This window comes from Plutella xylostella, chromosome 22 (genome assembly GCF_932276165.1).
Source record: "Plutella xylostella chromosome 22, ilPluXylo3.1, whole genome shotgun sequence".
NCBI classification, from domain to species: domain Eukaryota; kingdom Metazoa; phylum Arthropoda; class Insecta; order Lepidoptera; family Plutellidae; genus Plutella; species Plutella xylostella.
This window is the reverse complement of record NC_064002.1, coordinates 7,141,651-7,250,307: the sequence shown is the minus strand read 5'-3', so window position 1 is coordinate 7,250,307 and position 108,657 is coordinate 7,141,651. Positions and strand designations below refer to the sequence as shown.

Genomic DNA, 108,657 nt, shown 5'->3' with positions numbered 1-108,657 from the left:
TACCTACCTATGTAAAATGTCATACTCCATATTAGGGGTTCAGCAAGTATTTTAATAATCCATATTCCGAGTTATCAAATTATCGATTTAGAAACAACATAGATTTGTTACTCAAATCATACATAAAATATTGGTAAAATTATGTATCACTTACGTTAATAGCGATGAAATAACACTGTTTTTTATCATTTCAAATATACATACTAAGTTAAGGTTTTCTATGTAACCATGATTTTTGGGTCAACAATTATCGTGTCATATTAAGATTTCTAGAGGATATTTTGTACCGCCGAATTAGGTTATAAGCTTGTCACGTTCATCATTATTATTATGTAATCAAGCATATACTTCAAATGTTATTATTTGTAAAGTTATAAGCTAAAAATCATGACATAGTATTTTTCCTTATACCGAGGGTAACTCGGAGTTAGGAACAACGTATAAAAATCAGGCCCTTATACCGAGGTATTTTGTTTTTGAGTTTAAAGGGGTTAAATTAGTTTAAAAAGAGTTAAAATTTAAATTTAATGTAAGTATAAGAATATAATAAACTAAATATAAACTATTTACAAAGTTGAACGTCGTATAAATATTAAAAAACACAATTATTAAATATGGCTGGCCTTACGTAAGCCGGGTCGCGTTTGTATGAAAAACATGGCGGCGTCGCCCTCACGGCACATTACATGAGTTTTTAGTAATTTTAGGCAATTTTAAACATATTTACTACATCAAGTAGTTTCAGTTAAAGATAATGAACGATTAAATGTAATTTTAGAGTATCCAAACCTATTAAAATGAGTAATAATCATGAAAATAAATATAACTCGAAATAAGGACGCCATTTTGAATACCGCGATATATGGACCCGTTACCTTACTTTTATTATAAATAGAATGAACTAGAATGTAATTAAATACCTAACTACATTAACGTGTCGAAATTCTGTTGATATTAATCGTAACAATGTTGCAAATAATGTTGGTACACCATCCTTTGTAACGTGTAATGGTTTCTGTGAGTGGGCACCTGTCTTATAACATATACTTAATATTTAACATAAGAAGAAATAACCTTTTACTGATAACATTACAAGTGTAATTTAACCTATACTATCTAGATTGAACTAATAAGATTTAAGATTAGGTAAAGAATGCGTAAATTTCATCAAGATCTCCAATGTTCTACAACCTCTTTTTTAAGTTACGCCAATTTTTCAGGTCTTCCTAAAAGGGTACCTGTGAGTAATCCATCGAATAAGTAAAACATCAATATAATGAAATTTTATGACAATATAATGACAATGCGAAAATATATGAAAAAAACATGATGTAGATTAGCTATCACAACATGGACGCATAGCGTTCATAACGAACAGCAGACTCCGTGCGAGGGCTAAAGAAAATTATTATATTTTACCTTAAAATTAATGTAAAATATACCTAGGTACTTTATGTTATTACCTCATAATAGTTTAAAATACTAATATCTTAATTACAAAATACGGCAAACGAAACCAATGGATAAATATGCCACAAAAGTGGAGCCACACACATTTTGTTTAATTTTGTCTATTTACATGTTATTTTATTATTTATTTATAAATTGGTTTAGCCTATCCATGACATCCATTACATGAACTGGTATGTGCGTACTCCACGACTGTGATATTGTGTGTGTGGATTTGTGTGTGTGTTTGTGCGTGTTATGGATTAGTATGTGGATTTGTATGTGTATGTTACCCAGACAGGATCTATGCATCAAGTACCTCACTGCCAAAACAAATAATTGTACTTTAATTAAGTATATATATGTATAACTAGTTGTAAGGCCACAAGGCCCATTCTTGTTATGACATTACCGTTGTTTTAATTGCATATGATATCGTCAGTTGCATAGGATGTTGGTTTTCGTTATCACTAAAGTATCAACCTAATAAAAGTAACGGTGATTTTAACAGCTATTAAAGGAATGTACCTACATAGTACCTACTCTACGCGCGCTTAGTGACTTTAAATGATTGTTACATACAGGCAAGCCAGAGTGAGGAAACAGATACCTAGGTGCTAGGGCAAGGCGCATGTCTTATATGTGTTTTTGGTAGATTCTGATGAACCATGTCAAAAATATAAGTTTGTATAGATATCTATTTTCCACTAATACGGTACTTTTTGTTATAAGTTGTAATCCATATTTGTCTTAATTTTCTGATTCTATACAAAACAAACCCATTTATATACCACCTGGGTGGATGTATGCATTTATAAACATCCACGTGTCATTATTCAAAAGTCAATAACTGCTTTTACAACCGAGGCCTTTGACCCCCAAACCGCAGGCAAAATACAAGTTATACTAACGTGAACCAAACCAATTCGCTGGCCATCTTTTACTGCCATTAATTTTGTGCCAGTTCATTGTGACTCTGGCTTGATGAGGGTCTCCGGAGACGAGTTCAACCTGCTGGTGGACATGAACAGAACCGCATGCTTGGAGAATGATACTCTTTATTGTTATATTACCTATAGCCCTTGTTATAGCTTGTTTAAATCTAACTACAACTAAGTTAAATAAGTTATTTAATCAAGTGGTTGAAATGTAAGTATTTCTCTTAGGGGAAGTTAATCAGAATGAACATCTACACATAGCTTCTTCATAAGTAAATCATATTTGTAGTTTTAAAGGTACATTATCCTGTATTGAGCATATTATCACGTTGTAAAATAAAAGAGGGATAGTTAAATATTAGGTACTGCATTCCTTCAATGTAATATCTACGCAACTCGTAGTACGAATCATCTCTGTATCCGCGTTAAGTATAAATTTTATTAATGCCAAACAAATACTTAAAAGTAACTACTCGAACAAATAAAGGTTCAAAATGTTTATACTTCGCAGAAACACACGCTCATCCTTCAAGGTTCATGTCACGATTATAATTATACCTAATGATCGTTACTCAGTACTTCGTCCGAATCTCGGCTACTAAAACATAATAGCCAGAAACGAGTTGCATTAATGATTCAATTTGTAGTTCTTCGGGTAAATTACAAGTTATTCGATAGTGGGACGTGGAATTTGATCAAGGTTATGCCCAAAAATAATGAGTATGGTTACTTTGCGGTGAGGACATGGCTCGGCAAACACTCTCTATGGTACAATCTCGATATTGATTAGCACATAACTCGAGTATATAGTGCCACAAACTTATCTGTTCCGGTGAGAGCGAACTAAATTGGTCCATACCTCATTACTTACTAAATGAATTTCATATTGACATAGATTATATGGACCAATTTAGTTCGCTCTCACCGGAACAGATAAGTTTGTGGCACTATACTAATATTTTGACAACCGACAAATAATAGTTAAATTCGTAAGAATACCTACCTATTACTCTCACTCACTCTCACGTCACTGGGTATCTATAATTGTACCATATTTTACCCATCGGTCTGGTTGCACGAGGTAAACCTGTCTAGTACCCTTAACTTAATTGACAAATGTCAAACGTTATATGCTTCACGATCTCCTAGGGGTTACTCTATGAAGTAAATAATTCATATGTACGGTCAGGTGCAGAGAAACCTGACCCCCCTCTCATAGTAACAATGCTTCTGAGGGGGGTCAGGTTTCTCTGCCCCTTACTGTACATATTTATTATTAATGATCATGCTATTACGATCGGTATAAGTACATCCACTTCAGAAACCAAAGTATTATTGTATATACCTAATCTGATTAAGATGATCATCGTGACCTCTGAAATAAAATTTGCCTGAGTATTAGTTGGCTTAAGCCAACAAACCTTGTCGATATTTTATAAATTTTCTATAGACGACCCTCGATGACATTAAATTTCATAATTTAGGCATGAACATTGAACAAACATAATCAAAGACTAAGGTCGTTAAGCTCCTTTGTAATATTGCAAAATAAATAGAAACATATGATTTAATTAATAAGTAAAAATATTCCTGTTACGAATATGTGGTGAGTGGGTGGATATATGGTTTGGAAAACATATTATAAGATTCACTTGTATAATCATATTTTCCACTACAGAGACAAACTACCTATATTTTTTCAAAAGATACCTAACGCTGGTGAAGAGAGGAAGGTGCTTACAATATTTTAATTATTGAATCCATTTTTAATATTAAAGACATAGATAAAATATACTTACTTAATAACAAGTATCAACAATCCTGAAATACATAATCTTATAAATTTCACCGTAACAATCGAATTAATTATACATATTATGTTGGATTTCAAGTTTCAAGCGCCTGAAACAAACAGTGTATATTTAGAAGGTCAATGAACTCACAACCTCAGTGATATCCTGGTGGTTACATAAGACGTAATTGGAAACTGAAAATCACACCTACACATGACATAATAATTGTATGTACATATCAATATAATTTGAAGGTAATTCAATTTAACATATTCTTATTACAATTATACAATGTGAGTCTTAATAGTTAAACATGATGTAATGTAATTCGTAAATCCTATAGGGGGCTACATAAGTTGATGTTTAAATGTGTGTCTAAAAATGTTTATGATAAAAAAATATTTTCTTCATACATTATTATGTTATTTTTTTTGATATTCCAGAAGTCGTCCTTACTTATTTAGTCTTGTAGAATAATAACTATCATCATCAGTTTTTGAGGTGTCTAATCAAGGGCAAGGTATACCTCAATCTCTTCGGATCCTATGCCTCGTTTTCGACTTCGTGTCAGTTGATGCCGAGGGCAGCTGCCTCACGGCTTCAACAGGGCGACGACATTATGAAGTCCACTTTGAGTGAGATTTTTGACGGATGGTTTTAGAACCTCCACAGTGGAATGCTATTATTTCGCTTAGGATTTATAATATGGTGGAGATGGAGATGCTCAAAATATGTGATCAGTAGTTCGTATATATTTAACTTATTCACTACGTAGGTACCCAATTTTTTAGATATTTGAAATCAATTTTACCAATATTACCATTTTAATCAAACTACTTATAAATTTCATGCTAACGGGACCGGGGCTCATAAATGAATAGGCATTTAGTATTATTTTAGAATAATTTAATAGTAATTAATTATGTTAAACATCAACCTTGTTCGGTCAAGTTTATCAGGAATCAGTGCTGTGCATGTCCTAAGAATTTGTTAAATCTATGAAGGATTTTCCAATGTTTCAATATGTATTGATATTGATATCCTACATAAGTACTATAGTTTATTTCAAATGGCATTAGATAAAAGGTCAGCCTTTGGTCGATTTTAACGGAGTGAAGTCTAGCTATCCACTAATATGTCACAATGAAAAATTGAAATAAATAATATTTATACAAAAAATGATGTAGTATAAATACTTTTTCATTTGCCATTTTTGTTTTTAAGTGCCCAGATAGGTTTGCATATGAAAATCATATGCAGAAACTTTACTAACGAATAGCGTTATAAACGAATTATGCAAATGTTAAGTATAATATTTGCCAAAATACTGTAATCTGAACTATCAATACACTAAGTGCATCATTTTGCAGGCGTGCGTGATCGTTGACCTTTTCATTTCTTTACGTCACCGCTGTTGCCGCCGATTAGAGTAATACATATAACAAAAAATACATGACCAACAACTTTTTAAACAGTTTCTGCTTATTCATTCCGAATACGAATAAGTACATACTAATATTGTAACAGCAAAAGTGATTGTTTGACCGTTAACGCTGATTCAGAGTGACATTACTTACACTACATTATAATTATATGTTTTACAATACATTTTATTTGCACCAAAAACTTGAATCGAGTGGTTGAAACTACAGTTTCTTGGGGTTTTCATGAAGGGGACGCAATGTTTACGGGGAAAACTTTGAATTCCCCAAAACCTTTTTGCTACAAATTCATTATAATGTGTTGTTATTTATAATACAAATTTATTATAATGTCGTATGTTAAGAGAAACTTTATTATTTGTTTTAATAACAAAAATTTAAAAAATGTAAAATATTCCTGTACAGTGGAATATACTCTCGTGGTCGCCGTAAATTAAAGTAAAGTAAATTTAATTATTATAAAGCAAATGTGAGTGTGAGGTTATCCGTCAGAGGACTAAGGTTACTGACATAGCTGTCAAAATATGCAAGCTGAAGTGGCAGTGGGCTGGTCATATCTGCCGAAGAACCGATAACCGTTGGGGTAGACGAGTTCTCGAGTGGAGACTACGATCAGGCAAACGCAGCGTGGGACGCCCTCCTGCCCGCTGGACTGACGACCTTAGGCGGGTGGCGGGTAGTGGGTGGATGAGGAAGGCCGAGGACCGAGTGTTGTGGCGCTCCTTGGGAGAGGCCTATGTCCAGCAGTGGATGATTATTGGCTGATGATGAAAGCAAATGTATGACCTACATATACTTATATTTGAATTTTTTTTAAGTATAAACTAACAAACGGTTGCTAACTATGGCATTTTGTTGCGACATAGTACAAAATTGTATACTTACAAGTGAATGCTTACGACTGTACGTACGAGTAAGTATGTTCTAAAAAAACTACGATTGAAATTTTGAGGCGGGCTCATTTTCGTTCGGTTTCTCCCTTTCGTTCAGGCTAAGGTTATACCTAAACCGGTTAATTACGTATGTGGATTTTTTCCGCAGTATCGATCACGTACGTATGTTCCTTTTTTAAGGGTTCCGTACCGAAAAGTTGCCGACGCGACGGGGACACCATATTATACTAAGGCTCATTTTATGCGGTCTCTATCTGAATGTCTATTGGTCTTATTTTAGGTTAGGTTAGGTTACTGTAACAGAAACAGACCCCTTTAATTTTCATCGTGAACGTGAAGTAGAGTTCATCGAGTAATTTTGTATGAAAAGATGAACAGCGCCTCTGACGGTCGAAAGCAGAACTAAAATTTCCCTACAAAACTCATCGAGTAATTTCAAGTCACGTTCACGATGAAAATTCATGCTAAGGGGTTGTAATCCTATTAAGTACGTAAAATTTATCCTAAAGGGATAATTAATAATACGGAATGTAATATAGTTTTAACCGTCATAGGACTCCCAGAGAAGCAATTCCAAAAAAATATTCACCATTATATAAATATTATAAAGCCACATTATTCCCGGTCGCCATAGGCTACTTTTTATCCCGGAATTCCCACGTGAATCTCTTTATGCTCGCTATAAAGAGATTCACCAGTTCAGAACCAACAGTTCAGTGCAGTTAAGGTGACAGCTAGACAAGAACTCCTTCGTATTTGAAGACTATACAAATACATACACCTATAAAAATTATAAACAATGCCGTGTGTATGCCTTCATTAAAATCCCTCATCTTAACATTTAAGTACTGATACGTATTCTTTATACAGTAATTTACACTAGTTAAGAACAAGAACCCTTCGTATACGAATTTGACTCTCACTTGGCAGAATTTTTATTATTGAAAAGTTCCACTTGACGTCAAACAACCATTTTCTAAAAAAAAGCACAGTGTCCTTTAAATATTTGTGGCAAACCTAAAGATTCAAGGAATACATTAAAGACGCATGAGTCAATATCATTTTACATTCTGCTACTATACTTAAACCAATGATTGATATAAATACTTGTTCTAATGTATACATATATGATAATTCGAATCTCATATCACAGGATACGAGTAACGGTGTCATAAATTACTTAATTAAGATAAAAGGGTGTTCTTAATTTCCATATTTCTACGCAATCATTTTGAGAGATTACTAGATAGTTAGATAGATAGAATATTCTTTATTTGCACACACACATGAAATAAACTTACATAACTTAAATACTAACACATATGTACAAAAATGGCGGCGTTATCGCTTAAAGCGATTTTTTCAAGACAACCTTAGGTGGAAGGATATTTATGATCAAAGAGGGGTCAAGTGTACTAAAGAATTCTAAAGGAATAATTAAAATAAAGTTTTGTTATTATATAAGTACCTACAAACTAAATCTATAAACTTATACTTGTATACCTAAAATAATGATATATATTTTATAATATACTACATAGACCTACATAAATATAATAATCAGATTTAATAGGATATCTATATTTAGGTCTGAAATAATATAACAGAGCGCCGAAAACAAAACAACAACAGGAAGTTAAAAGAGTTAAATACTAAGAAACTATTCCTTCAACATTCTTTTAAATGAAGCCAATGATGGTGCTTTACGTATATCTAATGGGAGATCATTCCACAAAGTGATCGCCTGTATAGTAAACGAGTTACTGTAGAATTTTGTGAAATGGGGAGGAATATTTAGGCGTAGGAATATTTACTAGTTTTTTGTTGTATTAATAAACTTCGCTTCATATCAAAATTCCGCTCACCCAAAGCTCTACTTGTGGCCGATTTAAATGTTAAAATTATTCATTTAAGTATAGCTGCTATAAAGAATAGAAAAGATGTATAAATGGGCAAGGTATGGCACAGGGCTGTTAGCATAATTGTGTTAGGGTAAACAGGATCGTAAGGCATAATATGTATATTATTGAATTAACACTGGTCCTTATGACCTCGTGGACATCCTTTAAACATTGCAAAATCTTCGAGCTCAGTAAGTTTGTCTAATATTTTCAGTCATCTTTTCCACAAGTAACTTAATTTTTCAATCTTCTTCAGAAGAAGAATTTTTCTATATAAAGTTATCATGATTTATAGAAAAGAAGTTCTAAGTAAACTTAGCACCTTCATCATTATAATCATCTGCCCACAGTAGACCACTGCTACGAAAATTACGAAAGAATGGAATGCAGCGCCTTGGTTGGCGGATCGATGGATTTACTCAAGTGAGAAACTGGGAATTATGCCGGAAATAGGCATTTTACTAATATACCCCTTACCTTAACCCCGTATCCATAACATTAGACAAGGAGCAAAGTAAAAAATCTATATTTTCGAAAAATATATATTTTTTTAAACTAGTTTTATATTTTTATGATTCATACCTCTTGTTTATTAAACTCTGTGCGAATAACAAAGATCTGGTGCAATTTTGTGATTAGGTTAACCGGTTTTAATGATACGTCTACGTTTTATTCTTGCTCAGCAAAAAATTGGAAACTTTTAAGGTTATTTTTGTTGTTTTTGTTTGTCTGAATGTAATTTTAACTTTACATAGTTTATACTTAAACATGGCGATACGATATTATGGACCTTACGCTCCGTACCATAAAATTATTATTGTTCTAAAAGTAAGAAGACGTCAAATACCTTTAGTAAGTATAAATAATTGAGTCAAATTGCTATCTAAACGCCCGTTATACAGTTCATGCGTACCAACAGCATACTAGCTGAGTGCCATATAAAACCCTATAAGATAACTGGTAAAAAATATGTTATAGGAGGAAACATTTCCTCACAAAATTCGCACATAACAAACTATTAATAGAGGCATGTGAGTAACACGTGAGAGTGAAGGAAGTGTAACAGAGTCAGCTCTCAGTTCGTTTACCCACAAGGTGAGGCAAGGCTGGCCACAATCACTCGCCAAGTGAATGACCGCCAGAAAACTCGCTTTAGCTACACCTAACTATTGCACCGTATGACTGCGATGAGAACTAACCTACGTCAATAACAACTCATATTCGAAAAAAGTTCTAAGCTTCAAAATTAGAAGGCAAGACTGGCACGCACAGTTTCTTAAACTTCTATAAAAATAACACCTTTACATTACGCAAAAATATACAGGCCTTGTTGCATTCATCGCAAAACAAATCTCAAGATCAGAATAATAATTGGGCAGTTCTTCTTTTTAACCTACATAACTTAGTCTCCATCAGTTGTGAAGAAAAAATCATGAGTTTTACAAATATTTATTTATTTATTTATATTTCAGCGTACATTGTACTAAAAACACAACGGCTGTGCACGTTTACAAAAATATAAATTTATATTTTTGTATTTAAAATTACGTTACAGAGTGGTAAATCCGCGTGACAGAGGTGTATTTCATACGAATCTTGGCTGTCTCCCGCCACTTCATCCTGCGCATATTCGATAGTGTTACAAAAAATATATATGACGACATAAAATATAAAAATTTATTTAAACTCCAGAAGATATTACCTATTTAGTAAAACAAAATATATATTTTTAAATAATTTATGAAATATTTAAAAAAAATCTTGAAAATTTGTCTCTTACTACCTAATGTTTTAGTAGTTACATTCTGTCACGTAGGTTGCCATTTAAAATATTTGTTTGAGCCACTCGTCCTTATTGCCATCGATAAGAGTTTAAGGTCTCCTTTTCCCCTTGGTAAGATTTCCCCTTTGAGATCCAGACACCGCGTATCGGCCACCCGCAAAGTGTGACAGGAGGTGCGTGTGTTTATTCGGCGACAGCTTCGTCACGTAGGTAATTGTTAAAATAAAATACAATTAAATTATTATTTTGTTATTTACTCATTGGTAATAACAATTACTTTGCAATCAACATGTGAATATTACACTTTATGTTACTGTTTAAATGCTAATTGACTTTGCAACACATTTTACCCCTCTGTCACACGACAAATCTGTCACATTCTTACCAAACACTCCAACCTGAGGATATTCATCAAAGAAAAATTTAAGAGAAACTACACGTTTTGGTTAAAGTACGAAGCGAAAGGAACGTCCAATACACTTGCGCTGCATTAATAAAAAGTTTCGTTAGTGAAAAAGGTAATTTCGTGCAATTGTTCTCAAGAACAGACGATGAATGTGGTAGACTGTTTAATATGGTGGAGAATGATTTATCGGATGTTTGATGATAACATTAAAGTCCTTCCAGCTTCTAAGGTAATTAAAAAAGGAAAGAATATTTTTTTCAAGTTCTAAGAGCCACTGCTGTATTTTCGAAATATGGCTGATTAAAACTTTAACAAATTACGTATTTTTCATTATGTTACTTAAGTTTCAGGTTGTCGAAAATATTATTTGTGCAGATAAACATTATTTTATGTAGTTGGAACAAATTTGTCCTTTAAGTTCCTGAAATACGGATATTTCACTCTCCAGAGGTTCTCAAGTGTGATTTCATTAGTTATACTAATAATAAAGATATCTCCAGTAATTTTTTTGACTAACTTGAAACCATAATGATTTATATGTAAGTTACTAAATTATTATTTTTAAATAAAACTGTTTTATTCCAAAACTCTGCCGCATATTTAATAGAATAACAACTATGTCACATCGTTTACCACTCTGTAACGATTGGTGTCTCCTGGTAGACAACTTATTTTTGGTCGTTTATATGTTATGTTATAAATAGTACAACTTTGGAAAAATCATATTAAATTTAGTCATTGATGTTAACGTCTATGCTGTTAATTTTTGACTGTAATTAGTAGCGAAAAAATATTTATAGCAAAAACAAGCTTCATTTTAGCTGAAATTGTGACAGAGTGGTAATAACTACTTAATAAATATTTTGTTATTACTAAAAATCCATTCCTTCATATTTTTTCTAAAATGGTATTTTGTTTATTAACGTATCAAAAAAGTTTCATTTTAATCGACGGAGACTATTTCGTTAAAATAAAATAAAAGATTCTGTGACGAAGGTGTAATTTTCTTTGCCTTATCCACGTATTATGTTCTGAAAATCTTGAAAAAATACTTAAAATTCGCGGCCAACCACCTTTTTCGATAGAATAGAAATGTAGCTATCATAAAACTTATAGGAGTTCACCAAAAAGCTAAAGTATTTTTTTTCAAATTCGGGATAATTTTTTATCCATTATGTAGGTTAAAAAGAAGAACTGCCCAATTAACGGTTTTTATCCAAACGTGTGTATGTATGTGTGAAGATGCTATAGAAAGGTACTGTTTCTCAATAATAATACATTTATAATAACAATACAATTAACACGAAGTGAGTACTAAAACTACACAAAAAGTTAAATTCGTCTATTTTTTTTTACTTTTTTAGGAAATGTAGAAATTAGAGATTGTAGAAATCGGCACTTATCTGTAAAGATGGGAAAAAACGCAAAGACATATTATAATGTTAGGCCCCCTAGCGATCTCCACCAATTGTATCAAATGACTTAACTAAATGAAAATCCGTTCAATCTTTCGCATTTGACAATTTGTAGGATGTACGAGTAGGTATATGATATAAATATTAATAAATTGATTATTTAAATAGAGCCGTACATACAGGAACTTCACCCTCCTCTTAGAATATAATAGAATAGAATAAGTATCTAAATTAGTCATCAAAATATTTTCTTCACGAAAAATCTAATGTTCTTATATTAGATCAACCTAACATTAAATAAATTAGCATTTAATTATTGACGTACAAACAACTGATTAAATACATATAGTTTCAATTAAATGTACGTTTGTTAATTTTCCTAACGTCAAAGCGTAATTAAAAATCAATTATTTTTTATATCTTTAGCATCCAATAGTCATAAATGTCAATTAGTTGACAGTATCATTAAAGATGGGTCATCAACTCATCACAAACTCAGAAATAACAAATCATGTTCGAATTGAATTGGATAAAATACACTCATACTCGTATAACAATACAATACGATACACTTTATTTGCACTAAGATCAAAAATATACGTATAACTCCCAAGAATAAGTTTCAAAATCGTACAGTTACAGCTAAGCACATCAATATACAAATTGATATAAGTATTTTAAATAAAGTGTAAAACAATAAAACACTACATCAAAGTAAAAAACCTAGTTATACGGTTATACCTATTGAGAATGTATACATATATATTTTATACGTTGTTGCGAGTATTTCTAGTTTTTCGTCTGAAAAATCAACTTACTTCAATCTCTAGTTTGCCGAAATAAGTATTTGTAGCAATATTATTTCATGACACTTTAGATAAGTTTTATTTCCTTTGTGTGTTTTATGTTATACCACGTTACACTTTAAGTTTTCAGTTCTTACTTACAACGAACGGGACCGTAGATATGAGTAAGTATAGTTTTAATTTCGTCCATCTTGGTATTATATCTTCGAGCGTTCTTGAGATATGCGTTCTCGACAGACAGGCAGTTATGCGTCATTCTATGGTTATGCTATGGTAGAGGTATATTCTACTGTGCTACAGAACCCTAAAAAGCTAAAGGTGTTTCTCTGTTTAGTCAAAATCCACTGGATAGAGCCAACCATTTATGTAAGGGTACTAAGTGCTGGAAAGCCTCAAAATAAAGAAAATATTAATAAGTAAGTTCCCTTATATGTATTTATAATTAATACAATATAAAACCTATGATAAATTACATAAATAATATGAATATTTCATAATACGGAATAGGTATTTCCAATATAGTAAAGTTGTAAGAAATCCTAAAATTGCGATTTTAACAAGTTTGACATCTCCATTGTTTCAGTTGAAATGTAATTAACATTTGGCACCTAAACTTACGTTTTTGCATTTCATTACACGGTCGAATATAGACATGTTAAGTAATTACTTAAAATTCAAGTTCATTTCAGCCTATAGGGGGTTACGATTGGTCAGTCACATAAACGGGGAGTATTGGAACATAAGAACATAATAAATGTATAGGTTTGGAAGGAAAAAGCGCAATAGCGCTCATCTAACCATAATTAAAGCTTGAAAAGTATGAAAACCCCAACTGTAGGTTGCCCGGTGACCATATAAGTAAGTAGATAAAGAAAAAAAGGTGCATTCAAAACAACTTACTCCCAATACATACACCCTGTATAGCTTGGTTAGCTTGGTATCACATTATCATATTTTGGTGACATGTAGGTTCAAGGGCTAGGCTCAAACTTTCAAGTTGCTAACAGGACAAGGCCTATGAATTATGTACAAACATTCGTATTCAAACCTACGTTATTATATCTTTAATATATTTTTATATGTATAATAAGTATAAGAGAAATAAGGGCGATCGGTCACCGCTTGAGGAGTCGAGGCTACGACAACCGCTCTGGGGCATACCTGATGCAAAGAATATCCCTGGCTGTGCAGCGAGGTACATTTTCGTCAGTTATGTCTTGGGGCGGTTTATTCACTTAATATCTAAGCCTCGTTAGTTTTATTTTCAGAGAAATAATATACTTAGGTAGTTACTTTGTTAATATTGTATATGTAAATGTATAATAATATATCGGTTTGGACTTCTCCTCATCTTAAAAGTTTGTCTTATAGGTACCGGGATAAATTCTACTTGTAGCAAATGACTATCTTACCTTCCTACTTCCTATCAATGACACTGCCCTCACTATCTTAACATGAAATAATCTAGTATCTAGAATGTGCGTTTATTTGTGAACGCATCACGTATTAATCTCCAACAGTATAACATTCCAAGAGTTCCTTGATATTAAATTATTATAAGAAATTATTTAAATTAGTTTTACCGATATTTAAGCAAGTAAGTATAAAAAATAGGAGTGATCGATTGAAAATTAAATTTATTAGTATTGAACTTTGAACATAGCCGTATAGGTTCGTGACAAATTACGCTTGTATTTATACAATGAGTGTTGTTTGGATAGCCTCTAAAATCATATCACATTTAATATGTATCGTCTAGAGTGTGACAAAAATGAGGAAGTTGAATACTCCTTCTCAAGGAGGACAAGATACAAGGGTGATATTTGGCAATGTACATAATATGCTCGCTTAATTAACTCTACACAAACCAGTCGATAATTCGTATGCATAGGTGTATGGATTTTGATATTGATATAATCTATTTACAAATTATACTTAGGGTGGAATTTTATCTGTGAACTTTTCGTTGACAGTTCTATCATCATCATCATCATCAGCCTATAGCAGTCCACTGCTAGACGTAGGCCGTACAGTTCAATGTACCCGACATACAGTGTTCATTTAGGTAACTTTACCATTACGCCCGGATGGCACATTGGTTACTGACAGTTCCGGATTCGATCACCGGTCGGGACTGAATCTGCAAGTTTTTTGGGGTCTTGGATGTCTCCTACCCACGTCATGTCAAGTCTGAAGAATATAGCAATAACCCTAGTGGACAATTTATTTACGGGGCGTATGTTTGTTTTTGGGTTCAGCAGTTTTTTACTTAGGATTTAAAAAAATTACTCTTACTGAAAGTACGTTTGTCAAGCTAAGATATTAAATGGCAAAACTATAGTCTTAAATTCTCTAAGATGAGATCAAATTGTTTTCTTTATCTTACCGAAGTGATGTGTAAAGGGCTATTATTATTTACATATCGCCCAATGAAGTATATAAGTAATGTTAATGAGAATGGTCGCATTGGGACTCAGTGCGTCCACGTGTTTCTGGTACTTATAACTAGTATTATAATGAGCGTGATGTATGTATTATTAGTATGTACATTAAAATGTCACTTAGGTACTTAGTATATAGGAATACATAATGTTATTGCCCTCAAGTCCACGTGAATGGTGGCTGACTACGACGGCGTCGAATGGACTACGGTTGGCTAAAGAAATATCAAGAGTTACAGAAAATGAAGCAGTTACAGAATATAATGGGGTGGACGAAAGCCACTTCGTACGAAGTATCAATAATACCTTACGGCTGGCGCACCCTCCGCAGTCTGCGAATGAGGGCTCTTAAGAGTAACTTATCTGACAGTCTAATCCTATTACCACTATGAAGAAGAATTAGTTACAGAATTGGTCTTTCCAGAAAACATGAATGGACTGAAAGAAAGAAAGTTTGGGATAACATCTTGATTTTTTAGATTTCATGGCTATCTGAAAATTACACTTTAATTTGACTTTACATACTTTTATTCTTTTGCAATCCAACATGCTGTGGCAACGTGATTGCTTGTAGATATCTATCTAGCGAACCAAATTACTCAATTTTATTGAACTTAATTGTGTTCTATAAACATAATAATTATTTTTTAAATTGCTAAAAAAACCTATTGTGATTGCGAGAAATAAACTGGTGAATGGAAATGTGACATCCCTGAGAGATTTTATGTCTGTTTTCTAATTTTCAAACATAATTCTATTCTATTTCCATAATCACCATAGATAGACTTTAGGAGGGTTGTAATAAACATAAGTAGCTCGATACAAGTGGGTACTATGAGTATCTACATATGAATTGTCGGGATTCAAACCCGGGCATGTCAACGTCAACACAAGGCCCTGCCCTGCTGAGCGCCATGACACTTGCCCTTGTTCACCGAGTTCATCGTTCTGTAATTGACGAAATAATTCAATTATTTGACGTTTATAATAATTTATTAATTAATTAATTAATTAAAAAAGCAAGTACTTACTTACATAGGCTCGTTAAATAAAGATTCTTAGAACCTGTCTTAGTCTCAGTCTTAGAATTAGGTCGAGGCAGTGCATTTCTAGTCTAATTTTAAGTAATAATTTGCCTAAAAATATCCTTCCTTCCTGATTAAATTTGGTCAAGGCAGCCTACACTAAGACTTGCTTCAAGTAAATCTGTCCATAGGTAAGTATATCTCTAAAGATTGGAATTCAATTAAGAAAACTAGTTCGAGCAATAATTTGATTATCATTAGCATTGAACCGGACCAATGATAAGAGGTCCTTGCTATCTGCTACACACCATTTATGTGTTTAAATAAATACATATATTAAACTTATATATCCTAGGTAAAATACTTAAGTAATATATCTATTATTATTAGGAGGTGATTCACGAATTCAAGTCAGAAAATATGCTATAAGAAGTAAAAAAATATGTTATAGGTATATTCATATAGAAAAAGCTTTGGCACCCACTAATCAACATAAAAAAGCCAGGCCTCGGCATCTATTTTTGCGTATTGAATACCGTTTTTAGAAGGTCTAAATGACTACGATCCAATCTATCTATTAATAGTCCTGTCCAGTACAAAACAAATTAATCCTAACGTTGTTTTGAGTTATTTCAATGTCGATGACCTGAGTCGTGGGTCCAAAGGTATTATTTAGGTCTCGTTATACTTAATGTGGAAATCCCAGCTTCGTGTGCGCAGCGAGATGCGATGACGTCTGAGGGAGGCTCGAGCGGACACAAACAAAATAAAAAATAATAAGCCTTATTTTATGGAAAAGTTTTAGAACGCCGCAGCTTTTATAGCAGACGCACAGCTTTTACAACTTGTTGCTAAATAAAAAGAAAGTAGAATAGTTTATAAGTTTTAAAGTCATATAAATTAAAAACTCAAAAATTTTAAGAAAATTGCCATGAGCCTCAAAAACTAAACAAAAGTTTTTTGTCGTCAATAAACAATGGTTTTGTTTGATTCTTCTTTTATTCCAGTATTGCACGCTTATAAATGCGTGTTATGATGAGTATGAGTTTCTATTTAGTACACAGGTCACTCTTATAACATATTGATTTCATTTTAGATATCAATTAGTATTTTTTTCAGTTGCTTTAATTTTATCAATCGAAATCTCACTATTTCATATATTCATACCATAAAACAACGGACTCGCGTATGCTTCAAACCGAACAACGCGGATTCGAATGTTGTATCAACAAACTTCCTATTCCGTGCTAAGTAACCTTATTTAGATATTTCATGGTTTTAGTACTTTATCCTACTGAAAAACTGAAATTTAGTATAAAATCTGTTTTGTATATTATTCTGTGGAATTACATACATATATTACCTAATACCTACTGAAAACGATAATTAAATCTAAATTAATAATATTTGTTGATCGAACCCTATCTAGGATTATTTTGACTATCCTTTTACAACTTCTCTAATCTCAGTTTTTGTTTTGTTTGGAGTGCTCGTGTGTCTGTGAATGAGACCGGCGACTGCTGCTCCCCGCGCGGCGGCGGCGGCGGCGGAGGGTGCGCGAACTGCCAATGTGATAAAAGCGCGGATGATGATCGCGCGCCGCCAGTACTGACCGCACGCAGCTCGAGCGCAGGCGCACACCGCGCCCCCCCCCGCCCCGCCCCCCGCGCTCACACCACGCGAACTCCTTATTATTGACCCACCTGTACGCGACATCACTAGTGTTCAGTGCTAACCTACAACAACAACAACACCGCCGGGCGACGCCAGCGCCGCACCACCGCCCTCCAGGTAACTTCATTTAAATAATAAAACCCTCGGCAAGTGAATCATGTGATAGATAGAGCGGACGGTTGCAACACGATGACGCCCGCTAAGTACTAACCGCAGAAACTACTATTACCTTTACCTCCTTCGCCAAGGCTTCCATTATTTCACACTCTGGCGAGAAAATTAAAAGTGAATGAAGGAAACTTAAACGGAAATGGAACTCGGTTTAACTTGATAGCCTTTGCGGGATCGTCAAGCAGGCTCCAGTTGTAGATCAAATCCAAGTTTCCATTGCGACTACATTAATATTTTTTAGCATGCTGTGTCAACAACGATCCCACGTTCTGTTACTAATGCGTATACAATATGTGTTACACTGTGTGAAGATAACACCTATCACGAAAAATCGTGCGGCAGATAACATCACTATCTCGTGAAAAGTGTCTGAATTGTTAATAGTTCATAAAGGATGTAATTCAATCAACGTCAGCCTTTTGTTACATCACCGAATTTGACAATCGGACCTACTATTTTTATCAGTAATATTAATTAGAGGGTAGGTGCTTAATGAAATTGTTAATGACAGTTAGTATTTAATGTATGGTCTTCATAACGAAAACCTATGACACTGTAACGTTTAAAGCAATTTGATAGCCGCACAATCGCAGAACTAATGAGTATCATCTGCAAGATTACACCATCATCTCTAGCGCGGCGCCAACATCCGTAGTTTGTTGTTAGAACCAAGTGGCGAGTCAAAGGTCATCCAGCAATCGAGATCACACTACTCCAACTACAAATAGGTTGACCATGCGCGACACGCAAGGAGTCCGGGACATTCCTGAGGCGCGGAATCAACCTCCTTTGAACTTCGGAGAAATGTAGCAGCGCCTCGCGACCTCTGCTTAATTAGCTAGAGCGCAACGTAGTGCTCAGAAAGGAGGTTGATTTTGAAGCCAAGGATCCACCAAGGCGTTCGTCGCACGTTAGTATTCCCGGCGCGTGGCGCGCGGCGCGTGACGTGAGGTCGGCCCGCTCGCATCAGATTAACATTCCTGCTATCAGACCTCGCTCCATTCGACACATATGCGCGTTAGGCTGCGTTCCCACCAGACATGTGGTGAGGATGCGTTCATGTGTCTCATGTTGACCCATAGACGCAATTCATTTTCCTGGTATAAAAAATTTAATGTTACTATTGACCATATGATACCCTTGGAGAAATTAATTCTCGCACAGTGGAAACGCACACTTATACCGCTTATACCTGAGTGCACAGTTCCGCCGTCCACCGGAACATCGCATCAGGTGCACTGCCTATGACCCGACCGCTTGTGATAAGCGTTCAGTGTCAAACGTACAATCTTGTTTGATAACGCCGTTGTTTATGTCAGTGCAGTAGATTATATGCTCTCAATGGCCGTGGAAGTCCATGCAGTTTTATTTGACTTCATGGGTAACCCTGAGTGTAATAAAATAATATCTAAATCTTCTACTTTACGGTATTTAATAACACTAAATTGTTAAAATTTGGGTCTTCCATCCTAATTCTTCAAAAGATTTGCCGGTCTCGATGGACCAGTCCATAAAGAGAGGTCTAGACAAGAAGTGGATGTAAAATTCGTTAAAAAAACTAGTTTTTCAAATAGCCTAGATTGAAATCAAGTTGAATCTGTATACTCTATGCTATGGTTATAAACACATATGGGTACTTCTGTAAACAAATGCTGTGATTAGAAGTAGAAGTATGTAATTCTAACTAGGTAGTTAATTTACATAGTTGTCAAGTCGATCTTGTTTGTGTATTTTTTCCGAAGAGGAAATATATAGTGTTACTGGCGACCCGCGGGACAACTCAGCCCAATTATTTCCTACTTCAATAATTAACGGAACATGCGTTTTTTGTGTAATAATTCATTATATTCGACCGGTCACTCTGCTACAATATTATACTATGTATGAAACTAGTAATTTGAAGCTTTTGTTATTGGCATACGATCTAATCTTAATAAAATTACTTACTTATAAATATTCAAAACTAGAAACGGAAAGTTTGACTTGCAAACAAATAATCTTAACCAGTTTATTTACAAGGTGAAGATCAAGTTCGTATTTTGCTTTAGTCTTCGTTTCCTGAATACCACTAATTGTGCGTTTACATCATTTATAGATATAGAACACAATGAAAATTCATATCCAAATATTACTACAGTCAGAAAGCCTACTATTTCTTACTTAAGGCCTACATACATACTTTTACTTTAACTATTTTGATACGCATAACTACCTATATTGGAAGCAATTGGTTAAATAAAACTAGGGATCCTCACTAGATATAAAATACGATAGAATACTCTTATCTCCATATATCTAGGCGCCTTAAACCAGAGCTACTACGCCTGACGACATCGTTCTGGCCTAATTTATCTACATACTCTAATATTTAGTTTGGGAAGGCTCAGACTTACAAGAGACGATTCGAATCTGCGATAAGATACTGTCTTCAAATACCACCTAGTACGTACTGATCGAGTATATTATAGTACAGTTCTTATGAATGGTGTAAAAGTAATGCTGCTGAAAATTTAGGACCACATATTCTTAACTTTCCATAAGAAAGCATGTCGTTTACACTACCTAAACATAAAGTAATAAATTACTTTTTTGAAATCATCATTGATCTCGCAAACAACGGCCCCTCGGGAAATAAAATGCTTATATACCTAATAAGTGTTACTGTTTAAAAGACGACCGAATGGCGTAGTGGGTAGTGACCCTGACTACTGAGCCGCAGGTCCCGGGTTCGATTCCTGGCTGGGGCAGATATTTGTTTAAACACAGATATTTGTTCTCGGGTCTTGGATGTGCCCGTAAAATGGCAGTAGGCCCGCCCCCTATTAAATTGGGAGTTGTGACTAACATAACACTCTGGCGAAAAGTGGGTGCAGCAATGCACCTCTGCCTACCCCGCAAGGGAGTACATTAGTACAAGACGTGAGTGTATGTGTGTGTGTTTAAAAAGTGAAATGCTAAGTCATGTAATCAAATCAAATAGTCAATTAGGCATTATAAACTGCTTACATTTACCGTTCCTGTACCTATTGCTACTGTTAAAATCGTTTAACCCAAGGGTCAGATTCACATTCATTTGTGTAAATTAACCTAAAGGTTACCGCGGGTAATGAATTGAATTTGCCAAGAGCGAGCACATGTTTCGGATAAACATGTCAAAGAAAAAAAACTGGCGATATTTTCAGAAACATATTAATTTTCACATTAGCATAATGATAAGTATATTTATAAACATTCTTAACTGGAGATGACGCAAATTAACATTTAAGTACTAATAGTTATAAAGGATCTTAGGAAAGGAAAATCCATGAAAGAATCTAGCACTTATACTTTTAGTAATGAATTGAACACGTGGAACCTCAAATTTAACACCTGAAAAATATAGTCTTAAAATTTAAACTGCTCCGGCTTCGTTTATATTTATACTTCCTTTTTTAAAGGACACGTTAATTCGACATTATGATTGATTAATGAATTTAATGTTTAACCTCACAAAACATGAGTTGCCGTGGGTGTCGCGACCGAAGGACTTCCTGAAGTAAATACTAGATCTAGTTCCGAATGCCAGAAGACTCGGAAAATGCGGAAGTTTATCAAATTGAAGCTGTAGACCAGGGCTAACCAACTGGATTAGACCGAAGATCTCATTTTAACTTAGGAAACTAGCGAATTACCATTATGTACGTAATTCTAAAAATCTTAGTGATGAAACCGCATCGTCACCGGTCACCCCTGCTACAGTCAATATTACAGCTAGATGTTATGCAAACCTCCAATTGTTGGAGTTGCCGGACTAAACTTGACCTTCCGTGGGGCGGCCTTGGGTCGACGTAACGAAGCCCCCGGCAACCGGCAACTGTTGCTCCGGTACACTACGTTCGATAATTGACTAGTGCCAATTTTGTATTTTATTCCGTATTTGTATAAGTATTATGTATTTCACATGTCTACAGGGTGTTATGTAGTGTATTGAGCCAAAGTAATTCAGTCAGCTCGTCATTCTGAACAACTTTTGTTGTGCGACTACATATGATTTTGGTTGTCACGGCAAGGTTTTTATGAAAGGTATAAGAAAATTGAGATGAAAATTCATATAATTCAAGGTTGCCTACTATATATATATATATATATATATATATATATATATATATATATATATATATATATATATATATATATATATATATATTATAATTGATACAGCTGCCAATAATTGATTTTAGTAATTATATCCGTGACCGGAACATGATACGTTACAAAATAGCAATCCACCGTCGTTGTCATAAACTAAATTGAATTATTTATTGATTACACTCTTACACATAGAAGCACATTGTTAGAGAAACATCGGACAGGTCCAAAATATTAGCGAAAAATTCCATAACATTAGGTTAGTTAAATATACCAGATCTAAATTTAGATTTAAACCAGTTTGCTTAAAATAGAAGGAATCCTCGTCAGAAATTCGGAATATAAAGTTAATGGCATAGCAACATTCTTTCAAAAACGTGTTCATCGTACTGAAGATGTCCAGTAGATTGTAAAAGTGGCATCACTGGTGCCCCCCGCGTGCCCCCTCGTGCCCCCCTTGTGCCCCTGCAGGAGGACAGCGGCAGGCACGTCCGTCCTCGCGCGGTCGACCAACGCCTGCAAATGTTTACATTTGACCAGATCACTCACATAACATTGGCCTCCAATTTTAACTGGCGTACACCTTACAACATACTAATACGGACTGTTTTTGTTGAGCCGTTAACTGCGCTACGGGACGAATAGTGCACGGCGTGTGTGACCCGCGGCCATTGCAAAATGATCCGAATTGAGTTCAGGGTCGCGCGTGCCGCCTCCGGGTGTTGCTTCATCTACTATTGACATTCGACAGTAAATGCACTTTACATCCCAAAACTACAATGCAGATTAACACTAACAATGGTGTCGGTCAAAGTCCATGTAACGAACAAGTTTCATGCTCTATGAAATAAATTGATAAAACATAATATTTTGAAACTTCTCTCGCTACGGATGTTTGCTACGCCGTAGCCGTAGCCCAAAATTGCTACGAATTTTGTAGCACTATTAGCGCACTAGTGAAAGCTTTCTCTAAGCACAAATAAAAATCTGATTCATTGGTATTATAATATAGGGCTTTTAATAATGTGCCATAAGGTCTCAGACATACACCTACCTATACCAAAGCCCATTGCGTAAACAACGAGCGTGCGAATTCAAAAGTTAATAACATTTGTATGCTTACCCATTGTCTGATCGATTAGATACAATTACTTCACCGTCGGAATACTACGCTAAACATGTGAGAGGATATCGTTAACCGATGTTTGAAACCACCGCGCCTCCCGCACTGTAACCGATTCAGGGTCAAGCAGTGACCTACGGGCAGATAAATATCCTAGTCACGACCCAAGCGTGCTATAGTGGACACAGTACACCTTCAAACATGGCTGTCCGTGTGTATTTACCCACCAACCTTTGGCCAACTGTGAATAGCATTGATACACTTAAATTATACAAATTTGTGATTTTAAGATTCTTTTGTGAGGACGGAATTTATATGATTTTAGGTAGACCAAATCACAAAATGCTAAATGGTGCTCTAATTTCGCACGCAAATTTAGATTGGCTAGCAAAAAACTCTACGAGTATGCTTTAAATACCGTGCAACAAGTTTTGCCTACGCAGAAACGAATGTTCGTATTGGCAGAGACAAGGACTCTGTGCCTCAAGTTGCTACACTGCACATGCAATTCATAGGTAATTTTCCCATTCCGAGACCATTCATCGTCCTTGGTTTCTGTAATAGGTAGTTATAATATCAATAGGTTTCGTAACGTCCAATCGAACAACAAACATTATCTCGCTCGCAATAACAGGCGACATGAACGACGCCGCGCGTGTGAGGCGGCACGGCACACCACTATACAGACCAACTAATCCGTCTCTATATTCATGCAACTTTTGTATTTTGATATGCTTATTTCTATAAATTATAGTTATGCTCTCGGGAAACTCGTTCTTTATACCATACAACTATTTTCATCCTGGAATTAAATAGATATGCTTAAACAATGAAGATTGAAAGTAAGCCAATTTTATAGTGATAGTGATTGCTGACTGCCCACCGGCGCACGCGCATGGAACAGTTCATGCGTGGCTCTTAACAATCCACAACACAACAAATGATACCCTGCAATGTTTTGTTTTTAAATTCTACAATTATGTAAATAGCGTAAACTGACTACTTAATAAATAAAGTGTACTAGATATTCTAGGAAAATTATTAATAATTATATAGAAGTATAATTTACTCATTAACATTGATTTTATGTACAAAATATTTGTATTCCTCGTTTGTAGGATATTTGTACTGTATAATAGATGAGCAAATGCTTTTATCAAGTGTGGTTCTTTATAATTTTCCTCAACGGGATAGAGGATAGTATAGAGGATATTCAATTTAGATAATACCGTTAGAAATCGAAATCTTTTCGCAGTAAGTAATATTACAAAAAAAATATACAGTCGTGTATGCCATGCAAGGTACAACCAACCAACCAAAAGACACTTCGTAACTGTAATTTCATTTTGAGTTCGCCGGCGCTGTCAGCTCGTGAATATCTCGCAAGTTCAGGGGACAGCAGGTGGCATCACACGTGACTATTCAAATCTCTCCTCTTTACGGGACTAATCCACGTGATCCTTAAAAACCTGATTTTGTAAACTTGTATTTTGTTAATCGTATCGGCATTAGCATACCCACGAATTAACGTCTTTTTCTTCATCAAAGGTTTATTTTAAAATTCATTTCTATCAAAGATAACGCGGATCCTTTTGTAAATTGTTTTAAATTAAGTGGAAACCATAAATCGATGACCATAACATGTTCTTTCCCATAGTTCAGCCATATTATGTCACTAAAATTAACTAGATGACGGTGTTAACCCGTTTACTTCACTAACCAGGTGTCCAATTTTATTTAAATATGGTGCTATTCTAATTATATTTTATGATCCGTCCTAAACTTTCCGTTATAACTATAACAGTAACAACTTGTACCTATAAGTAGGTATTTACAGCTACAACCGATTAAGTTCTGAAGCATAGTCAAACTAAACTATGATGACGTATTGTTAGTGAAAGAGAGGTTGGAGGGCTACTCCTGCTTGACGGAACACGAAGTTTCGGAGCTCTCTGCTGCCGTATCTCGTTGCAGTAAACGTACCAATTGCATGACAGCTCCAACTTCTTTCGTCTAGCAAGAGTAGCCCACTACTTTCGCGTACGTTCGCTCCTCTTGTATATGCTGTCCATTGAAAGTTATTTTCAACAAAATGGAATTTGGTCGTTAGCGTGCCGGCACGCACCGCCAGTGTCACTGTCGCTGCGACGTGCATGCGGGAATCACACTCTTAACACCACATAATAAAACATATTACTCAATATCATAGGTATCCTGAACACATAAAAGTAAAATACATGTCATAATAGAGTCTATTGGCTTTTGCGCTTTTCTTGGAACCTTTTGCAGATAATCGATAAGAATAATTAAATGTGTTGATTGTGACATACCACCTTTACGGTTGTCCGTCCGATTACTATAGTGGCTGATGTCATTGATACTAAAAAGCGTTAAGTGAACACGGATTCTTGAGACGACATTTTATGATCCATTGAGCACTGTGTGGTCGTATGTTAATATTTACATATGAGTTTTGAGGTAGTAATGTGGTCAAGATACACGTAAATGGGTATTTTCTTCTTTGTTCTGGACAGCGGCGGTGCTCCTGATCTTTTATTTATGATTAGCTTGACAGTGAATGGTGGGACAGCAAGAGTTTATGGCAGACAATAGACACTCTTATTCTGTAATAGTTAAGATCACAGTGGCGGCAGAGCTTGCGAGGGCGGACACATCTTCTGAATGTCAATGGCATGGGCTTTCCCGAACACAAGGCTGGATACAGTAGAATTATTTGTGACTCACTTTATCTCATTATCAAAAGATAAGTTTGCGTATAATATTATGTAAGTACTTGATTCTATAATACTTCGTATGTCATTTTAATTAGGTAGGTAAATAAGGATTAAGATTATTAATAATCAATTTGATGATGCTCATAAAAACTTTTGTAAGAAACATGAACGTAACCCATTTGTAGACTGTGGCTGACTAGATGTCTCAACCCCAACTTAAAACCCACCACACTGCTTGATGCTGGCTGGCTTGTGCCGTATAAACTAGTCTACGTAATTTTTCAGTATAATTTACTATGATATTCCTTGTCCTGCCTTCGTTTTACGTATTTAAACAAGTGGTAGCCATTAGCCGAGTCAACACTGCAGCCAGAGAATGAATAATTCCGCGTTCGACCAATTCCCATGCGATTAGATAGATGGCTGAGGTACTGTGTGACATGCATCACCAACACACCTGCACTCCCACGCCAGTCTAAAATAACCTTTATTATCTCCAGATAGTGCCGTAGAGGTATCCATAAAGTGTGGTCACATGACACCTACTGTAGTAGCCTTCATGGATATTTTTATAATTGTGTGTGAACGGCTGTTGGTTTTGGTGCCATGGCGGCTGACAAAGCCCCTCACCCACGCACGAACCAATACTTACCACGTAGCTCCTTTAGCATAACCCGGCAGTATGTTAAGTTTGGCATTAGTGTGATTTATAATAATTAACATTCGGTTTTGTTAAATTACACTTCTATAAACCCCTAAAATATATTTATTACTGCCGTTTCGGGCAATAAAACTTTTTAAAGCTAATTAGAATTCAGATTTGGTTCCTGCTGATGCTAAGGAAAAAATACTGAATTCAGGTCATGCATTGTTTTGTCGACGTATAAGGAAGCATTCTCTCAACGTTCTATTTAATATACCTCTAGCTATAATGTTTGCTAATGCGAATCTTTTGTCTGTTTGGAGTGTCCAGTTAGTTTTTTACTAACATGGCGATGTGTTATGAACCTCTCAGGTCACATTACGCGTCTGTCTTGATCTGACTAAACATACTCTACTGGGCCACTTATGCTTGTCGGACTGGTCATTCCGGCTGAAGAAGCGAGCAATGATCTACTTCATCATAACTACTACTAACACTTTAGTAGTAAAATTTGTTTCGTGTAAAAATGTTAGACGCACCTATCACATAAAAAATTAAGGAGCTACGCGGCATTCAGGACATTCCACGTGTTTTATTTACTAGTTCATTGACACCACAGTATCTAACTAAATGAGTGAAGTGAGTAGTTTGGTTTGCGCCATCGCTTATTTCCCCGCATGGCTGCAACTGCACAGATCGCGCGCAAGATGCAAGGACAAACCACACTTTCTAATGAGCTGCATTCGAACCTATCATATTAACGCTCTTAATATTTTACACACTAAGTAATAAAGTGCCGCGCCCGACATAATTCGATGCGCCATGCAACGTAGGATGTACGCCAAATATGTATATTGTTAAAACCAGCTGAACAAACCTAATCAGAATGAAAAAACGTCCGGATTTTTGCAAGATACCTATAGGTACGCTATTGCATGGTAACAAAGGTTGTTTTTGAATGCGTAATAAAATAGCGCGTGTGCCGCTAGATCAGCATGGTTCAGTGTTACATAACACTCTCCGACGTGCAGCCAATGACCCACTTTAGCCGATCACTTGATCACTGCAGCGTTTGATAAAAACACACCGGATTTACCGTACAACACACAAACCATTGATGATTAAATCGAGTTTTTACCGGATTCATTTGTATTTACACATTAAACGTTCACAGATATGTACCTATAGCCATGGTCGTCAGCAGGCATTTAACAAGTGAATTGAATTGCTTCAATATTTTCAGAACATTCCAGCCACCAAAGTTACTTGCAATTTTAAGACACTAAAAGCGGTTTTATCTAATAAAAGAATCGTGTACTTACCTACTTAAAAAATACGACAGAGAGAAAAGAACTTAAAAACCCTTTATCTTATCTACCATAAGACCATGACCAATCTTGATATCGTTCATTAGATTAAAATGTATAATAAATCACGGATGAGCAGTTAAGCTGATTGATCATTAATCATTACGTGACAAATTCAACACACATTTTCGAATAGTTACATTTATCGCAAAGTAATCCAAATAACCTAAAAGACACGTATTAAATAGATAAAGGATAGCTTATCCCGCCAACTCTCGTTGAATAAGATAAACCTTAACACTGGGAATCATGAAATTCCTGAAATTCCTGCACTGCTTGATGACAACACATTAGAAAAAGAGTGATAATAGAATATAAAAGAGAGTCATGTAGGTACCTACGTTTCATAACACTACGACTTAATTTAAAATTTAACTGTATTGTATTAATATCGGTAAGTACGTACCTATCTAGGTCTCCCTATCATACTTAACCAAATCGGCTGTAACTAAATTGCAGTAAAACGAGTAGATAGTACTTACGTATTAAAGTACTAATAACAACACATTTGTTATAAAGTATAACAATTGTGTTGTTATAAAATATAAAAAATGTGATGTTATAAAATATAACAAATGTGATGTAGTTAGTACTTTACACTGCAGTAACTAAAAATATTTATGGTGCAGATCTCTTTGTAAAATGTCGATGCTGAGGAATTTGATTGTGCTTCCACTGAAGTGACCTTGACCCACTTAGAAATTGTGTTACGTTCGTCAAAAACTAGGTCTTATGCCTACTTCCGAATACCTAAGTTGATCTAACCTACATTTACATTGCATACTTAGGTACATGTTTCGTCTTAACTTTTTCGTGCCAGCCACGCTAAGTGGTTTTAGCTTTAATACTTAATGAAATTCCTCTTTGTTATAGGTATAACATAATCGTACGGTATCTATTTAATTTCGTTCCTAAGTACCAACACAATAAAAGGTAGATAATGCGCGGCAATGACCATCACATCAAGATGCTAACAATAACGTGATTACAAAGAGTCAGCCTAGTAGGTATAAAACTAATTGATGACTACGAGTTGCCGTTGCGACACCGTCAACAATACACAAACTCATCAAGTCATCAAGAATACCTGCTTCTGTAGGTCAGCCGGCCTTTAAATCATCGCATCACAATATCTATTTGCTAGCAGTGTCGTCGCGACGCGTCATCGGTATTACCTACCTACTTACTTATTTCGTCAAATAATAATGCGTCAGGTATAATTCTTTGCAATTCAATAATAACCACTGTAAAAAGGTACTTAATACCAATGATCAAGCGTCAACAGCCATCTAGATTTCGCTACAAGCGGCTCTCAGTGAGCGCCAGTAGAATCGCAGAGGTCGCCTTATTATTTTCTAAGCAACATAAAGGTACGCATGTTTAGTTATTTTCGAAACTACATTACAATTTACTTCCGGTTAAAGTTGATTAAAAATATACCTACCGATTGCTAAATGTGCAAAGTTTTGCGTTGGGACATTGGTGCGTATAAAATATCTACAATGCAACATTTCATAAGCTTTTGAGGCCCTTTAGAATGGACAAAACGTATTTTTACAAAACTTTTTAGGTTTTTTCGTATCTAATACGTAAGTACGTATTAGACAGTTTCACAAATCATTATTATATATATTGAGTAAACAATTACGACTATTTAATTGTTTTATGCTAGCCCAATGGTATAGGTTTGATATCCAATGTTTAGGTCGATATAAATTATATATTGACAGCAATACCATGAGGTACCCAGCCATATCTACGCTAAGTATAAGTACCTACGTACCCACTCCACCGCACGACTTATTAAAGTTATTAGTTAGTTAAAAATTAATCATGTATTTCTATTGGTTTCAGATTGGAGCAGCAAAATTTTAGTCACAATTGCTTCGGATACTACGTAACAAGTAAGTTATCCTTGACCATGCAAAAATTAGTTAGGCACTATAAGTTCACAGCCCGCAGGGATGGGAAGGCCATTATCCCGTTGGAAAACGAGAATATGAAATATTATGACGCTACTCAACGGTAGATGGCGCTTTACATATTTATTATGTTTATTTAGTGTGTAAAATTTTAATTTAAGTTACGATGAGGCTGACATATTCTCATATGAGAATAAAGCCTCTTTAAATAAACGAGATTTAAAAAAAAAAAAATATTTATTATTATTAGTCACTAGTTCTTAAGGTAAAAAATAATAACGACAAAACTTTCATTAGTATCCTTTTAGATTATACTTTCGTATGTATTTAAATTACATTTTCAGTTCGAGCCTAGCTTTAATTTATATTTCATTTTGCTCTTCTTCTGAACCTTGGAACGAAACTCAGAATAATAATAAAACCATAAACTAAGCAGTCGAGTTTTTCGTCTTTTGTTTGTCAGTTTCATTCCAGCCAGCTGTCACTGTCACTAATTTTAATTTTAATGTCAGTTTGTAAAGAATAGGAGTGGAGGAAGTTTTATTCATTAGATTTATAATTAATAGTTTGTAATTTAGTGAGATTAAGTTATACGTGCAATAATTTTAATGTAACATATTTAACTGGTGTAAATTTATATTTAACGACGAAATGATAGTGTAATGTAATCTTGTTCGACCTATAAGGTAACCGCTAACCAATCCCGCCTTGAGGTAATGATTAATTTAAGCAGTTTACTAAATGATATTCCCTTTCTTCATTGCAGATACACACAATGGCACTAGTATTACAATTAATAGACAACTTCCATGGATTTATGGATAAATATGGGGGTGAGTATTTTAAGAGTTTATTGAACTTTCAGGGGGTGGGTTGTGCTAGCCGCCGATTGGTGTAAACAAAAGTACCTCCATAATTTTGTAAAAACTGTTAGAGAATGTTTTATGCGTTGTAATTCGTATGTTTATACGTATTTTATTTTTAAATTTATACTCTAATCCTATTTTGCTTTGCCTTGCCAGCCTCAACTCACATGGTAGGTGTGTCACATATAGGTTATAAACTTACAAAAAAAATATTCTTTGAAAAATTATACCTATATTATTCCCATGCATGACTGATAAACTTACACCCAATCTTGTGTAATGTAAAATCAATCATTCTTATTAAGGTATTAATAACATCAAGATAGCTTTAAAACTACTGTTCCTACTTACAGAAGTACAACATTATTAGGATTTTGGAATAAAATTTATCATAAAAAGCTATATTTAGTAGTTATTCCATGGATAATCTTGTTTCTGTCTGGGATAGATACTTGGCTCCAGCTGTCTCCAACAGATTATTTTTAGACGACCTATTAAACAGCTAAAATGTGTATAGGGTGTTGCTAATTTAGTCCAAACATCATGCAACAGACATGCTATTTCATAACAGTAATTTATTACTAATCCCATATGAAATATAAAGTTAGTCATTAGATCTATATACAAAACATTTACACATGATTCTTAAAATGTATACTGATTTAGATCTTGTCTAGCTATCACCTGTGACTTGTCTATGTCTAATATTAAAACAAACCATGTAATAATAGTCAATTTAAAACTAATAATAAATCTGATTTAAATGAATGCAACACCTTAGTAAAATAACTTAAGGGAAATCTATTGTGCAGATAGCTTACAAAGCGTTTCTATTACTTATTAATGAAAGTTTTTATTCTTTTTCCAGATCCCAGGACCAACCCGTGGTTCCTGATGAGTTCACCCTTCCCCACATTACTAATATGTTTAAGTTATGTATATCTAGTCAAGGTAATATATCCTTTTTAATTCCTATCTATTATATTTCTCTCACTACACAATTCAATATGCATATTAAATAATATACATAAACTTGTTGCAGGTTTTAGGACCACGGTTTATGGAAAATAGGAAACCTTATGAATTAAAAAATGTTTTAATAGCATACAACGCCTTCCAAGTAATATTCAGCACATGGCTCTTTTATGAGGTAAGTTCACTGTCTAAATAATCCTCTCTACACATTTCACCATTACTACCCTTAATTACATTTTAACTTTTACTGATTCAGGTATATAATGTTCAATATTTGATAATGTTTTACCAATAATGCCAAATTGATTAGTTATGTTCACACTTAAAAAAAAACTCTTGAAAAAAGTGCCCCTTGTCATTTTACTAGCATGAGTTTTTTTCCGTAGCCTAGAATAGCCTATATGATTTTTATGTTATGTGTTTATGTTCCGCATCAATAATGGTGGTCGCTCATCTGTCCAGGTAAAGTTCAATCCACAAAACTTGAACAATTTTCCTATGTAATTTTTCTAGTTTGTCATGTACTTACTCAATCTGTAATGTGCATATCCCGAAACAAAAACTAACAGATTAGAGACTACCATTACAATAATCCTTGATAACAATAAATAAAGCAACTTTTTACAATGCCATGCATAGAGTTTGATGGGAGGCTGGCTGCGTCATTACAGCTTTAGGTGCCAACCTGTGGACTATTCAGACAGTCCTATTGCCACTAGAGTAAGTCTAGAAAAAACCAGCTACCTATACGGTGGATTAAATCAACAACTAACCATATCCTCATTGTATATAAACATTATGATTTCAACTGTACATACAACAATATTTCAGGGCAGAGGTAACATCAACCGTTACTCAGTTCTTAATTGACACTTTCAGATTTTACTGGTAAGTGTGTGATATTTTAAGTCAAATGTACCTATAGCCGGTCAGACCGTGCGCGTCACCGCACTATGCGACCCGCGGCTAGTTGCGTGACGACGCACTGGGTCTGGAGGGTTACTCTATACTGACGAAATACGAACGAACGAGAGCTTTCGTGCAATCGGCACGTTTAACGCGCAGAAGCGCTCCACAACTTGGTTTTCGTCATATAGAGTGACCCCCCGGCTGAGAGGTGAGTTTTTGCGAGAAATATCACATGCTTTAAGGTGGAGTGATCAATTAATTCGATGATGAAATACTCATTGACGGCTGCATCCATATGTAAATACAAGTAAAGCAGGGTTTGGTGTCGGCAATTGTTTCAGATCGGTGCGGCAGGCTGGTTTACAGGCAGGTATAACTTTCAGTGTCAGCCAGTCGACAACTCCAAACATCCAGAGACCATGAGGGTGATTTATTTATTCTACCCAATATCTTACTTCCCGCTTGGACTTGACCACTTCAACCCACCCCACATCCTTACTAGATTCACTGTTTTTGTGTGTTTCCCGATTTAATTCTTAACTGATCCCGTAATGGTTTTTTAATTAGATGTTATAGTGAGTAGTGGATAACATTTTCCTCTTCTTTAGCTCTCCCAATACCTGTCTGTACCTTGTAAATAATGTAATATATGACTCACCTAGTGTTAAGTTGCACATACGTAATTGAAATTTATTGTAGACATTGAGCATGCACGCACCATTGTAGTTTTCATATCCATTCAAGATTTAAACATCTTGTAAATATCTGCATCTTTCAGAAACCTGAAATAACCCTTATTCTTTAAATTTTACCTGCACCTATTTCACGCTTCATCTCATTTTACTTGTAAGTAATTGAATATCAGATGGCATATTTTCATATTTAACGTCAGACGAAGAAAATATATATTATTTTCCTTCTATTATATACATTTATTTAACTACCTACTATTTAGGAAATCGGCAGAAATTTGCTATCGGATATTTATTTACGAATATTTTTGTAGTGCATGCAGCATGTTTTTTAGTATTTAAGAATACCTACATAAATAAGTACGTAAACAATTTTAACTTAAACCCTATATTGAAATTTTTGTAATAAATAATAATAATTTCATAGTACCACTTAATTTGCCTTACGTAAAAGTAAAAGAATGATTCAAATGAATATTTCGGAAACTAAGCCCAGGGGCTACATTGTTATGTTCTCGTCATAGACTTGACACATTGACTCTAATTTCAGATGGTACACGCCTGCTGGTGGTACTATTTCTCCAAGTTCACAGAATTCTTCGACACGGTAAGTTTGTCAACATAAAATACATATGTATAGGATATAATTTATACAATAGTCCCATGAGTTACCCCTCTGTTATAGTCATAAAAAGGTAAAAAGGTAATGCAGAAATATACTTTACTACAAGGCCTCAAATTTCTATTTCCACGTACCACTACACATATAACCCACTAAAATAAAACCTCTCTTTCCGCTCCACAGTTCTTCTTTGTGCTAAGAAAGAAGTTCGACCATGTGTCGACCCTGCACGTGATCCACCACGGGGTCATGCCCATGTCCGTCTGGTTCGGGGTCAAGTTCACTCCGGGGGGCCACTCCACCTTCTTCGGGCTTCTTAACACGTTCGTGCACATCATCATGTACTCCTACTACATGTTGGCCGCGATGGGCCCCCACATGAGGCCGTATCTGTGGTGGAAGAAATACTTGACCACTCTGCAGATGGTGAGTTGGAAGAATTGTTTTTTTGTGTTGTTTTTATGTTTATCAAGTGGTATGACTGAGACATTGTTATAATCTTATTGGTCGCCAATAATTTTAAATTATCGTTAACTATGTATGTATTTTTTTTTAATTTTTTTTTTTTTAACACACACAGAAACAACACATACATTTACAAGAATGTGTTATCTGGCCCGCGGGTTCTATTCCCACTCAGCACAAAAAACGAATGTGATGAGCATGCAGTTGTGTTTGCATAAAACACACACTTTTACGTCACCCATATTACAGACTCTGCCCTTTTTGGGGTCAGAAGCCCTATGTAAGGCACCCCACATGTTTACCCTTCCCTAATCACCCCCTTTCTGCCTGCAGGTGCAATTCATCGGCATCATGGTGCACGCGTTCCAGCTGCTGTTCATCGAGTGCGACTACCCGCGCGCCTTCGTCTGGTGGATCGGCATGCACGCCGTCATGTTCTTCTTCCTGTTCAAGGACTTCTACAACCAGTCCTACAAGGCTAAGCCTAAGGTATTTATACTTTGCAGCCCTTATGTAGTAGTAACACACGCCTCACGAGCGATGCAAAAGTTCTAGTCACATCTCATAAACTAGCTAAAAACGTAAATATTGTGTTCAAACTTTTTATAAATTTTTTAAACAATTAGGGCCATTTCGTCTCGGAGTTTAGTGAGTGGAGCTTTATTATTGCTCGTGAGTCGTGAGTGTATATGCTTTCCGTAGTAAGGTTAAAATGTAGGATAAGGTCTCTGGCGCATTTGCTTTGAGATAAGATCTATGAAGTGCACTAATTGATTAAACTTTTTTATTTTATCATCTTTATCTGTGTTAAAATTGTTTTGAATATTACTACGCACATAACATACTTTTTTGTAAAATTAATTGTAGATTAATTTAGACCGGATAAGATAAAACAGTGGATTATTTTTAACACCATTTCATTCGTACATTTTTTACACTAGTCTTCTAGAATTATACAATCCATTTTATAACATCGACGCTAAATGCATGAATCAAGTCATAAGTCTACAATTTATCACAGTAAAGTGAGAAATGTAATCATTTTAGCACAATGTTTTACATAATTTTGTCAAGCAAAAATGGAAAATTATCCGCTGTTTTGCAATTGATTTATTCTATTAGAATACGTGTGTCTCTAGAGTATGTCTGTTAATAGAATACTCAAATAAAGTCACTGAACCCAAATGGCTTTGAATGGTTTGATAAAAAAAACCAAGTAGATATTTAGAATTGATCGCGATTTATTGATTATTATAAATCGTAGACCAACATGAGTCTCTAAGGTCATCATTGCATTGTGTTAGTAGGTAATTTTTAACCCCGAATTATATATTTTTTGTATCTCGTATTTAGTGACTATAAAATGAGTGACGAATTATTCACGATGACCATTTTTTGTATCTCGGAAAATACCAATCATAACATTCATAACTGTTGGTAATTACTTTAATGTTACTGTAAACTGTCATTGTTATAAACTTAAACATGGGAAGTTTATAGCGTAACTTCATCGGAATTAAAAACTTCTTTTATAGGTACTTATACGTTGTCGTGGGTTGATAATTAGATTTTACATACCTACGATTCGACTAATCATCTGGTAATGACAGACTGTAGGTATTAACGATCGATAGTCTGTAGTAGTAGCATAGAAACAAAAATAATAAAAATATGTTTATAGACGAGCCACCAATGACTACAAAGAACAGTATTCCATTCCTACGTGAAATTTTAGCTTTATCCCAGAACTATAGAATCAAATCCCTCCGCCATTGTTTAATTAGCACAAGCATTAGTTTGTCCAATTCTAATGAAACCTACGTTCCCCAGGTCCGCGCGCGCTCACCGGCGCCGAGCATCGAGGCCACGGCCGTGGAGCCCGAGGTCCTCTACAAGAACGGGTCAGTGAAGAACGGCTTCAGCAACGGCCACGGGCCCGCGCGCGCCCGCACCGTGCTGCCCGCCGGCAACTGACCGCCCCGCCCCGCCAGCCATTCCTCAGTCTGTGATTCATAGCCGGCTCACGGCGCCATGTTTAACCCCCGGACAATCGTCGGCTAGTGAGGCGGCCTACACCAGCTGTTAGCGTTAAATGTGATTTTTATCTAGTGTACATACAGTTAGGCGGTGTCAACGGTGTAAATTTTATTTGTAATTTTAAAAACGATATTATTAAAGAAGAATAACAAAAATATAGCTAGATTTGTGATCGCATAGCGTTTTGTACTTTTATTAGGTTAGCGTTAATGCTTAGACAGCCTCTGAACAGGAGATACAGTCATAATACTTATTTATACTGAACAAGGTGCTTCTTTATCTTTATGTATTAATTTTAACAATTATTCAGTACCTTGCCAGTTACGTTGCAATATTATATCGTGTAATGGCAGATAATTATTCTAAGAGATGGTTGTTGTAGCCATGTTAAATTCTCCTCTATAATGAGGAATATTTGTATATTAGGAATTCTTAATTTCTCCTTATCTAATTCTACTTCTTTCTCACTAGATTGTTATTTCCTTGAATTTTATTTGAAGTATGGACCAAGTATAAGTTGCGTAGTTCGATCGACCGGACTAACAACGGATATACGGCTACAAAAAATACAATTATACCTAAATTGTATTTATTGACGATAATGAAATTGATGACACTCAAATCGACTGCTCTATTCAGTTGTAGTTAATATAAAGTAAAAACTATTATGTGGTTGTGTTGGTTATTTATTGTTTTGTTTTAATTTAGTTTTTATTTATGATCAGGAATTCTCAGTTTGTATGGTTGAGGCGCCACTGGGCAATTTCATCGCAATATTTCTTCCTTGTTTTGGTCTTCCGTAAGGTAATAATACGGTGACCATGAAGTATCCTTCCTGAATTTGTACAAAACTTGGAACCACCGGCCTCTGTGGCTGCGCTTCGCCACGTCAAACTTTTTGAACAAAATGCTCTGCCTTTTTTGACAGAGTACAGAGCCTAGAACTTAGCATTTTGTAGATATTTTTCATTTTGGACTCAGTTTATGAACCTATTGTAATTTTTATACAAAATAATGCAAATAAATTATAAGTGTAATTTTTTTTGGTCTTTTTCTTCTAGATCTTTCCTGCCTACTTACATTAGCTTTCATCTTCTGTACCCGCCGCACGAGTCCGTTAACGATGTAGATAAACGTCACCTTATTGCAATTCGCGATAAATACGGCGCTGAGATTGGAAGAACGCGCATTAAACGAGTTTATCGATGTCGATAACGGAGCTGTGCCGCGGGGCCTGAATTGAAACAATTAGCATTTTATCATAAACATTTATTTACATAGGTGTATAAATATAAATTCTGCATCAAATTCATAGGTACAGTACATAAGTATAAATGTATCTAACATGATCAAAATATTTAATCCCATCCAGATTTGAATTGAACAATTAAAACTTAACTTGCGAGGTTTATTACAACTAAATTAAGTACTTTGTATCGATTACCCTCAAATAAAATATTAAAAAGTTATGCTATACAAGTATATACAATAACAAAAAATATTCCATGTTATCATTGCTATTTTAGCATTTAAATGCAAATTAATATTCTGGCTCACTTGTATATGGTACATTTATAACGCAGTGATTTTTTCCTCTTTGGGTACATTAACTCACAACTTGGGACAACTTTACCCACCCTTTGAAGTCGGCTGTCGTGCGACAAAATAATGTGTAAATTTTTCACTGATGAATTCTATCACTACCCGAAAGTCGGAATGTGTATTGTGGTCGAGGCAGGAGAGACTTCTACGCCGTCTTGGCGCACCGGAAGCCGAGGTTCCCGGCGGAGCTGTCCTCAGTGTTGTGGAAGCGCGCCGAGCAGCGGTACCGGAAGCAGTACGAGCTGTGGCACAGGTACGAACCTCCTTTCTTCACTTTCTCTTTGGGCTGAAAGTAAAAAAGGGTCATTCTATTGGCGCCTAAAATTGTAGGATAGTGCTCCCACTTAGTAGTAGTAATGGCTGGGGTGATAAATATTTATAGGCTGAGCCCGACCAGCAAGTTATAGTGGGCCATAAACGCTACGGAATACCTAAGAGGTCTACATCTGCATGTATGCTTGCAAACATTTGCTGTGTGTGTATGGGACTCTGGTGGTTCACCTGAAAGAATTAATTTTGGATTTTGCTAAGAAGACCTCTCTGGTGGGCTGGAGTGTGTGTGGCTGGCATAAGGGTTTTATTTAGTACACTTTTGAAAACAGATAGTCACTGTGCAATGTTGGAAAATCCAATATTTAAATAACTTACAGTTTTATCTGACCAAGAATCCTCAACCCACTCCCAGACATTGCCAACAATGTTGTACAAATTGAAATCATTTTGAAGGAATTCATCTACTGGACATGTACCAATGAATCCATCTTTGGCTGAGTTATGGCTGGGAAATGTACCTTGCCAAATATTTGCCCTGAAAAATATAAAACTTAAATTAAAATCTGGGTTTCTCATGTGTGCCTGAATTTGGTGATATGGGTACTGCAGGCCTGGTGCCACCCATACATGCAGTATATAATTAAAATGTATTCTTCTCACACCATACACAGTAAACACTGGACTGGTCTTGGGTTTGTCACCATGGACATGTGAAAAGATTACAATGAATAGCAGCATTAAGCAGCAGTGCAGCAGACTTATAATTCTTTTGTATATTCCAATTTATTTAAAGCATTAATTAATATGACTTTAATAGACTTTAGACTTTATTTCAATTTATTAGACAACACCTTACATATATTTCCGATCTGGGAACAACTTGTCACCCCAGGGGTAGGTTGTGCCTCGGTGGCCACCGCGGCAGGCTGCCTCCCACTCAGCCTCCGTGGGCAACCGAGCCTCCCGCCATGTGCAGTATGCTTTAGCATCATTCCAGGATATGTGCGTTACTGGGTGGTCCATCATATCTGTGAAATAAAACACAACACATCAATATATTAAGTATAGTAATTGGCAGAGTATTTTAACAAATGCATGAATGAGTGTATGATAAGGTGGAACAAACCTATTATATCAGAGTCAGGACCATACGGGTGTCTCCAATTAGATCCAGTGACTTTGTACCACCAGGGAACTTGGGCGACACGAAAATCTCTCAACTGCTCTTTAAATGTATTATTGAGGAACAAGGAAAACACAAAACTATCTCCAAAAATTTCTGCCTCAGTTTTATAGTGAGTAGCTTCAACAAACTCGGCAAAATTTCGGTTTGAGACTTCAAATTGGTCTAAGTAGAAACTTTCAAGTTTTACCAGTCTTTTCGGGCCTTCGTTATCAGCTTCCAAAATAACATCATCTGTGCCTACTTGATATTCACCACTAGGAACAAGTACCATTTTATCATTTAATATTTTATTTGTAGCTTCGTCCTTCATCTTATTGCCAAGAGAACAGGATTCCTCATTAAGTATAGAACTTACAAAACTTTTCTTTTCGTTATCATCGCGATTAGCTCCGCAGGCACAGCCACTGTCTGCGATTACCGCTTGATTTATATGAAAAAGAACAAATAAGTACAAAATATTAGGATACATAATGATCCCACTAATTACATTCGTCTATTTCACACGAATACATGACACAGCTTGTTTATAATAGTCCATTAAAATGTTAAAATACGACCGGTAAAATTGCAACAGTCCAACACACAACCAACACAAAACATTTGTGTTTGTGGTTGGTGACATGACGTGACGTCTTGACATCAACTTGACATTGACATTATTTTATGTTTGTTGTTGTAAGTGACAGTTCAAATGACGTGCGTGCAGTGCAGCAGTGTTACCATAAAATATATTGGTTTACTGTGGTGTTACCAACCTGTGCCGGATATTTTCGATCAATGAGGCGTTTGTTAATAAAAAAAAGTTATAAGTACCTACATCATTGTACGATCTACGATCCAACGATCCATATTTATGGGTCATATTTTTCTAAGAGCAAATTAAGGGGTTGGACAAAAAAATAACATATCGTAGATACTCGTAAATAGCTGGCGTGGTCACAGTTAGAAAAATATTCTATTCTATTCTGTTCTATTCTCTGTGGGGGTGTTAGTACCTGCACCTGGCTCTCTCGAATGGAACCTTTGTGCATATCCCCAAGGTGTAAACTGCCTTCCTAAGCTTGGACCATTTCCCACCACGCTGGTCCACGGTTGGTGGGTTCACAATATATCTAGATGTGCTAAATCTAGATAAGCAGGTTTCCTCACGATATTTTCCTTCACCGTAAGAGCGATGGTATACATTGTACAGTGAAACTATAAAGTCCTGAAATTAAATGAGGGCACTGCTATCTTTCATGTAGCAACCCTATATAGCGAAATATAACTGACTTTGATACTTGAAATTTTCCTACCTATTTATGTATTTTAAAAACAAATTACCATCCACTAAAAAGCTCTTATACAAGCTAGAAGGTGTTAATATGCAGGCTATAATAGTGAAACCAATAAATATTTATTTAGATAACGTTATTACAACTGTATAAAAAAACTGGATCTGTTGACGAAGGCGAAGGGCACACATAGTAAAGACATCAATTTCTCTTTTTGGACGGCCAGTTTTCTGTTTCTTCCAGGAGTTAGAAATATTCCATATTTTGCCCTCTTTGGCACGCTGGTCGGATATAACTATAAAATAAAATAAAAAATCTTTTTGAGTTACACAATGCCCCCCAAATTCACACAATGTGAATTTAGTAAGTAAACAAAAAATATATCTTCAAGTATCAAAATATTAAGGTTTGACTCAACTGAAACCAGATGAAACCTACAATCAGTGGTACGAGTATGTAAACAATGTTCGACTTGGGCTCTAAACCTAGGTTTATCGATAAATGAAGCGTTGGTACTAATAAAAAATGAGTTATTACAATTTGTACAATGCTACATACCCGTCATACACGCTGTACAAGCGTAAACATCCTCCAAATTCGACAAAATGTGTCCAGCTTGATGTTCCGCTAAACATTGTATAAAAACTCGATAAATAACTTCACTAGCTTGACTACGAATATTTTTCTTCATCTTCCTAATTGCAACCAAGCGTAAATTGTTGCTTTTATCTAGATTATCCTTATAATTAATAAGAAAATTCAAAAAAACAGCCAACCGCCTGTTGACATAAACAATTGTTATGACTTTTATGTTTCTTTTCTAATGGTGCCAGGCTCCTGAAAATTTTAGTTCCTCAAACATTAATTTCAGGACTTTATAGTTTCACTATAAGTACTTAAATTCAGAAAAGAACTAATTGGTACATTTCAGCTCCGGGATTCGAACCCGCATCTCTGGCGTGAGAAGCGAGCGCTTCGGATGACTGAGCTACCACCGCTCTGAAAAATAATATAATGTTAGAATTCGTCACAGAAAGTTAAGTAGAAGATGACGAGGAAAGTTGAGGATGAAAATGCAGTTTCAATATCTATTCAGTAATGTAGAGTCGCCACCTAGTGGTAGAATTACTGCACCTCCGTGCCTCATATCTCTCGATTACAGAATTGAAACGATACTGTGACTATATGATTGATTTATCATTTCACTATAAAAACAGTTTTCTATAAATTACACTGCATATCCAAAATATAAACAAAAACTTTACGCCTTTCCAAAAGTAATATTTGTATGCCGGTGGTTGTGGAACTCTGAAAAGAAACAAATTTATTAAGATTGATAATCAGTTCCTAAGTCGATTTAACATACTTATATAAAATTTTCGACTCGAGATGGGCAAATGACTTTCGCACGAATCCAAATGTAATGCTCCTTTCAACACTATAATAATAAATAACTCAATATTATGTTCTAAATACTAACACTAATAATCAAAAACCTATGTCTACCAAAAAAAAATAAGCTCACAATGGTACAGCCAACGATGGGGCATTTCGAACAAAAGTTCTTGATTCTTCTAGTTTTGTGGAGTCTTCTCGTTGGAGCTGAAGAAATGGGAGAAGTTTTTTTCATAAGCATTTCAACCTAACAGTTTAATCAGTATGGGGAGTGCGAGTTTTTATTTTACACAGTCCGAGAAGCAGTGATGAGTAAACGTGAATTTCTATGTCACAGGAGAGACGCCACCTAGCTCCGTTCCATACAAATTTGCTTTAAGTTTCACTGCTCGATCGGTAATATAAAATCTACACTAAGCCCTCGGTCATCGGTACAGCGTGTCATTGTCAACTACGTAACTGCAAGCTGATTGATGATTGCCTTTAGGCACCCAATGCTGCCATCTGGATATACATAGGTCCTATCCTAACTAATATTATAAATGCGAAAGTAACTGTGTCTGTCTGTCTGTCTGTCTGTCTGTTACTCTTTCACGCCAAAACTACTGAACGGATTTGAATGAAATTTGGTATACATACGGTCTAGAACCTGGGAAAGAACATAGGCTACTTTTTATTCCGGAATTCCCACGGGAAAATTATTTAAGGCGAAGCGAAACGCGCGGGAACAGCTAGTAGATTATAATAAGGATTACTGATTGATGATGTTGAGAGTTGATGATGGTATGTTAGGTAGCTGAAACACCCTGTTGAAAAGAGCATTACGAAGAAATATCACATCTCAACTTACAACAGCAAGGGTGCAATTTGTTCAACCTCCATTTTGCCGTAGTATCTGCTTATGCCGTCCACGTGCCCCATTCCCACTACACCGAGCACCCGGGGATTCTCCACTGTAAAGATAAAACACAGTATTAATATAAGAATGTGCAATTGTGCATGATTGTACCTACATGCAAACGGTTCAAACTCAAACGGTTCATAAATCATACCTACACTTTTGTACGGTCATGTGCAGAGAAACCTGACCCCCTCTCATAGTAACAATGCTTCTGAGAGGGGTCAGATTTCTCTGCCTTATACTGTACGTATGTCTTTGTAAATGAGTTCTTACAAAGCGAATAGGTAAGGAGAGTAGCTCTTTAAAAAAAACCTATGTAGTTACTACACCTAGGTACTGCATGTAAAGATTTAGCTGAATCAGTTCGTTATTCTGATAAAACGACTTCTCCTATTAAATGATTTTGTTTAATATGCTTACTCATTTTTGAAACCATGTGTAAGTAACTCGTATATACTAACCAGATTTAACACACTCTTGCAGGGAGTACGCCAGACAGCGGTCGCGCTCGTCCACGAACACGTGGAATATCTTCTTGAAGGCCGGCACTTCGTTCGTTATTTCATCGAATTGCGCTTGCACGAAGTCTTTGTCTTTGTACTTTTCGAGAGACTCCTTTCTGTGAAAGAATGATTTAATAAGTGCTTTTTTCAGAGACATGTATCACACACAAATATTTGCATTTCCCAAATTCTAAATGATGTGTACAAAAAAGGTTTTAGGCAGGTAAGTAGAGTTAGTTAATTAGAACTTATTAGAAGGTACAATGCAAATCACGTAACTTGACCAATAAGCAGAAGATATTATTTTTAAGTTCGGTTGGAGGTGAGCAGGTGAAGCGAGGGTGGAATAGGCTCCGAATCCTCTCATAACAGTCGTTCAATTAAATACGCAACATGCGATGCAATACGCAGATGACGACCTTTTTGTACAACTTACGTTTTTCCTAGACTTCTTATTGTACGTGATATATCAAATATTCAATAAACTCACTTCAAAGGCTTCGGACTGGTCTTGGACAAATGAAACAACACTTGTCCCAGCTCATAGACCGACAGGGACTGGAAAGCTCGCGCTATGGTGGTCTGTATCGGCCTATCGCCAAGGAAGAGTTTGCAGCCAGGTATTTTTTTCATCTGGAAACGAAGAACCATGTATAATACTTATTTACAACGGTAGTTAACATGCTGACATGTGCTATTCGTCTATAAGTATGCTACATTTCCTACACAATTTCTATTGTACCTGTTCGGTACCGACGAACACTTTAATAATTGTATGTGGGTAGTTTCTTATATTTGTATGTGGGTAGGTTCTTTTATTTTTGACAGCCTACTCAGTCGTTGGCAGTGGCATTTATTTTATTAAATATATTTATCCAACATTTTGGTAGCAGAGCGTGGTTTTAATACGGCTATATTTTTAGGTTTTCGTGTTACGTAAGTTTTTGAGGTTAGCTCAGGGCGGCGTTATCAATTCGGTTAGCTTCATTGCATTATTGTTTACGTAATAATTTTACTTTCGGAATACAGTTTCTATTGTACTAAGTATAAGTATATTTATTTCGGTTCGGTCAATACTTATATTTGTGTTGGTTTTCGTACGGTAGGTACTACGGTAGCTACGGTAGCTAACTACTTAACTTTACGGCTATAATTTGATTATTATTGTAACTCAGATATTCGGTAGGTACAATTACGTCTCACGTTAGTAATTACCATATTGTCTCAGCTCGCTATGGGCGTTGAATCATTTATCTTTTAAGTTAAACATACTTACCTATTTATTAACTAATCGTGCAGTATTGCTGTGGTGAGATTTGGTCGGTGATTTGGTGATTCGACCTGAGAAAGTACCTAGTTACTTTATGTTGAATAATTTACGGCTGTAATATTGAAGTGTAGTTAATATTATTGTGAATTTAAATGGCGGTTGGTTTAGTCACTTTGTTACTTCGATTTCTTAGTAACTATAGCTTTTTGATTAAAGATAACTGGTTAATTTCATAGTAAATATTATACTTATAATACGGGATAAAGTTTTATTTGAATAAATTTCAGGAGTTAGTAAATATTGACGTTATAAAGTGAGGTGATATTCATAACCGACCATCGAGTTCGGTATTGTTGCGTTGCTTATTGTTTAAGATTGTAATATGGCTTTGAGAGCATCGTTTTCGGTATTTAAAGTAAAACTTCAATGGCTTATTGACAGTGCTGACTTGCTGGATCGACCTGAACATGTCAACCGTGTCTCTGTTCGACTGTTAACGGTTAATACGGAATTTACGAGTTTAGAAGCTTCATATCAACGAATAATTGAACTCGCGGACCCGGAAAATAATTCGGAAAAACAAATTTTAGAAGCGGCACGTAAGGAGTATGTGAGGGCATTAGAAGCTTTTGACAAATTAATGTATGAAAAATTAAAACAACGCCGGAGCACGAGCGGTTCCACGGACGAGTCGGAGCCGCGGTCAGACGGACACAGGTTCGACTCAGAGGCTTTGGTGTCGAGATTACCTACCCTGCAGTTACCTATTTTTACGGGTGATTTGGATCAATGGGTCGGATTTAATAATTTATTTGACAGCTTGGTTGATAATCGTACGGATTTGTCACCCTCACAGAAACTAGCTTATTTAATGTCATGCATTTCTGGTGAGGCTCGCGGGCTAATTCAACATATTAAAATATCGGATGCTGGTTATAAAACAGCTCGTGACCTTTTGATGCGGAGATACCAAAATTCCCGCCATCTAGCGGACGTTCATGTCGGTCAAATTATGAACTTGCCAATTATTTCGTCAAATTTAATCGGATTGCGATCGCAATTTTTAAATCCATTAATTATGGCAACAAACTCGCTGGAACGTTTGGGATTCCCTGTAGCTGAATGGTCCTTTTTGCTACTGTATATTGCTAGTACTAAATTGCCGCCATCAATTAAAACTCGGTTCGAACAAAAATACGGTACGGAAACAGATGTTATACCAACATTCTCGGAGTTGGTAGAATTTTTAGAAACAGAATGTCGGTTATTGGAGAGTACCAAGAGAGAATTTGTTTCTCATAATAATCGCGAGGACCAGCGCCCTCCACGGCGCCACCAAAATTATGCGGTTGCGGCAGCGCAAGTCCCGTGCTGCGCTTACTGTAGTGAGTCGTCGCACTCGGTGCTGAACAGATGTTCACGGTTCAGGGAACTTACACCCGTAGCTCGGAAGGAATTTGTTACTCGGAAGCGGCTATGTTATTTCTGTTTGGCTAGTCATCACTACCGTGACTGCCGCCAGGTGCCGCAATGCGATGGATGTGGTAGCCAGAAGCACCATCCATTGCTGTGTTTCAATCGGGTAGGCACTGCACAGCCTCGTGTGAATAATGGCGCATCGGACAGACGCTCGCCGCCGCGTGCGGGCGGGAGCGCGGAGTTTTATCGTCGCGGCGGCGGCGGGAATCGAACCCGTTCACCTCGGATGTCACCGGCTCGCGCCGCGTCCCCGGAGCGTCGGAGGAACGACCAGTGGAGCCCGCGTCGTGCGGCTCAAGTGGGCGGCCACGGTTATTCTCATCACCCTCAGCGTGACGGTGATGGTCTAAGGGATCAGCGGTGCGAACGTGAGGCGCCGCAGCGATCTTATAATGATCGACAATAGGATACGGCTCCTACCTACCCATTGCAATCACCTGTTCAACATAAAACTATTTTACTTCCTACGGCTATTGTAAGAGTGCATGGTGATAACTTGGATGATTTTGTTGAAATTCGGGCTTTATTAGATGCAGGATCCCAAGGCTCTCTTATAACCTTAAATTTAGCTAGGAAGTTAGGATTAATGTTAGAACCTACGGATGAGCTGGTGAGAGGGGTAGGAGGATTAGAACTCGGTAATATTTTCGGTCGGTCTTGTGTTTCATTTTCACCTTCGGGAAAGCGGTTTCCGGTTATTTCCACTCCGGTTACTTGTTTACGGAATCTTGTCGGTAATCAGCCAACATTTAATTTAAATGAATCGGTATTAAATTTATGTGAAGGACTGTTCTTAGCTGATCCAGAGTTTCATAAGTCCAAACCAGTTGAGTTATTACTCGGTTCGGATGTTTACCGTTCACTAGTCGGTGGTGATAAAATTACTTTAGGTACAAACGGTTTAACGGCGTATAATTCGGTATTTGGTTACATTTTATTGGGACCTATTGATCATTCGTTTGACGTAACTTCGGAGCCAGCAGGTGATGTTTTTGCTTTATCACTTTCGGATGCTTTACAAAAGTTTTGGGAGGTTGAGGAGCCTCCATCGGTTTCACAGATCACCCCAGCTGATGAGGAGTGTGAACAGCTTTATAAGCAAAATACACATCGGCTATCAGACGGTCGGTTCTCTACTCGACTTTTATTTGTTTCCTCGCGTCCAGTGTTAGGTGAGTCTCGTTACATAGCCGAGAAACAATTTCATGCGGTAGAAAGACGGCTTATGAAAAATTCGGTCTTAAGAAAGGAGTACATCAGTTTTATGCGGGAGTATGAAGAACTGGGACATATGTCGGTTTCAAAATTTAATTATAAATCGGGCGAGGAACACTTTTTTATCCCACATCATGCGGTTTTTAAATATTCGGGTGACGTGCCCAAAATTCGGGTGGTTTTTAATGGCAGTTGCGTCACATCTACGGGCGTATCATTGAATCAGTGTCTTCACACTGGTCCCAAATTACAAAGGGACATAACGGACATTTTATTAAATTTTCGGAGACATAAAATGATTTTCATTTGTGACGTCAAACAAATGTTTCGGCAAACGGTAATAGACGAGTCGGATCGGAAGTACCAACTTATATTATGGCGGGAGTCTCCTGATCAGCCTCTCCTCACATATGAGTTGTGTACTAACACTTACGGGTTGCGGTGTAGCCCGTACATTGCTAATCGAACAATCTTGGAGCTCGCCGAGCAAGAGCGTGAAAGCCTTCCTCGTGCGGCAGCGGTTTTAAGAACAGATGTGTACGTAGATGACATAATCACTGGTACAGATTCGGAATCTGATGCGTTGAGCCTTCAGCAAGAACTCATTACTCTAATGAAATCGGGTGGTTATGAGCTCCGTAAATGGATTTCAAATAGCTCAGTAATTCTACAAGGTTTACCTGATGATCATAAACAATTACCTCTCTTATTTGAAAATTCGGAAAATCCCCATACGGTTGCGGTTCTCGGCGTTTTGTATGATCCGGTTCGAGATGTCTTTTCCTATAAACTAAATCTTGGTGCATCGAGTTCGGACACTAAACGATCTATTTTATCTGTAGTTGCCCGGATATTTGACCCTAAGGGTTGGATTTGCCCAGTAGTGTATTGGGTTAAATGTTTACTGCAGCGTTTTTGGCTAAACAAGCTCGATTGGAATGACCCTTTACCTTCGGATTTGTTGCGTGAGTGGCAAGCGTTTCGGGAAGACTTGGTTAACCTTAAAAGGTTGGCTATTCCTCGATGTACTATGACTAAGCCTGCAAGCAGCTACTCATTACATGGGTTCTGTGATGCTTCGGAGTTAGGTTTTGCGGCAGTGGTTTATTTGCGATCAAGTAACCAAGACGGCTCGGTGTCGGTACACTTGCTCATGGCTAAGAGCAAGGTCGCCCCTCTCAGGACACGTCCCACCATTCCTAAATTGGAGTTGTGTGGAGCCGTGCTACTGGTTAAGCTTCTCAATCATGTGAGTCTTTGTCTTCAAAGATCCGTTGAATTTGAGGAGATAGTTGGATGGACCGACAGTATGATTTCTTTGGCATGGATTAATACATCACCTCATACTCTTCAAGTATATGAGGCTAACAGAGTTTCACAAATTCAAAATTCTGCGGTTACTATCACCTGGCGACATGTACCTGGCAATTTGAATCCGGCAGACGTCGCTTCACGCGGGTCAACGGCTTCAACGTTACTTTCTCATCCATTGTGGTGGGAACCTGCCTGGCTTACTCAACATGAGTCCGCCTGGCCCTCTCGCGAGGTGGAGAGGCCTTCGGAACTGCCTGGTATTAGATGTTGTGCAGTTACTAAAACGGAATCGGATTCGGAATTTGAGTGGATTTTAGATAGATATAGTTCACTTAATAAATTAATATCGGCTACAGGTTGGATTCGGAGATTTATTCATAATTGTAAAAATAAAAATAATCGGATTTCCAAGCAATATTTAACGGTGACAGAAAGGAAAGAATCCTTACTTTGTTGGGTCAGTTTGATTCAAAAGAAACATTTCGGTTCGGAAATTGAAGCTCTAGGTAACGGCGAGCAGATCAGAGGCAATTTAAGGAGTCTTACTCCATTCGTAGACTCACGTGGACTGTTGCGCGTTGGCGGTCGGCTCCAAAATGCGGAGATCGGATTAGAAGCAAAACATCCCTTGCTTCTGCCAAAATCGGGACATTTCGTAAAACTTTTAATTTTGGATTTGCATTTGAAAAATTGTCATGCGGGACCAAATGCTCTTACGGCTATATTACAACGGAATTTTTGGGTACTTTCAGCTAGAAGAGCTGTCAGGAATGTCACTTTTAAGTGCATTCAATGTTACAAATTGAAAGGCCTGACGACTCAGCCATTGATGGGTAATTTGCCTCGTGATCGCGTTACTTCGGCTAGACCTTTTCAAGGTATCGGTACGGATTTTGCTGGACCTTTCCAGGTCAAAACACATAAGTTACGGAATCCGAAAATCACCAAAGCATACTTATGCGTGTTCGTGTGTCTGGCCACAAAATCGGTTCACCTGGAGTTGGTTTCGGAACTATCTACTGAGGCTTTTATTGCCGCCTTGTCTCGGCTTGTGTCAAGGCGCGGCTTGCCCTCCCTTATTCGGTCGGACTGTGGCACTAATTATAAGGGTGCTGATAATTATTTAAGGGAAGTTTATCGTTTTTTGGAACAAAATCAAAATTATATCGGTCATAATATGTCCAAGCGCGGTATTACTTGGATTTTTGATCCTCCAGCTTGTCCATCATGGGGTGGTTTGTTTGAGGCTGCGGTTAAATCGGCGAAAACTCATTTAAAACGGTGCATAGGGGAAACAAAATTAACTTTTGAGGAACTTAGCACGGTTTTCTGCAAAATTGAGGCCGTACTGAACTCTAGACCTTTGTGTCCCATCTCCTCAAGCCCTCATGATCTGGAGGTATTGACCCCTGGTCATTTTCTTATCGGTCATCCGCTGGATGCTCTACCGGAGTATCCGTTGCAAGATGTGAAGATGAATAGATTAAGTCGGTTTCAGCTGTTACAGCAAATTTCACAAAGTTTTTGGCATCGGTGGCACTTAGAATATCTTCACACTTTGCAACAGCGGGTCAAATGGACGGACTCCACCTCTCCTCCTAAGGAAGGTGATTTAGTTCTGCTGAAAGAGGACAACGTCCCTCCTCTTCAGTGGAATCGCGGTCGGATAATTAAACTCTACCCAGGATCGGATGGTGTGGTCAGATTAGCGGATATTCGGGTTGCAAATGGAGCAACGCTCAAGCGGGCAATAGGTAGGCTATCTAGACTGCCTTTAGACTAATTACAAAAAAAATCGGTTGTACGTATATACTTGTATACTTATTTATTTTTAAGCAGCGGTTACTGCTTAGGCGGGAGAATGTTCGGTACCGACGAACACTTTAATAATTGTATGTGGGTAGTTTCTTATATTTGTATGTGGGTAGGTTCTTTTATTTTTGACAGCCTACTCAGTCGTTGGCAGCCTCTCGTCGGGTTATCTGCTCTTGTATTTCGGCGCGGTCTCGATATTCGCAATATTTGTATTTTCGGTTAAATATTACCAGCTGCTATTAGGCATTATATTTGTGTATACGATTATAAGTGGACATGTGATTTTGTGTGTGAGAACCTCAAGATTAAAACGGATTACTACCACATCGGGAGGGCCCTCCACGCCGAGCTTTGGACCTTGAACCTTCACGTGAGCAAAAACCTATATAATATTTATTTTATTAAATATATTTATCCAACAGTACCTATACAGTCTATATACCTACCTATTTTCTAACTAAAGGCTTCATCAAACAGAGCGTGTAAGGCCCGGGTCTCCTATTTACGCCGTAGATCGCGTCCAGCGTCACGCCGTAGGCCGCGTCACGATGCTCACTTCATCTACGCGGCAACGTCGGCGTGTGAGGGAGACCGCATCAGTACATTTCTATAGCGAGTATCGTGACGCGGCCTACGGCGTGACGCTGGACGCGACCTGCGGCGTAAATAGGAGACTCAGGCCTTACTAGCGCGCGTCAGAGCGCTAGTAACACTAGCGCTGGCGCTCTGTTTGGTATTTTACTATAGTAGTGCAACAAATCTTAGGTCATAGTGCGGCGTCAAGTTAGCGCTCTAACACACAAACAGCTCTAACGCTCTAACAGACAATGCCTTAACACCTAAATGGCCAACCTCCTGATAAGCCCTGCGGAACTCCCCGCCGGGCGCGACGCCCAGCTCTTTGGATATGTCCGCATACGTCTTCAATAGCATCGCGTGCAGCATGCCCGACACAAACGACTGGCCCTTCACCGCTTTTCTGGAACAAATCTATTGGGTGAGTACACCGATACGTCACAACCGAGCAACGCCATTGGTGCGTGCTATGCCGCGCGGTCGCTATTGGTTGATTGCAGCATTGGCGCGCTCCGAAAGCTCTCTGGCCATTTTTTGATGATATAAGGTACTTAAAGCATGCGCAGATGGCATCCATAAAATTTTTAGAGTTTAAAGAACTTACTGAGCTTTTTGTAAATCAAACTTTTTGGCGTCTTCTAAAAACTTCTGTTCGTCGAGCTCCAAAAGCGAAACTCTTTGTCTGCATAACTCCACAAGGATTGCGTTTGGGTTCAGAACTTTTACTATCTGTGAAAAAAACATTAGTAGGTATATATAACGCTATATTCTTGTGTTAACGACGACGCGGTAAGAAGAACTATTTCAGGAGAACATAATATCTGTATAAGAAACATTTAAAAAACTTAAAACTTATCCCAAAACGGCGATATGGTTCGCAACCTATAACGTGAGTAAAAATGTGCTGCGAAAAGTGGGTCGCTCGCTTGTGAGCCACCCCTGACTACCCCTTCGAGGAATACAGTCGTGAGTGCATATTTATGTATGTTTAAAAACTTAAATGATTTAAACAAGGTAATTACGTCGGACACATCTTCAACAGACTGTTTGCTGAAGTGCACCGTCCCCAGTAGCACCACGGTGGCCTTCTCATCGTTCTGTAGGAACGAGGCAGAGGGGGGCAGGGAGAGCTGTGTGGCGGAGCGCCGCGCGAACCAAACTGGAACGTGAGGTAATGGAGAAAGGTAGGTTATTTTATAACAGTATGGGTTGTACTTAACTAAGTAAGTTGGATAGCAGTGGAAGTGATTTGAAGGTAAATTTGGAGTGAGATGAACAGGGTATTGGTTGCAAAGAATTTCGGCTGTCTACAAAACCAGAAGGGCTAGCAGCAGAGCGCATTTAAGACGTGACAAAAGTTGTCCGTCGCGCTCGATCTTGAGGCTGCGCGATGTGAGTGAGCGCGATCCAAAACTTTTGTCACGTCTTATTTGCGCCCCGTGCTAGCCCTTCATTGCAGACTATTAATATGTTGGAACATATAACATATCATATGAAAAAAGCAAATCTATAATTACAACAAAGTGCTTAGTACTTACGGTTGCCCCCGTTATTAACTATTCTTCCATAAGCACACTTTACGGCGGGTCGCCCCAACCCCTGACTGCGCGCGAGCCATGGCCGCAACAGCATATTTTACACATGAATATCACGTACTAATAATTTTATTCAAATAGCCAAACATTTTAATTTTTATTACATAATGATAATCATCATTTATGTTACTTTTATGTGGTTTTATGGCATTTTTATGTTTATAGGTTACACAATAAAATTTTGACAAAATAACAAACACGGTTTTGACATGTCTCAGTTGTTGAATTAAAATTAAATTATGTCAAATTAAAACTTGTTCATAGTCTATTCATTGTTCTGAGTGTTAATAGAATGAAACGAAAAGAAAATTGCAACGATGTTTTATTTAATTAATGAACAATATCATATGATCATATCCCGATAAATGAAATTTAAATATGCTAAATGCTTAATTAAGTTATTATAATAAACAAAGCAAAGTCTTAGATCCTCTATCTAACAAGGTTTAATTTCAGATCTGTAGAACACTAGTTAGTGGAAATAAATTCAATAAAATTTTCATATCACATTATAATGACTTCACCAATCTTATCTTATGAACACAACATAACTTAACTTTTTAGTAAATGAAGGAAAACGCAGAAACGGAGAGACAAAGAATAACTAGTAAAATAGAGAATAAAAAATATCATTTTCTATCTTTACATATAATACACTCATCCCTCATAACTGATGTGACCTAGATACGAAATGAATTTACAGACGAAGGGTAGTAAATAAGCGAAAAAAAGAATAAAACACATGAAATAAGGTAGAGTTTATCAGAATAAGGAAGGTAAGTATATTTTTATCCAATTTACAGGTTGAGCAACAATTAAAGGTAATAAACTAAATACGTTTCTTAATCTAAATAAGTCAGAACTTTTTACTATAAGTTTGGAACGTAAACATACTTTTTAACAAAATCTAAACATATTTTTTCATTGCTTAATTAGCTCTTTTTAGGAACAGCTATAGATAACGACAAGTGCAATTACTGCGTTAATGGAATTTAAACAATAGGACGGTACATCATAATATTAATAAACTTTAAAGATTACCTTATCAACATTAACATGTCAATCTCAATTATAATGGAATTACGATAGGAATATTTATTATGTTTAAAATGACCAATATATACATACACTTACATAAACAATAGTATAATTAATTTAATTCTACGTCCGAAAAGGATTAAAATGGGAAATATTAATATTACAGTCTGGATAGTATCATAGATATACACATATTAAAATTAATCAAAAGAACAATAATAAGATATTTATGATGAGGCGTTTAGAAAAAAAAGTTTACACTTTTTGCGAAAATATACATCTGACAGCAGTGAACAAAAACGGATGAATAGAATTTTAGTGCAAGTTGTGCCAATCTATACGAGTACATATAAGTAAAAAACCCTTCTTTACAGATAATTTAACAAGATTTATTACCATAAAACTCTAAAGTTAATATTACGTGATTAAAAACATGTGTCAAACATGTCTATATAACTTTTTATATGCACCAATCAAAGAGTATATAATATACGGGTAATAGATAAGATAGAAGAGTGACATAGACCTAAATAGAACGCTACCTCAGAATCGGGCGGAAGCCGCTAGCTGACACCGACATAGCGACGTAGGCCATGGAGCTTGATGAAGAGTCGCGCAGAAAATCTGAAATATAGTAAAAATATTTTTAGTTATTGAATAAATACACTTGGGTATAAAATGTGATTGATGAATGTTATATTACTAGGATCACGGACCCTGTACTAGACCTACTGGATACATTTTCAGTCACAAGTTTCATGACAGTTGCCGATAGAGGCGCCACTTCGTATGTGAGAAAACGTAAACATTCACGGGCGTACCATAAATCACTCTTAAATAGCTGTTTAGCGGTCGTCCACAAATTACGGTACACACTGACAGTACAGTTACATAAGGGGTGGAAGGGGAATTTTTTTTTTTCTTAACATAATTTATTGTAGTAAACGACCCTCTATGGCCATATCCCACTTCGAGTGGGATTAAGTCAGTGTCGCTGCGCTCATACAAAATAAACTGTCGCTGCGCTCATCCTAACTAATATTATAAATGCGAAAGTAACTGTGTCTGTCTGTCTGTCTGTCTGTTACTCTTTCACGCCAAAACTACTGAACGGATTTGAATGAAATTTGGTATACATAGTATACGGTCTAGACCCTGGGAAAGAACATAGGCTACTTTTTATCCCGGAATTCCCACGGGAAAACTTTTTAAGGCGAAGCGAAGCGCGCGGGAACAGCTAGTACAAAATAAACTGTCGCAGCGTCTGTATCACCGGAGCCGCTCCGCTTGGAAGTGGACCTTTAGCAGTGTATTTTTTTTATGCATCTATCAAGCGCGCCAGTCTTTCGGTATGAGAGTACTGACCGCGGCATCAGGGCAGCAGGCGGCGCGGCCACAGCTTGTAGCCGGCGTACAGCAGCGCGCCCACGCACGCCGCGCGCACTGACACGCGTATACGCGCGTTGATAGCGACGGCGCACTCTGAGGGACGAGAGTACTGACCGCGGCATCAGGGCAGCAGGCGGCGCGGCCACAGCTTGTAGCCGGCGTACAGCAGCGCGCCCACGCACGCCGCGCGCACTGACACGCGAACTGACGCGCGTTGATAGCGACGACGCACTCTGAGGGACGAGAGTACTGACCGCGGCATCAGGGCAGCAGACGGCGCGGCCACAGCTTGTAGCCGGCGTACAGCAGCGCGCCCACGCACGCCGCGCGCACTGACACGCGCACTGACGCGCGTTGATAGCGACGGCGCACTCTGAGGGACGAGAGTACTGACCGCGGCATCAGGGCAGCAGGCGGCGCGGCCACAGCTTGTAGCCGGCGTACAGCAGCGCGCCCACGCACGCCGCGCGCACTGACACGCGTACACGCGCGTTGATAGCGACGGCGCACTCTGAGGGACGAGAGTACTGACCGCGGCATCAGGGCAGCAGGCGGCGCGGCCACAGCTTGTAGCCGGCGTACAGCAGCGCGCCCACGCACGCCGCGCGCACTGACACCCGGATCACGCGCGTGGATAGAGATGGTGGCGGCACTCTGAAGGGTTGGAGGTAGGGTTAGTTGATTCGTTGCAACACATTATAAAATAAATTTTATTATACCATAAATTTTCGAACCACGAATTTAAGGTTTCTTCAGAATTGCAGTCTATGCAAGACTATGTGAAAGTATTGGTACAGATGAGAGAATGCGAATTGGGAAATAATTAAATAAACTGAGCAGACCAATCTCCACAGAAGATCTCGATCGCTGTCGAAGCACTTCTATGACGATTGTCATTCCTAAGTAAAACTAGTCAATACGCAAAACACACCACTTTCAGTGGACGTCATAATGGTTTAATACTCACTTGAGTAGCGGCGGTATATCGTGCGCGGAGATCTTGCCCCAGTTCTCGACGATGCCGGAGACGTGCCCGATACCCACCACGCCCACTATCCGACACGGCTCGTTCCCTGAAACGATATACGTAACATTTTAGTACCTACAAAGTATTTTAAATTGACCATAGGGATCAACTTAAACGGAGAAGATAGGTCTTTAGCGGTGATTTTGTCGAGTCTCATTAGTATACTAGTACTAGAGGTAGTATCCGGCTCGAAGGACCATTAAAAGGCTTGGTAGCCTTTGTTGCTCATATCGCAGTAGAAGCGTGTATAATCTGTATAAGCTGTTTGACAACTGAGCAACTAGAAGTGACCATTGCGTAGCAAAGCACATGGTGTCATCAAATTCGCTCAAATCCTCATAAATGCAATTTTTCCTGTTTTAAAATTAAAGACTTAAGTCATGGATTGCATCGTAGCATTGCAAGATGCAATCCATTCTTTTGTCTGGGGGAAACGGCGTGTGCACTCGTCCACGATGCGTTGACTGAATGACCCTGAGGGCCTAGTGTGAGTTTGTCTATTCGTAGTTTCACTCACTGGGTTGTAAACGGCGTGTGCACTCGTCCACGATGCGTTGACTGAATGACCCTGAGGGCCTAGTGTGAGTTTGTCTATTCGTAGTTTCACTCACTGGGTTGTAAACGGCGTGTGCACTCGTCCACGATGCGTTGACTGAATGACCCTGAGGGCCTAGTGTGAGTTTGTCTATTCGTAGTTTCACTCACTGGGTTGTAAACGGCGTGTGCACTCGTCCACGATGCGTTGACTGAATGACTCCCTGAGGGCCTAGTGCGAGTTTCTTCTAGCCGTTCGACCAGTAATAACTGTCTTTAAACAAATATCTGCCTCGGCCGGGATTCGAACCCGGGACCTTTGGCATAGCAGGTCGACTCACTGGGCTGTAGCGCGGCGACGTGCAGCGAGTGCGCGAGGTACAGGTCCCGCTCGTGCACGAACACGCGGCGCAGCGCCGGGAACTCGCCCGCCATCTCCTCCAGCATCTCCTCCAGCATCTTCTTCTGCTTGCACTTTTCCACTTCTTCCGCGCTGGAATCGAAGATTGAACATTGTGAAAGTTTGCTTTTGGGCAAGATGCGTGTGAGAGTTTTGTGAATTGTGGAGCACAAGATGCTCTATGGTATAATTTTACTGTTTTAATCCACTTATCGTCATTAGACCATTAATCGACTTCTGCGGGTCATAGGGCCCTTCCAAGGAGCGCCACGGCACTATCCTCGGCCTTTCTACGGCTGTTACTAACGGCTAGTAGGGTGAACAGGGCTGAGTGGGCGAGAGGGCGAGGTATTTGAAATATAGGGGATAGGATCGGACGGAAGAATGGAAAGAAGGCGAAGTGGACGCGGCAGGAACGGTGTAGGGGAAGTGTGTGAAAGATAGGAAAAAGGAGGGGAGGGGTGACCGTAGAAGGGGAACGCAATGGAGGGTATGGGAATTGAAGGGGAAGGGAAGGGAACGGGACTTTTGCTTTTTGAATTTAAATGGGTGTTAAAATACTTCACAGTGAAAAAAAATCGAAGCGAAGCTTGCGAGCAACTGCTAGTCTCACAATAAATCTCACCTGATAGACTGGTTGGAAGTCAACAGGTGCCATATGAAGCGTATGGTCTGTCCCCACGACAGCGAGGCGATCGCGCGATGCAATGTGATGTCGATTGCGCGGTCGCCTAGTTGCACTATGCAGTTGGGGATCTTCTTGGCCTGCAATGGATAATGTTTGTGTTAATATGAAGCAATCGACACGACAAGAAGAACATGAAGTGAAACGAAAACGGTGACCTATATCAGCGGTTATCCCTCTACATATAATATTATTCTGCCTATTAATAATTCACTTCAGAACCCCGTCAAATACTTATTTCTTGGTTATTGATGAAGTTCAACAAAACTGTATACATGTTAGGGTGAGGTCCCATTAGTGCGTTACACCGTCGCAGTTTCGTCACTGCGTAGTTTTCCCATATATTTTAATCACCACCAGGCGGTACGACACAGTGCATGACTGTAGAGGATGTAGTTTGTATAGCTAATGATATACACCAAAATTCATAAGCTTTTTGATACTTTAAAATACAATTAAAATTGACGGCGTGTTATACAACTTTCACTTTTTGACTGACGTAATGATACAAAAAAAAACATACAGACGAATTGAGAACCTCCTCCTTTTTTCGAAGTCGGTTAAAAACTCTTGACTCTATGTCAAATTTAACCTTGTTGTAAATTTACAATACGGTGTATGAATTTAAGGGATAGTCTACACAGTACCTCAGTCATGGCCCTGCGGAACTCGCCGCCGGGCGCCATGCCCAGCTCGCGCGTGATGTGCGCCGACATGTTGAGCAGCAGGATGTACATCAGCCCGTTGAACACGCCGTTCTGCGCCATCGTTGATCTGGATGAAGAAGAGAGTGTTAATTGGTAACTTGGGGGTGTGAAGTGTTGAGAGATACAGTGTTGTAGTATCGGTGAAGGGAAACATTGTGAGGAAACCAGTAAATCTAGATTCTAGATTAGAACCTGTGCACTGTACTCATTCCAAATAGCGATAAAGCTCGCGATCTGTGAGATCAGTATAAAGTGTACTGTGAAAAGTGGTGGGTAGTCGCGGTTGTGAGCAATACATTTAAATTTCATAGTTTTACTATAATCATCAATATTTATTGGCGCGTAATCATCAACTGCTGGACATATTTTTTAGTCGTAGGAGATTTTAATATGCACTGTAGCTCATTAACTATAAAAACTTATTTTAATTATTTTATATCCTATTGTCAATTCATTCAGCACAACTCTGTGTGTAATTCAAATGGTCGTTGCTTGGACTTAGTCCTTAGTAATCTGGGTAAGAATTCTATTTCGGTTACGTTATCAACGGAGCCTATGTTACCGGTGGATAAACATCACCCACCGCTCGCTATCGAAATCGCGTTACAGTCTGGGTCTGCGGCTTCTCAGCTACAGGGTGTGCAATCAAGTAGCGCCTCGGGAAAAAAAAAGGCCATTTTTTTTAAATCCTACAATTTTTATAAAGCACAGTTTCCGTTGTTATGCTCTGCGATTTTAGGTATTGACTGGACCGATTTATATCTATCGAGAAACGTAAATGAGGCGGTAGATATTTTGTACAACAAATTGTACACTGAACTAGATAAGTATGTGCCAATTAAGTCTGATAAAGTAAAGACTAGTCTTTATAATTATCCGGTATGGTATTCATCAGCACTAATTAAGGAAATTAAGTTAAAAGCAAAACGACATAAACTATATAAAATTAGTAATTCTAAGGCCGATTATGACCTCTATGCACAGAGTCGCTCCTTAGTAAAAAAACTTATTAGAAATGACACCGATAGTTATCAGGCAAGAATGCAAAACGAACTTGTCAATGACCCGAAATGTTTTTGGAAATTTGTAAATTCAATGAGGAAAAATATTCGATCACGGAAAATATTAAATGGCCAGGGAGTAGAAATGAGCGACGAGGATTGTGCCCACGAGTTTTCCAATTACTTTCACTCAGTATATAATACACAACCACCTCGCCTTAACGTACAGGCGGCCATGGCTGGGCTGGCGCCGGAGCCGGGGGGCGCGGAGAGCGCGGCCCGCGTACACCTCTCGGCGCTCGGGCGTGGGCAAGTGCGCGCGGCGCTGCGGGCCCTGCCTCCCAAGCGCTCCGTTGGCCCGGATGGAATACCGCCTTTTCTGTTGAAGGACTGTAGCCGAGTGTTCGAGGGACCTTTACTACACGTCTATAACTTGTGCCTAGAAAACTCGATTTTTCCCAATAGATGGAAAGTTACGCGTGTTACTCCTGTACCGAAAAGTAGTGGAGCTAAGTCCGTGAGTGATTTTAGGCCGGTCGCAACACTATCAACTTTTTCTAAGGTCTTTGAGTCTGCACTATTTAAAGAGTTTTATAATGAAGCACAAGCTCAGCTCTGTGACGAACAGCATGGATTTAGGGCTGGACGTAGCACCACTTCCAACCTCTTAAACTTTACATCTGGTATTAAACCTTTCGTTGATAACAGGATACAAGTTGATACGGCCTATTTTGATTTCCGGAAGGCATTTGATCTTGTAGATAACGATGTCCTACTAAGTAAATTAGCGGCAGTTGGATGTACTCCAAAGACTTTGCATTTCTTTGCTGATTATCTGAAGGATAGGAAACAGTTTGTCCAGTACGGAAACTACGTATCTGACCCTTATTCTACCCTCTCGGGGGTAAGTCAGGGTAGTAATTTAGGACCATTGCACTTCCTTATCATGATTAATGACCTACCAAAAGTAGTAAAGTTTTCTAAGTGTCTCCTTTTTGCAGATGATTTAAAATTATTTGCTCCAATCTCGGATGAGCAGGATGGTAATCATCTGCAGCAAGACATCAGTGCTGTTGAAAAATGGAGTCTGGACAATAAACTATCTTTTAATGTACAAAAATGTAATATAATATCCTTTTCCAGAAATAAAAATATGGTTCTAAACCAGTATACACTGGGAGGTAGTCCGCTGTCTCGGGTGACATCGATCAGGGATCTAGGTGTGAAAATGTCAGACGACCTTACTTTCAAGGATCACATATTAGATGTTTGCACACAGGCCTTTAAAACTCTGGGTTTTATAATGAGAACAACAAGGAGATTTACTAATATCACTGCGATAAAAACATTGTACAACTCACTCGTGCGAAGTAAACTTGAATTTAATGCAGTGGTATGGAGCCCCAGTGAAGCTAAATATAAGGATATGATAGAGAAACTCCAAAACAAATTCATTCGATTTCTTTATATGAAACTTTACGGGGTTTATCCTGGCTATCCTCTCCTATATCCAACTTTGTTCATACTAGGTATGACAGGTTATAATAAATTGGAGGTAAGGAGAGATTTCACCATTGTCTGCTACTTATTTAAGGTATTAAGAGGAAAGGAATCGAATCCGGTAATATTGGAGCAGGTGGGACTGAGAGTTCCCAATAATTACTTGAGAAGTCGCAGCAACCGTACATTCGCAATTCCAAGCGGTAACAGTAACCTAATAAAGGATTCACCTATTACACGCGCATTATATACATTAAACAAAATTAATGACACGATTGATGTGTTCGCATGTTCACTGAATGAATTTTCAAGGGTGGCCTTGTATCTAATTAGTTATAGTCCTTTGTAAATAGTAAATAAGTTGTTTAAGTTGTATCTGTAGATATAATTTTAGTAAGTATCTTTATATTGGATTGTTACTTGTATTTAAATAGCTACTACACTGTCGCATTGGTGCCTCAACTGTAATGGTGGTGTATGTAAAGATAAATAAATAAAATAAAAAAATAAAAAAATATCCCTCCCCCAAGAGCGCAAGACTCTTTCCTCGACCTCCTCACCCAAGCTCAGGTTACGTTTCTAAGATGGATGATCCAGCATGCCAGAGGGCGTCCCACACTACACTTGCCTATTTGTGGTTTCCACTCGAAAAGTAGTTTATCCGTACACTGAAGAAATTAAATAAAATATACATAAAAATACTATTCAGACTCACCTAATCTTCTGAACATTAATATTCTTTGCTTCTCTAAGGATGACCTCTTCGTCTAGTAGTAATATATTCGTGCGTTGTTCACACAGCTCCACCATCACTATGTGGGGCTTCACTTCTTGTATTACCTTAAAAATGTTACATATTATTATTCACGCCTTGTATCAACTGACCCATAATCCTGGGCAATCAAGTGTGCTCATTGATGGGTGCAGTGGAGTATGACTTTATTAGGTTTTTTTTTTAGGTGTTTACTTAATATATATATCAGGATCCTTGAACGTGATTGTTTTAAGACAGCCCATTGCGGACAAGGATCTGATGTCTCATCTTCTGCGTTAATTTAACAATACATACCTATACTAAATAGAAGTGGAGCCAGTGGAGGTAATGAGTTGGATGATCGAGCTCTATTGAGGATTTTGGATGTATTTATTGGTTTTTAATTTCTATGTGAACTGAGCAACTGATTGTAGTAAAATTTAAAAAAAAATCATATCAAAATATAATCAACGGTCTATAAAAGGCTCTCACCCTAGAGACATCATCCTGCGACTGCAAGCTGAAGTGCGCGGTGCCGACGAGGTACACTCGGCCGCCGTGCGGCGCGTCCAGCACCGTGACCGTGCTCGGCAGACCGTCGTCCAGCGGCAGCTCCGGGACTCCTGACGACAATTAGGAACTTTATAGTGTGGTGTGGAACGCCCTCCTGCCCACTGAACCGACGACCTTAGGCGGATTACCAGTGGTGGCTGGATGAGGAAGGCCGAGGACCAAATGTTGTGGCGCTCCACGAGAGAGGCCTATGTCCAGCAGTGGATGATTATTGGCTCATGATGATGATAGTGAAGGCTCGAGCGTTTATATAGAATACTTGTTTTGGAAGATTTCTCGTAATCCATATACCAATGAGATACACAAAAGTATAGACAACATAACAACCTTTGGAATGTAATCCTGCCTATAGGATGTTAGACAGATAGCCCTAGAAAGCCTGATGGTAGAAGTTGATAATGTGACCATGAAAAGAGGTGGCATTGAATAAAGGACTAGGCTTTGGATTATTCTCTTACATAAGAGCCTTAGTAAACAATGTTGCAGAGATCTAGTAAGAATAATGAGTTACCTTCAATATCACACTCAGGGTTTGAGTCTGCCAGCTGTGTGTCTGACAAACTTTCCTTCTTCTGGTATGGTGTTGATGTGACTGGAAACTTTGGTTTCTCTGTAAATTTTTATTCACATTTTAATAACTTCACTTACAGAATTGCACAAATATAAAAAAAAAGTTATTGGTGATTATAAAAAGAAAAGAAGTAGAGTTGGAAACATACTTCTTCTTAGAGCATTTTTCCTTTTCACAGACATCCTCATGATTAAATACTTTACAGTTAAACTGTTAACACTAAATCTGTGTTAAATGATGCCAAGACACTGAACTAGAAGTCAACTTTAGTAAACAGTGTGGAAGCCATACTGCTGTCCCCTGTCTACTTATTGGATTAACCAGACTAACACAATAAATGATTGATTTTTATGAGTTGTTCAAAACTTACTAACAGCAGACCCGCTGAGTTTACTTACTGCTAATTAACAGCTGATAATGTAATACCTTTAATATACATATAATAAAATATATTAAATAATAAATATATTTAAATTGGTAAGTTAAAACAAATTAGGAACCTACTGTCTACTGTCTTCCTGCATTATTGGTTTAAGCTGATTTTAATGTAAATTAATGAAGGTGGCTACACTAGTAATACCTACCTACTATCTTGGCAGTCAGATGTCAGATTGGATCATGTGAGAACCTTTGCAATTTGTAATATTTTTAAACAACTTGTGTGTGTTGTATTTGCATTGCATGTTGTTATGTGTTCTCAGTTTCAGTAATTATCAGTGCTTATCATTATAGTATATTATAATAAATAACAACACAACATTTTTATAGCCTCTACCTAGCTATCAAAGTGATTTACTAGCAGAGTACTATAAAGGAAAATAAATGTAAGATAAATAGTCATAGCTAAGAGTAAATGATAACTGAATTGAATAGTAATATTGTAATATTTTTTGCTTCACATCACCCTAGTAAAACAACACACAACTCTCTCAGTTGAACAAAATAAAACCTATTAAAACATGTTTACCACCTAAACTCCTAAACATGAATAATACTAAAATACTTTTAATTTTGGTAACTTAGAATAAGCTAAGTATATTTTGAAATGAATCATATTAAATTTTATGTAAATACTTCAGTTTACCCAGTAAATCTTGGTGAAGTGGGTAGTTTAGCCCACCCTAGTGAGTAATGGGAATTTCAGCAGAATTGCACATGGGGATCCCATGGTATGAGCATACTTTGACTCTTGATAGTGTATAACCAGTGTTCTAACCTCTCCAAAACAAAAAACAAAACATAAGCAAAGTTAAAAGATAAAAAAAACAGTTATACTGCAATAGAAGTGGATGGTTTTTTGGAGCTGTTTTAAATGTTTAATTTATCACTTACCATCGTTTTCTTGTGCCATTGGACTGCTTGTACTTCTTCGTGCGTCGCCGCCTCCGTCCTCCGCGTTTATAAACATCTGCACCTCATTAATGACATTGTATTTGGTTCCTGGAGCAGATTCACCATTTGATTGTTCCTTATTCTGAATGAGTAGTGCATCCGCAGCATCCATTTTATGTTCCTATTCAACTTATTTGCCCTGAAAAATAATACAAATACATACGTTTTGGTGTAAAAAAAACTTTAAACTTAAGAGATTATTGATGATGCAAAACCATTGCAAACCTTCATAGTTGGATGGTAAAGATACTTAGTGGCAGTGGCACCAAAATTAATAAAGACTTACTTTCAATGAATTAGGCAGATTGAAAACCCTTTGGTTGGATTAAATAAATTACAACTTTATCCAAAAGGCAAAAAAACAGAAATAGTGTAACGTGAAACGTCATACAAACCAGCTGTCATGTGTCACACTTGTCAAAAAATGCTAATTTAAACTTAAAATAAGGAGTCACTACTGCCATGGTCCGTTCATTTTTCCAAAAAAAAATGTAGGTGACCGTCCGCCCTTATTGGTGTTCCAAAATTTCAAAAATGATAATCTGTCTCCTTTGTGCTGTCAGAATGACAGTCGCTAAGTAAAATTGGTATTTGAAGTTTCTAGATTACATTCTGTTACATCACATTTTTTCGGGTTTTGCTCGTCTTTGCTGCTAAAGTCGATTCAAAAAATCCTAAAAATGAGTGCCTGGAGACAAGCCGGTCTTAAGTAAGGATAGCCCCTACCCTAGCACACCTATCCTGCTAGTAGACTTTGATTATAACCACCAATTTATTTCTGTTACAGCTACATCAACTACTCCAGCGTTGCTGCTCAAATTCTGCGACGCTCTTTAAAACCCGAATTCCGTGCTGATGCTCTAAAACGTGATGCCTCGCACGTAAGGATTACTCCATGGGCCGACGGCAAACCAGCGGGTAAGTTCATATAATATTTCATTTTCGGTTTCGGCACCCTGCAGCCCAAGGCCAAAACCTATCCACCAAGTATCCAGAGGAGGTTGAGAAAACAATCTGTGTTGACTCAAACTTTGAAATCGGCATTTCCAATTTTGTATTAAAAAAAATACCATTTATTTCCAGATGCTAAGGCATAAAAATACATACATAACTAGTAAGTGAACAATGAATGTGCCTGAATTGTGTACTGTACTTAGGCATTTTAAACGTTTTAATCTAATAAATTAACATGCTACGATAGATCCAAATGATTATTGTGTTCACTAATATGTTTGTGAAAAATTAAATAGTGATTATTCTAACCAGCATTATTAGATTTTGAATGTCCATAGTGTGCATACTGACCTGCCTGATTTAACAACAAGATCAATATTTTATAACATTCTAATACTCATGTTTTGCTTTACAGCTAAGGCACAGCAAGCCAAGTAGAGAAGATCTACAATAGCAGTAAGAGAACATAAGGATAATCATGTATTTAGCAATATTTAATTAAAATGTTGTAAATTAGCCATCTTTTCCATCAAAGTCCTTTTTAACTTATTTAGGGTTCAGTCTCAGAATTAAAATAAAAGTTATATAAACTATTTACAGTGATTTTAATCTTGTCACACTTACACATAAATTAGCATCTAGAACTTGATTGGAGATGTTGACCCCTAAAGGGCATTGTGGTTCTATGTCTTTCAAATCAAAGTTTGGTGTGAACTCCAATCCTTTCCTTAATTTTTCAACACCATTCCATGCTATCATGATGCCATTGTCTGTGCAGACGGGAGGTGGTGGCCGGTACACATTGAACTGAGTTTTGTTACCAAGAGCCTTCAATGATTCAAATATGAAATCATTGCATGCTACTCCTCCAGATATAACAAGGTTTTTTCTATCTGGTGGAATTAGTTCCTTCTTGATACAAAATTCCATAGCCCTCTCTGTCCGGTGCATCAAGTGTTCAGTGACGGCCAGCTGGAACGAGGCACACAACTCATGCACTTGAGGGATCACCTGCGCCCCCACTACTCCATGCCGAGCCTCCAAGTTCTGTATAGTGCGTCCAACGGAAGCTTTCAGACCACTGAAACTGAAATTGCAGTCTCTGCTTCTCACTAAAGGTGGTGGAAGTTGAAAAGAATGTGTATCTTTTGCTTTTCTGGCAGCCAATTCTATAGCTCTGCCACCAGCTAGATGTGAATATTCTGGAATATTTCTTAACTTCATTCTTCTGGCTACTTTGTCAAAGGCCTCCCCGGGGGCATCATCCAGTGACTGGCCTAGCAACAGGAAATCTTCCACATCTTTAGCAACAGCCAGTAGACAATGACCTCCAGATATTAATAACACTAAGAAAGGAAATTGAATATCTTCATACATTCGCGCCACTAAAGCATGAGCTTCCATGTGATGAATGGGAATAATAGGCTTTTGGTATTTTCTTGAAAAATATTTAGCATATTTTACACCTATTTGTAAGCTAGCAAGGAGGCCTGGTTTAACTGTGACTGCCACACCATCAATGTTACTGATATCACACTGGGACTTGGCCAATGCTTCACCAACAATGGAATCAATGCTGTCCCTGTGTAGATCCCTTGCTATTATTGGATTTATGCCACCATTCCTGAGATGGACTAAAGTTTGGGAATGTAACGCTTCACCTAAAATTTGGCCATGACCATTGACTATAGCGCATCCAGTATCATCACAGGATGTTTCAATACCTAGTATAGTAGCATAATATCTTCTTGAAAGTGGTAACAGTAGGGACGATGTTGCAGTGAGTGTTCTGTTTATTTTGTACATTTTAATAGATATCCGGACACAATTCAAAGCCTTTACTGCAATACTGACATTATAACTTACTCCTACTACTTCAATTCATGTTTCAATTTAAAATAAATAAACTTTACATAATTTTTTCAGGTTAGAAATGGACCATCCATGGAGTAAATAGAAGAGCTGTCATTTTTTTTTTTTATATTAGGTTTAACGGCCCTGGATACGTGTCCTTTTGAGCCAACACTTGTTAGTTCACTTCACTTCACAGTTTGTTTATTGTATTTATGATGTATTTATATAGCGGTGCATAAAACTTCTGGTCAGCCAAAAGATCTTGGAGGCGTGTAGGTACTTCATCATCATCACAAACACTTTGTAGTTCAGTCACGAGTATCAGTCTGTGAACACCAAAACTTTGACAGTTAAATACGATGTGATTTAAATCAGCGTTATCTTCTTCACAAAAAGTGCATTTCGAATCTTGAACTAAGTTTAATCTCTTCAGGTGAGTCCGGGTCTGGCAATGGCCAAATCTCATTCTATTTATGGTGGTAATGAATTTCCGACAATCAGCTGTTTTATTGCGGTGGTACCAAGGTTGGGCGGGCGGGCTTCCTTGGATATCAGCATACCATCTTCCCTTTTCTTTGCTCGTCTCTTTCCAATAATCATGCCACAGTAATTTCATTTTGTGCTTCAGTTGAGAGTGGTAGTCAGTAAAAGGAATCTTTAGGTCTGTGGAGTGATCTTCATTGTGTTCATTTCTGGTTGCTTGGTCAACTATCTCATTTCCAGTGAATCCTCTATGAGATGGTACCCATACAAACTCAATAGTTTTACCAGTGTTGTACAAATCGTTAATTACATTCTTAATATTAATTACTAAATAATTTACAGAATATTTAGAACAATTATTTTTTAATGCAGTTAAAACACTTAAGGAATCTGAGAAAATAATAAAGTTTTTAAATACAATATTTTTAACATACAAAAGAGCTTGATAAATGGCATAGCTTTCAGCTGTAAAAATGCTACATTTACTGTCCAACTTAAAACATTTGGTAGATTTATTTTGAGGATCATAAAATGCTGACGTTACTCTATCTGCTGACTTAGACCCATCGGTATACAAGTTATTAGTATCTAAAAATTGCAGTAGCTCAGCCTGACTATTAAAATTTTGTTTATTTACAATAATACTATTAAAATGAATATTATAGCCATGTCTGTAAAATGGCCATAAAGAGTCTTTGTACATATTTACAGTAATAGACTTTAAGTGAATTATGGTACGAAGTAATTCTGGGATATTACCCAATAATAATTGAGATCTATTTAAATATGGGCCCAAGCTATTAAATGAAATATTATGTTGAGTTGGAAGAATTCTATTTAAGACACAACTATTATCTGATGCTATTATCTTAAGGCAAAAGCGTTCAGCTATTTGAAATCTTCTGAAATGCAGAGGGGGAATGCAGGTTTCACATTGCATAGCATTAATGGGGGTGGAGCACATAGCACCAGAAATTATTCTTAATGCTTTATTTTGTATGATATCCAATTTCTTTAAGGTAGTAATATTTGCATTCATATAAGCTAATGAGCTGTAGTCAAAGTGACTACGAACTATGCTTTTGTATAACATTGATAATATCTTTGGGTCAGATCCCCAATGAACTCCAGCAAGAGATTTCAATATATTGAGTCCTTTACAAGCATTTTTAATTATATAATTAATATGAGGTTGAAATGTTAGTCTTTGATCCAACCATATCCCTAAAAATTTCTTATCTTCTAACCATGGTAATGGACAATTATTATAAATAACTCTAGAGTTACATATGGTATGTTTTTTACTAAATAGCATGACTCCACTTTTATTAGGACTTATGTTCAACTTGAGTTTTCCAAAATAGCAAGAATGAACCTGTTCAAGGGCATCATTTAAGTTATTTACAGCTATATTTACATTTCTATTTACAGTGTATATTAACAAATCATCGGCAAACTGCAAAAATTTTACATTTGTTAGGGTTAAGTATTTATTGATTTGTGAGGTATATATGTTATACAAGAGAGGGGAAATTGTGGCCCCTTGCATTGTCCCTTTGTACACATGTCCTGGTCCATGTATATTATTATTAAATTTGACATACATTGTCCTGTTATATAAAAAATTAAATATCCATTTACAGATATGACCTGGAATGCCTATTTCGGACAGGATTTGTATTAGTACAGATGGATTAACATTATCGAAGGCACCTTGGACATCAAGAAATGCACAAACAGTTGCTGAGTGACCATGAAAGGAATTCTTAATGTCTTCTACAAGAGAAGTGAAACTTTCTGCAGCACTACGCCCCTTTCGAAATCCAAATTGTTGTTCAGGTAATATTTTATTAGTTTCTACAAAATGATCTAATCTTGTTTTAAGCATAAATTCAAATAGTTTACCTACGCATGAAGAAAGTGCGATTGGTCTGTAGGAATTAAAATCGTTTTCTGGTTTATCTTGCTTTAAAATTGGTATTACACATTGTGTTTTCCATGTGTCAGGGATAGAATTAGATATCCAAAGCAAATTAAAAATGTTTAATAAAGTTTTCTGTGCAGTTATGTGCATGTGGCGAATAAGTTTGTATGGAATATCATCTAGGCCAGGAGAAGTATCTTTCCGTGTTTTTATTGCTGCTAAGAACCCATTGAAGGAGAATGGCTGAGAGAGAAAATCATTACTATCATAATTATTTCTATAAAAGTATTTATTTAATGAAGCTTCATCTATTTGTTTCTCAGGAGGAGATTGAGGTGCATATTTATCCAGAAAAGAGGGGATCCACTCATCATTTTTAGGTGTTTTGGGTAAGGCTACACGTTTAAATCTTCTTATATAATTCCAAATTGTACTGACTGGTGTATATCTATTGAATGACTCACATAACTTACTCCATCCATTTTTCTTTTTTTCTGCTAGTAATTTCTTTTTTAATGCGTCTAGTTTTTTATATTGAATGTAAGAATCTATTGAAGAGTTTGATCTGTACAAATTTAAGGCCTCTTTACTTTTTTGGACGGCCTCACTACATTCAGTATCCCACCAGGGAACAGGCTTTTTTAATATAAATTGAGTAGTTTTCTTAAATTTAGGTATACAAATTTCTTTGATTTCGTTTAATTTATTGCAAAATTCATTGTAACTTTCAAGAGGACAAGAATTATTTATTACTAAGTCTCCCAATTTATGTTCTGTTTCAGATAAGAACTTCAGCCAGTCAGCTTTGCTGTACACAAAACGATCAATGGGACTACCTATTTCATATTTATGTACTGAAGTCTGTATATCAATAATAGTGGGAAAGTGATAGCTGCCCATGGAGTCATCATGAACTCTCCAGTGGCAGAGTGAAGCTAAGGATGGACTTATGCAGGATATATCTATTGCTGAGGGATTTTTATTAGGGCTACCTACTGTGGTTGGAGTTCCAGTATTTAGAATACATAAGTCGTATTCATCTATAATATTGTATATCTCACTACCTCTGGAGTTAGTGGAAAGGCAACCAAAGGCAACATGATGTGCATTAAGGTCGCCTGATAGCATAATAGGTTTAGGTAAATCATTTAAAATTTGCTTTAATCTTCTTCCTTGAAACCTACGCTGGTTGTTATTAGTAGGTGGACTGTATGCGCATAATAATGTCAGATTACCAGCATTAGTTGATAAGATTATAGCCGTGGTTTGCAAGAATTCATAAAAGGGTGTGGGAGAAACTGTATATTTTAAATGGTTTTTTACTAATATACCTACACCACATCGTCCGTCCTTACCGTTTTGGTAGACGAAGTTGTAGCTGGGTATATTAAAAGTATTTTTATCTCTAAGCCAGGTCTCATTTAATAGACAAATATCAATGTCGTTGTCATATAAATATTTTATAAACAATGGTTTTTTGTTCATAGCGCCCTCTATATTATATTGTGATATTCTAATAAAATCTTTATTCATTTTTTAGTGTTTTTGTTAAAATTTCTTTTATTACTGTTGTTGTTATCGTCCTACCACCATTGCCAATGGCCACCAACGCGGCAACCAATCCCTTCAGTACAATTTCATTGGATAAAATTTCATTTATTAAATTTTCGTTACTTAAAATTGTTTTTGTTTTATTCTGAATAGTCTCCCTTTCGTGTACCTTAGACTTTTCCGTTATATTTTCATTAGTTTTAAGTATTGTTTTAGCTGCTGGTGTTGCAGCTGCTGGTGCTTTCATGGAAGAGGCATACTTAGGATTTCTGGCACGTGGTGCTGGAAAGTCCTTCCCATAATTTTGAAAAATGTTGTCATTTTTGTTATTTTTCATCGCCGAAGCGTATGTTTTATTTTTTAATTCATGAATTTTAGTTTGTTTTATGGGGCAGTCCCTTGAAATGGCCAGGTGCTCTCCGCTACAGTTGATACATTTGACAGCTTCATTCTTACATTCTAAATAATGATGGTCCCCGGCACATATGGAGCACCGTTGAGCCGACTTACATATTTTAGCTCCGTGATTGAATTTGAAGCACTTGAAGCACTGCAACAACGGTGCTACATACTCATGTACCTGGAACCTGAAGATGTCCAGGTAGACAGCTTCGGGCAACGAATTTGCCAAAAATGTCACACTCACAGAATTAAATGGCTTAACTTCACCATTTACCTTGCGCGTAAAGCGCCGTACTGCCACTATTTCTAATGACGACTGTAATTTCCTAAAAAGTTCCTCATTGCTTATGTTTGTGGGTACAAATCTTAAAACGCCGATTTTCTCCACAGACCTGGCTGGAATGAACGCCTTCATTTCATATTTCTGAAGGAAACTCTCGTTTTTCAGAAAATTGTTAGCAGTGTTTGTCTGAGAGAAGGTCACTCCTATTTTGCTTGCGTTGATTCGCTTTATGTTTGTGACTCCTTTAATTTCATTCCGAAATAATGTGGCCAACATCAGGGGATTCTTGTTCCCGAGCCGCTCGCCCGCCTTCGTGCTTTCTACAAATACGAGGTACTCACCGCTGCCGCTGCCGGTACTCACGTCTGGAAACACTCTCTTGTAGTTAGGTTTTGTATAGGGTATGTACATGCGAGGGCGCCACCGTAGCCCGGTAAACAACAAAGTGTGTTAGCTCCGTATTTATCTAACAAATAAAAATATATCCAGTGCCTAATTTGTGATAAAGTGTTGTTAATATGTTATAATTGGGTGTTATCCTTGCTACCAACTACGGCTAGGTGAAGAAAATCATAAAATAAGAAGATATAAACGATTATAATTTCAAAGTGTTAACGGCCATATATTGAAATGAAATGATTGTGTGCCTAGCTACAAACAACTGGAACTGTGTTTATACGTCAAAAGTTGAGTAATTTACTCTATTCAATGCCATCGCAGTGAGTAACAAAGAAAAAACTTACTATTTATAACCTCAAAACAACAACTCACCATCATCATTATATGTCCCACGACATCTATATTCAAAATTGTGAGCTAAACACAGCAACGCCACCTAGCGAGGAGTAGAATAGATAGAACTTCTCCAACCGATAATTTGCCAGGAGCGACATCTAGTATCGAGTGGCAGAATTACACAAACACATAGAGATAAAAATTAATATAGAGTCATTAGGAGAATATAGAGCCACTTAAAAATATAGAGATGGAAGAAATCGCAAAACTTTTGAAAAATATTCAAGACGAGATGACTTTACAGAAAGAGGAAATGAAAGAAATGCAGAGAAATATAACACAAAATATAAACGACAATGTCAATGAAAAATTTAAGGAAATCGATAAAAAATACAGTAATTTAGCAGAAGAAATCGAAAATCAAGATAAAAAGATCGAAAACATAGAGCGCCATATAAGAAAGAAAAACATAATAATTTTTGGAGTGATAGATGATGAAACAAACTATTTTCAACTTTCGGCAAAAATAACAAACATTATAAATGAAAAGATGAAGATACCCTGTGACAAATCGGAAATTGAGTATATCAGGCGCATCGGTAAAAAAGGAGATAAGCCTAGACCGGTTGCGGTGACTCTACTAACCATGTACAAAAAAATAGAGATATTAAAAAATAAAAAATCACTGGATGGCAGCCCATATTATATTAAAGAAGACTTTACCCAAAAAGTCTTAGAAAAAAGAAGGGCTCTGCAGCCTCAAGTGCAAAAACTAAGGGATGAAGGAAAACAAGTAATAATTAAATATGATAAAATCGTTATGATTGAAAATGTGAACTCAAATTTGAAGTCCGCAAAAAAGCGAGTATTATCAATCTCGCCAGATATAAACAATAAAAGTGCACAGAAAACAAAGAAAAACAAATCAAACATTACCACATTCTTTACCCCGAGAAACGAGCAGAATTCACCAGAAAGACACTCCTCGATTGATACAAATGGAAAATTATAACAAAACAAATCATGTCTCCCGGTACGGCTGGTCCCCGTGGGAGAGTCAGACCAAAACCCTCCATCCTCCTCCTCTACAATACAAATACAGAAAGAAAGCGAAAGAGATATATTAAATATTTGTACCCTAAATGTAAGATCACTAGTATCATCCTCAAGATTGGTCGAGCTTGAAAATGCGGTGAGCAAAATAAAGTGGGATGTAATAGGCTTGTGCGAAACCAAGCTAGAAGGATATACAATAAAAGAATGCGAAGACTACATTTTTATGTACTATGGCAAAAAAAGTGGGCAAAACGGGATTGGATTTATGTTAAAGAAAAAATATGGAAAATGCATGATAGAGTTCAAGCCAATCTCCGATAGAGTCGCACTACTCAATTTAAACATAAACAATTCTCCAATGAGCATAGTCCAGGTATATGCGCCAACTGAACAATACTCGGATGAAGTGTTACAGATATTTTATAGCGATGTTTCCAAAGCGCTTACTCTATGTTCCAAAAACAGAATTATTATTGGAGATTTCAACGCGAAAATTGGATTTCCGACCATAGAAGACAAATATGTAATGGGAAAATGGGGCTACGGCCAAAGAAATAAGCGTGGTGAAATGTTGCTAGAGTTTTGTTTGGAAAATAGAGTACATATTATGAATACTTACTTCAAGAAAAAACCTAAACAAAGATGGACCTGGTGCTCTCCCGATGGAAAAACCTTCAATGAAATAGATTTTATAATGACGGCCGATATCAAATCAATAAAAAATATCCAAGTTATAAACACTTATCACCCGACTGATCATAGACTTGTTCGTGGCGAGTTCTACATACAAACAGCGCAGAAAAAATCAAGACGTTCATACATGTCAAAAACTAATAAAGTTCAACATCTACAACGTGGTCCTCGTATTAACAACTTTGCCAAACAAGCTGAAACACTTGACTCTACGGATACAATGCAAAGCTACACAAAACTAATATCAATAATGAAAGAATCTGTCAATCGATTAATTCCACAAGCAGAACCAAAATTTAATCATATTACCCCTGAAATTAATCAACTTCTAGAAGAGAGAAACAATCTTAAATTTAAAAGAAATAAGACGAAATCGGAAAAAATATTATTAAGCAAACTGTATAAAAAGATTAGTAAAAAAATAAAGCTTCAAATTCAAAGAAATAAATACAAAATAATAGAAGAAGAACTTGCACAAAAAAGTTCAATTAAACGAGCACAAAAAAGAATTGAAAAATACAAACACTGGATTCCAACTCTAAAAGATAAAAATAATCACACCACTACAAACAGAAATGAACTAGTCGACATAGCCACAGAATTCTATGAAGAACTGTATAAAAAGCGCATAGAGACAGATTCAGAACAAACAGTCGAAGACTACAAACAGATATGTACGGTACCGCCTTTTTTACACAGTGAAATAAGACAAGCTATAGAATCTCTAAAACCTATGAAGAGCCCAGGAGAAGATGGAGTTACGAATGACTTGCTTAAGATCCTGATAGAGCCCCTAACGCCCATACTCACTGAGCTCTTTAATAAATTTCTTACACTGGAAATTATACCATCTGAATGGGAAACATCTATTATAACCCTACTCTATAAAAAAGGTGACCCTCTGGACATAGGAAATTACAGACCCATCAGCCTATTACAATCTACCTACAAAGTATTTACCCAGCTAATCCTGAAACGAATAAGACCTACTCTAGAATGCAACCAACCAAGAGAACAAGCTGGCTTTCGCCGTGGATACTCTACTACTGATCACATCTTCACACTAACATCTGTGATTGAAAGATACTCGGAGTATGGCAAGACACTTTATATAGCCTTTGTGGATTACTCGAAGGCGTTTGATTCAATATCACATACTGCACTCTGGAATAGCCTTATAAATCAAGGTGTCGATACAAAGTATGTAGAAATAATGAAGGAAATATACCGCAAAAGCAAAGCCACAATTAAATTAGAAAAGAAGGGTCGATCATTTAGTATCCAAAGAGGTGTCAAACAGGGAGACCCTATTTCACCAAACCTATTTACTGCTCTACTTGAAAGCATTTTCCGAAAACTTAACTGGGAAACTCTTGGAATAAATATCAACGGTGAGCAACTAAACCACCTCCGCTTCGCAGACGACATAGTCCTGATCAGCGAGACTCATGAGGGATTACTCCATATGTTGCGATCACTAAACAGAGAAAGCAAATCATGCGGACTAGAAATGAATGCAAGTAAAACTTGCGCCATGACCAACTCCGAACCAATCTCTCTAATAGTTGACGACACTGCAATCAAATACGTCGACGAATACGTTTACTTGGGTCAGAATATTTCGTTCAAAAACTTCACTCTTAAGGAAGTAGAACGTAGAGTAAAGTTAGCATGGAAAAAATATTGGTCCCTGAAGCACATATTTAAATCAAACTTATCTATAGAGTTAAAAAGAAAGGCATTAGAGACTGTGGTACTGCCAACTCTTTTATACGGTTGTCAAACGTGGGCCATCACTAAAGAAATAATCAACAAGCTACAGGTATTTCAGAGAGCAGTAGAAAGAAGCATGTTGGGTTTGAAACTGAGAGACAGGGTGAAGAATTTTACCATAAGAAAGCGGACTCGAGTCACAGATGCAGCGGAGTTGGCATGCCGGCTAAAATGGCGATGGGCTGGCCATTGCGCCCGTGCCAAAGACAACCGATGGAGCGAGCGAGTTCTGCACTGGTGGCCGCGCGATACACCTCGCCCGCGAGGCCGCCCGCGCCGCCGCTGGAGCGACGACATCGTGCGCCTGGCCGGCCACACCTGGACGCGACTGGCACAATGCAGGGAGCATTGGAACAGGATGGAGGAGGCCTTTACCCGCTTATGGGTGCTTCACAATTAATATAATAAATAAATTTCAATTAAGTATATAACTACAACTGTAAAACATATTTAATAATAAGCAATAATAATTAATTATAACGATGTATAAATACAATTAAATTTAATTCGAAATGCATGAAACTGTAAAATATATTTAATAATAAGTAATAATAATTAATTATAATGATGTATAAATACAATTCAATTTAATTCGAAATGCATGATAAGCTTTGTGAAATGTCAGGAAATTGATTAATTACTTACCTATAGTATTTTGTCAATTTGTAAAAGTATTGTAATATATTGTATTTTGAAATTGCATGATAGTGAAAATAAAAGGCTATTTTATTTTTTATTTTTATTTATTTTATGTACATGTCGGAATAGTCCCTTGTGGATTGCAGAGACTCTTCCTCATCATTGTCCCGGCCCCTCTTCAGATTGGGCGGGGAAGCTCGATCTCCACCCCCAGGGGACCCAGCCCCCGGAGGCTCCTCCATTTTATACACCAAGTATATACAAGTTAATTACAATATATTACAGTATTAATTTACAGTGTTTAACTAAGTTTTAATAATTTTCGAAAAACTTTTGTAAAATCGCGCCTACTCTTTTCAAAAGCCCGCCAAAAAGTCCACGAAGAGCTGTCAGTGCTTATATCACAGAGCACATTGGCTGTATTTGACAGTTAAATTTTCTGCGATCAATCTCAGAATAATGATATTTTCACTTATTTTGCTCCTCTAAGATTTATCAAATAAAACAGAATAAAATGTGATCTACGACTAATAAACCTAGACTAAAATAGTACCTATAAATATTAAAATATTATAAAACTACCTAACTGGGTATCTACCTTTATAGACAAAAAAATATTTTTTGCTCCTCTTCACTCTGCATAGAATTTGCATAAATGCTTAGAATAATAACGTGTCGTGACAGTGACAGTTGTTGTGCAGAGTAGTTAAAGTGAGTGTTTATTTACTCTGTGGCACACACTTTTTTCAGCGGTGTGAGCTGCGCGGTGATTGACACGAGCCTTGGATCCTTGGATTTTGATTTGAGTTTCGAGTTGAGTGAGAAAGGTTGCGGACTTTAATCTTGTGTTTTGAATTATTTCTGAATTTCCATAAGGTATTTCTCAGACCCTACTGCAGCGTGTGTTTCGTATTATTTATTAACTTGTCCTTGTTTCTTCAAATTACTCGTTCAAATGCTGTGGGTAATATTGTTAGTTTTATGAAGTGAAACACTCTGAATCATCACTAATGTTATGTTATGATTAAGTGATGATACCCAGACGGTTCACTTTTATTGCAATTTGTTGGTGAATGCTTTAAAAATATCAACTTCAACAATCGACCTTTCCTTTTCAACCAACAGACAGGTTTACTGTAATTTCGTTGGAATGTAGGTTAATTATTTATTTGAGCTACTCAATTGTTTTAATGTTTATACGTGTTTTTAACAAATAACTTGTATTTTTAGCAACATATATATGATCTCCAAGTCTCTAAAGATATCTTCAATACTTACAAAGACATTCCCAACATTATCACAACACCAACATACTGTTACAATACAAAAGTATAACTTTTCTTCAGCATTTACCTACTGTTATTAGCAGAACTTTATTTCAAAACATCTTTCATGTAGTCCCAGATTACATTTTCTAGTAACCTATCAAATAAACCATATCAAATCTTATCAAAATACTTCAATAGTTAAAGTTATTTATTTCATATTATTTATTAATTAATTATAACTAAGTAGTAAAGTTGATAAATAACAATAGACTACATTTGTATTTTGATATTTCAGAATTCATGACTGACCACTGTAACAGCTGATGGACACAATGCTAAATATACTGAAGAGATCAACAGCAGTCCATTTAGGATTTGCAATATCATATTTTTTATCAGGATTGGTGTTAAATTTCATACAAATCATCCTGTACTGTTGCTTGAAACCTTTCAACAAGAGTTTGTTCAGAAAAATTAACTACTATCTCTGTTATTCATTTAGCAGCCGTGAGTATTTCATAACATGTCTAAAAATACAAAGATTTGTAAAAAAAAAATGTTAATGCAAGTGACTTCTATATATTTTTTTACAATTCTAGAGCTGGTGTTTATGTCACAATGGTGGTCAAGAAGTAAATTATCTATTTATATTAAGAAGGATGAGTATGAGAAGTACTATGGGAAGGAACATGGCTATCTGCTAATGAACCACAGCTATGAAATAGACTGGCTGATGGGTTGGCATTTCTGCGAAGGCATTGGTGTTCTAGGGGTGAGTTTATTTGCCTGTACTATTTGAAATTATTGTTTTTTGTGAAGCTTGTGGTGGATGTTATGCATGTTTGTAATTATTTTATTATTTATTTTTGCTAGATAGCTCATTGACAATAATACATTTTAGTTTAAAATAGATTTACCTACCTATGTGTCTATTTGGTAAATGCAAAGTTTTCTTGTTGTAAGTATTTTTTGTGACTTATTATTATTTTTGTTACTAATGTATCAATTATTTATTTTAGAACTGTAAAGCATATGCAAAGAAAGCAATTCAGTATGTCCCTCCTATTGGTTGGATGTGGAAGTTTGCAGAGTTTGTGTTTCTGGAGAGGTCATTTGAAAAAGACAGGGATATCATAAAACACCAGATCACAGAAATCTGTGATTATCCTGATCCAATATGGGTGAGTTATTATTTTTAAAAATTATTTAATGTACATTTACTATCGTGATGGCATCAGGGTTTGTGCAAGATTATTATTTAATCACTTAAATATATTGTGAGTGTTAAGAGTATCTGCAATCAACAGATATGGTATCAATAAATTGACTAAAGGAACTAATTCAGATTATCATTCTGTAATTAATAGTTATTAAATACAATATTTCTTTATCTACCATGCAATGACACAACCCAATAGTAGAAGTAGACTGCCTGAATGATGTATCAAATACCTTACATATATGTATATGGTCCACCCTGGATAGTAGGTAACTTAATCCATTCATCATGGTGACAAAAATAGTGCAGTCCTGGTATTTTTCACCTAAACACTAAAAATAAGTTTTGCTAGACAATAGACCTGTTCCAAGGAGTACCTCATGAGACAACCTGAAGATTTCACAACATAGCTGATGCAGCGCGATACCAGCATGCCTCTATCCCCTGTATTTATACAGCCGACGGTACCCGCCAGCTCTCTAACCAGACCTTCACCATACATCGTCATTTCCAGCTATTAATGACGCCAGAAGGCACCCGTTTCACTCCAACGAAACACGAGGCGTCACTGAAGTTCGCTCAGGAGAAGAACCTCCCTCTGTTGAAGCACCACCTCACGCCGCGCACGAGAGGGTTCACCACCAGTCTGCAGTACTTCCGCGGGAAAATACCCGCCATCTATAACATACAACTGGCCTTCGATAAAGACAGTAAGGTGAGCTGAGTATTTTTGTGTCTGTAGGTATTGGTTTCTTGTCTTATCGTTGTTGCTGCTAGGAGAATACTTAATGCAGTTTTTATTTTGCGTGGTTCTGTAACGAGGATAACAATAACATATTGTTATGATTGTGTTGTGTACCTTCACCTACTTCAGTTTTTATAGTGGGTCTAAGTCTAAGTATTATAGAATCTAGAATATAGAAGCTAAATATAGAATCATGATTTGATTATTAGTCATGAATTGTATACATCTCTTTTTTGTCTTATAAAGTATTATAGTCTAGTAAGGAAACACGAAATTTAACTTACCGCAGTAGGCACTTTTTAAGACAGAATACCCCTTCCCCTATCGCGGGGTGAGACGCGTGTCAAAACTGCGTAACGTTATTGGCGCGTCCTATGCCTCTTTGTCGCTATTCGTCCATTGCAGGATGTCAGCAACTGACAACTGAACTGGCTAAGGGCTCCCACACATAAACACGGTACGACGTCGCGTCTTGTAACTCACTTACTATCTACCCTTGATTCATTGCGAGTGGAGAGAGGTTTTCACGACACGACGTCGTCGTATCGTGTTTATGTTAGGGAGCCTTATGTCCTCACCACGCTAAGCAGAAGACTAGTTAACAAATGCGACACACGCAATAACCACAATTTCGTTCTTCCACCAACAACATAACACCCCCCTACCAACCCCTCCCCCGCAGACGCCGCCAACCCTCACCAGCCTTCTCTACGGCAAGCCGGTGCACGCACACATGTACATCGAGCGCATCCCCGTGGAGACCGTGCCCGAAGGCGAGGCGGAGGGCGCCAAGTGGCTGCACGACCTCTTTGTTGTTAAGGTGAGTTTCTTTTTTTGTGTGTAGCCTCTTTGGTTATACCAACAATAAATGAATGAATGAGTACAATGAGCTTAGGTTACAGTAGGTACATCTAAAAATCTAGATTTCCCCACGATGTCTTCTTTCATCGTCAGAGCTCGTGATACATAACTAATTAAGCCACCACGGCTCCCTATATTCCCCACCAGTTCTTATAAATAAATGGCGTCCTGGGCTTATTTTTTATACTATTAAAACTGAGGTAATAATCAGTGACCACTAACCAAAAGGCACTGAGCGACTATATCCTTGTTGATTACAATCCTATTGGTAATATAAATAATATTTGGACTAATATATGCAAAAAATATAGCAGTTTAATAATTTACACATAATATAATTAATCCTTGACATAGGCAGCCTATAGTTAACTCGTCTATGACGCCATACATACTAATACATTATGTATTAGGTATTGTAAATATTATTATGGATACAGGTAGGTAACATGCTTGCTTAGATAAGGTGGTGGGTGATTATATACAAAGTTATCTTTCTCATTTTAGAACATCTAGAACCTAAGACATACAATGTACATGTTATATATGTCCTCGGATCTCCGGGGTCCCTCCGGGAAGTCATGAGCAACCTAGGTCGTCTACTGGCTTTCTGGCGTGAGCTTGGGTGGCTTAATAGCTAGTCACCCCATAGGTATTTCACGCATAATGGCCCACCTTGGAGGCTAAATGCGGAAAATCAGCTCGCCATGATAGAATGTACATATTATGAAACAAAAACAAATCTTAAATTTTTTTCTGAATTTCTATGCAATGCAGTTTACAGATCATTGTATGTATAATATGTCTAATAGTGTACCCTATTACCTGTATATTTTTAAACATGCGCAATCATCATAAACTTTAGACGTTACATACTGTTTAAGTAGTAGCCGTTTAGGTGTGAATTTGTTTATGTTTTTTCGTTATCTCTTCAACTCTGCTGACGCACGAAAATCGGAGCGTATGGTTTAAAAACTTAAAACCGGTTTTTATTTACTTAACTACCTACCTATGTACTTGAATCTTAAATGAGTAAACATGTTAGAATGGTCGAAGTAGAAATGCCAAATGCGAGTATAGCGAGTTACAAATTTAGGGTTCGATTTATTATTCTTATCCCCTTAGCGTACCTCCCTCCTTTCACGGCGCAAACGGGCAGTAGGTAAGAGAGAACCTACAGTTCAATGTTGTTGTTTTAACTGCTGGTGTTCCTTATTTAAATAAATGAATGCGAAACCTTTAACAAGAGAAGGCAGCTGGCAAAACGAGTAAAATAAGAAAACGGAATTATTGTAATTTACCGTTACAGTAAAACATGTATTAATCATTGCGATCGATACTCGTTTTCAGTGAAAGTACAAAGACCCCGGCACATGTTGAACTCTGTATCTACGCCATTATATTTATCATTAATTAAACTGCAGTTAAAGTTTTCATGTTATGAAAGAAAACGTGTTTTATACGCGTTATAGTAGTTATTAGCTACTGGTTCTTACCAAGTTGTCATAAGTAGGTATCCAAGTAGGTATTCATGTGTTATTGTTATTAACCCCGAACTGGATCTTATAAAGTGAATGTTACATACAATTCACACGAAAAAATATAACAACGCCGCAGCCGCGCCGCCGCCGCCGGCCTTTTTAATTTTAAAGTATATCTAGATTTTTGCCCATTATAATTATGACGGTAGTTACCTACATAAGTTGCTACTTACACACTTTTAAACCTTATCAAACTCGCAAACCGCCTTTTATACATAAAAACATTGACGGTTTGTTAGTCTGACAAGGTACAAAAATGTAAATATAGCTACTTATGCAGCTCAGTGAGCTCATCCCACTATATTGTTTATTTTGTAATGTTATTGGGTCGTACCTACTCGTATTGTTGTGTCTATGTGTGATATAGATTTACCACCTATGAACCTATTTGTAGCTACTTACGTCAAAGTCAAAAAGTATTTTCTTATCATTGGCTTTTGGTTTTGATTTACATTATGTTATCTAACGTTTAAATAATCGTAAGCTGTTTCAATAATCGAACAGAGATTATGCTAGGTACTAAGGAACATTACTCATCTCATCATTAATTACGATTGTGAGACAGATAACGTTTTTAATTATTGTAGCGTAAATCTGGTTGTTGCTTACTCGTACGTATGATAAGAACGTTTATGACTAAGTGAAACCGTGTTCAATCAATGTCATGTGTATCGTACTACGTTTGTGATGGAATATGAACGCGGCTGGCTGCTGGTTGCCGTGCAAAAGGTCATCAGTTCGAATCCCGGCTCTTTTGGTTATACACATATCTACGAAATATTGTCGGCGGAGTCGCCGGAGTCATCGGAGTTACCGACGGCGGCTACTCCGATGGACCTCCATAGTTCATGCCGCGGGTTCGAACCCCGCCCAGGGAAAATATTTATGAAGCAACATGAATTGGTAGATCACACAGAGATTGGTCAGTAAAGTTTAATTGCTGAGATCCTGGCATATTATGGCCATCCTTGGTATACTGCCTAGTGCCTACCCCTGGTATACTTCAGACATGAGTGTTGCCTTTAGTTAAATTTAAAAATATCTTCAGTACCTATAGTAATAACACGTTCGGTGAACTTTTATAATACGGTATTATGACCAGTATAAATTAAATACATTGTTATCAGCTGCCGTTCGCGCATTGTAAAAAGGTAGTTTGATAAAAAATACGATTAGATAATGCTTCCAAAGTCTTATTCCTAATAAATATATGACCTTTCTTACGTGTAAATATTGTATTAGATAGAAAATTGACTTGGTTTACAAGGAAACAATGTATCTACTTATACTTATAGCAGTTATCAAAACACTATCTGTTAATAACTAGGGTAAAATAATGCTATTCTGAGACATACCGAGAAAATTATCGGATCATCCAAGTGTGAGAGACGACTAAAATAATACGAGGAAATGTCAGAAGATATACTCCAGTACAACAAACCGACTTTTATACTCAACCAATTTTATTGACCATTGTCCATTGTGCTGATTAGTACTATTTAATTAAGTTTCATACTTACTTACTGCGTTATAAATATAAATTAGGTATAAGCAGTTCGTTTTATGAGTTATGATTGTACTCTATACAAAGCATTAGGTATTTAAGATAATATCATCTCGAACTTAACCAGACTAAAATCTAGTAAAAGTGTTTTTATTATTCTGTATGTCGCCGTCAACTGTAAAAATACCCTAGGTACTACGAAACGATCCAACATTACGACATTATTTGTCTCGCCATCGATGGGAATAACACACTATCACGATTGTATAATTTTTACAAGGCTGTTTAAACAATTTCTAACATGACCATATTACTATAGTTTATGCATAGTCGTCATAGGAAATTGAACATTATTACGTTAAGAAAATGGTTTGTGACCTCACAAACGCAAACCAATTCAACCTTGGAAACTCGTCGCTTATGTCTATAGACTAGGCACAACGCAGGTACAACAGACATGATAAACATGAAAAAAAACAACGATGTAAGAACCTTATACTTATTAGATAGAAAACATATAATTTAAACATACAGTAAAAAAGAAGGTTACGTTAACCTCTACTTTTTTAAACTAAACACTGAGCTAAAACTTATTGGACCAGGCATCTAATTTGAGTTTTTTTTCCCTGATACTCATGTATGTATTGTAATTCATCTATTCCAAGGAATATGCTACCTATTTCTACATCACTAGGTATTCATGTAGGTACATTGTACCTACACGACACTCGCAACATAATATGCAGCTCTCCAAACTTATTTGATACATATAGATACCATTACGTCTATGGTCTTCAACTTCCAACCAAGAAGCCAACAATCGCTCACTGCTGAATATAGGCCTACCCAATGATACTTATCCAAACACTTCGCTATTCCCTCCAACCACCCATCAACTAATCAATTCACCCATAAATTTCCAGGACAAAATGCAAGACTCGTTCATGAACACCGGGGACTTCTTCCTCCAGTCGGGCGTGCCCCGGGTGGAGCCCTTCGAGGTGGCCCCGCGCATGTGGTCGCTGGTGAACACCCTCGGCTGGGTCGTGTTGACTCTCATACCGATGCTGTACTACCTTATTGGACTTCTGCTGAGCGGGAGGCTTTTGTATTTCTCGATAAGCTGCGCTATTTTTGGAGCATGTGAGTTTTAATTTGGTGTTGGTACAATGTGTTTACGTTCTTTATTCTCATAGTCTATGCAGAAAATGTGAAAGCTTATTTATTACTTATAAACTTAATTTTCGCTAACATCCTACCATGCGCTCAAAATAAATCATACTTGAAATATTATGTTTGGGTGAGTAGGGGAGACCATGCAAACAGCCAAACTGCAATCTAATTGCTACGTTTGACGTTTACTGCGTTTACTCCATTATTTGAAAGATTGTGGAATTTCTTTCACATAAAACAACGCAAACATTGCTTTCAAGAAAATACATTGTTGTATTTTTACAATCGCACTTATTACAAAGCTTTTCTGCATACAACCTCTGATCTGCCTGCTCATTAATATTCTCTTACCGTATGTCTTTAATAAGCGTTGACGGTTTTATTTGCATTCATTAATCATCTTGTCTGATACGGCCAATTATGCAGTCTGGCTGCTGTAGACTCTAGACCTGTGATAAACTTTCGGCCACTCAAGTGTCAATCACGCGTACGTTATCGTTATTTGGGTTTGCTTTGTTTGTGTTGAAATAGGATGACCTTGTAATCAGTTGTAAGTTGTAGTGGCACGATATCATTTAATTACATTATCTATCTACCTAATGCTGGGCATGCAACTCCTACCCCCGAACTGTAATGATACTGAAAATTACTCTCGACAATACACAATATGGAAATCCAAAACATTATTTTTCTTGTTCACAGTTTACATTTTCCTCCAAAAATCAATTGCGATGTCAAAGATCAGCCAGGGCTCTTCGTACGGCGCTGAGAAGAAGTAACATCGACTCGCACAAACAGTATTTATAATATTTTGTTAACCTTTGTTTTTATACATATATACAACTTTTTTCTGTTTTATCCATGTTATAATATAAAAGGACTACTACTATAAAATGTATTGTTAAAGATGTGGTATCGACGGAACGCGGACTTCAAAAGGCCTTTCGAGGGATAGGCCCAAAATTCATAAATTAAATGCATTGTTTTTCTAAACTTTGCATGTAGTATGTAGATTCTATAGTTTTATTTTAGTAAATAATGTATCGAAACAAAATATAAACATTGAACATTAGAAGTGGACGATGAAAGATAAAAGGTGTTTTATACCCTATTGCGGCTGAGCCAGAAAGGAGGGTTACTTTGTTTATCAACCTGTGTGGAGTGTAGACCACACAATCTAAGTAGACTTTAGAAATCCAAAGAGTTTATTTTGTTTAGAGGCCTGATAAAAAGTAATAAGGTGTGTGGTCTACATATTTTCTATAAAAAAATGATTTTTTGTTGGTGTTGTGTAGTTAATTTAGGTTTTAGAAATTCTCTTTTTAATAAGTATACAATTTCTTACAACGGTTCTCTATAACTTTTTGACTTTCATTTTGTGTCTCTTGTTGACTTAACAGCCTCTGTCATAGGTTCATACTATTAGTAATTTAACTTTTGGACATAATTGTAGGCCTCTCCCAATCGGTTCGGCCTACTGTTACCCAGGGAGTAGCTTTGCAGGGGGTATTCGGAAAAAAGTTATCAGTGTACTAACGACGGAGCTCGAAAGAATGGCGTATTAATTGAAGGAAGATGATATGAGATTGAAAAAGATAACTTTATAAATTATGATTGACAAGTTGACTATACTTATTTTTAATGAAACCACGAATTTCACCTCTTATTAAAGAAAGTCACATATTTTTTTAATTCTAAATAAGGCTGCATTGATTTTGTAATGTTTGTAAAACCAATATAGTAGACAATCTGTTACGGGAATGTGGAATAAATCACATTTTGCATTTACAATTTTTAATAAGTCTAACATTGCCAAAATATAATGTCCCCAATATTTTGTACTCTACCTAACCATATTATTTCGAAACACACAATTATTTTATTTTTAATAAGCCTGTACTACGATTATATTTTATATCTATCTTTACGGTTACGGTTTTTAGAGGAAAACACAGTTTGCATAAACTTACTAATGTATGTATGTATAGCACAAATAAAAGTACCTACCAGGCACAAAAATATGTATAATTATATAGAATATGTTTGTGTATCTTTGAGTTAATGTTATTGTTATTTTAATAAGTCTGGGCGAAATTATGTAATTTACATAGAGCCTGCAACTGTATTATCAAACAGAGGCAGAACTTTGTTGAATTCTGAAGTCATTACAAACAAGTTATATTAATCTGGTTTATAAGTATTTGAATGTTCTTACTAACTTATGTAAAATAAAATTTGTTGTTAACATTAGGTCTTTAACTTGTAAAACCAGCATATTTTGATAGCAACTTTTTCAGATTAAAGCTTATGTATTTTTAAATACCTACCTGACAAGTTGTTATATGTGCACAATTTTATTGTTTCTGAAATGTTAATCATTGTCTCATTAACTGATGATCGTTCTCATCTTCTCTTACGTTCTAATGTTGTATGAAATTGTTTTTTTGTAAGGCTTAAATTTTTTAAATAAATTTCTTATAAGGTTCTCTTCGCATTTATTATTTATAAATTACACTTACTTACATAATGTGCCCACATATTTATAAGACTTGACAAACTAGTAAGCCACTTAGATATCAGCACTGAAAGGTCATATTGCTTAGTCTTAGAATAAAATCCAGTAGATGCATTTGAACTTTGATCTCTATGGGCTTGTTGGTTACAAAGAATCCTGGCACCCCAGCCTTCTCCAGCGTCACTTGCTGATCACTCACCTGGAAAGAGTTTACAAAATTAAATAGCTCTCCTTTGTTTGTATTAATCTACTAGGTAGTTAAGAGAGCATCTGAGATTATATCTTTATAAATACACTCAATATAATCAGTCTGAACTCTGAGCAGTCATGTCAATCTTTCATACTCGCATATAAAAAAAAGTAATGCTCAGTTTATCGAACTCAATATAGCAGCAAAAAAAGTTTAACCTTCTGGTCTAATTGCATAACTAATTTCATATCAGTTTGTTTCATTTCCTCCTTTTGTCTTCTCAGTAGAATTGTCCTCTGTAGTTCTTGCTCTTCCGTACTTTGTGTTGAGTTTATCATGTTTTGAATTTCCACTGTAAAAAATAACACAATGAATAATAATAATAATTTTGTGAACACAGTAAATGTTGCACTGACCCAGCACATCCAAGGGAACTAAAAATGATGTCTGCATATTGGTCCAGTTACATAATTCCTATTGTACTTACATGTATGTTTATTCTGAACTTGCAATCTTTGTTGAAACAAATGTTTTTCCGTCACATGTTGAATTTCCATTAATCCTTTAACTATTTCAAATATTGTATCATTAAGAAGGCAATTTGCTAATCCTGACAACAGCTCTATAGGGACCCTCATTTGATACTTCCTGGAAATAAGCATTGATAAATTATAATTAGGTATGTAAAATGGGCTTTTTTGAGGAGAATTTGTGAAGGAGGTTCAGCGTGGTGGGAAAATGGCCCAAGCTTAAGAAGATGTCTAAACCTTAAGAGGATATGTACAAAGGTTCCATTCGACAAAGCAAGGTGCAGGTACTAACACCCCCACAGAAAATAGAATAGAATATGTATATTGGTCTGATTTTCTTCTATGGCTTAGGAACTTTACAGTAGTTATTCAAGACAAATAAGTATATACCTATACTTCTAAGTATATTCTATTTTTAAATTATAATCCTATATAGTTTATGCCTCAGCCATAATTTACCAACTTACGGTGGGAGCTCCCTCGCCATTTCTTGAAGTTGTTCAAGTAAAAAGTATAATTTTCGTTGTAGTGCTTCGGGTGTCGGTTCTTCTTGATCCATATTCTATGTTTTAAACAATCATTTGTAATAATGGGGCATCAGTTTTAAGTTTAAAACTAATAGTTTTGTAAAATATAATAAACGCTGTAAATAAATGAACAAGTTGAACAACTTTGTTTTTGTTTACGACTTTATTTATGTCACTTTCTGCCAGTTTCGTGTTCGGTTTTGCGGTACTCTGTACTTATTCTTTCAGGTTTCGATCACAGAGTACTTTGTTGTTATCGATTCATGAAAGACTTGTGAATGACAGCTCTAAGCTCATCATCCTATTTGTTTACATTTTAATTTTTTCTAACATTATAAGTGTTTTTTTCTTGAATAAAATCTGTATGTGAGTTTCCCAATCAAAAAAATAATAATAGTGAAATGGGCGTTTATAAATCAAGTTGGACTATATTTACGATTTTAATTAATCTAAGTAATCATGTTTTAAAAGCGGATGTGTCTCTGCTGTGAGTAATCAATATTTACATTACATTTATTTACAGTGAATCAGTGATCTTTGTGTTTATTTGTACCATCAATAACCATGCTATAGTAATTATCCCTATTTACAATGGCCTATCTTAAATAAGCCAGACTTAGAATAACCAGAGGCCATTTGAAAATTTTACTTGAGCTAAAGAAGTCCCCAAAGGCTTAGCCTAGTTATAACATATAATAATGTAGCCTTTGAGCTTAACCATATTATACCAATGCTGAAATGGTGACAGACCTTTTAAATATTTGATTTACTGCTTATTTCACAGGTCTTTCAGTGGAGAAGGTTATGTGTTTCCATATCCAAAAGAATGTTCTGATATATTGGATACTTTTGCCCAATATGCATCAGACTTTACACTTTGTTCCATTCAAAATGCCAGACCAATACGTCTCTGTGAGAAATGTGTTCATCATTATGTAAATTTTCATGACAAATATCAAGAGTTGATGACTACCGAGTCAAATGGGACAAAGTGTCGCAATATATTCATTTCTCAAGATCGCCTAGATGCAATACTTGAATATCATGATAATATCTTATCAGTGTGGAACAAAGGGCATTGTGCGGGTAAGTTGAATAGCACGACAGTATGTTTCAACCCTTCTACTCTATTACTTGAACATATTAATAATCAATATTGTGATCTAAATCTTATTTAATTCTTTCAGCTTGCTTTGAATGGACTGGAGAGCATCCTGTTGTTTCAAACCAAACTCAAAAGTTTAACAAGATGTTTAATGAGACCATGCAGTGTATTGTCACCAACTATAATTTAAACAGCACAGATATTTGTAACACTTGCATGCAATCTTATCTGAGTCTAGATGAGTTTTACAAAACTCTGAGTTCAGATGCTATTGGAGTGGATGTGGTATGCATGGACATAGTTGATTCTGTAAGTTTATATTTTAACTATTTATGCTCTTTGAATCACGCATTTGGCTTCCTAATTTGTTATGTTATTTGTTACAGATGAATGCCACCAGGTCAATTTGGAGCAAAACACTTAACTGCTGCAAGCTTCGATGGACTCCAGAAATTTTATTTTTGTGTTGTTCTGGAATAATATCCTCATTACCAATACTTTTCTATTTAGCAGTTAGGTACTGTGGTCCCATAAGAGATTTGCCAAATGTTTTGAGACGTAAGTAAATTAATAACTTTAAGAATTATCTCAACATAACACAATGTTTCTGAGATTGCATTTTACCCAAGATCTTCATATTTTGGTTAACTTCATTAACTTTTTCAGAATCAAGGTTCAAGCAAGCCCTGCTTAGACGCAGCAAATGATACATAATTTGGAAAGGAGTAATACAATACACATGCAGTAAATAGTTATGAATTTGAGAAGAAAATAATTTGCGGCCATGAACAATAAGATTGACTACCTCTACTTAAATTCTAAAACTTCCCAAGGAATTTTATTGCTAATTTGTATAAAAGAAATACATTATTTAGATTGTAAGTAACTTTATTGTTTTCAGATTTTATAAAACGCAAAATAAATAGACTGTTGATAAATGAAGTTTCTACAATTATTGATTTGTTAAGTACCTAAATCGTTTAATTCAGAAAAGTTGGTATATTGCTTATTTTAATATATGAACTCAAAAACTTAAGAACAGGATGTATACTATTATATTCTAGTATGCCTATTATATTTGTTGTTGGAGTAGAACTATTGGACACTAAATATTAAAATGTATGTTAATACATGGCTTGGTATCCACTGGTGTCTTAGTTACTTAGTAGGATGGTTTCCTTTTTCACAGAACCAGCCCAATAATGTAACTACAAACACTTCAACAAAACATCAATTTCCTTTTCACAAAACAATTAAATCTAATTTACATCAAATATCTCAATGAGAATGCCGAAAATTCAGTAATTCTATCTGTGTCTTGCTTTTTTGTTGTTACTCTTTTTGACGCTGCCACTTCCACTAGTAGATATTTTGTGTTTGAGGGAGTTGGGAGTGCCCTCCCCTTTGCTGATCAGTCCAAGTGCTATGTCCTTTTCCTTGGGGGTGCTGGGCCTGCTGTCGAGGCCAACAGCAGCTAGCATTTTGCTGTCACTTCCAAATTGTTTCTGAAGCATTCCAGATGATGTTGCAATCTTTTGGGTGGCAGTCTGTTTTGTAAGGGAAGAGTGACTGATGGTCTTGTCTATGTTGCCATTAGTGTGATGCTTGCCAGCAGGTTTAGAGGCAATACTCTCAGAGGAGCCGTGGATGGTTGTGTGGTTCAGACCACCAATATTCATTCCAGAACTAAGTTGAGTGTCAGACGAATCCTCATTTGTTTGAGACTCAGTCTCACTGTTTCTTTCATCTGAAAATAGATGCAATGACTTGATTAGCAAGAAAGTAGCTATAAATATAAACATGCATACATATAAATTGTATCAGTGTCACTCTTACTTTTAGTTTCAGCTGGGTCCACAAGTCCACTCACAGCCTGCAATAAACAATTATTATTGAATTGACAAAGAATTCATCAAACATACAAATGAACTAACAATCCAGCAATAAACCTATCGCAGCTATATTGTAAACTTACAGCCATAGATGTGATGGAGGACTTTGAGAATAATCTCTCAGCTTCTTTGAACTTCCTGTTTCTCTTATCTGCTTTTGAGTTTGTGCTTTTATTAGTAGTCAAGTATCTATCCCACCCTCTGATGATGTTTCCGTACAACTGAGTATCTTCCAAGTATGAGCCCTCAAAGGCATATATCTGGCGCTCCAGGTTTGCCAGTGTTTCCTGAAATGTTATAAACCATTTGACAATAAGTTTATCTCATGAAAAACGGTTGAAGGCATCACACAAACATAAAAATATAGGTACTGATGGCCCTTTCATAATTTTTAGGAGTGAGGTTGTATACAAAGCCATTGAGGTAACCAATTTAATTTGTTTATTAACTGGAACGGGGTAGAAGATGTAGTTGAGAGCTCAGTAACTTACAGCTACTTCAGCTTTTCTTTTTACAAGTTCAGCAAGCTCTGCTCTTGTATCAGCTATGGAGGATTGTTTGGATGACACATTCTTGTTGCTGCTGGGGGTGTTCGGGGCCTCATTGTCGCTTTGTGGTGAGACAACCATCTCGAAGAATGTATTTCAATTCACACTCTCATAAAATCTGGCGGAGAAAAATAGAAATAACCAGAAAAATTGTTGTGGCAAAACGAAAGCAAGCTATGAATACACAGACTAAAGAAATTATAGTTTTAAATAACGTCATCCCCATAGACTAATTTAACACAGACAAAGTTTACTTAGTCAAACTTGTTATTATTCTAAGGTAAATTAATTTCTGAGACCCAGAAAAATTTCAAATTTGTCTGTCGCAGGGCTGGCTGACGAGTCCCATCTCTCCCCGCCGGCCACCACCGTTTGATTTGAAAACTAAAAAATATTTCCAAAATCTAGTTTATACTTTTACGAGTCTAAACTACTCCTTGGAAGAAGCAATATAGAAATAGAATAGAATAAAATTTTATTTCAGACCACGTCCATAAAATGGTCTGTGATAGACTAGACAGTGACACTGACATATCAGTTTGATTTTTTTATTTCATGTTTTGTTTTGAGTTTGTTTTGATATTTTATGATGCATTTTAATTTATCATTCAAATGATATCAAAGTAATTCATATCAGTACATAATTAAACCTGATAACTATATTGAAACAGTACGGTACTGAAAACATCTAAAACTCTTGTAAGTAGGTACGATGAAATATGATGTTTTTCCCCATAACTCTTTCGGAATTAATACCTATTAATGTGTAATTTTATTATTATATACAATTCCAGTGTGTATTCATACCACAAACACCAATACTGAAGGAAATATGTTTATATTATCTAGCCGTATACATCCTAATAACTATTTTTCCTCTGAGACATAACCTATTTATCTTTCTTTTAGTTTTACAAACCATCACACACAAATTACAAACTACAAAAAATAAAATTAATGAGCGGGTGTGTTGTATAATTGTGATAAAGTGTTCCAGTGGAGAATATATTTCTAAGATGTCATTGCACTACATACCTCGGGTAACTCAGGTATAATTGACAACTTTTACCACAAATTTTGTATAAATACATTATTATTATTTATTTATTAATCATTTCAGTGTTATATATTAGGTACAAAAGACTTCCCACAAAACCAATATTTTTGGTTTGACTATGGGTAAATGCGGAAAGTTTAATAAACTAAAAATAAAATCCCACATTTGGGATACCAAGTTTACCTTTGGTCTGAAGTGACTATATTATACATTCATGGTTCTAACCATGATAACCCTAACTTAAGCACAGTCAACTCAATACTCAATCAACACATACATTGTTTAACTCAATGAAAATAAACTCAACTTTACATTTTAATTATCAGCTGGATGCAGTAAACTTGGATGAACAAGTGGAAGAGCTCCTGAAGCAACAGCTGCATCAAGCCACCAAATACTTAGAGGTAAGAATAATCAACATATATTGATATGAGTGAATCCTAAACTTAATCCTTATTTAAACCATCAGTGAATCTTAAGTAGATAAATATTTGCTTGATACATTAATCTTAGTTTGCATGTAGAACCTTTTATATTATTATATGGGATTTATTATAGTGTAAATATAACTATTTCTATTGCAGCCCGGCATCCTACAGCCGATCCTGCCAGAGCTGGAACTACTCATACGGAGCTGGATATTCAAGTACTCCATATGCAACAACAGGTCCACATTTGGACAGCAAATGTTGTCACTAAGTTACAAGAAAGACAATTTTGCCCGCAGCAAACTATTCTGGTACTATGGATACACAGTTGGATTGAAATATTTAAAAGAAAGGGCAACTTATAGTTTCACATCAAACACAAAAATCCAGAACTTTTTCCATACTTTGGAAACATTTCAAGTGGTTGGAGATGTATTGAACTTCCTAAGGTTTGTCCAGAGTGGGAGGCACCCGGTGCTCGTTGACTTTATCCTGGGGCTGGAGATGTCGGCGGACAAGCTGACCAGGGAGGACCTCACGGACTTCTCATGGACCAGGGAACTGCTCTGGCATAACTTCATTGTTAGTATAATTTTTTAAGTACCTACTAGTATATGAAAATCTAGTTGAGCAAACCTATTAATTTTGTTATTCACCTGATCAAATTGATTTTTATAAATATTAATAACCAAAATGCCATTGAATCCATTTTACATATACATAAGTACTCAACAATATGAATTGTTCCAGGAACTGATAGGCACAGTGATATCCCTGATGAACCTGATTGGTGTGAGGAAGCGGCTGTCATGCGTGTTGAAGCTGATGTGGTGGCGGCGGCACTCGGCGAGCGCGCCGGGCGCCGCGGCGGCCGCCATGGATGTGAACACGCTGTGTGCCTACTGCTCCAGCCGGCCGGTGCTACCACACACTATGGGCTGCAGTCATGTGTTCTGTTATTATTGTGTTAAGGTGTGTATGGAATTCTGTTGCTATAAGCCTTTGCAAATACTTGTTGGATAATTAAAAAAGACAATACATAAGTTATTTCTAGCATTGGCTCCCAAAAACACAAACAAATATACACCTTTGGTTTGTTTGCAAAAGTCAACTACCTCATTATATTATTTTTAGAAATAGTTGCTATAATAAATAAAATTGTTAGAATGATAAATTCATAATGAATTCTTGTTTATAGGCAAACAAGGATGCAGATGAAGACTTCCCGTGCCCCAAGTGCTACTATCAAGGAAAAGAAATTAAAAGGTTTGTCATAGCTGCAAGTTAAAAGTTCTTCCTATGAAATATATTTATAAGTACTTAAGTTGCTTTATAATATTGATATTTAAAGGTGATGTGATAAATAGATACTAAGGTTTATTGGATTCTTATTTATTTTAATTGTTACAATTTTTAAGTACTGAACTTTGTACAGACACTAGGTACTTTTTATTGTTAAATAAAGGTCTTACAATTAAATACGATATATGCAATTATATTTATAACATATACTACTATGCAAACTTACAGTAGTAAACTAACCTAACTTAACATTTAATCATATCACAAATTCAAGATTATTCCGGCATCAGATATACAGAGTGAAATAGATCATCAGGCTTCTCGTTAGAGAAGTACTTATGTTACCTGATCATAGTTCATAGACAGTGAGAATTGCATTTTTACAACATAGAAAAAACATTCTACACTACTAGTCAGAAAAATAGGTAAGTATGAAATAAAGATTTTTGTTGGTATGGCACAGAATCACAAAACATAAACATTTCATCCTATTTATCAAGTGCGGTAGTCACTCTCAACTGGAGGGCTAATCTTGCATGATAATGAAGTGAAGTCGTTATGAGATAGAGTCGCGGTTACCGCAGCAGCGCTCCGAAACTTCGTATTTCACCATCATCATCAGCCAATAATCATCTACTTCTGGGCATAGACCTTCCTCATCCAGCTACTACCAGCTACCGGCCTAACGTCGACGGTCCAGCGGCCAGGAGGGCGTGCCACGCTGCGTTTGCCCATTCGTAGTCTCCACTCGAGAACTCGTATTTCATCATCATCAAGCAAGACTAGCCCTGCTGGCTAAGAAGAAGAAGAAAAAAGCTTCCATCAGTTGTCTGTGTCACTAGTGCTGGTCCTTGCTGTTCCTGACGTTGGCGTGGAAACCGGTGCGCCAGTCGGCCACGTAGTCCACGGTGCGCACCGACCCGTCCGGCTCCACCAGAGAGTATTGACCTGTGAAGTAGAATGAAACTTATTTGTAGACTGGCTGTTGCTCGCGAGCTGCCCCGTGGGAATTACGAGATAAATAGTTGACTCTATGGTTATCCAGGGTCAGCTTCCATATACCAAATTTCATAAAAATTTAACCAGCCGTTTTCCCGAACCCTGAGCCCAAAAAAACACTTCCCTCAAGTGAAGACATGCATAATTAATTTAAATACTTGGAAGCTTCTTTCTCTAATGTATAAAATATCGTATATGTATTGACCTAAGTTCCGAGCCGATCTCTGATAAATTTCCACCCTTTACTAGCGTTTATGGACCCAAATGATGTCAATGTCAGCGCTGTAAATTTATAACTCTACGTTTCAAATAAGTTCAAGACATAAAGGCGTATGACCTTTTCTTCTTTGTCTATCTCGTAATTCAATAGGAGGCTAGGTCTTTAGATATTTCAATGCTCTAAGCTTGCTCTAATGGGATTACACAACACAACAAATGTGCCACAAAAGGGTAATAGCATGTAGGTAAACTAAAATAGCTAGCGATTCAGAAATGCCTTTAGAGATTGTCAGCCGTGGATAAATGTGATATGTGCTCGCGATTGCTGTAAATACCTACCTAAAATCTAGACTAGACGTAGACGATATTTAGTTAGTTTTGTAAGTCTTGAAGTGCTTTTAACCGCTCGGTTCTTTTCAAGTTATAAAAACTAGAAATTGACTCGAATTTTATCAGTGAGTTTCCCGTATGCAGGAAAATGTGCCCTACACGTCATGTGCAATATCTGCTAAAATAAATTCTAATTACGCGATCATAAGTATCAAATAAATGGTGCTCTCATCGCTTTACCCGTCGGGCCCTTTATGAAGGTGGTTTGTCCAGGAGAGTTTGTAAATCATCTTTTAGCAAATTTTTGATGACGTCTGTGATGGATGATGATAGATATAGTATGCTCAAGTAGTAAACAGGACTGACCTTTGACGACCTCCCCGTCGCGCTCCTCCCGCTGCTGCTTGATGTCCCCGGTGTGGGGGTCGTTGACCCCGTACTCGTAAGCGTACCGGGGATTCGCGTCCTGCAGAAAGGAATATTCAATTAGTTATACACTATACATATGTATTGGTTGGTGTTCAGAATGAATCCCTTTTTAACCGACTTCAATAATAATTAAAAAAATTAAAAAACCGACTTCAAAAAACCACTAAAATGTAAGAAATAATTTAAGGTTTACACAAATTCTACTCGTATGTGACAGTACAAATATACCTAAGCAGGAACTGTTCTCTTTTGATGTTGGTGCGGTGACAAAGTAATCGGAAGAAATATGGCACCAACTTCAAAAAAGAACAGTTCCTGCTTAGGTATATTTGTACTGTCACATACGAGTAGAATTTGTGTAAACCTTAAATTATTTCTTACATTTTAGTGGTTTTTTGAAGTCGGTTTTTTAATTTTTTTAATTATTATTTTATTTTATAGTTTTTAGTTTATTTGCAATATTTTTCAATCAAAAGTAAGGTGCAAATGATACCAAAAAGTCCTACTAATCAATACGAATCATTCAAGCCTAAACACGAAGTAGTTGCTATATACCGTTGAGGAGTTCCCCTGACTGCCTTCCGTTTCCATCATCAGATCAGCTCAAGGTCACCATCATATTTTTTTGTTATAAGAACTATATTTACATTCTTAATTTCATTAGAATCGGTTAATATGTGCCCAAAATGGAAATTCATACCCTGTTTTTACCCCTTTACCCACCCTTGGGGGTGAGATAAAATTCTGAAAAAAAAATGGGACCACATGGGAGCTCAACCCAATACAACAAAAAAAGATTTTTCAAAATCGGTCCATAAACAGCGGAGTAATCGGTGAACATACATAAAAAAAAATATAAAAAAAAAAAAAAAAAAAAGATTCCGACGAATTGAGAACCTCCTCCTTTTTTTGAAGTCGGTTAAAAAAAGGAGATTTCTCAATTCGTCGGGATCTTTTTTTTATATTTTTTTTATGTATGTTCACCGATTACTCCGCCGTTTATGGACCGATTTTGAAAATTCTTTTTTTGTTGTATTGCATTGAGCTCCCAGGTGGTCCCATTTTTTTTTCAGAATTTTAGTTCACCCCCAAGGGTGGGTAAAGGGGTAAAAACAGGGTATGAAATTCCATTTTGGGCACATATTAAGCGATTCTAATGAAATTAAGAACGTAAATATAGTTCTTATAACAAAAAAATATGATGGTGACCTTGAGCTGATCTGATGATGGAAACGGAAGGCAGTCAAGGGAACTCCTCAACGGTATATAGCAACTACCTCGTGTTTAGGCTTGAATGATTCGTATTGATTAGTAGGACTTTTTGGAATCATTTGCATCTTACTTTTGATTAAAAATTATTGCAAATAAACTAAAAACTATAAAATAAAATAATAATTAAAAAAATTAAAAAACCGACTTCAAAAAACCACTAAAATGTAAGAAATAATTTAAGGTTTACACAAATTATATGTGACAGTACAAATATACCTAAGCAGGAACTGTTCTTTTTTGAAGTTGGTGCCATATTTCTTCAGATTACTTTGTCACCGCACCAACATCAAAAAAGAACAGTTCCTGCTTAGGTATATTTGTACTGTCACATATAATTTGTGTAAACCTTAAATTATTTCTTACATTTTAGTGGTTTTTTGAAGTCGGTTTTTAGCCAACCACTTTCGGATTACTGTAGGTACTTTTTTTGCAACGCCATGTAGATTTAGCGAGACAGCTTTGGCTTCGCCTTAGTAGGTTTGCCCGTGGGAATAGGGATATAGATCACTATACAATTTAGGAAAATAATATCAATTTAAAATCTGGCCAGCAAATCGCCCCAGTAAGTTTCGTTTTCATCTGTTAGTACGTAGAATCATAGAATAACGAGTTTACTTGTTATTCTATGTTAGAATAGTAGGGTTACCTATCCCTTTAGAGACCCTACTAAATGTAGGTAGGTACCTAAATGTTGGACCATTTCATTTCAAACACATTTTAAATTTAAATAAAATAACTTTCCTTTTATATTGTTTAGATTTAAAGTTCAAAATTTCAAACTTTAGAATATTGACTATTAAACATTTCTAAGGTACCTGATAATATTCCTCCATGAGTAGATAGGTAGAGAATGAACGCTAAGCGTGAACAGACAATTATTGTAAAGTTCCTAAAGTTATTAGATTACATTTAGATAAGACAGCTTCGATACTCCATTATTGTTATTAGGCGCTAAATATGCTCACGATTAAATACATATTTGTAAGTTGTAATACCTACCTACTCCTATTTTAAACACAATAATAAAACCGTGGTAGATTTTAGATGTTGATAAATCCGGAAAGCCCTTTTATAAGTTAGGCTGGCTTTGAATAGCTTAGAATTTGGATAGTGACAATGGCTTTTATGAAAGAAATCATTTTTATTTATATATGACATTATTTTGAATTTTGCCATTAGGTACTTCTGAAATCGTTGATATGTTAGAAATAAAGTAATTTTAATAGAAATTGCACTGGCTCAGCGGTGGCAAGTGGAAAGACCCTTGCGCAAACAGACCTACCTCTGACGATTGAACTAAACTAGAGCATCGTGCGACTTGCGTCTGCGCAACCATCTTGATACAGTTTATCCTTCGAACTCTTCGGCTCAACCTACTCTGCCCTACACTACACTCACCACACCTCAATCATAATAAAAGTACAATGAAGACGATGCGCGATGTGAAACCGTCTTGCACTTCGAGAAAGCGTTATTTATTTGAGCAACAATAACTGCGTATCTACCTATTACCTACATATTTGGAAATTTAGGAAAGTAGACAAGCCTGTGGGCGAGGTCCTGCGTAATCTAGATATTTAGGTAGGCAAACCTGATTGACCCTGAACACGAAACCTGCCCCTGTATTTCATCAATAACCTTAGACGACTTTTAATTGCACACCTAATTGAACAAAATGATAAATATTATTACATATTACCCAACAGCCGTAGCCACATACGCAGTGATATGTAGATGACTTATTGGAGGCGATGTGGTAGAACCTGATCATAGACCGGGTCATGTCAATGATTTAGACGTAGTGTGGAGTTGAGCAATGCTAATAAGTAATATATTTGCGTAGCTAATCTGAATGCAAATCATGTCCTGGGGCGTTACGGTTAAACAAATAAAATTAAGTGACATCTCTGTTCATGTTAATTAAGTTACGTAAATCGTAACTCACCTATAATCAGTAATCACATTTTTATATGTAGGGGCAAAACCGCTGTAAGGGATGACAGTGACACGGCATGAATTTAATTAACACAAAATAACTATCAATTAGGTAGGTACTCACATAGTTATCCACAAATTCTTGGTGGGCATTCTTAGCGTGTCCCGCCGACGAGGCTACGGCCTGTAGCGCCAACTGTGGGGCCGCGGGCGCTGGTTGAAGAGCCAACTGCGGGGCCGCGGGCAGGGGCTGGACAGCCAGCTGGGGCTGCGCCACTTGATGCCGTGCATATTGCAGCGGGGCAGGGTACTGCGGGGCCGACGCCGCGCCACCGCCGTATGAGCTCACTTGATGGTGCACTGTCGAAGCGTACTGGCCGATCAACGGGGCGGCATGCTGGATCACTGGCGCTGAATACTGAGACACTACTTGTGGAGCCTGCACGTATTGAGGGGCCTGCGCGACGTACTGCGGTGCCTGCTGGGCCACATACTGCGTGGCTACAGGGGCGGCGTACTGCTGTGCTTGATGTACAGCGTACTGGTTCACAACGGCTTTAGCGTACTGGCTCACTGGCGCGGCGTACTGGGCTTGGGCGGCCACGACGGACTGCGAGGCGTAGCTGTTAGCTTGCGGCTGCGCGGGGGTGAAGTAGCGCTGCGTGGGCGCGGGGGCGGCGGCGCGGTAGCCGGCCGGCGGGCCCGCGTACACCTGCGCCACCACGGCGCCGCCCGAGCTCTCCACGGAGTTGTGGCTGAGGGCGGGGCGCGGCGCGGAGTAGCGCGCGAGCAGCGGCGCAGCCGTGATCTTGGCGATGATGGGCGCCTGCGCGTAGGTCGCCTGCGGCCGGACCGCGCCCGACGACGTGAAGGACGACAGGCCGGCCGACGTCGCGTAGCCGTGTTCCTCCTTCTGCTGCGCGGTGTTCTGTTGCTCGTTGGGGTAGAAGACTGGAGGTGAGGTTTTCGAGAAGGAGGATTGAGCTTGTGCCTGTGCTTGGTAGGCGACGCCGGCGGAGTAGGCGGGCGGCGGCGGCAGGTAGGCGGGCGCGGCGAGGCGCAGCGCGGGCGCGGGGTACGAGTAGCCCTGCGGCCCCCCGTGTCCCCCGGCGTGTCCCCCCGCGTCCCCGCAGCCCGCCAGCTGCTGCAGCTGCTGCAGGTGGTAGTTCAGGTCGGGGTCGTGGTACGCCGCCGCCAGTGACCCCAACACCAGCACCAGGGCTGCAGATCTCATCTGAAATATAGGTGTGTATTTTGTACTTTAATCGTTGTTTTGGATTATCTTTCAAAATTGCATAAATATAGTATAGTATATCTTAGTTTGAGAAATAACTCTCCTATTGTATCCGTCTTGTTCATAAAAGCTCTAAACCCGTTAAGTAATTCATTCATTACAATAGCGATTGTACGTAGGTTTGATAACTAGCCCTATAAGTGGTTCTGCAAAGACATTCACCGCTCGTTTATTATATCCGACTACATTAAAACATAAACAAATGAAACTTAAGTAATTAATATACCTGCAGTCACACAACAGAAGATTTGAATACAACTGTCAATTACAGTCGGTACTTACCAGCTTCATCGTGGTAAAACTTCTTAAACTCTGCCACTAAAAACCTTAAAGCATTAGTGCGTTATGTCTCGAGTGGTATTTACTCCACATAAATCGTATCCGCCGAAGTTAAGCTACAGTCGAAATGAGAGCAGAATTGGCCCGCGAAGTCTTATATAGCGTATCAGTCGCACTGGTATCATGTGTGTAAGAACGGGTCAAACTTTTTCACATTCGCGCTGGGCGCGGCATGTGGGGTAGAGTCGGCGATTTATTTCGACCTATTCACTCGATATAAACTTTGTGTCTCATATATTCCGATTGGTATACATATAAGTTTATGGCTGTGAGACTTTATGTTCCCGGATTTATGTGGGTTCGTTATATCGTTAGGCCTTAGTTAGTGTCATTGAGATCGAAATAGGTTTTTATTACACCACGTTCATGAAACGACGCGACGTATACCTCCATTTTGCCCTACCTACCTAAGTACTAACTTACATCTTAAGTACTTACCTATATAAATTTAAGTGTGTAATTTCATTATTGAAAAAAAATAAGAATACCTAGACACATAAACTGGGTTAGCAACTGTCGGTCATCAGTTTTTTACTTGAATATCCTACCTACCTTATTTACATTATTTACCGTCTAATAAAAAGCTACTAAAACATATTACCTATACACCTTACACAGGACATTACTGGCTTAGTATATTTGGTCGTCCTAGCACTTCTTGCGTAGTCCACACATCCGGTCCGAAGGTAGCTAGGTCAACGGCCCATAAATACTTATCCGTAGAAAGACAACCCAAAATAATTGTAACCGTGAATTTATTTAATCTGAAAACATAAACAAGTGCCCTTCCCTTCTATAATACTGTAGGTGCTTAACCTAAACCTAAGTTTAACTGAGGGTGTATTTATAGTTCTAGAGTAACAAAAAAGGCTTGACTTTAAAAAGTTCAACCTGCACGAATTTTCATTCTCATTGCTTTGTTTTTCTCCAGCTTCATTGAACTGTTCAATTTCCTTGTGTGTGTGCGTCTGTCACACAGCTTGCACAAGCTCTACATGAGCTAGGCAAGTCCCAGGCCCCTAAGCTTTTTACAGCTTACATGCAAATTGCAACATTTTAACATACGATTGGCGAATAGTCATTCTAAAGTGGACAGTGCCGGTCTCGCTGAACGTTACACTGGATATTATAGATTTCTTAATGCATGCTCCGTAAGAGTTAAATTTGAACCGTAGGTTTTGCATTTGTAGTGTCTTCTACTGATAGGATAGCGATATGCAATATACCGCTTTAAGTCGAGTCGTCGGTGCTCCAGCTTTGATATTAAGGTGTGAAATAAATGGACATGATACGGTGTAACTGTCTAACCACACTTTAATTTGTGCCTCTTTTCAAAGGAATAAATAAGTGTACCTTACTGCAGTTAAGGCGACTTACTTAAATTTAATCGCTTGCTTTGAAGTGTGCAGGTATTTTACCCGTTAAATAAAACAAAACTGCCAAAAAGCTCTACATAAGTCTTAATCTATGTTAAGTAATCTACAAAACATAAATTTTAATATCAAAGTTTTGTATACAATTATGTTGTCGTATCTACGCAATTTATTATTGACAACAGCTGTTGGCACCGAATGAACGTGTTATGTTGCTAATAGATTTATATTTGCAAGATTAAATGGATATTTTGATAGGCCCTATGGCAAAGCGCTATGCCTGCCACAAGGATTCAGTCAAAATCGGCACTATTAGATAAATGATGCAATTAAATAAAAACACTTTAATAATTAAATTTTTCACAAAGTACTTAATGGGTTAACATTAACAACATTATAACATAGTTACTTACATCTTTTAAAAGCTTTTGTTTTAAAAAATGAAATGAATTCATATATGTATAAAGTTATTAACTACGTAACTACGAAAATGCTCTAAGCTCTCTCATAAGCAGATAAAGTAAATCCCTATTAAGAACCGGGTAAATTGCAGATATCTATACCATTGTGGTTGTGCCTTAAAGATAGATACGGATCAGTTTATTATAGTTATTCCTGGTATTTAGAATGACTGACGTGTCCAAGCAAACTTGTGAACCTTTTCCAAATTGCAGAAAATACGAGTGCAACGAGTCCGAATGCGTGCCATAGTGCCCGTAGATGCGGGATAGACGTCGAGATAAAACGGGCGGTGGCGGCAGGCACAATATTCAGAACAGCAAAGCGTTTCTTATACGATAGTGAAATGTAGAGTCCGCGTCACCACAGAGCCGCGGCACTGTTTTCAATGTTGTATTGTTTACTCTCCGGCTGCACACATAAGAACTAATGTGTTAAAAAAAGCCATAAGAGGCCGTAAGACTTCAATCGTGGCGCAAACTCTACTAGCTCTACTCTTCTTGAGTCTACGCAGTTGATTGATATAATTAAGATTGCTGGTTTTGTAAATTCGTTAGTACCATTTAAAAATTCCAATCAGAATATTTGTTTACGATCGCCTAGCTCTTCAGAATAACAACTGCGGTACGATAAGCTGCAAAGTTCGTGACGAGTTGGGATTTATTGTCATTGCCGCCGGCATGTCGCAGAATAGGTTCCTTTATTGCCTGTCTCACGTGTCAAATACGTTACAAAGACCACCTATATGGGTATAGGAAGGTAGTGGACGCCAGAAATGCATTTGCAGTTAAAATTTTACTTTCATCACCATTGTTACCTTACTGTGTAGGTACTAGGTACACACTCTGTCGATCTATGCAACATCTCAAGATCATGGTAGGGTAGATGGTAGGGGTCTGTTCAAACCAGTTACTTGTCTAAGGTTCAAACATATGATTATATAATTACGTGGCTAGTTAGTTACTAATTCACAAAAGTTCATTGTAGTATACAAAGTACAAAACAAGAATCTCCAAGAACCAGATATATATACTGTACTACCACCGCCGTTACTACGAAAAATACGAGTAGGTACCTACTACGAATGGTGCCGAAAGAAACTTCATTTAAGTTACTAATATCACGATCTACGTCAAGAATTACTCGAGATATATGAAGACGTTGAGTTATTAGCTTAATTGTGTTAACCTAAAAGCTTTGATCAATGTTTATTATCTACATTACGAGCAATTGGATAATAATAATGCAAGTAAAGGTTTCGCAAGGTTGAGTTAAAATTAAATGTTGTTTATTTTTACACTCAGCTTGATACAGTTATTTGGTTCGCGGCTAACCTTGACTTGACGCGGGTTACAAAAGCTGTGACTAGTTTGCTAGCGACACTTTGCTGATTGTACCGTAAGATTAATGATTTTTTTCATAATTAATTTACTGGATTAGTAAAACTATACTTTATTGAACTGTACATAGTACCTACAAGTAAATAAATACCCGCATCGATTAATTTAAGTAAGTAAATTTTATCTGTCTATGTCCTGTGACCTTTCTGGTGGGCTCAATATTAAATAATATTGGGTGTGTATGTTACTGCTAGGTGTAACTTGTTTAAGGGAATTATTTGTTTATCTAATTATGTAATATAAACATACCAGGATTTCATGAGGTCATCGAAACGGCGAGTAATTAGGGCGACGTCGTGTACATATCGTATTTGTAATGTGACATTTTAGTTCACCTTTAGTACATCTACCGGCCTACACACATTCACTGATTTAGCCATAATGCCGTGCATACTAATTTGAATAGGTACTACGTACTGAGACAATAACGAGTCAGATAGGTATAAATTTAATACATATATTTATACATATAGTTATAGGCACTTAGTGTATTTAACTACCAGTTGAACAGAATACCCTTACTTGAGATTATTCGTCAAAATATACCACATACCTAAACTCTTTATCAAATAAGTGGGACATTATTATTGTGTCAACTTTTTTATACTTAACTTTATAGTGGGTTATTGTTCTTGTTATTATGTTATTCCGTATTCAGATGTCAAGAGTGTGCAAGACGCACAATGAGACGCTAATCTCTTACATTACATTACCGTTATAATTTAATATGCCCCGGCAATTGTTTTTTTAACGAAATGTATTTTGGTATATTACTGTATTAAGTACTTACTATTTATTATTGTATTACTATTATTGTTGGATGAGGAAGGCCGAGGACCGAGTGTTGTGGCGCTCCTTGGGAGAGGCCTATGTCCAGCAGTGGATGATTATTGGCTGATGATGATGACGATGATGACACTATACAAACTAATTTAAGTTCATAATTAAGGGCTCTACCTCTACGACCTTCATATAAACGTAATACCAAAATTTATAAAATGAGAGTACTTAGCTATTCTGATATAATATTGTTGGAATGCTTATTAACCCGTTATTTATTATCCTGCCCTGTAGCTCCGATAATATTTAAAATATGTTTGTTATGTACAAACAAGATTTTACTGTTAAATAAAAAAATACGACTTCAAAAAATACCAACGTCAGATATATGGTAGAAATACTTCCATTTTACGAAGTAAATGGTCGATCCGGCTAGTGGCTACTTGAAAATCAAAATTAGTACCTAGTTATACGTATTTTTACAATGTGATACACATTAGTATTTGTCTATATACCTAACTGATCTTTTTTTTTAAATCATATTTGATTTAATTTTACTGTTTTCTGTAATTTTTATTTATTTATTTTATTTTATTTTTACATTTTCGTGGAGAACCAACAGCATTTTGTTAATAACTAAATATAACTTATGAACATATAACAACTTGATGCCATTAACAGGTTCCCGCATATTACACAAAAGTAATTGAATGGGTCTTATCTATAAGTAAAGAACTTAACTTAATTATGATAAAATATATTATCGTTATGAGTTACCTAATGACTATACATAGGTATAAATACGTATAGTTTGAGAATTGATTGGAAAATCAAAATAATCTTAGGTCCATATTAGAATACTTTTCCATTTAAGTACATAATTATATCTAACGTGTAACGGATGTAACTAAAGTGTAGTGTAGTATATTTTGAAGGTGCTGGGCATAATGCCTTTATAAAGCCCAGAAGGTCGCTACCCTGTACCCATGTGTTCTAAATTAGTGTCGATTGAAAATCAATCGATCGATGTTTTGATATTGGTGTGTAGGTATTTGTTAAAATGTTATCAAAATATAGGTAATGAGCCTACAAGGTGAAACTTGTATCTACGAGTATTGTCTATGTATTGTCTATGTGCAAACTTGAATAAAATAGTCTGTTTGAAAACGTCAACCAACGACTTTCATTAGAGATTTTTCTGACAATAAAAAATATGGTTAAAAATCGCTACAGGTAGGAAACATTACAACATTTTCACCTGTCGTGCTTCTTAGTTTATTTATTGCTAAATGAGAATAAAATATTAGAGAATATGATCGTATATTTCTACGGTAAAAATCAAATAAGTTTTTCGGAACTAGAACTTACAAACAGGGAACGCGTTGATGTCTTTTGTATGAAAAAAGTGACTGAGATAAATATTGATTTTTTTTCGTGAATTACACTGTTTAATCCTTTCTATTTAACTACTAATCAACTCGAAAATGGTTGATTTCCTTTCATAACATTAAAAATTATGGTATGTACGCGTGTATGGTAATATGATTGAGTTTATTTGAATGTAGTTTCAATATTCACGTCCGTCGCGTATAAGGAGTTTTCCCTGCGAGTGCCGACTGAGGGCTTGCGGTTTTAAAACCGGTACGGCGAAATTCTAAAACATATTTTTTTACCTATTTGCGATATAATAATGATTTGGTGCCGAACTGCAAGTATAATCTGTAGCAAGTCACAGATTTTTCAGCCGCAGTGCGGGTACTTCCACTTTACTACATACATTTTTTCGCGAGCAAACCTCACCGACTGCTGCCGCAATGTGCGCTAGCCCTACTGGCGTAGTAATATTAGTTCAATGGGTAGCCCTAACTCGTTCAGATTCCGCGGAGGACGGCGACCGGACACCTCATCCGCTCTGGCGATCGATTGATTCAACCTTATTGAACTACATTTTTAAATTACGCTTACTATATAGGTACCTACTTACTGTACTTACTATATTATATACCTACCTACGCACCTTCAATAAAATCTGGTGAACATTATGTCCATATATTTAATAAGATTTGGGTTCAGGTACTTCAATAACATGGTCATTTTATTAGTTATTAATTGTGGGAAGTGGATTATCATTATTTACCATGTATATACCTGCCCTAATAGGTATGTAGATTTAGTAAGTTAGTAGGTAGGTACGTAATTTTGTAATACGTACCTACATACCTTCCTTTAAGCATTTGAGTGTATAGTCAAGTACTGCTTTATGAATACTTGATGATACACGAATAGTTAACTAAAGATATATAAACGTGCAAAGAGGGTTCGTTCACTCAAGTGTTATTATAGCACTTGTTGTTGAGAGATGAATCGAACATCCACTTGACCGCTTACTTCACTGACCCAATGAAAACGTACGCTATTTAGTTAAGCGATTACATTGATCATAGGTAATCATAAATCGGATCGGAGTCATAGATATGTTACATGTCATC

The 108,657-nt window shown here is 36.8% G+C and overlaps 13 protein-coding genes across 20 annotated transcripts; 5 read left to right on the top strand and 8 right to left on the bottom strand.

The window, feature by feature from the left end:
- Nucleotides 1–17,919: 17,919 nt before the first annotated feature.
- LOC105382588 (elongation of very long chain fatty acids protein AAEL008004) lies at nucleotides 17,920–37,662 on the top strand. Of its 3 annotated transcripts, none has more exons than XM_048628910.1 (10): nucleotides 17,920–18,083; nucleotides 29,988–30,037; nucleotides 30,822–30,888; nucleotides 31,790–31,872; nucleotides 31,964–32,071; nucleotides 32,536–32,616; nucleotides 34,048–34,104; nucleotides 34,303–34,545; nucleotides 34,918–35,073; nucleotides 36,415–37,662. In XM_048628910.1, the coding sequence occupies exons 3-10, from the start codon at nucleotides 30,831–30,833 to the stop codon at nucleotides 36,556–36,558; spliced, it is 930 nt and encodes a 309-aa protein (XP_048484867.1). In that variant the 5' UTR covers nucleotides 17,920–18,083; nucleotides 29,988–30,037; nucleotides 30,822–30,830; the 3' UTR covers nucleotides 36,559–37,662. The 3 variants fall into 3 exon arrangements, with proteins under 3 accessions (XP_048484867.1, XP_011550803.1, XP_011550819.3); XM_011552501.3 differs by lacking the exon at nucleotides 32,536–32,616 and adding an exon at nucleotides 33,147–33,230 and having other exon boundaries at nucleotides 17,921–18,083; XM_011552517.3 differs by lacking the exons at nucleotides 17,920–18,083; nucleotides 29,988–30,037; nucleotides 32,536–32,616 and adding exons at nucleotides 30,554–30,741; nucleotides 33,147–33,230.
- A 640-nt stretch (nucleotides 37,663–38,302) lies between these two features.
- LOC105382618 (formylglycine-generating enzyme) lies at nucleotides 38,303–40,286 on the bottom strand. The gene is made up of 4 exons (XM_011552532.3): nucleotides 39,623–40,286; nucleotides 39,353–39,524; nucleotides 38,872–39,031; nucleotides 38,303–38,509 (listed from the first exon to the last, which is right to left on the bottom strand). Exons 1-4 carry the CDS (start codon nucleotides 40,149–40,151, stop codon nucleotides 38,369–38,371), a joined length of 1,002 nt encoding a protein of 333 aa, XP_011550834.3. The 5' UTR covers nucleotides 40,152–40,286; the 3' UTR covers nucleotides 38,303–38,368.
- Nucleotides 40,287–42,134: 1,848 nt separating this feature from the next.
- Nucleotides 42,135–53,177, bottom strand: LOC105382627 (traB domain-containing protein). 2 transcript variants are annotated; one of them, XM_011552549.3, is made up of 9 exons: nucleotides 52,963–53,177; nucleotides 52,447–52,583; nucleotides 52,029–52,153; nucleotides 51,701–51,827; nucleotides 44,246–44,388; nucleotides 43,714–43,871; nucleotides 43,202–43,304; nucleotides 42,482–42,558; nucleotides 42,135–42,264 (listed from the first exon to the last, which is right to left on the bottom strand). In XM_011552549.3, exons 1-8 carry the CDS (start codon nucleotides 53,054–53,056, stop codon nucleotides 42,531–42,533), a joined length of 915 nt encoding a protein of 304 aa, XP_011550851.3. In that variant the 5' UTR covers nucleotides 53,057–53,177; the 3' UTR covers nucleotides 42,135–42,264; nucleotides 42,482–42,530. The 2 variants fall into 2 exon arrangements, with proteins under 2 accessions (XP_011550851.3, XP_011550843.3); XM_011552541.3 differs by lacking the exon at nucleotides 42,482–42,558.
- A 1,168-nt stretch (nucleotides 53,178–54,345) lies between these two features.
- On the bottom strand, nucleotides 54,346–64,998 carry LOC105383349 (traB domain-containing protein). The gene is made up of 11 exons (XM_038122636.2): nucleotides 64,877–64,998; nucleotides 64,531–64,729; nucleotides 63,139–63,237; nucleotides 62,547–62,677; nucleotides 62,016–62,140; nucleotides 58,740–58,866; nucleotides 58,033–58,172; nucleotides 57,349–57,500; nucleotides 56,414–56,519; nucleotides 55,979–56,100; nucleotides 54,346–54,681 (listed from the first exon to the last, which is right to left on the bottom strand). Exons 2-10 carry the CDS (start codon nucleotides 64,700–64,702, stop codon nucleotides 55,986–55,988), a joined length of 1,167 nt encoding a protein of 388 aa, XP_037978564.2. The 5' UTR covers nucleotides 64,703–64,729; nucleotides 64,877–64,998; the 3' UTR covers nucleotides 54,346–54,681; nucleotides 55,979–55,985.
- A 141-nt stretch (nucleotides 64,999–65,139) lies between these two features.
- Nucleotides 65,140–66,139, top strand: LOC105382639 (protein stunted). Of its 2 annotated transcripts, XM_011552559.3 has the most exons (4): nucleotides 65,140–65,299; nucleotides 65,378–65,508; nucleotides 65,674–65,704; nucleotides 65,960–66,139. In XM_011552559.3, exons 1-3 carry the CDS (start codon nucleotides 65,271–65,273, stop codon nucleotides 65,685–65,687), a joined length of 174 nt encoding a protein of 57 aa, XP_011550861.2. In that variant the 5' UTR covers nucleotides 65,140–65,270; the 3' UTR covers nucleotides 65,688–65,704; nucleotides 65,960–66,139. The 2 variants fall into 2 exon arrangements, with proteins under 2 accessions (XP_011550861.2, XP_037961241.1); XM_038105313.2 differs by lacking the exon at nucleotides 65,674–65,704.
- LOC105382648 (tRNA N6-adenosine threonylcarbamoyltransferase, mitochondrial) lies at nucleotides 66,133–67,506 on the bottom strand. Its single transcript, XM_011552572.3, has one exon. It carries the CDS (start codon nucleotides 67,348–67,350, stop codon nucleotides 66,139–66,141), a length of 1,212 nt encoding a protein of 403 aa, XP_011550874.3. The 5' UTR covers nucleotides 67,351–67,506; the 3' UTR covers nucleotides 66,133–66,138.
- Nucleotides 67,507–70,488: 2,982 nt separating this feature from the next.
- On the bottom strand, nucleotides 70,489–77,306 carry LOC125490260. Its single transcript, XM_048628903.1, has 2 exons — nucleotides 77,051–77,306; nucleotides 70,489–72,446 (listed from the first exon to the last, which is right to left on the bottom strand). The coding sequence occupies exons 1-2, from the start codon at nucleotides 77,177–77,179 to the stop codon at nucleotides 71,331–71,333; spliced, it is 1,245 nt and encodes a 414-aa protein (XP_048484860.1). The 5' UTR covers nucleotides 77,180–77,306; the 3' UTR covers nucleotides 70,489–71,330.
- Nucleotides 77,307–77,629: 323 nt separating this feature from the next.
- On the top strand, nucleotides 77,630–86,742 carry LOC105382659 (1-acyl-sn-glycerol-3-phosphate acyltransferase gamma). 3 transcript variants are annotated; one of them, XM_011552590.3, is made up of 8 exons: nucleotides 77,630–77,764; nucleotides 78,501–78,712; nucleotides 78,805–78,977; nucleotides 79,225–79,386; nucleotides 79,939–80,139; nucleotides 80,852–80,989; nucleotides 84,996–85,215; nucleotides 85,948–86,742. In XM_011552590.3, the coding sequence occupies exons 2-8, from the start codon at nucleotides 78,529–78,531 to the stop codon at nucleotides 86,022–86,024; spliced, it is 1,155 nt and encodes a 384-aa protein (XP_011550892.2). In that variant the 5' UTR covers nucleotides 77,630–77,764; nucleotides 78,501–78,528; the 3' UTR covers nucleotides 86,025–86,742. The 3 variants fall into 3 exon arrangements, with proteins under 3 accessions (XP_011550892.2, XP_011550885.2, XP_011550899.2); XM_011552583.3 differs by having other exon boundaries at nucleotides 77,658–77,813; XM_011552597.3 differs by lacking the exon at nucleotides 77,630–77,764 and adding an exon at nucleotides 77,877–77,897.
- Nucleotides 86,743–87,188: 446 nt separating this feature from the next.
- Nucleotides 87,189–89,192, bottom strand: LOC105382694 (gonadal protein gdl). The gene is made up of 4 exons (XM_011552624.3): nucleotides 88,948–89,192; nucleotides 88,438–88,598; nucleotides 88,169–88,302; nucleotides 87,189–87,959 (listed from the first exon to the last, which is right to left on the bottom strand). The coding sequence occupies exons 1-4, from the start codon at nucleotides 89,037–89,039 to the stop codon at nucleotides 87,822–87,824; spliced, it is 525 nt and encodes a 174-aa protein (XP_011550926.2). The 5' UTR covers nucleotides 89,040–89,192; the 3' UTR covers nucleotides 87,189–87,821.
- A 94-nt stretch (nucleotides 89,193–89,286) lies between these two features.
- On the top strand, nucleotides 89,287–91,054 carry LOC105382705 (osteopetrosis-associated transmembrane protein 1). The gene is made up of 5 exons (XM_011552635.3): nucleotides 89,287–89,494; nucleotides 89,792–90,093; nucleotides 90,195–90,421; nucleotides 90,499–90,670; nucleotides 90,779–91,054. The coding sequence occupies exons 1-5, from the start codon at nucleotides 89,409–89,411 to the stop codon at nucleotides 90,817–90,819; spliced, it is 828 nt and encodes a 275-aa protein (XP_011550937.3). The 5' UTR covers nucleotides 89,287–89,408; the 3' UTR covers nucleotides 90,820–91,054.
- LOC105382717 (chromatin modification-related protein MEAF6) lies at nucleotides 90,983–92,755 on the bottom strand. The gene is made up of 4 exons (XM_011552646.3): nucleotides 92,496–92,755; nucleotides 92,088–92,291; nucleotides 91,949–91,985; nucleotides 90,983–91,859 (listed from the first exon to the last, which is right to left on the bottom strand). Exons 1-4 carry the CDS (start codon nucleotides 92,631–92,633, stop codon nucleotides 91,420–91,422), a joined length of 819 nt encoding a protein of 272 aa, XP_011550948.3. The 5' UTR covers nucleotides 92,634–92,755; the 3' UTR covers nucleotides 90,983–91,419.
- Nucleotides 92,756–93,119: 364 nt separating this feature from the next.
- Nucleotides 93,120–95,530, top strand: LOC105382726 (peroxisome biogenesis factor 2). Of its 2 annotated transcripts, none has more exons than XM_038105312.2 (6): nucleotides 93,120–93,251; nucleotides 93,462–93,601; nucleotides 93,936–94,013; nucleotides 94,194–94,619; nucleotides 94,788–95,009; nucleotides 95,236–95,530. In XM_038105312.2, the coding sequence occupies exons 2-6, from the start codon at nucleotides 93,569–93,571 to the stop codon at nucleotides 95,323–95,325; spliced, it is 849 nt and encodes a 282-aa protein (XP_037961240.2). In that variant the 5' UTR covers nucleotides 93,120–93,251; nucleotides 93,462–93,568; the 3' UTR covers nucleotides 95,326–95,530. The 2 variants fall into 2 exon arrangements, with proteins under 2 accessions (XP_037961240.2, XP_037961239.2); XM_038105311.2 differs by having other exon boundaries at nucleotides 93,122–93,259.
- A 587-nt stretch (nucleotides 95,531–96,117) lies between these two features.
- On the bottom strand, nucleotides 96,118–102,224 carry LOC105383358. Its single transcript, XM_011553397.3, has 4 exons — nucleotides 102,100–102,224; nucleotides 100,648–101,757; nucleotides 97,254–97,353; nucleotides 96,118–96,287 (listed from the first exon to the last, which is right to left on the bottom strand). The coding sequence occupies exons 1-4, from the start codon at nucleotides 102,106–102,108 to the stop codon at nucleotides 96,178–96,180; spliced, it is 1,329 nt and encodes a 442-aa protein (XP_011551699.3). The 5' UTR covers nucleotides 102,109–102,224; the 3' UTR covers nucleotides 96,118–96,177.
- Nucleotides 102,225–108,657: the final 6,433 nt, after the last annotated feature.

Coding starts and splice junctions, on each gene's coding strand:
- LOC105382618 (XM_011552532.3), bottom strand. CDS start 40,151: ATGTATCCTAATATTTTGTACTTATTTGTTCTTTTTCATATAAATCAA. Junction 39,525..39,622: donor TCCTGACTCTGATATAATAG/GTTTGTTCCACC, acceptor TTTATTTCACAG/ATATGATGGACCACCCAGTA. Junction 39,032..39,352: donor TTCCCAGATCGGAAATATAT/GTAAGGTGTTGT, acceptor TATATTTTTCAG/GGCAAATATTTGGCAAGGTA.
- LOC105382705 (XM_011552635.3), top strand. CDS start 89,409: ATGGGCGTTTATAAATCAAGTTGGACTATATTTACGATTTTAATTAAT. Junction 89,495..89,791: donor AAAGCGGATGTGTCTCTGCT/GTGAGTAATCAA, acceptor CTTATTTCACAG/GTCTTTCAGTGGAGAAGGTT. Junction 90,094..90,194: donor GAACAAAGGGCATTGTGCGG/GTAAGTTGAATA, acceptor TAATTCTTTCAG/CTTGCTTTGAATGGACTGGA.
- LOC105382694 (XM_011552624.3), bottom strand. CDS start 89,039: ATGGATCAAGAAGAACCGACACCCGAAGCACTACAACGAAAATTATAC. Junction 88,303..88,437: donor AGTTCAGAATAAACATACAT/GTAAGTACAATA, acceptor TATTTTTTACAG/TGGAAATTCAAAACATGATA. Junction 87,960..88,168: donor TTATGCAATTAGACCAGAAG/GTTAAACTTTTT, acceptor AACTCTTTCCAG/GTGAGTGATCAGCAAGTGAC.
- LOC105382648 (XM_011552572.3), bottom strand. CDS start 67,350: ATGTACAAAATAAACAGAACACTCACTGCAACATCGTCCCTACTGTTA.
- LOC105382627 (XM_011552541.3), bottom strand. CDS start 53,056: ATGCTGTTGCGGCCATGGCTCGCGCGCAGTCAGGGGTTGGGGCGACCC. Junction 52,154..52,446: donor CTGTTGAAGATGTGTCCGAC/GTAATTACCTTG, acceptor TTTTTTTCACAG/ATAGTAAAAGTTCTGAACCC. Junction 43,305..43,713: donor GCAAGAGTGTGTTAAATCTG/GTTAGTATATAC, acceptor TTATCTTTACAG/TGGAGAATCCCCGGGTGCTC.
- LOC105382726 (XM_038105312.2), top strand. CDS start 93,569: ATGTCATTGCACTACATACCTCGGGTAACTCAG. Junction 94,014..94,193: donor AAGCCACCAAATACTTAGAG/GTAAGAATAATC, acceptor TTTCTATTGCAG/CCCGGCATCCTACAGCCGAT. Junction 94,620..94,787: donor TGCTCTGGCATAACTTCATT/GTTAGTATAATT, acceptor GAATTGTTCCAG/GAACTGATAGGCACAGTGAT.
- LOC105382588 (XM_011552501.3), top strand. CDS start 30,831: ATGGCACTAGTATTACAATTAATAGACAACTTCCATGGATTTATGGAT. Junction 31,873..31,963: donor GTTATGTATATCTAGTCAAG/GTAATATATCCT, acceptor AACTTGTTGCAG/GTTTTAGGACCACGGTTTAT. Junction 34,546..34,917: donor ACTTGACCACTCTGCAGATG/GTGAGTTGGAAG, acceptor TTCTGCCTGCAG/GTGCAATTCATCGGCATCAT.
- LOC105382639 (XM_038105313.2), top strand. CDS start 65,271: ATGAGTGCCTGGAGACAAGCCGGTCTTAA. Junction 65,300..65,377: donor TGGAGACAAGCCGGTCTTAA/GTAAGGATAGCC, acceptor TTTCTGTTACAG/CTACATCAACTACTCCAGCG. Junction 65,509..65,959: donor GGCCGACGGCAAACCAGCGG/GTAAGTTCATAT, acceptor TTTGCTTTACAG/CTAAGGCACAGCAAGCCAAG.
- LOC105383358 (XM_011553397.3), bottom strand. Junction 97,354..100,647: donor AAGAATTTGTGGATAACTAT/GTGAGTACCTAC, acceptor TCCTTTCTGCAG/GACGCGAATCCCCGGTACGC. Junction 96,288..97,253: donor CGACGGGGAGGTCGTCAAAG/GTCAGTCCTGTT, acceptor TCTACTTCACAG/GTCAATACTCTCTGGTGGAG.
- LOC125490260 (XM_048628903.1), bottom strand. CDS start 77,179: ATGGAGGAGCCTCCGGGGGCTGGGTCCCCTGGGGGTGGAGATCGAGCT. Junction 72,447..77,050: donor GGGACTATTCCGACATGTAC/ATAAAATAAATA, acceptor CCTCGCATGTAC/ATACCCTATACAAAACCTAA.
- LOC105382659 (XM_011552590.3), top strand. CDS start 78,529: ATGGACACAATGCTAAATATACTGAAGAGATCAACAGCAGTCCATTTA. Junction 78,713..78,804: donor CTGTTATTCATTTAGCAGCC/GTGAGTATTTCA, acceptor TTACAATTCTAG/AGCTGGTGTTTATGTCACAA. Junction 80,140..80,851: donor CCTTCGATAAAGACAGTAAG/GTGAGCTGAGTA, acceptor CCTCCCCCGCAG/ACGCCGCCAACCCTCACCAG.
- LOC105383349 (XM_038122636.2), bottom strand. CDS start 64,702: ATGGATGCTGCGGATGCACTACTCATTCAGAATAAGGAACAATCAAAT. Junction 62,141..62,546: donor CGCAGGATGATGTCTCTAGG/GTGAGAGCCTTT, acceptor AACATTTTTAAG/GTAATACAAGAAGTGAAGCC. Junction 57,501..58,032: donor ACTTCCAACCAGTCTATCAG/GTGAGATTTATT, acceptor CTTCGATTCCAG/CGCGGAAGAAGTGGAAAAGT.
- LOC105382717 (XM_011552646.3), bottom strand. CDS start 92,633: ATGGTTGTCTCACCACAAAGCGACAATGAGGCCCCGAACACCCCCAGC. Junction 92,292..92,495: donor AAAGAAAAGCTGAAGTAGCT/GTAAGTTACTGA, acceptor ATAACATTTCAG/GAAACACTGGCAAACCTGGA. Junction 91,860..91,948: donor GGACCCAGCTGAAACTAAAA/GTAAGAGTGACA, acceptor ATCTATTTTCAG/ATGAAAGAAACAGTGAGACT.